This window comes from Ptychodera flava, chromosome 13, assembly GCF_041260155.1.
Source record: "Ptychodera flava strain L36383 chromosome 13, AS_Pfla_20210202, whole genome shotgun sequence".
In the NCBI taxonomy this organism is placed as follows: Eukaryota; Metazoa; Hemichordata; class Enteropneusta; family Ptychoderidae; genus Ptychodera; species Ptychodera flava.
In genome coordinates, this window is record NC_091940.1 from 5374210 (window position 1) to 5495486 (window position 121277).

The following is a 121277-nucleotide window of genomic DNA, read 5'->3' on the forward strand; positions in this document are numbered from 1 at the left end:
TTATAATCTTTAATTTTCATTTGAAAAGCATCGGATAAAGATTCCTCTACAGGATGACGACTCCCCAATAAGGTCAGGATGCACAAAACAAAGGTCGTACAAAAGGAAATAACGGTAGTTCAGACAATAGCCAATTCTCTTGCAATCACGGCCGTCACAAAAGAAATTTTAATCTTTGTAACGGCAATGTTATCATTTATCGCAAGATGTGGTTCTTGTGTTAGCCTGACTTCCTTGAACACAACAATATAACTTTCATATTTTGGTTTAATCTTTCTAATCCCTGAGCCTTCATTAACCCCTTAGTTTTTGACGCGAAAGGAACTCATGGGAGAAGGGGGCGCACTGACTGGAATTTCACGACTAGGTACATTACTCTAGTGGCAGCGCCCTTTTCATTGTCACACGGGTTGGCACCTTCTCTTTGCCGAGGTCTCTTGTCCGGGCAGCTTGATGCTCCCCGGCAGCTTGATGTGCACTGGGAAACTGAAACCGAACTAGCGACCCGTGCGAGCGCACTACGTAAGAAGTAGAATATTTGAAGACAATGTTGAAGAAGTTGTTGTGAACATTTTAATAGATCGCTAGAAATTCAGAAGAATGATATTTATATAACACCATTGGAAATGTTCACGACAAAATGTCAATTAAAAGTATTTGTAAAGTTTCAAATTTTGGAATTTATAGATTTTAAAGTTTCTTTTTATCCATTTTCTGCTAAACTTTTCCAAAGTTTTCCAAATCTGTTTTAAAAATTGATTTTCAAAAATATCGCAAAATATTTACCAGTAAAGAAATATAAGACATTTTCCAGCTGATTGTGAAGTAATATTTTATACAAATTTGCGGTAGTCACGGTGGTCTCGATCTCTATACTTCTCGAACCATACACCTAGAGATACAAAAGTCTATGCTCAAACATACCAGTTAAGCTTATTCGCTGTTCAGAGAAGAACCATATCGGGTATATTCTTGCTTCATCGTTGCAACAAATCATACAACAGACATCCGTGTTTATATTTTGTAGCAGCACAATCTGTCGCGCTCTCATCGGATATAGAGACTAATAGAATCCCACACTACCCCACCTTGGGAAGGTTACAAAGATAATACTGCAATTGTTGGGGCCGACTTGCAGCGATTTGGAAGCTGCTATCCAATTGCTTGGCAGAATCTTACCGTTATAATTGAATAATACATATGGATTCCCAAGTTGCTTTGAATAGTGACAATTGACCAATCAGATGTAACCTTGCAAACACGCTGCAAGTCAGCCGCAATTGCTTTTCACTTTTAGGGCATTTTTATTGCGCATATTTTTACCGGCTTTTTTTGTTTTCTTCTGGGAGCATGAGGCAATAATCAGAATTTGACAGAAGGTCAAATCTAAACTCCAAGTCATCAGTAATTTAGTGAGAGATTTTGACGGCTCGTAAAAACACCGAGGAACAAGATTTCTTTCTCTCTGACCTCGTGTAAAAACACATCGAAACGTGTGCTGCCTGTGTTACAATAGGAATACTCTACAATACTCTAATTTATATACTTTGAAATGCTTTATTGAGAAGCTGTATCCGCTAAAAATCTGTGATCTAAGGCTGAGCAGAAGAATAATTTGTAGAAAACTTTCAATTTGCCTAATATTGCAGACATTGAGGTATAAAAATTTTCATTTTTTTTGTTTCTAGAGTAAACATCATGGTTTACTTGCAAGAACTTAACCCAAGTAGACCGATTTTTGTGCAATGGTGTAATTCACCCAATTGTATTTCATAATTTTCAAGTTCAGAGAATTGCACAAGACAGATACCTACTCCTTGGATATATTTTATTGATATAAGCTTACACACTAACTATTGAGATACCTATCGTATGTTCACGAAATTGAACACATTACTCTCACTATTCAGGTTTCTCTTTTCGACTCTCACGTTTGCAGCAGGCCCGGCATAACACGGATAACATTTTTCTCAACAACAATACTAAGACTGTAACTGTAAGAACTAAGAAGGCGATTACATCTAGCAAAAAGTACTGGATAAAATTGAGGTTGTGGACTTCAGCTCGAAGATGCTCTCCGCCATGTTTGATGACGTGTTCGATCCAGTAGACAGCTGTATCACCGGGAGGCACGAGTTTGTCTCTGTGGATTCGAGATAGGTGCATGGCACTTTCTCTGTATCTGCAAATATGAATCAGGAATATTAAGGAATTAAAAATCCACTGCATAGTAAATTAGTTTATAATTGGTTTACACAAGTTTTCAGCATGACTGTTTTTGGACTGTGGAATAAAATGAAATAAATCCTACATTCTTTGAATGTATGCTGTCTCAAACACTGACAGCTTCACAAACACATAAACACACTGGACATAGAGAAAAGAACAGGCAAGCTTTGCAAGATGTTGCAAGGTTATTGATATTACGATGTTTTGAGCAAATTCTACTGACAGGATAGTGATATCATTTGAATCAGGCGAGAAAATTGGTATACACAAATTAGCCATGCTGTGTATTATATGTCGTCGAAAGCTAGAGTTTTATTCTCGCTCAAAAAGTTTGTGACTCACCCCCGATGATTAAATTTATGATAACCAGGTGGGGTTATTTTTATTTTTATTATATTTTTTATTTTAATTTTGACATTTCTTACCCTGGTTCCTTGATAACATTCATGATGGCTTGGTAGAGCTCTTCTGATGTCAGGGTACCAATATTCAACTCAACAGCCATGCCCTTCTTGACTAATCTGGCAAAGTTGTCATAGTGATCAGTAAACAGGGGAATTCCAACTGTAGGAATTCCATGAAATATAGCTTGATAGATTCCGTTCATCCCGCCATGTCCGACAAATGCCTTTGTTTTGGGATGTCCTAACATGTAAAAATGGAAAGTTACAATTATATAAGTGACTGCAATCCGCACTGTAGAGCTAACTGGATGAGTTTAGTCATATTTGATTTGCCATTGCCGTCAATATTTACGCACAGTTGCCCCTGTGTTATGTCTCAGAGGTATGCCACGCAGATTTGAAATTCTTGTGGTTTTAAAGATTGGGTTTATTCAGTGTCTGGTGGACCACGTTGTTAAATATGCAAAAACCATTAAAATTTCCGCTAACATTTTCCAAATTTCTGAAATTTACATTATTCATATAACTACCTAGTAAGTCATTCTGTGGCATCCACTCTGTTAGTTTTGTGTTATTTCCCAGACTCCTCGGTGGTTCTCCTTCATATCGTATTACTACTTTCTGTGGAAGTCTTGCTAGTGCTTCCATTATTATTTCAGCCTTTCCATGTCGGCTCCTGGATTGGCAACGGATCCAAGAGAAAAGACAACAATTCCATCATCGGCAGAGTTCACAAATTCTTCCCATTCCTGAAATACGGAATCTAACGTTTGTAACATATCCACACCTTTGTGTTAAAATGAAACCTACTGAATGTGCAAAATATCGATAACGCTGTGATGGCGTTTCATTCTGGTATTTCTGAATATTAACATGAAAACCTTCATTTTCAGATTAAAGATCTCCAAAATAAGATTTGCATGCGCAGGTTGAGAGAGGTACTTCAAAATTGAAAATATCATTGACCAAAAGTGATAATTTCTGTCTTAGTGTATACCACGCCTCTTAGAGCTGACGCAGTGTTGATTTTCTGAACTCTCTTGTTACGTGCAGAGAAAACGAACAAAAGGGTGAACTCAGCAGTTAACGTTTAAACAAAATTTATTACGAAAATAAAACTAATTGCTAAGTCAGGGATAGAGTACAAGCTTTAAAAGTGTACAGACTACTTATCTCAGCTGGGACGGCAGAGCTCCAGTCTCAGAGTTGTAACAGTCAGTCGGATGAATGAACAGTCCTTTGGCTTGCAGGCTTGAAACTGCAAGAAGTCCACAGTATAAATCCAGCGTTGGCAGTGAAGGTCTTGAAAGGTCTTGAGAATGACTACTGCTGGAGTTAGTAACACACAAGAGACACGATCCCAAAAGTCTGACTGGAAGCTGTGCACGTCCCTTTTATAAAGGCATGTAAGAACAATCTAGAACTTTTATTGACATGCTAATTACTGTTCTAAAATTATCTCCCTACACAACTAATCAACTTTCCAGAACATTCCAAACATGACTAATTGAATTCAAGGTTGTGAGGTCATCAAGGGCAGTGACCTTGAGAATGTTCTAGACTAATTGAACTCAGGTCATGATGAGTGTGGGGGAAATGACCTACATAACACACCCCCTCTTCAAAAAAAGAAAATTTTTCAAAGAAAAATCTTTCTTTTACAAATGTAATCTTAAAAGGATTTAAGTACTCAAATTTTGTTTTACTCTAAAGTAAAATTTCTTGAAAGTGAACAACAATAAACTCTAAATACGAGAGAGACAGTCTGCAATTAAATTGTCTCTGCCTTTGATATGTCTAATGTCAAGATTAAACTCCTGTAACATTAAACTCCATCTTAGCAATCTCTGATTTTTGCCTTTAAATTTCTGCAGAAAAACAAGAGGGTTGTGATCAATATAAACCACTATTGGCTGATTTGAAGAAGTAACATAAACTTCAAAATGCTGTAAAGCTAATATCAAAGATAAACACTCTTTTTCAATTGTAGAGTAGTTTCTCTGGGATTTGTTAAATTTGCGTGAAAAATAGCAAACAGGATGATCTATACCATGACTATCCTCTTGCAATAAAACAGCACCAGCAGCCGTATCACTAGCATCCACAGCTAATTTGAATGGCAAAGTGAAATCTGGTGCAGACAACACTGGAGCACTTTGCAGTATGGCTTTAAGTGTATCAAATGCCTGTTGGCATTGCTCTGACCAAACAAACTTTACTTTCTTTTAAGTAAGTTAGTCAAAGGCTCAGTAATTGTGGAGAAATTTGGACAGAATTTTCTGTAGTAACCAGCCATACCGAGAAAGTGCATCAGTTGTCGTTTGCAGTTTGGTATGGGAAAACTTGAAATGGCACTGATTTTGGCATCAACAGGTTTTACCTCACCCTGTCCTACAGTATGTCCGAGGTAAGTTACCCTTGCCCAACCAAACTCAGATTTGGCAAGGTTGACAGTCAACATTGCTTTGCTCAGTCTCTCAAAGAACTTTCGCATGAGCTTGATGTGTTCCTCCCAGGTGTCACTATACAGGACGACGTCGTCAACGTAAGCTGCACATCCGTCTAGCCCGGATATGACGTCGTTGATCATCCGTTGGAACGTTGCCGGAGAGTTCTTCATTCCGAATGGCATCACCTTGTACTGGAATAATCCGTCTGGTGTAACAAAGGCGGATATTTCACGAGCACGATCCGTCAGAGGGACTTGCCAAAATCCCTTCAGTAGGTCAAATTTCGTCACATACTTGGCTTTTCCCACTCGGTCGATGCAGTCATCAATCCTCGGATGGGAAAGTGTCTGTCTTTGTTAAAGTGTTGACCTTCCTAAAGTCCGTGCACATACGATAACTGTGATCTGATTTGGGAACAAGTATGCACGGCGAACTCCAGTTACTTTTACTGGGTTCAATAAAGTCATTGTCCAGCAGGTATTTGACTTCTTCCTGGAGATATTTCGCTTTTGTTGGATTCAGTCTGTATGGATGTTGTTTTACAGGCTTACTGTCCCCAACATCAACGTCGTGATAGATGACGTTTGTCCTCGTTGGAACATCTTGAAACAGGTGTTTATATTCATGGAGCAGTTCTTTCACCTGTTGTTGTTGTTCTGGCTGGAGGTGTGCCAACTTTGTAGACTCCAGCTTCTCCAGGATTTCTGAGTTCTGAAGCTTGACCGAGCCCAGCTTTGAGTTTAGAGTTTTTTCACTCAAGTCAGTTTCAGTATCACTATCTTCATAATGGTTTGAACTGACTGCACTGACAGGCTGAGTTATAGTAGGATTATCCCTATCCAAATATGGCTTAAGCATATTTATGTGACATAGCTGTTTTTGTTTTCGCCTGTCAGGTGTTATTATGATGTAATTTAAATCACTCAATTTCTTATCAATTAGGTATGGCCCAAAGTAACGAGCATGGAGTGGTTTGCCAGGAATTGGAAGTAGAACAAGAACTTTTTGATCTGGTTCAAACTTCCGTTTTGAGGTGCTTTTATATTTGATTTTCATTGACTGCTGAGATGACTTAAGATTTTCTCTGGCTAATTCACATGCTTTAGAGAGTTTCGTACGAAAATCTGACACATATTGCAAAATATTCAGACAATCATCATCGTCTGATAGGAATTTCTCTTTAATGAGCTTAAGTGGGCCACGGACTGTATGTCCAAATACAAGCTCAAATGGGCTAAAACCAAGAGACTCTTGAATTGACTCTCTAACAGCAAAGAGCAGAAAATGAATTCCTTCATCCCACTGCTTCTCTGTGTCAAAACAGTAGTCCTAATCATGTTTTTCAAAGTTTGATGAAATCGCTCAAGAGCACCCTGACTTTCTGGATGATAGGCGGATGACCTATACTGTTTAATGCCTAGCTGATCCATTACTTGTTGAAAAATACCAGACATAAAGTTGGAGCCTTGATCGGACTGGACACATTTAGGGAGGCCAAATAAAGTGAAAAATTTGACTAAAGCTTTCACTATAGTCTTTGTCTTTATGTTTCTCAGTGGTATGGCTTCTGGAACCGAGTTGATGTACACATAATTGTCAACATGTACTCATTTCCTGATCTTGTTTTTGGTAGGGGCCCAACACATCTATTAGAATCCTACTAAATGGTTCTTGAAATGCAGGAATTGGCTGTAAAGGGGCCTTTGGAATGGTCTGATTTGGCTTTCCTACCATTTGACATGTGTGACAAGTTTTACAGAAATGTGTTACATCCTGCCTGAGATTAGGCCAATAAAAGTGACTGAGAATTTTATGATAAGTTTTCCTTACTCCCAAATGACCAGCCCAGGGCGTTTCATGGGCCAGGCGCAATATTTCAGCACGGTAGGGCTTTGGAACCACAATTTGATGTTTTATAGCCCAATCGTCATCAACCAAGACATCTGGAGGTCTCCATTTACGCATGAGAATACCAGACTTTGTATAATAGGAAACAGAGCTATCTGAAGTTTTACCTTCATCATCTACCCTGTCAAACAAAGACAAAATATCTGGGTCTTTGTGTTGTTCTGCAATGAGATTTGATCTAGAAAATGTCTGACTTTGGTCAGCAGAAGTTTTATTGGAAGTTTCAAATCCACGAGGGATAACGGAATGATCCGTGTCAAACACCTGACTGAGAAAGGTGTCATTTAAGTCAACATCTGTGACATTATTTTGAGAGTATTTTGATTCTCAGAAGTTTTCTTGGACATGGCTCGAGTAATGGCACATGAAGGGAAAAGGCCGGGAATGTCTTCCTCTATTGGCTCTGGATTTTGATCTAAACTAGGATTATCAGTCACAAGTGGATTAGTAATGACCTTGTCCCCAGCAAGGTCGTTTCCAAGAAGAAGGTGAATCCCTTCAAAAGGCAAAAAAGGCCTAATACCTAAAGTCACAGGTCCAGAAACAAAGTCCGAAGACAAATAGACATTATGGAGAGGAACAGGAATGTAGTCATTACAATCTACCCCCTTAATAAGAACTTTAGAACCTGAAAATGACTTTTCAGAAAACGGCAGGGTATCTGCCAACAAAGAGACTGGGAAGCCCCGGTATCTCTTAAAATTTTGACAGGGGTAGCGGAAGTAAAATCACTAGAAAGTGATATAAAACCATCATGAATAAATGGTTTGAAAATACCCATAATCCTACTTGAGAAGAATTGACCTTGACCTCATTAATTGGGGATAAGAGGGGTTTAACATCAGAAAATGTGTTACACACATTATTAGACTCTAATTGAGTTGATGAAGAAATAAAGCCGGTGGGCTTAGATCCACTTTGACCACTTTGACCTTCACGTTTTCTTTTCAATTTGAAACACTCTGACATTAAATGGCCGTCTTTCTTGCAATAATTACAAGAAAGTGTACCGAACTGTTTGTCAGAAGGAGATTGAGACTTGGGATCTGATGATGTGGAAGTGTTACTTGAATTTTGTGAACTGTTGTCATTTGATTTCCTACTCTCCTTTGAAAAATTCTTGGATGAAAAGGAGGAGTTAAATTTACCTGCATTGTTTCTGTATGAAAAGGACTGGGATGGTTTGCTGAGAAATGAAGATTTGTGGGTCAATGAATAATCATCGGCCAAACGTGCAGCAACCTCAATGTATCTGCCTTTTGTTCATTGATAAATGTCTTGATGTCACTCCGAATGCACCTCTTAAATTCTTCAATCAAAACAAGCTGTCGTAATTTGTCATAATTCTGACTGACCTTTTCAGAAGAGCACCAACGATCAAACAGTTGTTCTTTGTTCGAGCAAATTCAACATAAGTTTGATCCTTCACCTTCTCACAATCCCTAAATTTCTGACGGTAAGCTTCAGGCACCAACTCATAGCCCTTGAGAATTAATTCCTTCACAGAATCATAATCTGAAGCCTGCTCTACTGACAACTGAATGTAAATTTCTCTGGCTTTACCCACCAAAGCACTCTGCAAAAGCATAGACCAGGACTCCTTAGGCCAATCCAGACTCTGAGCAATTTTCTCAAAATGAAGGAAATATTATCAACATCCTTTTCTTGGAAAGGGGGACTAACCTGAAATGCTTAGTGATGTCAAACTTGTCTGAAGGGAAGAATTTTCCTGACTTTCTAAGCTCTAAACGTCTCATTTCTAACTGCAGTCGGTGTTCTGCTAATTCTCTTTCCTTTTCTTTTTCCTCTCTTTCTTTCTCCCTTTGTCTTTCTTCCATTTGCAATTCTTTTTCTTTCATTTCCAATTCCCTCTCTTTCTGTCTTTCTTCCATTTCTAATCTTTCCTGCCTATCTTTCTCTCTCTGTCTTTCTTCCATTTGTAATTCTTTCTCTCTCATTTGTAATTCTAGTTTCTTGATCTCCAAATTCGTCTGCATTTCTAATTCTAATTTTCTGAGTTCAGAGGTAGACTCGGGCTCATAATCTTTTAAGGCAGACTCCTCAAAATGGCCTGATTTAACTAAATGTTTTGCAATCTTGAACTGTATTTCTCGCTTGCGCATAGATCGTTTAACTTCTACCTTAAGGAAATTGGCCAGTGTTATGAGGTCGTCTTTTCTGAGGGAATCAAATGTGTCCTGATCAAGGTCATCCATTTCCTCTGGTTTAAATTCCGCCATGATTAAATTTCACTGAGTTCACAGTATATAGTAGTTTTGAAAAGCTGTCAAAATGTTGTCAAACGGCTCAAAATATTCGTCTCCCGGACGAGCCCCCAATTTTGTTACGTGCAGAGAAAACGAACAAAAGGGTGAACTCAGCAGTTAACGTTTAAACAAAATTTATTACGAAAATAAAACTAATTGCTAAGTCAGGGATAGAGTACAAGCTTTAAAAGTGTACAGACTACTTATCTCAGCTGGGACGGCAGAGCTCCAGTCTCAGAGTTGTAACAGTCAGTCGGATGAATGAACAGTCCTTTGGCTTGCAGGCTTGAAACTGCAAGAAGTCCACAGTATAAATCCAGCGTTGGCAGTGAAGGTCTTGAAAGGTCTTGAGAATGACTACTGCTGGAGTTTAGTAACACACAAAGAGACACGATCCCAAAAGTCTGACTGGAAGCTGTGCACGTCCCTTTTATAAAGGCATGTAAGAACAATCTAGAACTTTTATTGACATGCTAATTACTGTTCTAAAATTATCTCCCTACACAACTAATCAACTTTCCAGAACATTCCAAACATGACTAATTGAATTCAAGGTTGTGAGGTCATCAAGGGCAGTGACCTTGGGAATGTTCTAGACTAATTGAACTCAGGTCATGATGAGTGTGGGGGAAATGACCTACATAACATCTTACATCATGGAAGCCGACTGAAAGAAATCAATTTTGATGGAAATGAGTGCAAAAGCCACAGTCCATCTCTTCCTTACTTTGGGTTTTAAACTTCTTAAAGGGCCCCGGCTAGTAGATTGATATGAACATGGGTCCATTTGTTGGAACTTGAACCTCTTTTTTCAACAATACAGCAGATGCCAAGGATTGTGTAAGATGTATACTTACAGCAGTAAGAGGAGATGATTCTTTGGCCAATAGACCTCCAAGAAATACGATGTTTGGCATGACAGGTCTTGGGAATTCCAGAGTCCAATCGACACCAAACAGAGTAATCTCTGCCATACCAAGAGATTCTTCAATGCCAATGTCAGGTTGAATTCCATGTAACTGCTTTAGATCTTCGTATGGCTTTAACATAAAATATTTAAACAATGCCACGGTTGCAGAATAAAATAAGGCATTTTTCAGCCTTTGTGCAAAATTCATCTTATCCGGTAGTCCAGTCAGGAAAGCCGGAACATACGATAAGGGAGTTGGCATTGCTAGGTAGTAGGCATCGAACTGAGGAATTGGCCTGTTGGTTGAAACCATTACAAAAGGCAATGACAGTTTTTGCGCAATTAGAACATTACACGTCATAAGGTTGTTCAGGACCACAATATCAAACCTAGCATCGCTGAGTCGTGTGAACAGTTCTTGATCTTCAAGTATTACTTCGCAATCAGAGAGCAGGGCATCTGTCAAGACTGTGACGTCAGTGGCGCGGAACTCTCCTCTTATAATCTTCGCCAGATTTTCTCTGTTTTCAACCAATGAACTTTGTAGAACTGTGTTGTATTCTTCGAACTTGAAAAGTTCTCTGTGGTGCGGAGTCTTATGGATATCATTTTGGTGTCCTACGAGTAGAGTAACTCGGTGACCGGCTTTGACAAGATGCTCGCCTATAGAGGAAAGGTAAGGGTAACTACTGCCGGACGAGAGACCAGGGATCACCAGTATGTTAGAACATGAAACTTCACCCACGGCAAAGAGGCTCAATAACACCACCTGGAACAGAATGTGACGTTTAAATCCAGATCTGCTCTTGTCGAGGGAGTCCATGTCCATGTCCATGTTACCTTTGAACTTTAGAAGAAAGGAGTAGTAGTGTGTAATTTGAATATTATGTAACTGCTCCTAACGTCATGTGGTCCAAATTCCCTTCCAGTGTCAAAGGTTCTCCCCACAGGCGATTGGCGCATGAAATGTGCTGTATGCAACTCTACGCGTAGGAGTAAATCATTTGATATCGGGGAGGAGGTTGGAAAATTAACCCTTGGAGCACTATTTTTTTCTCCCTGCTTCACCCGGAATTAATTTTGTTAAGTGTGTGAATTTTTGGCATTTTGTTTTGTTTTGCTCAATCTTTAAGAAAACTACTACATCTGATAGTTGATACGTTTGTTCTAGTAGCTTAAAATGATGTGCCAAAAACAGACTATAAAGGATTTGAAAGACTGCAATTGCATAAAAGTGATGGATTACTAAAACGACAAAATTAATCTAATAATTTAGTACTTGTGAGGAGGGGATGTCCCCTTCTGAAACAGAAAATTTTGAATTTTATATGTTACAATGGGTAATTTGGACAAGCTGAATTGAATATTAAATTGATAAACAAAAGTTTGAGATAAAATATTAATCAAATCTGGGCATTAATGAGATGAAATCATGAAAATGTTGTGACCAAAGGGTTCGCCGAAATTGAAAGATATTATTAAAATATGGCGCTGGAAGGGTACACTTTAAGGTAGAATGTGCCTCTGTGACAGATATTCAGACTCTCAAACTTTTACAATTCTTTTCTGATCTACCACTTGTGGAGGCTCTTTTTAAAGCTCTTAGTGTAAGATAAATTCCACCGTCCTAGTTTTTCGGAAATCGAAAATTGTATTCTTCTCTTTTAGGTTAACACAACAGGGATGGCGGCCATTTTGAACCCAAATATAGATAAATCTTAGGTAATCTGTTTCTCCGGTTCAATAATTGAAGGATGACCCCCCCCCCCCCCCCCGATTTTTATTCTTGATTTTTAAATAGAATGACTGGAAGATTCCTTGAGGAAAGTTTGAGAAAAAGTTTAAATCTTTCACTAGCGAGGCGCATACTACCTTTAAATAAATATGCTATTAAACGGGGTACCCCGGAGGCGGAGGGTTGAAAATGAAAAGCAACTTCATATATTCTAGCAATGTTTTTTTATTTTTGCTGTCATCCTTGGCCTGATTTTTTCGAAGGCAACCTCTCGGAATCTTTTCATTTTTCAAAAGTCTTCCAAGCTGCCCAGGATATCAAATGGTTCATCCCTTACTGAACTCTCCGCGCGCCTGTGGTCCTCCCTGTAGTGCATGTACAATACTTGCGTACATACACGTCCTTACGTAAAGCTTGTGAATTTGCACAAACAGTCACGCAACTCTTTTGTGTAAACATGTACTAAGGACAAACAGTCCAAATGTTGCCACATAGTCCATGTAGCCGACAATGAGATGCAAATGATATCCGGTAAAGGTCTCCTCGACTAACTTACAGTTGTTGCTCACTTTCTACTTAGTATTTTTATCAAAGGCACAGACTTATTCTACCTTCAACTTAAAACTGATAGTGATTTTGTAGCTCATTCTTTACTCTTTTTCATAGTTTTTGGTAGCCGGTAACAGACACTTCGTGTTATGGCAAGGAATCACCTGCTCATCGGTGCTCGGTGAATTTATCGAATTGTTGGTTTACAACGGGGTTTACAAACACATTAGTGGTTGGATTCAGGGCTAGCTCTACATGGCAGGGCTGTGTGTTACCGGCGTTACACGGCCTCCCACCACATTGGGCCGTGTAACGTCGGAAATATAATCAGTGTCAACTATCGTATGTTTTGTTTCATATGGCCCCCAGTGTATAAGGTATATGCTATGCCATGTCTCATAGCTGGTAAACACTTCCAAGATTTTTATTAGAAGGCGTTACTATTGAAACTTGAAATAAATATTTTGTACTACCGGTTAAGGTATATAAATAAATTTCACCTTTTTTGCTCACGTGTTGACACACGTGAGCATATGTCTGTCTGTCTGTCTGTCTGTCTGTCTGTCTGTCTGTCTGTCTGTCTGTCTGTGTACACATTATCTCAAAAACGGCTCATCAGATCAGAATCAAATCTGGTACATAGATTCAGTTTGCAAATGGCAAGAACTGATTAGTTTTTGGTGGGTGTGGCTAGCTAACTTTTTGCTCATTTGCATAATGATTTTAGAAAAAAACTGATATATATGACAACGACTGCACACAATTTGATGAGATTCGCTACAAATGTTGATCACACCAAGATATATCAGCTTTGAAAGATATTAAGGATTGACGTGAAAGATAATTAATAATTTGCATGTTTAATGAAATTTCCTAATTAGGAGTATATATCTGGATTTACTGGATCAAAATTGGCGAAACTTGGTATGCATATTGAAGATACTATGATTTAACGTTATTGAAAGTCATTAAGCATTTTACTTCATCCAAATCCTAATTTGCATATTTAATGACCTTTTGAAATTAAGGCTATATATTTGAAGTTACATGACCAAATTGATGAAACTTGCTTTGTACATTAAAGATAAACATTTTTACTTCAGCCAATTCCTAATTTGCATATATTATGAACTTTCCTAATTAGGGGTATTTATCTGAATTGATGAGACCAAAGTTGATGAAACTGGCTACGTACATTAAAGATACTATGATAGAACATTATCGAAAGTCATTAAGCATTTGAAGTTTAGCCAATTTCGTATTTGCATATTTAATGAACTTTCATAATCAGGGATATTTATCTGTATTGACAAGACCAAAGTTGACGAAACTTGCTATGTACATTAAAGATACTATGATACGACATTATTGAAAGTCATTAAGCATTTTTACTTCATCCAGCTCCTAATTTGCATATTTAATGAATTTTTGAAATTAGGGATATATATTTGAATTTACATGACTAAAATTGATGAAACTTGCTATGTACAGTAAAGATACTATTATGTAGGCTAACATTATTGAAAGGCATTAAGCATTTTTGCTTCAGCCAATTCCTAATGTGTGTATTCCATTAACTTTCCTAATTAGGGATATATACTTGGATTTATTTGATCAAAATTGGCATAACATGCTATGTACATTGATGATTATACCAGGTTATATCAATATTGGAAGTCATTTAGCGTTTAAGTTTTCATGTCAGCTAATTTATAGTTTGCATATCTAATGAGCTTTCAAAGTTTGGAATATATAGTTTGAAGGACTTGACCAAAGGCAATTACACTTGCTATATATACAGTGGTGATACAATGACAGCAGTCAAAGAAATTAATGTTTTTTTCAGCTAATTACATATTTTAATACTTAATGACCTATGGAGTTAATCTGTGGTGAATATTGTTCATTATGTTGCTCATCATACTTTCAATGAAGTTGCAAACATGTGGCAAAGGTTCAAATTTACACATAACTGCAATATATAATGAAACACGTGAGCATTCACAGTTCATACCTGGTTTTTTATACAGAATTTCACTTTTTTTACTCCCCCACGGAGTAAACTAACTAAAGTTGTGCCAAGTAGCACAGTTTTGCGTTTATAGAGTGGTTCATGTACAAGGTTTATGCTATTAAAGTCATGTCTCACAGTTTTCACTTCATCCACAGCACACCAAGAATTTACCATCCAAACTCTGATGGTAAAAGCTGCTGAAAGACAAACCTGTATAGACTTGCCAAGAAAAGAAGTTGATAAGATAGAAGTCACATGTACTTGTATTCTGACCACAGAATACTGACTTCAGAGAAAGGAAACAACGTATAATCCCCTTTATTTTCTGGAATCTAATGGTAATGGTACACTAAAACAGGGTGGCAATTTATTGAAAATCAAGTGATCCCGTCCCTTTGTACTGTTTGAAAAGAGCATGAAATAAAGATATTCTTGAGGTATGGCATTGTTACGACAGATACCACAGGATTTTAGCTACATTTGCTGACCATACAACCATACGACTCTTGTAAAATATTCTCGAAATTACACAGCGCCTAATAAAGATCTCAAAAGCATTGTTCGTTAACAAATAGGCTGTGTGTTAATGCAAATAAATCAAAATCAATGTTAATTGCACTTGCGTATGAGTATCTTGCTTCTGTAATCTTGGTCCCGTAAATAATGTGAAGCTAGTTTGGGTCAATAGCGAAAATTTACGTGGTGTTAGGCTACATCATAATCTGGATTGGTCCGATCATATACGTCACATTGAATCCAAGGTCCAGCCATCTGGATTGGTCCGATCATATACGTCATATTGAATCCAAGGTCCAGCCAAAATTGTCAATGTTATAGAAAGTGAAACATTATTTTATTTATTCTAAATTATTTACCGTGTTCTGTCGACAGATTTACGTTCCGGTATTCTTTTAACCACTGCGTAGATATTTAGGTCATGCTCACATTTTACTTGTCTTAATCGTCTTTTAATATTTCTTTTCTTCGTTTATGTTATGTGTATAATTTTATTTCCTTTTTTCCATATTTATGGACCCTGCGTCAAGAATAAAAAGCATGGTAAATGCATAAATTTGCTGATTGCAAGTTCAAATCATCGGAAATAGACCAAGATATACATTTTAGCCCGAACAATATCATGATGCGCGCAGCTTTCCTGCCATACTATCTGCTTATACACAGTATCATCGACCAGGAATTCTGATCCTACAGTCCGTTACTACCGTCATGTCTTATTATGTTGTCTCATAACTATGGTAATTTAAATTATTCTTTAATCACATAATTTAATTTGTTTTTCAGTGACAAAGGCTCTTAAGATAACTCAGCTTATAGATATGTCTCATTGTATTAAATATTGTTGAGTTCTCATGTAAACATCGACATGTACCACAATCTGTTGGTAGATTTTAGAAGCGAACGAAAGGTGAAAATGTTGACAGGCGAACAAAGGTCATAGCCAATGGCCAACATTTCTATGGAAGTTGAAGCATTCGCATCATACTTGGACGCCAGATAACAATTTCGGGGAATGCACAACATCTAGGATATCGGTTAACATGGAAAACAAAGTTGCTTCCCCATATGATGAAAAAAAGAAAGTCATGGCGAAATGTCACATATAGCTTTCATAGTAGTATAAATCTTTCGAATGTTGCCCGAAAAACACCGTTCATGAACACAGCTGATGATTGTTGTTGCATGATTTCATTAATTCAATGGTCACTGTACACAATGCACCTTTCCAAAGCATCACCACCAGATGATATTCACATCCCGTAAATACACTTTGATGAGGGAGGAATAAATTTATTGACATGGAATCTTATAGAGTACATTTTGCGACGGGTGAATTTGGCACATGTCATGTAAGTACATGAGGTGAAAAATGTTCTCCATTCAATAGGGTGAACAATATTACACCACAGAGAAACTTTTCCTGTTATTCCAAAAAATTCCCGACGTTTGATGAGATACAATGAAGAAAACACTTTGCTTGTCTCTCAAAGGAGTGGGGAAGTCAAGGGGAACAAGTTTGTGACTCGTCATCTTGTACACCGCGCCAGTGAGGGCGCTCGACGAAGATTGCTATGTTTCGAACTGGGAATGTAGATTTGTGTAGATTTGTTTTATTTGCCACTTTGTTGGAATTAATTTATCGTTTTTCAAAAAAAGAACTTGACATGTCAGCAGTTGAGCTACAATGACATCGGATATTGATTTGTAAAAACGCAGGAAAAATGTACTTCAGAGGGAAATGAAACCATCAAAATCGGTAAAATATTAAGAAGACGATCAGACGACTTGTACAATGATAGTTCCGAGTCGACGCCTGGTGAAATTGTGATTCTTCATCACATGTTATATTAATGAACATGATTAATAATTATCTTGATAAACAAATGAGATGGAAAAAAATGTACTTACACTCTTAGGACCTAGCGTCTATTGTGAGTTTATCGTTAGAACAGATTTTGATCTTTCAATCGAAAGATTTTCACGAGCTGAAAAGATGTCGTATACCGCTTTTCATTTTTGTTTTCGTCAAAATGCGTCATAGTATTTGCTTGTCGAATCTCGCTGATGGGATGTTATTTATATAAATACCTAAATTACGTATAGCTACAACAAAGACAGCAGAGTAGAGATAAGTGGAGCGGCACCACAGGCAGTATTCTGTTGCTGATGTTATGATGGATATTGTGCCAATAGTCAGTATATACGACTCCTATGCTCACTTCTGACAGAGTTTTCGCTCCATGCAGGCAGCTCAATATAGATTGATGTCATCATGTATGTCAGTATTATACACTATCCGTATTATTCGATGCCACCATCGATGCATCGTCACCGGACATATAGCGTCTATCGTAAACGTAGCACACCGTCATCGACTGTGACCGACTCGTTTGCCCGGCCTCCCCGCTTTATTGGAAATTGTTCGGAGAAGCTTGTTTTTATATCCTTTACTGGCCATTCATAATCATGTCTTTCATGGATTTCAGAGTATGGTGCGACTTGATCTGGATGTTTTTGTTCTATAAATAAAAAAGTGTGCTTACAGTCTTTATTCCCTGGGACATGAGGCTCCGGTCGTCATGTATTCACTTTTAACGAAACCTGCTAGTATTCAGTACATTAAGCTGTGACAAACATTTTATATTATTCTAACTGAATTTTACTACCTGATTTGCAACTACCATACATGTACAGTAACTTAGTTCTATAAAACAATACATTTTACGTTGTTATACAAAATGTTAGCCTCCTGAACACAGCTAACTCCGGCTGTATACAGAATAGAATGTTATTGTTGACAAATTCTTGCCAATGGTCAAAAACAAATACGGAAAATTGCATACATAAAGTTCTGAAAAGTTTCTATTGGATTCTTTTCGTCATAATTTTTGAGTTTTAGAAAACGTCACAGTACGATCCACTGCGATGTATTTATTATCGGTAAGTCGCTCATCGAAGTCGGTATTTGTGTGTTATCTCGTATTCATCGTCGTTTGTTGTCATATTGGACTTGTCTTTGACTTAGAGGCTGACAGATTTTCCACTATCACGATTCAAGTTATTCATAACTTAACTAAAATCGTAATGTTGTTGCCTCATATTGAGAAACAGCACTACGAAGTAAGAGTGGGTGCTTGTCAAGAGCCTACAAGATGACTCGGTAGGTTGTGCTTGTACTCAAATGTATGCTGAAACACAATGCCTACTCCTTCCATTCATACCATAGTGGCATGAAATTTATCTTTTACTCTCTGGTGTTTCTAAGTGTCCCGTCTGTCGTCCGTATGTCTCTCTTCCATCCGACCCGCTCGCCTCTCTTGTGGTAGAATGCGCCTCGAATACAGATATTCTCAAACTTTCACAATATGTTTCTGATCTACCACTTGCTGGGGCTAATTTTAAAGCTCTCTTGGTAAGAAAATAGTTTTTAAATAGAAAATTTCATTTTTGCATGCAGCCAGTTAGCACAGGGATGGCAGCCATTTGGCTTGCAAATAGTCTTTGCCTGGAGAGGTCGTATCTCTCACAAGTATATTTAACGCTGATCACAAGTGTCGTACACATAGAAAATGTAAAGATTTCTATCGAAAAAATTCTGGTTTTGTACGGTCTACGACGATTTTAAGCAGTCATAGTTATATGATTTCTTTTTCAAAATATTTTTTTTTTCGTTTTAGAGTTCTTTTTTTTCGGTGTAATGATTTTTTTTGTCAATGTAAGGCCAGCTCCACCTTAACGAAACGCATCGCTATGCCCTTGAACTGCAGACGTAGTGTGACCACAAACCAAACAAGCAATGTGATAGTGAGCGATAGCATTATATATCTTATGCGTCAAGAACTAAAATTTTGCTAGATTGTGTACGATTCACTGGAAATCTAATTTAAAGTAGAGGACAATCCCACATGTCATCCTGTGCGAGTATAATCCATTGAGCCATATAGAAATGTAAAAAATATGTCTTTATATTACTGAGTTTCTTGAAACTTTTACAAAACATTTGGACAAAAAGCCATTTGAAAAAGGCAGTGAAAATTAATTGTGCACAGCAATGCTATATTTCAAGAAAAATACTAATAACAATGTTTCCTTCTTAAAAACAACGTGAAAAATGTCGACACAGCAATTTTTCTTAATGCTTATAAATGCATCATTTTTGGTTTTCATTACTAGGTCAGTAACCATTTTGTGTCTTCATATATTTGAAAGTCATTTGTTGAGAAAATTTTTAGAAAAGTGCACAGAATGGAAATTACTGAATTAAATCTATGACTAAACTTTGTCATAAAGTAATACGAATTGCATAAAATCAAACGATTGGATTTATATGAGAATCGGGAACAAATTGCCTTACATGTTATATTTTTCCATTCTGGTCACTGCTACCTACAACATATCACTAAATGACTCATAGCGTTGTTTGTATGACGTCATGATAGGTCGCGAAATATGGAGCAAACAGGTTCAACTATAATATGGGATAATCTGCCAACTGTAGGCTGTGTAGTACTCTGTTTTCACTCTGTTTTCTCTATAAAGAAATGACGCATTCCCACCACCTCAAGATCTCATCTCCTTGTCGTCGGTGGCGCTTCACATGCAAGAGTGTGGATCGCAAAATCGTACCCTGTGACGTTGTATCACGATTGTGAACTGAGTTCCGAGATCGGGTTTCGAGACACTAAATGACTCATAGGGTTCTTTGTATGACGTCATGATAGGTCACGAAATATGGGGCAAACGAGTTCAATATAGGATAATATAGGCCTACCAACTGTATAGTACTCTGTTTTCACTCTGTTCTTCAGATTCAAGTTTTAAAAATCTAAAAATTACAAGTGAATTGTTTCACAATTTTTTCTGATGAAGCGCATGGATTAAATTATGCATCTATAGTAGTTTGCAGCCTTTAACGTGTTTATCAGCAAATACAGAGAACTGATTTGTGGGCTACCGGACTTATGTACAAAAACGTCAGTGTTAAACCTTGCTACTGTCATGCAGCATTAACAATTGTATAATGACGTTGAAAATTAAGCAGTAATCAATCATTCTGGTACGAAGAAAAACAACAAAACTATCAAAATATGATATTGCGAACATGGCACGCAGGCCTACTTAGACTTGATCATGACATAGAAAGGGAACCTGCATTCAACATGTCTTCTACTTAGTAAAAAGAGAAAAAAAATTAATGAACCTGAACAAAATATAAACACTTGTTCTTACGGAAAAGTAATTTATTCCATAGAAAACACTGGGTTCTCTTTCCCTTCATACACCAATGCATCATTCTTCTCCTCAGAAACTGGATGATGACGTACGGTAAGAGCTGACACATAGACCAGTTTAACATGGGAGGGTCTCGTTAATTTGAGTCGTTCACTGGTATCTGTAGAGGGTAACTACACTAGATAATTTTAATGCAAAAGTAAATATTCTTACCATAATATGTTTGGAGTTTAGTTACTGTAATGTCTTTCAACAATAATTGATTTCAAACTTACTTGTTTTTGAGGTTTTTTTATTTAGTTCTCACTCAGTAGTCACGGTGAGTCGCGCCATATACAGTAGAAAAATACCTAGTGTTACCTTGGTTTTTACTGTTAATCGTTTTCACAAGTATATCCTAATTATAGCCATGGTGATAGCTGATTTCGACAAACCTGCCATCGATGCAGATGATCATTTAATTAAATTTGGCCACAAGTAGGTGTAAGGAATAAGGGGGTTCCTGTTTGAATGTGTAAACTTCATGAATTACAGTCATTCATATCAGCAAAGATTCTTAAATTGATCGAATGCAAACCTTGCCAGTTTTATTTGAAAACTGATCTCCTTGAGAACTCGCTGTCAGTAGAGCAGCATATGTTTCATTCAGGGAAGGGTATAAGTTAAGGTCATAGCAAAAATCTTACAGCGCCCTGTTCATCATTGCGTCATGCACAGTCCTCTACGATTTGCTGCAACGGTATTACAAGCTTATGGTCCATCTACGGTTTCTCATTGTTGTGAAAAAAGTGCTGTTCCTAAAGTGATTGTATCTGACTGTCTCCTTTGTTAGGAACGAAAATAAAACTGTATAACATGAAATGTAGAGTGACTGTGGAGTTCATCGATCTTAACATATTCTTATACACCTGTGTGCAGATCTTTGTGTGGAGTTCTCATATTGACACATTCCGTCACATTTCTCGTACTTTGCGAGATGTTGTTCGAGACTACCGGTTCCGTTATGACGCATGCGCAAAAGAAAGGCGAAGGAAAGTGGCGGTGAGATCCTTTAATGGTAAACTTGGTAGAAATGGGTAGGTTTTCCACCTTTTTGTTTAACTTAACACCACAATTACGATATAACGTTGATCGCAGTCTTTATAGAGATAAAATGCTAGTGTTGAAGTCACTCCGCTCCGTCGATGAAGCAAAAGCTTTGCTGTTATAGGCTTGGGTGTATAAATAAGCCGCTCGGGGTGTGTAGTGCAGTCATCCCATCGGAAGTACAATTTTTGCTCACGCTTTAGTTCAGGCAACGCTTCCTCCCTTGCCAATCGCTAGCAAGTCACCAAATTTAACAATGCAGAATTTACCATATATTTTCAAATTTTCTTTTGGCGATCTTTCACCACTCCCAGCATCTTATTTCATCTGTGGACATTTGAACAGGTGTGGCGCCCAGATTAGGCGTTCATCGTATTTTGAGCTTATTTTGTCATTTTGTGAAAACCTACACACGCTTTGTAAGCCATCTGCTGTCATTGAGAACAACGCCGATGTAGGTTGTAATATCTGATATCATGAGCACAAACGGGCAGCAGAACGAATCGAGTCATGAATATTGATTGTCAATTCTTAATCTTCTATGAAAAGCTTTGTTCAGACTCGCTATTCATAATTGTAAAGCTTGCATTGTTTCATCAATTTCCTCTCGTAATGAATGGAGAAGTCAAACCAGATTAGCTTGTCTGACTCTAAGTAAAAACTCCATGACGTGAAGGAAGTTTGTTATCCATATGACTAATTATTTTCCTATTTGCTCTTTTTCCGCCCTCCAAAACATTTTTTCACCCAATGTCAACCGGACTGTCTAACACCATTCGTGAACGGCAATGACCCTAGCGGTAAGTGTCACAATCTATATATTTCATTTATTTGAAATCCTTGGCGTAGAGAAGTTGACATTGTGGATCTCAATTTCAGCATGTTTGTTTAGACTCTGCCAAATTTGAAGTATGTGGCATTTTCAATGCTCTAAAGCTTTCTTGAAGTCACAACAATTATGCATTTCCTCTTGGTTTCCACTTCTGTAACAGAACACCAGAGCCAAGGAATTAGAGGGATATGTAGGCTTCGCAAATTTACCGAATCAAGTGTACAGAAGATCAGTTAAACGAGGATTTGAGTTCACATTAATGGTAGTAGGTAAGTAAACTGAAAGCGTTCGGATAAAATTGATTGATTTGAAGGTAAATTTTCAGAGTTGCAGTGAGGTGAGGGAGATGCAACTGCAGTCTGCAAAAAAAATTATTTTGTGATGTGTAGGTTAATATTTGTTTATCTCTGAGTTGCACCTGCTCCTTCCTTATTTATAACAGGAAAGTGTAAAGGTAGCATTGCTGATATAGATCTCATGAATTGTGCTAATATCAGAGGAAGTTGACACACATGGATAGTTCTGCTGTTTGTGGGCTCTTGTAGATGTGCTGTGAACTTAACCAATTTGCCAACTGATTGCTGTGTCTTGAACTTCACCAATTTGCCAACTGCGCATGGCATTGGATGTGCATTTTAAATCAGCATGATATCATTGACCAATTATCCAGTGGGTTGTTCGAAGTAGAAGCGGTTGTGTGGATTCAAACAAAACTCCTTGTTAATCTAGTGCTAATGGCCAAATTACTTCAGCGCCATGGGAATGAACCCAGAGAGAGGGCACATAAATTTTCCTGTGTGTCTTCCAGTGAGAAGTCCAGCTTATGATTGTCACAATATAACTTATTCCATGGAAAAAACTCCAAATTCAAAATTGTCCCATTGTAAGAGTCAAACCATACTTGGATCAACCATAACGCTTAGTGACAATGAGAACGTTTGTTTGTAATTAATTTCTCAAAGAAGCCATCCTCGCAACATTTTTCAACAATATAATTTATGGTTATTTTAAGATTTGATTTCATGCAAGGGTCCTATGTCTGGTGAATAACTCAGTTCATTGGTCAGCTGCCACAGTTCAATGGTCAATGACTGCAGTCACACAAATCAGGAAATGAAAATCAGCAGTTTTCAGCAGTGCTGACAATTTAGGGTGTGACTTGGATAGTGGGTAACATTTAGCTGCCCATGTCATAGCTCACTACCCAGGGCCTGGATTACATAACAGTGCCCTCCAGGTGGATTTTTGTTGTTGTAGAGATATTGTCAGAGGCATTTATTATTATTCAAATTGGACAGAATCTTTCCATCTGAATTCACAGCACTCTTAGATCACTGATAAACAAACGAAGCCATGGTATTGTGAGGAGAATCAGGGTACACAGACTTGAGAACACAGGCAAAGTAATTGTATAGAGTTAGACTTCAACCGTCCATTTGAAGTTACAGGCATAGTTTTTACTCAGTGTAAATACTCTCTGTAGCGTTTTACTTGTCATCCTAGCTGCTCAGTGCTGTGTTCTGTAATCTGAAACTAACATCTTGTCACAGTTGTGTAAGTTTTGATACAGCAATCAAAAAATCTTTGCAATAATTGCACATGTAACTAATAGTGACACTCCCTTTTCCAAATAAAGCAAAGTGAAAAAGTACAGATTTAACAGGAAATTGGCAAATATTCAGGCAATGAACATTTATTAAAAGTGTTTACTTTTGAAATTTTGTAGTTATTTCCGGTTCCAGACAAACTGGTTTTTGGTCTACATGTAGCTTGTGTTTGTTGATATCTTTGAAGTTGTTCACTACAGGAAAGATCTGTTCAGTGTGGCTTTTCAGTACAGTAATATAATTGAATCGAAATATGGTAACTAGGGGCGTGTGTGCTGATACTAGTGCTGTCTGCATGCTTGTTTCCATCCCATTGTAGAGCATTTTGCTGTCATTAATGATTGGTAACACGTGATCATGGTGAGAAGATAGATGCTTTCAGGCAGTCGCAACTTCTGTCAAAGTTGCCAAAATATGTAAGAAACCTCGGTGCTTGTGAACACATTGCACAGTGCATTGTACGTGTATGCCATACTCACATGCTGTGCTGGCTCTTGTACACTGAATTCAGCTTGACCTAGTTTCAGGGTAGTCATTGAAGTTAGCAGCATGCTAGTCCTGCTCTCATTCTCGCTGAGAGGGGGACTCTGTATGTGACCTTGAATAAGGAAGGTGTGTCATTTAGGTTTCTGAGTTTTGTAGCAATGTGCTTTGGCTGTACACAGATACAATGTACATCACTGGAAGTAACTTTGAAATCAGCAGAAGGACATGTTTTATCTTTCCAGTGCATACTCACACATATGTTAAAATGAATTCCACACATCACTGCAGAAAAGTTTCCACGAACCCTTTCACCAGAAATCTTCAGTACCATCCTATAGTGTTCAATAGAATAGATAGACCTGTACACAGGGACATGGTGGTGAAAGGGTTCAATGATAGTACAGGATGTACATTTTTAAATAGTGATTTACATTATGTTAGATTTGGTTGTATTATTGTACCTTTCGTTGACAATTTTTCTAGGGGAATAGTTTGAAATCTGTAAGAATTCATTCTCACAGTCTAGTATTGTGGTTTTAGCCGTGTGCCACAGAACACACTGTACAGCTCACAGTAACACAGTGTGAATGGATCCACAATTAATTAACAGCTCTATTGTCTCTGAATGGATTTTATTTTCACAAAGCTTTGATTGCTTGCCAAAATAATCCGTCCTAGTGTTTGCCATTAACTGGTTAATTGCATACCAGAGAGAGAGAACATGCAGCTCTTCAGGTGAAAGTTGGTTTTTCAGGGATAAGTCACAAAAAATATTATGTAAGCATAATAGAAATGATTTTATGCATATACCGGTAGTTTGATATTCAGCATCAATTTTGAATACTGTCCAACTTCTGTATGTTTTTTAAGGCATTTATAATCACCAGTGAGAATTGTGTCCCACCGTCAAGTAGGGTTAGGGATCTTCAGAACAAGCTCAGCACTATCAAAGTTGTACAGTATCAATGATGGTTCAGAATAACAAGTCCATGGTGCATAAAATTGATTCCATGGCTATTTCATTAGGAAAGATGTAACCGGAGCCTCCAAGTTTCGTAGACTTAACACGAAACTGGCAACCTTTACGATGAAGGTCACAGTCAGTGGGATGTAATCACTGTGGGAAAAAGGAGAGAGAAGGTCAACGCTTAGTGTAAGGATCCTGGTTGTTTGGTCTGAGCATGAGGCAAACACTCAAAACTGAAAGTGTCCCCAAGAGATGTCACGCTCACTGAATATATAGATCAATAAGTCAAGTGTAAGGCTACAGAGCCAGTCAAAGCCAGTCGTATTGATTAAGGGGAACCATTTCTATTCACTTTCCCCTCTTTAAAGATTGTATATGTCAGTTGTAAATAGTTATTGCCAGCCATTTGGGTCAGCTAGACCTTGGAGTGGCTCAGGTGCTTCATAAGCTGTTTTTCTGCTGGCTATTCTGGACAAAGGAAAGACAATTGGGAAAAGTCCTGTGTTTTATGATACCAGTAAATGTTTCAGGTGGTTAACTGTTTGCCTTGATTGTCATTGAACAAGGTGAAGTGTAGAATTTGTGTATTTCAATGTTTACCATATCCTGCAAACTGTATGATGCTACTGACAGGGCTATAAAGTGGTCAGATACTCACTGTATGCAGTGCATAGTTCCTAGTGTTGTGTTCTTGTGTTTTACTGATATGTTGAAAACTTATCATTGAAAACTACTCAATACTCACATACCATTCCTCTGGTGATACATAGACAAGTATATTGTAAGAGACAGATTTCTCAGTCAGAATCATACAGGATTCAGTCATCATTTCCTTTCACCAGCCACATTCCTCATATCAAGTGTCAACGTATAGAGTCAGAAACTGATGGTTGTGTCAGTGCTGTGGAATAGACTCATAAAATTCAGGGAGTGTCTCGTAACATGAACTATGTCATCTGTGCCCATTCTTTGTCATGCACAGAGATGAGCAAAGTGAGTTTGTATCTAGACTGGTATTATGGTCTGGATGAATTCACAACAGCTGAACCTTTCTCTCACTTGCCCTTTATGATAGTATCCTAGGCATGGTGGGGGATGGTCTGTTCAGGATATTTACACCGCCCATTGGTTTGTTGAAAACAGTGAGAACTTAAGTATTTGAAAAGGCAACCATGTGCAAACAGGCCATGTTTACTATAATTGTGACTACAAACTAACTATCTGTCAGGATTTTACTGTGTGCCAGGTAGTTTCCATCAGAGAGGTTGCATCAGAGGATACTGTGCACTGAATTTCTAAAGGGAAAGGATATGGTACCTACATATTTATGATGTTATCATCTGGCAATATTATGGGCAATGATATTGAAAACTACCTTATAGTGTTTATAATCTGTGATGAAGAGTTTACAAAAGTCAATATACACACTTGAAGGATAAATTTAAATGGTGATCAAGAGCGAAGGACATTTTGTGGTGTTTGTAGTAAGTTTGTTTTAGTTATAATTTCCTTTAGATCTGCACAAAACTGATTAAAAAAGGAAGGGGGTGTTGGGTTACACTGTTGTACCAGTTAAACAGCATCACGCTTTGATGCTGAATGTGAAGGCAAGTACACGTAGGTCAATTACTGGGTCCTGCTTTCCTTGCCATGACTGTACAGCCTTTGTATAGTACTCAGAACTATCTGCCAACTTGAAACTCAAGGTTGAAAGTTAATTAACAGACACTTGTGACCAACCACTGAAAACCTAACAATGGAGTTCATCGGGAATGACAGTTTTAAAAGTCTGAATATTAAACAGCAAGAGGGAATTCCATTGATGATAACAACAACATTCTAAGAATTATACTGAATGACATTTGATGAATTTCACTAGCATTTTAAGTGAATGACTTTCTTCACTGGTTCACATTCTGAGCAGCCATGGTTAAATAACAAACTTGTTAACACAGTATTTGTGAACTGAAGCTGGCTTGTGCTACCCCTCTCCAAAAAAATTGAATAACCCCAAACAAAACAAAATAAAAAACAATAAAAAAAAGTTAAAAGTGGATCAGTAGTGTAGAGAAAATCAAGAGATGTTGTTCTTCAAACCATGTGGTCATTTTAGTAAAAAGTGGTTTATGTTAAACATATTCTGGAAAAGGTCATACCATACAAGTGCTCTAGGTACATGTATGTTATTCAGTGCTGAGTTTTCAGTGTATAATTTTCAATGATTTGCATTTGATATTTTCCATCAGTACTGTAAGTTATTGTTATGTTAAGTTATTGTTGTGTACATTTTGAAAAATATACCTTTCATTGGTTTATATAATTAAATTATACACAGTCAAATAAGGTATTGTAACTTCCCCTGTCAGTTTGGTCCACCAATACCTCTGATCTATTATATCTAAGATGTGGATCACAGAGTGGCAGTCTCCAGCTTGAAAAAAAACAATGTATATTTGTTGATTTACAAGAAATGCATGATTGTTATCAAGCCATGCATTGTAGTGACTTTCTAAAAGCAGTGTAACCGTATCTTACTGTTTGTGCACTGGGTTATCTCTGGTGTATGCCTTGCTTGGCACTTGTCCCCCCAAGTCAGCTAAACACAAGATTTGAAACCCTTCAACCAGAGAATAATATTATCTAAAATACCATCTGACCATCTGCACATTTCTCTGGCCAGCTAGAGGGTATCATCAGTGATCTCCTCCCCAGCGCGTGCCTGTTTTCCCTAAGTCTCTGCTCATTACTCACAGTGCAACCAACTGTAAACAATGTTGTGTCATCATTACAGCTTATCTGCGCCATGTGTGCCTGTGACAGCGATACACACATCACAAAAGGGCATTGTATTTTTTTGTGAAAACGCAATATTTTACAGGTTCAGAGAAAGAGTGATGGCAGATGTGAAATAAAAAAACTATCCAGGTTTTCTCTGGGCTGAAATAAGTTGAAAAGATTTTCAGTTATTTTACTTGAAAGAGAGAATATCATGACCCTGTTGATAAAAAGATGAAAATACATGTAGCTTAGAAGGAATTAACACAAAGGATGATTGGTATAACATTATCTAATAGAATTCATGTGTGTTAGTACACATATGTTGCGTAATGAATGCAACAGAGCTACATGAACTCATAAAAATTATTAAATACATAGAGAAACATTTGTGAGCGAAATTTTCAATTTTTATACCAGAAATAAATTTCCTAGAATCATTAAACGATAAAATTTTAAAGGTGTTTTGGGTATAGGTATTCATTTGAGAAAGAAGTTAATGCAACTGGTGATGGAATAATAAAACTTATATTTTGCTGCATGGAGAATGGAGTTAACTCAGACACAGGGCTTATTTTTTGAAAATCGCAGGAGAGCTAAAATTCACTCTCCTGAAGCTATCCGGGCGGGTGGTAGGCGAGTGATTTAGCAGCTCCCCTGAAAATAGTCAGGCGAGTGAAAAAAAAAAGTGTCATCTCTTGTGATTTGAATATGGCACTGCTTAAATTAGGAGAGTGACTGAACAGGTCCCCTGAAAACAGTATGGAGAGTGCATGAATAAAATTTATTATGAAAACAATATGCACTAGCTGTCTTTCTTATTGTTATGTAATAGAGAAGGATAAAATATGGCACAGTACAATAAATTACCCACAATCGTGTTTGCTTTGTACCAACGACGTCAATTTTCTTATAACTTTTTCAGTTCTGCATAAAAGCAATAATATGCAGACTCAAGATAATTGATTAATTATATTTATTAAAAGTACGTTGAAATATTGTAGTATAAATTTAAAAGAAACTGTTAAATAACCATAAAAGTCACATTCTGCTGGTACTACAAATGCCACAGTTTTGGGAAGCAAGTTATGACCAACTGAAGGGGTCATTCTCTGAAAAAAGTTAGCATGTAAATTTCTTTCGTCTTCTATTTGGAAAAAAATCAATATCCTTTTGTTTCATAAAACTGGTGCAACGAGTCTCACTACTTTCCATCACTTTATTCTGTATTGCTGAGGACACAATCAGTGGAAAATTTGCAAAAATGCTATCTCCTTTCTCAATCAAACACAATTTTCGTATTCCTTTGTGTCTTTAAAAGTACTCAGAATTTTTACAACTAGTCCAAGAATTTATCTACACATGGGAGACATGGTAGACTTCACAGGGGAATCTACGTTGGTACAAATCATGATGTATTATGGGCAATCTGTAGTACTGTGTATGGGTTATGTATTTTGATAGATGGAACAGGATAAGCAGTGTTCTCCCACCCAAAGTTCATAGCATATTGGCTAACTTTCAACATTTTTCGAACAATAAATATGCAGAAATATGGCCTTTGTTGTATTCATGGACAAATAGATGAAGTTATACTTTTTAAAAGACGTGTAACTTTTTCATGATTTTTTTCATACAAGCCTTTTAAAAATACCATATGGTATGCACATTAGATATATTGGCATTTAGACAAAAACCTACCATGACAACAGTTTGGTTTTGAACATGGAGGTATTTTTTTACCTAGTCCATAGTTTGAGCTCCGCCGAGTACGCGAACAGAACTAGATTTTACACTGAATCGTGCTACCAGCAGTCCACAGTCAAGTTATGTTTCATTTGTTTGCGTTTGCGGCCCGCTGAAACATTCTGCATGCTCGTTGGTCTTCAACCAAAGTTAACTTGGCCGATTGTTACTGCGATATATCGAAGTGATCACAAGTTTACATTTCACAAAACAAAACGAATTTATCATAACAGCCACGTCGAGGTACACGATCCGCGGTGTGTACACTCGAAGGCTTACAGGGCCGAGGGCAAGAGGTACCATTTTACGACAGTCACAGAAAACTCCTATGCTGTACGCCAAAATGTCGCAAAAATGTACGTCTTTTAAAGTTTTACGGTAAAATTAGCCCTGCGTACGATGCTGTGTGTTCCGCTACAGCTAATAGCCCCCATATGATAGCCCCGCTCACTGTGGTGAGCGAGGCTATTAGCTGTGGTGAGTCCCAGCCATGGCGCGAGCGGCTAATCGCTCTCGCGGAATTTGATTTGCGTGAGCGGTAGGCGAGCGGAGCGATCGCTCGCCTCAAAAGATAAGGACTTAACGCAGACACTGTATCTGGTATCCCTATTGTAGGTGCCAGCAAACACATTGTCTGGCAAGCTATGTGTGTAAGTTGAAACGAGGGATCATGACCAACGTTTATGTACATAAAATAATAAACACACTTGAAGAGGTTTGCATTGGCTTGTTGCAAAATGTAATAAATAGAGGGATCGGGCACCTGGTGGTTTTGGAGACTTGGAAGGATAGGCATCCTTTGTTGTGTGTTCTGCTGTTTCTACCAGTTATCATTATTTTTATGTGTGTTCATTTCACTGCATACATTTGCATGAGAATAGCCCATTTGATAAGAAAAATATTGAATGAAAAGTATGAATGGAAATATGCTCACTGTTTAGATGTAGTTTGTAATGAATTTGTGTGCATTTTGTCATGAAGCCCTAGAGGCATGTTTTGAGAAAATGTAGTATAGTTCACTGCTGTGTGTAGTTTTACTTATCCATCAAATTGATTTCTTTTACTGACGTTAACAAATGTATTTTAATATTGATTTGCTAGTTTAAAGCAAGATTACTCACACACAATTGATGGTATTTGAACAATGTCTAAATACACTGCAGTGTGTCTCCAGTGCTCAGCATGGCATTGTTTGTGAATGACTTTGGTACCACTGATGTTGATCTTGTGATTTGCACCGCAACATCTTTTCTCAATACACAGAGAATAAACTACAACAAATTGTAATGTATGAAGTTGTTGCTTTTTGTATTTTAATGTATTTTAATATTGATTTGCTAGTTTAAAGCAAGATTACTCACACACAATTGATGGTATTTGAACAATGTCTAAATACACTGCAGTGTGTCTCCAGTGCTCGGCATGGCATTGTTTGTGAATGACTTTGGTACCACTGATGTTGATCTTGTGATTTGCACCGCAACATCTTTTCTCAATACACAGAGAATAAACTACAACAAATTGTAATGTATGAAGTTGTTGCTTTTTCAAATGGAATAAAATCATCTCGTCTTAATTAAATGAATTGTAGTACATGTACATAAAAAGTGTCCATTGTTAGAAATTACATGTAAACACTTCTGATTTCTCACTTGGTTCTGTGTACAGCCAACCCATTGTGACAGTTTTAGATAGGATAAATCCTTGCAGAAAATCATAGGTATCCATGCCCAATCTCAAGGGATAGAGGAAAGGGAAACACAACTGTAAACACCCACTTTGGATTTGTAGAAAGTCTCTTGTATTTACATGAAATTTTTTGAAACCAGTGATCCATTTTTAGCGCCGCTGTCAGCGACGCGGAGCTTATCAAATAGGTTGATTATCCGTCGTCGTCCGTCGTCCGTCGTCCGTCGTCGTCGTCCGTCGTCCGTCGTCGTCCGTCAACAATTGCCTTCTCCTCTGAAACCACAAGTCCAATTGCTTTGAAATTTTATATGCAGTTCACTTGGGGTGACCTCACTTCAGTTTGTTCAAATCATGGTGAAATTTGCATATTTGTATTTTTGGGGCATTTTTTGGTGTTTTTGGTAAAAAAATCTTCTTCTCTGAAACCGCTTGTCCGATTGCTTTAAAATTTGATATGCAGTTTGCTTAGGGTGACTTAAATCAGATTTGTTCAAATGGTGGTGAAATTTGCATATTTGTATTTTTAAGGCAATTTTTGTCATTTTTGGTAAAAAATCTTTAAAAATCTTCTTCTTCAAAACTACTGGTCAGATAGCTTTTATATTTGGTACATATGTCCCTAGGGATGATCTATTTCAGATTTGTTCAAATTGTGCAGAAATATGCAAATTTGCATTTTTAAGGCATTTTTGCCATTTTTGGTCAAAAAATGTATTTCTCAAAAAGTACTGGTCTGATAGCTTTGAAATTTGGTATACAGGTTTCTATAGATGAACTAAGTAATATACCGGTATATTGAATTTTTGATGAATTCTGTAATTTTTTATTTTTGGGCAATTTTTGCCATTTTTGGTCAAAAAATGTGTATTTCCAAAACTACTCATCTGATAGCTTTGAAATTTGGTATACAGGTTTCTACAGATGAACTAAATGATATTTATTGAAATTATGATGAAATCTGCAATTTTGTATTTTGGGGGCAATTTTTGCCATTTTTGGTCAAAAAATGTGTTTCTCAAAAAGTACTGGTCTGATAGCTTTGAAATTTGGTATACAGGTTTCTACAGATAAGCTTAGTAATATATATTGAATTTCTGATGAAATCTGTAATTTTGTATTTTTGGGGCAATTTTTGCCATTTTTGGTCAAAAAATGTGTATTTCCAAAACTACTTATCTGATAGCTTTGAAATTTGGTATACAGGTTTCAATAGATGAACTAAATGATATTTATAGAAATAATGATGACATCTGCAATTTTGAATTTTTGGGGCATTTTTCCCATTTTTGGTCAAAAAATGCGTTTCTCAAAAAGTACTGGTCTAACAGCTTTGAAATTTGGTATACAGGTTTCTATATATGAACTAAGTGTGATATTTTGAAATTATGATGAAATCTGCAATTTTTATTTTTGGGGGCAATTGTTGCCATTTTTGGTCAGAATATTTTATTCTCAAAAAACTACTCATCAGATAGCTTTGGTTGACATGTTCTTAGGGATGATCGGATGTGATATATTCAAAGTATGATGAAATCTTCAATTTTGTATTTTTGCAGCTTATTTTAGCCACTTTTTTCTGGCCACTGCATTGAGTTATCAAAGATTTCCACCTTCTTCATCAACATGTGTCAAAAATAGTTATTCTGTACATAAACGCAGCGGAGCTATATCGACCGCAAGGTCGCTTGTATAAATTAACATTCCAGATTTTTGGTGGAGCTCTATTTGGAGTAACCCCACTGTTACAGTTTTAAAATATTACTGAGTATAGACATATGAGGTAGGAATCTATTGACCATCCCTAGGGGTGGGGTGGATATGGTGGTAAAAGAATTAACCTTTCAACATTGGTTTTGGTTTCCTGAAGAATATCTTGTATTGACATCCAATGTATTGAAACCAATATACAGTAACGTGAATGTCACCCAGTGTTCTCCCCAGGATTATTTTGGAAGAGGTGAAGACGTGGTGCGAAGCACCACAAGCGACCGCCTCAGCGGTCGCGGGGGGGAGGTCAGGAGGGGGGTGTCCCCCCTCCTGCCGTTGGAGCTTTTGAAAACAGCAATTAAAATGGTGTTATTTGGTGGCACTTGGGGAGCATTTTTTTCAGATTTTTTTCGTATAAAAACTCAAAGGAAAGGAGATCTGAGACAGTGTACCATAACTTTTATTACAGTTCACTGATTTCAATTATGAAGATTTCATTTTTTGAAAACGAAACGTAGCGAGAGACATACATTTATTCATCGATGTCAAAATTATCACCATAACACTCAGGCTTGGGGAGTATTTTTTCAGATTTTTTTCGTACAAAAAACTCAAAGGAAAAGAGATCTGAAACAGTGTTCCATAACTTTTATTACAAACGAAAACATAGCGAGTCTTAGAGACATACATTTATTCAACGATGGCAAAATTATCACCATTACACTCACGTGTTCTCATCCTGATACAAGTCCGACCGAGCCTAAAATTAGGTTGTTTTGCTTTTGGAAGGAATACACAAACGAAATTCTAACCTCCTATAAAAACTTCAGTGTACTCTGCTGTCCTTGGTTACCCTCCAGCTCCTTGACATGTTTACTCAGCTAAGTCGGTTACCTAATGCACGGTCCCTATGGAGGGACCGTGGCTAACGTAACGTTACGGACTGAGCCATGCAAATATGGCTGCCTTCGATGAGTTGCACATGGGCTTATGATCTCGGATGACATCACAAACTCGCGAGATTTGCAACATCGATGAGAATTGCGTTTGCAGTCTGCAGGATCGACGCTCACGCTCGCATTTTGCTTGTAAATCACTGTCAACAATTTTTCCCCGTACATTTTATTGTTTTATTTTTCAAAAAATATTTTTTTTTTCATTTCTTGCAAGGGGGCGCTCGGAATTTACAAGAGGGCGCCACGCCCCTGTTACCTTATTCAGGGAGAACACTGTCACCATTGTGAACCTCACTTGTCCAATTGTTTCAGAAAAAAATCCCTTTTAAAGAGGCACCCACTTCTAATAGTTATGTTTGAATTTGCATGGTTGTACTGAGTACCCAGTACCTTCAAGACCAAACACTGGTTTTGTTTGCAGTATTTACTGAGCACAGTTCCAGTGTTTCTAAATGGGGTAAGGCCATTGTTGGAAGACTTTGGTAATACCCTGTCGACAGACTGGTGTCTTGTAAAATGGTTTTAAATCTTGAGTCTGTGACACATTGGCTTTCATCATCCAAATTGAAATGCAGATTACTTCAAAGCTTAAAGTTGTATTATGTATAAGGAATTTTTTTCCTCAATCCACCAAGGTGTTGACACTCCGGTTTTTGTGTTTCAGCATTGTCATCTGGCGTTGAGAGAAGTATGTACACTATGTGCAAAGGTAACACCAGACGGTGACAATGGCACACTGAGACACAGCCCTCAGACATCAGGATCATATGAAATTTGAACACACAAGATATGAAAAACCAGATTCTTCAAAATAAAAACTTTTAATATTAAAGCTATGTTTGTGATTTTAGGATCTGGATTTCACAATGATTATGATACCTTAAAATGTTCAAATTATTTCATTCACATGAAATGTGTATGTCAGTTGGCCAAACAAATATGAATTCAAAGCAGTATTACGGTAGAATTCAAGTGTGTTGCAGTTACATGCACCATGACCTAGCACTGGATGGATATAGTGCTTCATACAATCCATAATGGGCTGTCATCATAAATCATGATGGAGATTGCATATTTGATTTCAAATGTGTTTTTTTCTGGGTAGTGCATATGGTGATTGTGTTTACATTGTGTACGATAGGCTACTGAACTCTAATAAGTGATTGGAATATTCAACTTATAAATTACTCATTTGTAAGAATATTTATTTTTCCTGAGAAATGCAGGTCAGTCTGGGTCATCGTATTCTTGCTGTTCTGTCTAGTGTTTATCCAATGTATAAACTTGGAAAATGGCATTTGTAGGATTGTTCCATTTTGTAAGCAATGAATAAACCTAGATTGTTTTAACATGCGTTTATTGCTATATACAGTGACTAATGCACATGCATTTTAGTGGCCATGACACAAACTCACAGTCATACAAGTACCCTAGCAAGCCTTGCCATGCAATTACATATCAATATATCACAGTGAGGTATTACATACACATGGCATTCCTAAAATAATTCCGTGATTTGTGTGTGAATAGGTTAGGTCAGATACAAAAATACATGTGGTTTGATATCATATACATGCACATACTTTTTCTCTGCTTGTTCAGACTTTCCGTAGTATTTACATGAACGTGTATCTTCTTAACCAGTGCACTGTGAACTCACTTACAATATACATCAATTTTCTCCATATAGCACTCTATTGTATCATATCGTTAAATTTTGGCTTTGATAATATCGTACCAATGAAACTTTTTCACAAGTGTCTGCTGTATCATAGGGATTGTACATTTACAAGTGTTGTAGTTTAGACCATCAGGAACACAGACTGACACTTATACAAGTTGTAGTCAGTGTTTATGTCCCTGTCTTCAGGGCCTGATCCACTCTTGTGATCATCAATTTTCACAATTTACGGTGTAACACTTTGTACATTTTAAATTACTAGTGGGCTGTCTCTTTAGTTTCAATCATTTTCTGAAAGCTTAGTGTAGTTCTTCATTGTGTACTGTATTGGGAGCAGTATTCTGTAGATCCTTTATGTCTGTTCAGTGTCAGGATGTCAGTGTCCATCTCAATTCATGTGCCTCTTGATGTTTCTATACTTATACAGCTCTCTGTTTCGGAATGATAGAGTATGGTTTCGGTATCAGTACAGTGATGTCATTCTGATTGCTGGAACAGCAACAGTAAAGAGCTGACACTTTTAGTTTTAGTATTGTCCATTTATAAATGTGGTCATTCTCAATTATACTTGTGGCACAGAAACTCTCAGTTACAAAGGCATAGAAACTGTTGTCATTGTGAGCATGTTCTAATTTATGAGGACACACTCACTAAGGTGACTGATATCTAGTTTCTATGTCACCAATACAACATTTGAAAACTTTTTGTCAAATTCTTACAATTTAAGTTCTTTTATGAGATTGTACAGACTGATACGTGATTGATGTTGTGTTCTAGATGTCTACAATGAAAGATTTCCCTGTTCAATTACATAATTATTTGCAATTGTTCAATTGATATTATTGGCTGTAACTCTTTGCTCTCCATGCTGGTGTTATAATTATCCAGAATGGTATGAATGGATTCAGGTAACTCAACTTCACACATCAATAGATTTAGTTGAATTACTTCAAATATTTGGCTACAAGTATAGAAATCTGAGAATGACAGTTCACAAGAGATAGAGCAAGAAGGGAAAAATTGCCTGAAGGCTGTTAGTATTGTATGGCACATTGGTTATCACAGCATTGTCAGGATCTGTGATTTTGTCAGTATTGCATTTATGACACCTGTCATGGCTTGTCATCTGTCACACTTGTCACTGATTAACAGCATCATTACAAGTGAATTATGCTCATCTGTCAGTACTGTCACATGTCACAATATTGTGACAAAGAGTTTGCTATTACACTTTTCATGTTTTGCCATTTATTGCGGTAATACTTATATCATAGTTCTTGTATAGTCACATACATGTACTTGTATTGGCATTATCAGTTACTGGTGAGGTGTTGTGCTGCACACCTTTGGCAAGGCAAGTATCTGACCAGACCACACATTAAATAGTAACAGATACAGTTCATGCACCATTTGGTTTTATGTATGTCTGCTCTTTTGTTGAAAGCTACATTAGCTCACCATTACTGTTTCTCCTGTAGCCTGGTACCTACTTACATGTTTCAAGGTTCAAAGTGGTATAGGTTTGCTTGACGTCACTGAACTAGAGTCTTGACAGTGAAGAGTATCAGACTATAAATATTACACTTTACCATGGTTACAGTGGTTCAAACATGGATCAGTGATGCTGCAGAATTAAGTTCAAAGGTTTCAGTTGTCAATGACGTCCTGAGTTCAAAGTTCATTGAGTCATGGGGTAGGGTAACTGTGATTGTGTCAATGGCTGTCTTTCACAATAGGAAAGTACGGAAGTAGCATGTGTAAGGAGAATTCATGGGAGATGTAGGGAATCCATTCACATTGCAATGTGATCATGGCAAACACATGTTACTGGGAAAACCTTTTGTCTTTCCAGGGGATGCTTAGGCAGTTGTCCATTACAAACAATAATAGTGTATTCTTCTTCATCAAGAAAACATGGTTTTAATGTAAAATTCCTCTTTGAATGGTCATTTCTGATTTCTTAGAGTGACATCAACCATAAAAAGTATAGTGTGACTTATCTAAAAGTATTAGTCTGTCGAGGTTACACATGAGTCCTGCTTTCCTCTCACTGTATATTTTACATGAATTTCAGCGTTACATTTATCTAAATATAAACCCCATTTACGCATCATCCGTTCATCTGGGCAAATGCTGTTTATGCACATGTGAAGTTAAATTCCATTCTACACGTACACAGTACTTGACCTGTGTTGCTTGTTCAGTGATAAGCAATTTGATTTGAGTAGAGATTTATACCCTAACAAGTCCAAACTTACAACGCCCACGGCAAAGCTCAGCCGTGGCAGACGTGCAATTATGTCATGTATTTATTAGTCCTTTGGGCCTTTGGCCCAAAGTACTAATGTGATGACGCGGCGTCTGTTTTCGCATACAGTGGGCCGTATGCTGTGGACGCAGGTATCTCAGAAACGCTTCAGTAACTTTTTCTGAAATTTGGTCTGGTGGTCACTTGGGCATGTATCTCAAACGGTTTTTTTTCTTTTTTTGATTGAATCATTTTAAAGTCACTTTTTTAGCTTTTTTCTGAAAACCACTATTTTCAATTTTTCCTCAAAACCACTGATTTGATTATTGTGATGTTTGGCATGGGTGTTCGTATAGTTGAAATACCGTCAGAAATGTTCAAAATTTGGTGATATATGCATTACATTATTTTTAAACAATATTTTTATACATTTTTATTTTATATTTACTTGATTTTGCCTCACTTTCGCGAAAGCTACCTTCTGCGCATGCGCACAACTGTAGGACAAAATCTGAGTTGAAGAATCGAAACGGACGCCATCTTGTTTCTCGGTATGGGCACATTTTTTACGTTTTTGAACGTTTCACTGTGTATTTCAATGTTTTCTAAAGTTATGAAGTTGACAGTGATGCACTTTTGCAGCTGTCGTGTATTTTTTGGTACGAAAGGCGCCTTTTATCGACTGAAGAATGATGGCCTCCGTAGGCGATAAACACCGGTACCGGCAGGCATATCAGTTCTACTGAGGAAGTAATCCACTGGCCCGTACAGGTCAGGGACTCACTTAGGGGAGAACCACTTGATTTCTGGGGGGAGGTATGGAGGATTTTGAGAAAAAAAATGTCACCAGGTGAAATAAAAGAAAAAAATTAAGCCTGTAATGGCTTGAAAAAAAAAATACTCATAACAGACAGAAATAAAAAAGGAACTGTCACAATGCAGTTGAAAAGAACAAAATTTTGGAAACTTCATTCTCATGTATTGTTTGCTATCATGCTGCCACAGGCAGCGCAAATGTTTTTACACAAGCAATTCTTATGTGTTTTTTTGTTCCAGCACTTATGATATAAGCATTCACTACTTTACACCTCAGTGCACTATATGTTTTCCTTCCCTTTTCTGACCCAAGAAATCATATTTCAGGATTTCTCTTGCAATATCTCTATGGTACAGGCAATATCTATATGGGACTATTTGACTTCTGTAAATTGTGAAAATTTAAAACACAAGACAGGAGTCAATAAACTAGTGTTAAAACCAATACATTATTCTCTCAATATGAATATGTTAGAAAGATTACAATTGACAATGAAAAATTGAGGAACAACAAATATAATGAAATACAATGTGTGAGCCTTGTTTCTCTGACCACAAAAGATAACATATCCCCTGAGAACTTAAAAGGAATTGACTGTTTTAAAGAAAAGCAGGTATAGTACTGATCATTGTTGATTTGCCAAAAATGTGTTCTATAATTTAAAGTGGTATATATACTAGACTTTCCATTTTGTTTTCATTTGTTGGAATGTAAAATGAATATATGAAACCATCCTGTGATATGTGAAACACTGGCTTAAATTTGAAAAATTGCACTGCTACTCCATTTGATAAAAAAAATTGATGCAGGTCTGACAGTTGAAACAAAAAAATGCTGTCTCTCTGACCAAAAAAAAGTTCCCATACGCATTTCCTGCATACCCCCCCCCGAAATCAAATGGGTCTCCCCTTAATATGCGCATGCGCATATAGCAAGTTAGCGTTGTTTTGCAAAGACTGAAAAATCAAACCGACGCGATCTTGTTCCTCGGTCTTGTGCGAATTTTGACGTTCTAAAGTTTTTAGAGTTTATTTATTATTACTCTCTCGCTAGCCCTGCTTACGATGCTGTGCGTTGGCAGCCAACACACAGCATCGTACGCAGGGCTAGCGAGAGAGTTTCCGAGATCGACGGTTATTTACGAGAAGTGAATAAAAGACTGGAAAGACTGGCATTTTTGGAAGCGATCGAGTAGCTGAGGTAGGCAGGGATACGACCTGGGCCCAAGAACGCTGAATTTCGGCAGTAATTTAGCTTTTTACGTCAAGTCCCAAAATGGATTTGAAGTCACCGACCGACCGCGACCCTACGTACGGGTCTTTGCAGGGCTGTGGTGAGCGGGGCGATTAGCTGTAGCGGAACACACAGCGTCGTACGCAGGGCTAGGTGAGAGCGAGGGAATGCTCTATCCTTCTACCTCCATGTCATAACAAACTAGCGTCGTTTTATATTGATGTACTGTCCTTTCGACACAGCGATAACTTTTAGTTTTCTGTTGCCTATTTTTTGGGTAATTTCGACAGTTGTGCATTGATTTTGACATCATTCGATCGCTAAAGACAGTGTGTGGCTTATGTTGACCGATTTACGCGCACTTCAGAATCACGGCATAATCCGACACGGTTATTTGGCATGATCATCAGATCATACATGATCCGAGATTGCACTTAAGCAAGGTAACGATAACTAATGTTGTTTGTTTCACTGTCGTTTAATACCTATATTTCCACTAAAAGACCATTAGAATTTCCTCCTGGCTACTTTGAAATCGTGCATTGGCATGCATGTAGTTGTCAACATCACTATGCTTGAATGTAGTAGACTCTCACTACGAATATATCGACTGTCACTGCATATTGCATATGTGTGCAAGTCACTCCATATCATATCAAAAAATGTAGTATTGCGACGTTTGAGCTGCCAGAAGCCAGAATTTACAGTTTATGAGAAAGTTATCTTACATGTAAAACTCAGTTCTAATGAACAAAATGCAAGCCATGTTGTATAACTATCGTGAATAACATAATATTTTGTACCTATCACCGTGTCAGAAAATCACAGGAAACATTCAGTCAGACAAACTGTGGTCAGGATGATACTGTCCTATTTTAATATTTGTCTCTCGGCACACACCAGATACTCATGACTGTGGAACAACATTTCCATATAATTGTATATTCAGTTTTTATATTTAGTTTGCTTTTCACCATATTGTATGTCCTTCCCTGCACCACATAATTCAAAATTAAATATTGTTTTTGGCCTATACATACTTGAGGGGTAAGCTTATTTAGTCTCATACATTAAAGATACACTGTTGACCTACAGAGTCCAAACTTTTATCATTGTATTGTAGATAGGTGTACACTCCAAATACTAAGTACAAGTGTGGTGAGTGTAACAAGCAAATGTTTTTTAGTCAATGGCCCAAATTTATTTCCTATTTGATGGACAATAAATACATGTGTAATCAATGCCAACAATCCAGTTTAAGTAATTTGGTTTAGATTAGCCATTGTCCATTATATTACAATAGTTTGTGGCTAAATTTCTCCCCTTCTGTATCATATAAGTTCACCTTTTCCTGTTTTAGAGATTGTTGATCCTATGTAGTCCCATCTCTTATTCTTAATTCACTTTCACACATATCAAGGTTGTTGATACTTAGAATCCACACTTGAACTTATGCTGGAGCAGTAACCAACCAGTTCAAATAACTTTCATTTATGTCCAAACAATTTGACTTTTTGCCAAATTTCACATTTATGGCAAATAATAAACAGTAAGGAGGTACAAAGGACGTCGGTGCCCCCGGGCCCCATGTATTCAGTTAGTGAGTTTATCAAATCTTGTAATTCAAAACTTGAAATGGTAGAAAGTCAGAGACTCACTGAAATAAGAGTGTCACATACATTCAATTGATAAGGTTTCAGCCACTGTGGAGAGATACACCTGTACTGATAGTTTTCAAGTGCACTGACAAAAATTAAGAATTAAGAAATTAATATTTAGAGTTTCTTTGTAAGTGTACATCAGATTTTTATGACTGTAACATCTTAACTTGAAAGTGCTGCATTTGATAACTATCACATCGTTACTTTGTGATGCTATACATATATACAGTCACAAATAACTCAAGAAATTTTACACCGTATTTCAGCAACAATTTTAACGTGTTGATTCTGATGTGTATGTAAGAATAAATCACATTTGACCTCCAAACATTGCAAAACATTTATATCCATCCCGATAGATGTGTTTATGTCAAAGTCACTTTCTCAAATGCAGTGCGCCTTAACATTTCATGTGTCCATGTTTGATGTCAGCAACGTGATCTTTTCTCTGAAGAAGATGAAATTCTTACAGACTGTTCAAATGTTCGTCAAAATTTATATTTTTTGTAGTATTTGTAAATATTTGACAATAAATTCTCAACTTTGAATTTACATGACTATCCTTGTCCAGTCCCCAGTTTGGTAAATCAGTGTAAAATGAAATCACCAGGAGAAGGAATAGTTTATTGAATTTGTGACATAATGATATATCTTACTGACACCATTACTTCAACCACATTGTTACTCTCAAAGCCCATATACATGTACTTCTCAATACACAGTTACAGAATGTCACATTCAATTGCAAAATTTTAAAGGAGTATGCAGAATAATCTCAGCCATATTTGTAGAGAATTTTGTAAACAATACAATGTTCTTGTAAACAATATAATGAAATAGCATGCCATTGAGGCATGATATAACAATATTCAAGTTCGGGTCAATGCTACATGTATAATATACCTAAAGTAAAACAAAACAGAAAAAAGTACAATAATGCTAATGTATTCATATGACGCTACCGTGCCAATCAGATTATTAGTTCCTATAAATTGGGTTTTTTTTGGAGAATGTACATGAAACTACAGGGTAACAGGGGTAACAATTTACCTATGTAGTAATTCACAGAAATAGTGATATTTCAGCATTTCATTAAAATCTGAGCAGGGGACCTGTATAGGCGGGATGACCACAGACTACATTTAGCGAAGAGATCTGTTTGTGGTCAATGAATTGAGGCCATTTTTATAGATCCCTGAACTAGTTGAAGTGTTCAGTGAAGCATTCATTTGTGAGTGTACTCTTATCCAATGGTTTTATGGCTTGACCCTTGCCAGACCGTACAGCAATTGTATGCTATGGCCCTGCAGTCCATAAAGCTGAAACATTTCACAGCTTTTAACAATGTATTCATGTTTTCACAAAACTACTCAGATGTATCTTCTGTTAATGCCACTGCAAAGTGCAGGAGATTTGTGGCTGTTGATCACCAATTGATGTTCAGCAAGTGTATTTGTACCATGGACATTTGTCAGACATGCATGAAGTGATTTCTTTCAATGTTTATTCCGTGCTAGGACATTGAAATTACATGTGTATGCATGTGTCATTTTTCACATCTCATTTAATCCTGTTTGATGAAATGAATCCAAATTTACATTTTTTGGCTAATGTGCAAACTAAACTGCATCATTTGTTTATGAGCAGTGCTAGAAATGTTTTAAAAAGTGAGGGTGTTGCCTAGGTTTGAATAGATAGAAGGCTGTAACTGTTGTGTGTAGCTATACAGGCGTGTAGTTCCATTTACAGGCACTTCTCTGAAATGTCACACTGTAGGTACCTGGAAAAGAAATACTGGCTGACTCATCAAGATTTGTGATTCATATGAAGCCTTTACTTCAACAAGGAGTATCATATTCCCTAGGGCAGAACATTTCCGCAGAATCCGCATTTACTCACACCATTTGTAGGTCAAGTTTGACGCATGTTTTTAGCTATCATAAAAAGTGTTGTAGAATATTTGTCAATTATATGTGTGTATGTACCCTTGCAATTACAGCCCTTGCTTTTCAACAGTCATGAATATGTTATGTCTTGACGTAGGCCATGTGTCTAGTCAATAGTCTACACAACAAAAGCCAAGCAGTCTGGGAAATCAGTGTGATCCAACTGTCTGCATTTAACTGACTCATTTCCTTTGCAATTGACTTTGATTAAAAAACTGCATAGACTGTATTGTAAGTCACAGTATTCACATTATTTTACATACGCATACATGTCCACTGTGTTTATCATGGCTTAAAACTGAGAAGAAAGTTGACACTAATTCAAGATGTTTCCTGTCCAAAAGCTTGCCCTAAAGCTCAAATTTGCAATCTGGATCACAGGATGGTCTTGAGACTGATGTACTTTCGTCATTTCTCTGTGGCTTAACCGTCTTTTCTGATATTAATCCGGTTTTTCACGAGGAGACTCAAATCTGTGAAAATAGTTGTGAGAGAGATCTTGTACAGTTGAAGGATGTACATCCCAGGAAACTGACTTTGAAGTAATTTGGCTCAGATCCATGAGTTGTCATTGTGTGTGGAATAATTATGTTAAAAGCAATGTAGCAAGCGTTCATTAGTGTACAAATGCAGATACAAGTAGTGCCAACATTGGTCTAGAAGTAGGCTTTGTCTCTGTGCCACACATAAAATGGCTATCAATTGTTTAGGTCACTTTGCTATTGCTAGGTCTACCCAGTGAATTGTAGCATGGTGTCTGTCTGGGACATTTCCCCATGTACATGTATGCAAGCCACCCAGCAGATGCAAATGCAGTTCCCTGATTTGCACATATATTAGACACTCTTAATGGTCAAGTGCACTTTGGCAACAAGTTTTGATCCAGTCGGCACCTTCCAATACACTTGAATATTCAACAGTGAAGTGATATACATGTATCTGTCAAGTCAGTCCCAGAGCTAAAACAATGTACACAGGAATGTTACCATCTTTTACAATTCCATCTGGTAATTAATTACTTAATGTGTCCTGAGTTGTTTTCCCTGTATATCAAAGTATACTGCCGTCACTTCAATCCAGATTTCACAAGTGACCTTCGATGTTCTGTCCTGATTCCGAAGGGCAGTCGTGTTATGTTTCATCGGGCAAAATGTGATCCAGTGACAGAGTGTGTAATTTCAAGACATGTAAATAAGCTACTTGTAGAGATACCAACGGATCTTGCATACTTCAAATAGAAGCTGTGTTATCCTGTGTTTATTGCCTGGTAATATAAGACCATTAAAGTGATAAGAATATTGATGCTGATATAGCATGGTTTTGTTGCCATAATTTCTAAACATTTGTGAAATGTTAAACAGCAAAAAACATGTATTGACAAGTTGCAGGTAATATATGAAGCTCGCAAATGTGCATTTGCACCTGTTAGTTTTATAGTTCTATTGCGTTACTCAGTAACTGTAAATGTCAACAAGAGAAAGAAACCAAACACAGAATGGCCCCAAGTGAGAAACTATTATCCATGCTTGCTGTTTATCAATGAAATGTCAAAAGTACTTCCTGTTGTAAAGAAATTTTCTTCATTTTTAGGTTGTATTTGTTCTGCCGTGCATGGTATCATATCAAGTTACTTGTGCAGATTTTTTGTCAATAGAAACCTGGACGCTTGATTGTTAGAGGTCATAGTGGGGTCAAGCATGGAGACACGTCTGCTCCTTGGCCTACATACCAGCGTTCATCACTGACCCAATACATGTAGATAGTTACATAGTTAACAATCCCATTCTGTAGCTTTACCTGCTTGTGGTAATCTGTATGCATTATCATTTAGAACTGACTGTGATGTGTTGTATATCTGCAGTGTACAATCTCAAAATTGTATTACTGTTCTTGCATTTCTTGATATTACACATTTTGTGACATATGTGTATTGTATGTGTAGGTTTATGTTCCCTACATGATTTGTGATTGTAAAGATGAGTCTAGTAGAACGATACTTCCATGACATGTTATGAGAAAAGTAGCAATGATACAGGGGACAGTGGGTTGCCTTTGACATTGAAGAATGAATCACTGTCATTTTGTTGACAGGTATTGTCGCATTCAGATGGAATGCAGTCATTGATTTCAGATTGTGTCTGCCAAAAGCCAATTTTGTTAGGGATCATAGGATCTGAAACCCCATGGCTACGTTCATGACTTGTGAATCACACCAATAACAGTGTTTGTTATGGAAATGTTTTGGTTGCTTTGGTATCTGAGCTATGGTTTGCCAAAAGGCAATATTTTATCAGAATAAACCTGCCTAGCGCCTGCAACATGCACTTGTCTGTAACAGTTGTGAACGTTCCAAATAATATGGTATTCCATGTCAGTGTGCCGTAAGCTGCAATGGGTTTCCATGCTTCCAAGTGACAAAAATCACCATTGCTTGAATGGTAGACCAGTGGAATTTGATGTGATGTATACGTTAGTATTGTAAGATCATAATCATTCATGACACAACACAGATGAAATTGTAACTCCCATGTAGAGTCAGGCCAGTGCCTTGTTGACAGATCATACCCCCAGCTTTGATAAACAGAACAGGCATCTGGCTTCATTATGGTTTCTGTCAAGGTCAATATCAGCTTGGTTTGTTTGTCAACTATTTTTTACACCAAACTAAAAAGGAACACATGTGAAGCAGTAAATCTTGTATAAGGATAAACCTTTTAAAATTTTATAGGTACTTGTATTGCGCATGTCACACCAAATCATCTTGATATCCAGAGCTTTGATGGCTCCATAAATTGACAACAAGGTTTGTTAGCTGGAGGCTGGAGGTTGTTAAAAGTTGTGCCGGGTAAAACTTCAAGATTGCCCACCTTTTTATGGATATTCTTCATGATTTGTAAAAGCTACTAAGGCAACATTTCTCATTGAAATTGTATTGGATACATATATAGTAATAATATCAGGCTGAAATCTTGTTTTGGAAATGTAGATTTCATGCATGTAGACGTGTAGCTTGTATTAAAGGATGGGTTACTATCTCTGAATTAGTGTCACAATCACAAAGTGGAAACATTCATCATAGAAATTGCATTATGCAGTTGATCTATCTAGATATGCAAATTTACATCATGAATCTATAATTTAATGTGTAATTATAGCAGTGGTTTGAGTATGACGTAATCTGTCTTGGCAGCTTGCCAGCTGGGTTCCAAATCAAAAGCAAATAGATCAGTGACCCTGGGCTTTGTCAAAGTACCTCTTGAGATAAATTATGAGCATTTGCTATGAATGAATGGTTACTAAGGTAAAGTGGGAATGAACTCTGTTTGTATTTTGCTAGGCATCGTTTTTATCAAGTGAAGGTGTTGAAGCCATACAAAACAATAGTTCATGAATGATGTTTATTGCTTTATCTACACATTTTCCGTATCCTTCATATTAAACAAGTAAATAATAGCTCAATGAATGCATGAAAAAATAGATAACTAAATGAGTGAATAAATAAGTATATAAAGTGATAAATAAATGATCAGAGAGATATGACTTGCCTCACATACAAATTTCTGTTTGTAACGTAATATGCAAATATGTTTTCATCTCATTCTATGTTTGTCCATGGACAAATGATAGTATTTCAACTTCAGAAGAGTTTCAAATGAGAATGACAGTTCATAGAATGGGTAGATTTCCCAATAGCTTGCCAGCAATGTTCATGATGAAAATGAGTCTTGAAAGGCCCACAGTTCTCCCAACAGATAGTGTTTATCTGTGATACAGTAGCGTTAATTTGAAGTTGACATCATGGTCATGTTCATCAGGCTGTGAAATAGGGAACACACTGCAGTCAGGCATCCAGCAGTGAGAGTAGATGCCATTTCTGCTTCAGTGTCTGCTGATCAGTTGCACCTCTGAATAAAAGAAAAGGGGAAAGTTGCATAACGACAAACCCAGCACTGATCCTCAGTTGGTGTAACATAGCTGTAACAAAGGTATGACAATGACGGGTAATTGGAACAATTACTTGTGATCGTTCTAAGCTGATTTCTGTCAGCTGAGATATAATGGTATCAGAGAATTCCTTCTTTGCCAACAAAGAACCAGAGCTATTCTCAGGGTAAGAAAACACATGTAATGTTCCAACTACACATTCCATGTCTGAATAACATAACATTGAACCTTTTAATTGCCTTTGTTTTTAGAAGCAAATGTCCTTTGTCAGTAGCTTCTCAAAAAGTTAACCTCAGGTTTAAGCATTAATTTCACATAGAAAATATTCAAAATGGTCAGTTTTCATGTGAGCCAGTTTGTCTCACTAGTAATGCAGTTCTGAAATTGCAGCCTTCTGCTGGCCAAATTCTGTCTTACCGAACATATGCAAAATACTTCACATATTCAAACTGCAATATAAAATTCCTTTTTGAAATTTCCAAAATTGTAATTTGTATTCAAAGTGCAGATGGTCATTGAATGAACGATTTATGAAATCAAACAGAACTTGCTGAATGAAGGTAGTGTGAACTGAGAAAAAGATAAATGATTGAGGTTTAGGAAGCCAAAGAGGTACATGTAATTGCCCTTTGAACTCCAAGTTCACTGAATACTGATCTCACTTTTACCCACATTCAACCTGAGAGTTGTGAACTGTAGCCCCATGGGTGAAAGGGGATTAAGAATGTGGAACAAAACATACAGCTTAATACGTTCTATTGGTGTACATGTATTATGTGTAGCCAGTAAACATCTAAAATATTAAATTTCTTCTTCTGTTGATTCTCATACCATCTTTCCTCTATCTCCTCTCTTCTTCAGTAAATCTAGTGTTTTCTTTTATGCTTCCTTACCCCATCCTTCTGTGATGCAATTCCCATCGTTCAGTTTGCAATCTTCATTTCGACACTTGACAGTCTTCTAAAAGAAAGTTTGTGGTTCACTCATGCATGTGCTAACAGGTCTTCACAACTTTACCATTGAAGCAAGCAAAGCATGCATGCATCCTTCAGTATGCATCAGTGATGGTGAGCAGTGCAAACACAATGTTGCACCAGCCTTGGGTAAAAGTTGTGTTTTGATTGCAAATGGAAGAAAACTGTAATTTAGAGGTCTGGTTTTGAAACTTAAATTGCTCTGTAGTTAGAAGTTAGATGTTCATGAAGGTACAAAATTGAAACAATTAAAGTGAAGGCGTGATTAGTTACACCCTTGGACATTCAAGCCCTTGGTGACTGGTATTTTCAGCCATTTATGTGTAGATGACGCAAACAGACATGCAGAATCTACTGAAAACAGATTCAGAGTTCACTTTCTGAAGCTGATTAGCAAAACCTTGATGGAAACTTTTACACAGTTAAGTAAGGTTTGACTGTTGTTTGTGTTACATGTACAGTATGGACATGCATGTTACTTTAATGTTATGGTATTTCAACGGTTCGTTTAGGAAAATATGCAAGGATGATGGACGTATACCAGTACACTGTGACTGTGCTGTGTACATGTACAATTAGATGCATACATATCATGCAAGAATGTGAACAACATGACACCATACATGTACTGTCATTTTTTGTCAGGGTTTGCATTCTTTTCAATTTAAAGAGAACTGCAACAAATACATTGGAGGATATCTTTTCTAATTGTACGATCTTGTCAAGTGATGTAATTCCATGTAGGGCTTACTTGTAGGAACGGATCACCTACCAAGCACTTTTAAAATGTGAGTGAAATTCGTTAACTTTGACTTTTCTTTTCACAGGTGAGTCTGGTCTTGGTAAAAGCACACTGATTAACTCCCTGTTCCTGACAGATATCTACAATGATAAAGAACACCCTGGACCATCACTACGAGTCAAGAAAACAGTCTCAGTAAGTTTCTCATCTTTCAGTTATCTCATCTGGACACAAAACGTTCATTCTGGAGACCTTTATCTCTTGGCTTTTGTAGTTTTTCCCATCGTGTAGAATGAGTATAATCCTGAAGGTAATGTGAAACTTAATGAAAGTACCCCAGAAGATGTAAGTACATTCTTCATGCTTGAAGTTGTTTGTTGTTGGTTTCTGTAGTGCCAAGGTTTCTATGAAATATGACACCTGTTCACAGTAATATATCATACTCAAGAATTTCAACACCAGAGAGAAATGCTTGAATGCATGCCAAACAACCCTTTAATCCTTACAAATTAAGAAAAGGTGAAAACATTTCATGTGTGTAGATAAAATGGCAACTTGACATCTTTCAAAACGTTTATGTTCTATGATTGTCTCAAAAATACATTTCAGGTAGCTAATCGGTGAAATGTTCACATGAATTTTGTTACATTTGTTATTGTCTGTAAGGTGTACATTACAACCTAGTCAATGTAAGCTGCTGCCCTTTGCTCTGCACAGCTGTCTCTCCCAGCCAATGCAACTGGATAAGCTTTCCGTTTTAAATAGAGCAGAGCGTCGCAAGACCTTGGGTGCTATCGGAGGGTCCACCAGCCAGCTTGCAGTCTGATGACCTTTCATATTTGACATGTGCCTGCCCAAAGCATCATTGCAGATCTGTGGAAGACATCTCATGGATTTGAGATCAGTGTCAGCAGTTAGACCAAAGGCCAATGAAACTGTTATTACTATGCTCCATCACATTGCCCCAAAATACCTTTAGTGAAATCAGATGTAACATTTCATTAGACCAAGGCCAGGATGTGTTCTCAGCAATTGTTACAGCAGGGGTTATTGATCTGCTGAGCATATACATGTTCCTTTGAAAACTTGGGGCGTAGATCAACACCCATCCACCTCAATTCTGGTTCAAAGTTTTGATGCACGTATCAGGAAAGTACCTCAAAATATGAGATTGTATTTTTTTTCCTTTAAGTGATTGACACTTCAGATGTGTTGGATAAGTATTGTAATGGTAGACTCTTGTCCCCTCATATTGTTCTCTCAGGCAAGGTTTTGTCTGTTCCGCAGGAAATAGCAGTGAAAGGGTTTTGATAGTTTGTCCGGAAGGCTTTGAAAGTTATTATGGCAGCAAGGGTGATATTTGCAGTACAGTTAGAATGTCACTTGCCATTACGGTGGTTTCCAACAGTCTGTTGTTCTATTTTTAATGTCTGACCATGGAACCAGTGGACAAACAAAACTGACAGTGCTGCTAATTGGCAGAACCTGAGCTAAACATCTGAACATCAAGAATAAGGCTGCGTTCACAAATAACGATTAGGGGGGGGGGGGGTGGCTGGAGGAATCTCGATTGAAATCTTATTTTTTTTTCAGATCCCCCCCTAAGTACCCTAAAAAATTTTCAAATGCCCCCCCTCTATATGGTCAAAATTTTTTCAAGTCCCCCCCCCCCCCAAACTATCACAGGCCCGCATATTTGTAAAGGATGTGAGCGCAGAAAGAATAAACATGTATTGCGCCGTACTGCTCACAGGTGTTCAACACTACCTGTATTAGCACTTTGTATAGTCATATTCCCAAGGCAAGTTCTTTAAATGCATCAGTGAATTTTTTAGATTTATTGGTCTAAAAGCCAACTTGAGTTAATCCAACTTTGGCCAAGTCAATTGCTCCTGTTGAAGAGCACACAAAATGCAATCATGAGAGAGTAGGAAAATTGTGAATTCTGGCTAATTGCCTTATTGCACAGTGACCTACCAAAAAATTGTTTTAAAACTACAAGACGTATATGAATTAGATGCTACTCAAAATTGACAATACCGGAAGGTTAAAATATTCCATCAAATATAAATGTTTTAATCTCTGAAATTTTGGGTGTGATAATTGCAAATTTGGTTAAAAAATAAATATTTCCATTTGGTCACATATTTTTTCTTTTAGTCTTTACTATTCAATGTTTTACTTATGTATCATTTTATAACAAGAGTGTGAAAATTTAGAAAATCAAGCATGGTGACCCTATCTTTTTTCTTTAATATTTGATTATTCTCATATGCCAGAATTCACATTTCTATGTTTTCTTCCATGTGTTGCTCTCTGGCCTGATCTTGTGTACAAGTGGGTTTCACTGTCATGAGTGTCATTTGACCAAAACTCCTCTTCAACTACCATGTACATCAGAGTCAGAGCTGTCTCTGTCACTGTTCAGGTATGCAGTGACAGTGACACTGCAGTAGCAGGGTAGTATCTGATAGTGACACTACCCATAGGCAGTAGCTGTATTAACTTTGATAATTTTGGCAATATTTTTGTTCAGTTTTACAACTGCGTTCTTGTTCTACTCCCTACAGCATGTTGAATTGTCCAGTATTCAGCTTGCTATCACAGCCTATATATGTGTACCATGCATTTGTATCACTGACAACTGACTGTCAGTCTGGACTCCAATTAAATTATCACAAAATACATATTTATATTTATATATACAGGCTTTGTCGACAAACTAAATATTGTGTGTTTGAGCATGCTGTAGGGAGATAGCAAGAAACTGTAGTTGTTATATTGCATAGAAATATTGCAGAAATCATTTACAGTTGCAGCTTCTGCCCTGTTACGAGGCTCAAGTTTGTTTTTTACGACAAATTAGAGTTTAGATTTTTTCAAGATAAAAGTCATGAAATGTGACAAAATGATTCTAGATTTTGTTAAATTATTACTAACATTACAACATTTTGATGACATAAAAAATGGTATTCATTTTTCATTGAATTACCTACAAAAACTTGGAATTGGAAAATGTCAAACTCAAAAGGGACCCAAAAATTTTCAAGTCCCCCCTACAGGTAGAGCAAAATTTTCGAGTCCCCCCCCCCCTCCACTACCCCCAAAATATTCGAATCCCCCCCTGAATTCCTCCAGCCCCCCCCCTAACCATTTTTTGTGAACGCAGCCTAACTGAATTTCACTCCAGGGGGATGGGCACCTGTGTACTGACCTCCCAAGAAATTTGGAACAACAATCTGTGTGCCTCTATGAGCTAGATTCACATAGGCATCCACACAGTGTAGATAATAAGTCTCGTCAGTGAGATTCCACCAGCAAAGATGTTGGAATTCTTAGCTTTGTTTGGTGTCATAGTTATTTTGTGGGTGATTGGAGCAGTGTTTTTCCACCCTGCATGTGCTAAAACATACAGGCAGGTCAGAAAATATTTGTGAATGTTTTTAAGTTGTTTAGGAAAGATGGCATACTTGTATCTGATGTAAAAGTAATTACCAAGGCAGTAACTATGTGTCTGGTAGTGTGTTTATGTCATGTACACATTTACATGTAGGTGTGCCTCTAAGCAATGGCTAAGGTCAGCGCTCTATTTCAAGTGGTATTTCTTAACCCAAATTTCAACAATCTATGACGGTGCATTTTTATCTGCTGACTGTGATGCTTTTAACTTTGATCCAAGTGTGTTTCCGTCTGCCCAGATTGGTCATCAACTAATACCGTTTCCTGTGCTATAATGTTTAATATGTCTTGTACCAATACAGTCCCCTAGCAGCTCTGAAGGGCCACTGTGGTTGAAAGCAAAAACCTAGCATATACATCTTTGTGTAAAGTACATTTTGACATGCTACTGAATTACGAACTTTCTGAAAATACTCCTGTTGTTAATGTTCATGTATATATTAGTAATTCCCTAAATCAGTCTTCGTTCAGGAACAGCTTGTAAAATGTAATCGGTGTTAGTAACTGCAAATGATCTCTACAATATAAACAGAAAAATTGGAGGAAAGAAATTTGAAAGCCCTGTTGTAGCTAATATAATTAAATTTCAAATATTAATGTAGGCATATCAATGATTGATTGACAAAATCGCCATAATGTCGACTTTAATTTGTAGACATGTGTGTATGATATTTACAGAGCAGCACATGTTAGCAGTGTCTGAATGCATTCAAAGACTGTCCCACCACCAGGCAACACCTGCTACCCTAGATGGAATTGCTAAATGTGTAGTAATGAATACTTTCAAGGAACTTCCTGATCTCAGTGCTCCTAAAGAGAGTTGTTTTATTCCTGCTAAAACTATTCCAATTTCAATCCATAAGAGAGAAAGTTCATACAGTTCATTCATTTGAAACTTTCCACCGCTTAAAATACATATGCTTTCCCTATAACAATTTGCTTTTCCTTCATAATGAATTCAGCAACAGTTTTAACATTTCCACTACCATTCACCTTAGAATTTCCCATGGTGTACCATGGAACTGCTTTGTTGCTTGTCCTGTTTAACAATTTAGTATCATTCAACAACATAGAAGGCTGTTTGCAGGATGGTAGCACAGCACATGTTAATTTCTGTGGCTTTTATAGAAAAATGTCTTATATGTGAACTGTTTCATTTATTTGTATGATTGGAGCACAATTACAGTTTCACAGACCCTCAAAGCTATATTACATCAATGACAACAAGTATACTGTTGTAATACATTATGGTATGTTAAGTGTTAAATCATCTCTTTCAATAGTTTCGCCCTTTTTAAATTTTCTAACTATCCATTACATTAATATGGATCTGTAATTATCTTTTTTTGATCAGTTTCTGTTTACAATCAACCCTTGTCTTTCATATCCAGTGACAGTTTTGTAATATGACATGTACAGATGTAACTCTTCCTTCAAGCTGACCTGTATCATGAACTCATTCAAAATTTCAAATCAATTATCACGTCAGTTTTTTCTTACCACGGGGAATGTGAAATATGTAACTTTTGTCAGGGTTTTAAATTAGGAACAATACCCAAGGCAGTTGGCCATGCAGAACAGAAATGATTTAAAACAGTTGAGATGCATTCCATCGGCAAACACCTATCATTTATGACAAAAAATTTCTGCCATTGCATAATACAGTGATATAAATATTAAGCTGTGATGATAGATAGCAGGCAGGCTAGACTTGTGAACGAAATACTGAATTGTTCCCTCCAAGCCTGAGTCTCAGTTACTGCTAGTCTTTAATACAGACATGTATCTGTCTGAATGTCCACCAGGCAGTGAAATGTATGTATTTTTGTTTCATGAGTAAATGTATCATCGACTTGAATTATTCTACCACACGCTAGTACATTTACATATCAATAGAAAGTACCTTAGTCACAGAAATGTTTCAGCTTGGGATGTAATGGAAGTAATAGTCAGGGGATGAGTTTCCTTTGGTGCCAAATGCATCTGCCTGTTGTGTGTATGTGTTAGTAGTGATGTGGTCTAGTTTGCAAGTGCCTATACTTGTCATACAAGGGTGTTTGTATACAGTTGTCATGTGACCAGTGAAGTAGTGAATTCACTCTTCTTTATAGCAAAACCAGAAATTGTGGAGATGGATCTTGGACGACTGGATATGCCAATGTACAAACATGTATGCACATATATTTTCATATTGAGCAATATTTGAACACAGTAAAGGCTTATTCATATGTACATTATTCACTTGTACAGTATCTGTGATGTCTGACAGCCAAAAAAAAAGCATAAGCTGGAAAAATATCCAAGTACATGTAGACACATACTTTATATTATTGATTCAGGCAACCCATCATATAGTATTCATGAAAATCAAATAATCATGAAGACACATTAATTAATGTAGGAGGGCAGACGCGATCATAAGCAAATACCTCTATTGATTAAAACAATTTTTAATGCTCTTTGTAGATTTTGTCTTGTCCATATTTGCATAGACACCACTATTTTTAGCATAAGACAGATCGTTTAATGTTGTAAAAATTACAAAATGTTTAAAATACACTGCTATGATAACAATCATCAAACGTTTTCTGTGTAATTGTTTGTCAGAGTTCAGGAAAATATGGTGACCTTTTTAAGCCTGTCAGATTCTTTTTTACTTCAGTAAATGTTTTCATGGTGGTAAATTTGATTATATATGACACATTAATAAGTTTAATCTGTAAACCATTGCAGTCACTGTAGTATTGTATCCACAAACAGTAGAAAGAGTCCCAATTCTGAGCATGAATACTACGAGTATTAACATTTTCTGGACGGATATTACTTTTAAATGTGTATGATCAAAACAACTGTCAGATTCACAACATGGTTAGTTTTGAAGCTTTGACATATATTTATATTTTCCCTTTGAACTCATAAATGCCATGTTGAACGTTCAGCAGTGATATAAAACAGTAGTGAATCAATGAGATGCTGACAGCAGATAAGTGAGTTCCTCTTGAGAACAATTTCCATTTTGAAGAGCATAGGGGACAGAAATACATGTGTTGTAGGCAGTATGTATTCATGCACAACACAAAGAAAGTGGGTCCACCTGTGATAGTAAAACTACATCAGCATTTCAACCATCTTGTACATCCACCATGAGCTATATATATGGATTTTGGTACTTGACAGTCTGTTTTGTGCTGAGTTCTAGTTCTGAGTACATGTACTTCAAAACAGCACATCATCAGGCATGCATTATAATACACTTAGTAATACATTTTTGTACTGTTATCTGTATATTAATGGCCAATGTGCACATACTGCTTCTCTGTGGGAAAAAGGCAATTTCGGAGATCAATTTAATGTCGAATAAATAATGGAGTATATTATTATTTGAAATAGGAAAATTTTAATGGCTGGCCATAAAGGCAAAATATGCATAATTGCAGTGTTGTAAGTATGCATGCAATTAATGTAGACCAGCTGGGAATTTCTAAATTGATGAAATTACACTTGAAGTCCCATGCAAATGAAGTCTAAGGTCTTTTAATGAATTTTTGCCATCTGTTTGTCAACATATGTGTCTTTCCATCTGGAGCCTATATTTAGTGTTGTATTTGTCTAAGACAAAAGCTCCTGTGACTCAGTTTCTAGGTAACACAATGATATTTTTTTCCTGTCAAAAGCAATTACTCAGCTATTCCTTTTTAATTTTCAAAAATATCCATATAGCATCTTGCATAATACATTTAGTGACATCAATTAGGTTCCTTCAGAACAGTTGTAGAATTCTTCAGTGCAGAGTTGATACAAATTTCCTCTCAAATATTATCCACTGTTTGAAAGCACTGAACATTTGTGTATGTTTTGAATGTCATCTTGTAACATACATTATTCGTCGTCATCATTCGTTTCAATACAAAATAAATTATTTGTTGTCATTGTCATGCATCGATAAAACATTTTCTGTACATAACAGAAGGTAGTTTTGAGTTTTGTAACCCACCCAACAACAATGATATATTTACTTTTGAAGCCTTTCACCCCATATCCATTTATTTAGATCCAACTTTTCCACAGAAAATAGAAAGATTAGGCTAAACTATGGTGTTGAAAGGATAAATTGAGGAGTCTCACCACATTTCCAACATATGGATAATGAATTGACCACTAGTGCCAGTGTAGTCATTTCAAGCATGGGAACATACCTACTTTTGGAAAACATCTGTACCCAATAAGACTTTATTTTCTGTTGTGTCCGATTTGAATATTTATGGCAGTGGCTTGCTGAAGACTTTTGCAAGGAACAGATCATCATGTAAATTTTAAATGCACCAAGATTTGTGTGAATTAAAATTCTTCAAGTACGCAAGTATGACTGAGTTTATTGGTTTAGAAATTGGATTGGCGGTAGTGATCACATCATGACATGTGATTAAATATTCTGTCATTAGTTAGAATATTTATCAATAATTTCAATATATTGGACTTGTCTAGTAACTGGCCTTTATTTCAAACTAAAAACTATGTAGTTATGAGTTTTGACAGCAGAACTGATAATAGACCAGTATTCAGTGTATTATGAAATATGAAGTCGGTCTGGATGATCATCCTCACCTCCTTTCCTCAAATTTGTAATTGCTGAATGATCAATTTTCACATTGATAATATAAATATCATAATGGTAATGACATTCTATTATTTTCATAAAATAAAAGTAAGGTAAAATACGCCAGGGAAGGATATTCAGACTCTCAAAATTGTACAATATTTTTGTGTGTGCCTCTTGTGGGGCTTTAATATTATATATTATAGCCCAAACATGGGACTATGTGCCCGAGGGTAGGTGACCATTTGCCCGACGTAAGGAGGGCAAATGGTCTCCTGCCCCGAGGGTACATAGTCCCATGTTTGGGCTATAATGTTTTTATTACATGCCTCTCTTACTCAGTTTGCACCAAAAATATTTACGTTTATTGGCAAAATATAGTCAAATGCTTTATTTTCATTTTAGACGAAAAATGGTTAAAAATAGAACGATTTTCATCATCGAATGGCGCATTGATATATTTAAACTACTGTTATGCGGTTTATCAATATTTTATGCGAAATTTTCAGATTTTCTGTGCAAAACATGAAATTTCAAGACTTTTGCATCCAAAAGTTTTCAAGTTGAAAATAGTTCCGGTTCACTTTCAGTCCAGTGATGACTATGCGGCCCGCGACATCATCGGCGAGTTACCATTGAATCCTATGGAGCGCGCGACGTTCGATATACGAGGCTGTAATAAGGAAGCTTATGGGTAAATAATATTTTTGACTGTGTATTTTTGTGAAATCGAAAATTTAGTTTCCCCATAGAGTTAACCCAGGGATGAATTTGAATTAACCCTTTGCACCCTGACCCCCTGGTACTCTATGACATCATCGGACATTTATGTCTGAGCCGGGTTCAAAGGATTAAATTGTATATCAAATGTCAGTAAATATCTGGTAATTTGTTTCCCTAATACGAAATTTTGCTTAGTGGCCCCTGATTTTTTATTTCCAGTTTTCTTTGATTTTTTATTTCCAGTTTTCTTGAGGAAAGGTTTGGCAAAAGTTTTAAGTCTTTTAATTTCAAGGTGTGAACTACTTTTAGGGAGTGGCCAAATACTACGCTCTTGAGAGGAATGCTGTCATCAAATGTTGTGAATAAAAAGGTGATGTGGTGCAATACGTGTTACTTTATACCAGGAACTTGGTAATTCTACATGCACAAATCATCAAGCAGTATGATTTACTACTGCTGTATGAATTTTGAATATCATTTATTGGATATTTATCAGCTGTAACCAGTCTATTTACTAATTTACTTTAGGGTAATATGATATTGTCACAATGATAAAAATCCTGCATTTATATCAGAAATTTCTTCTTAACTTCTCTATACAATGTATCGGCTTTTCTGTGTGTCTTTTCCAACAAATTTATTACTCGTACTTGTAATGCAGGTCAGTAGGTTATGATGTGATAGACAATGCATTAAAAAGCCTGGACAGTTATAAAGACTCCCTGTCATTGTTTAAATCCCTTGACTTGTGTTAGCATCATGGTATAACTGTGAAGATTTGACAGAACACAGACATGACTGGTAGTGTTCAGAGACATCCTATCTCACTGAATGCATCCCATTCATACATCTTGAGATCAGTTGATATGCTCTCTGATTGAACACACTCATGGGACATGGGTCATCCCTCTAGCAGTCAGGGGGATATCTGCTACACAGTCTGTCTCTGTCCAGCGGAATCCACAGAATCTTCCAAATGAAGAACTCTCAGTGAATGCTGGAATTGCATTTGACAAACTTTACATCAAATTTAGTTGATTCAAAGAAACTTTCCAATTCAGTACTAGCAAACACTGGTCCAGTATCTTGTTTGTCCCAGATAAGTTTGGAACCCAAAACAAAGTATTGGAACAACAGTGTTACTGTAATAATGGAAAATTTTTAATGAGAGGGATTAATGTCATGTTCACTTCTGGTCCATTATCAATGACATTGAGAAATGCAGACTTCTAGTAAACTGTTTCTGTGTAATTACCTTTCCATACCAACGGTAATAGCTTTGATTGCGTGTAGTTTTCTCAATTGGTACATGTGTGTTCCAAGGTCAATTGCTCCCAAGTCAGGGATGTTGAATTCTTTGCAAGGGATGCAGTTGTCTCTGCTAGTTCTCTGTTTCCCATAAATATTTGTCTTTTAAGAGATTCATGTGTACACATAAAGAGCCAGTAGTGAAAGATAGACAGCTGGATCATGTGAGATAAGAAAACAAGCTCATTAACTGCATTTATGTATGTAGACTGGTCTTATCATCAAAATTAACTCTGTCTGGCCTACAATGATACATAAAAACAAAGCTTATCAAAGGGCAAAATATGGCACATTCTCTTCATAGCTAGATTGGTCCAGACATATGAATGTTATTATTTTGATGTGAAAGCCATATCATGTATTCAATTCATTATCTTCTACTCCACATTGTGATAATAAATGCTACTTCTTATGCTGAATGTTGGATTATACAAATAGTGATGAGTTCGACAGAAAGATGTTTTAAGTTGCTCTTGAACAATACTCTCTATTTTATGAACCTCAAAAACTGTGCAAATCAAAATAAATCATCATGTCTGTTCTTTGGATGTACAGTACTGGTATACTATTCATGTCCTGTAAAAGAATGATTGTATGGTTGAATATCTACATACAGTACATAGACATGAATAAGGTGGTCCATTGAGTTTTATATTGTGCACATCACATTTACATTTACATTTACATTTACAGTACATCATTTTGCTTTACATGTAAGTTATGAAAATTCATACCTTGAGTTATATCATAAAATGTACGTATCATAACATCATTATTTTACCAATTTTGTTGAACTGAAACATAGGTCAGCCCTGTGCATAAAGTGCACAGACTGAGGAAAAATGCAGGAGTACAGTATTTCATATGTACATGTATTACAGAAATTTAAGCCATCCCTGCTTATGGCAATTAAAAAGCAAAGTAATTCTAATACTAACCAAAGTTTGCACTATCTTTGGTGTTCTTGTTCACAGGTGAACACGTCAAAAGTTTTAATCAAGGAAGGTGGTGTTCAACTACAACTGACAATTACAGACACACCAGGATTTGGAGATGCAGTTGACAATAGTAACTGGTGAGTTATGTTGTGTCTTCACAGTGTTTCATATCTGTTTCAAGACTTTCATTAAAAAAGAGGTTTATATGATGAGGTGTTACCAAGACTGTGTTTCATTAGATATTGTCAATCATAACATCACAGAATCAAGATTGAGGAATACGTAAATGTCTTGTTTACCTGCCAATTAAAAGCGAAATGACCCAGCCTCTCATCAGAAGTAACAGGCATCTAGTATTTCTAAGATTTGTATTTCAAAAATTTGTGTACACGTATTGGAAGCTCAAATGTCAAATTTGTAAGATATAAAAATGAGAACCAAACACGCAGTAGCTGTAGAAACCCAATCATTAAAACATAATCAATGTTGATTGTTTGCATTCTCCCTGTAGGATTTTCTTCATTAGATTAAACTGACCTCTCATCCCAGATAGCGATTTTCAAATGTACTAGTTATTCCATGACAAAAAACATGTCATTTTTGCCTTGACATCAATTGCTAAACCGATTCAATTTGATATTTCTACTCTCTCCTTTTCTTCAGTTGGCAACCAGTCATTGATTTCATTGACAACAAATTTGAAGACTATTTAAATGCAGAATCTAGGGTCAACAGGCGGTCAATGCCAGATAACAGAGTCCACTGTTGTCTTTATTTTATTGCTCCTACTGGCCATGGGTAAGTTTTCAACATAGTCTTATCAATATATTATTATCTCACTGACTGTGACAGATAGTGGAAGTGTCAATATTTCTATTGACAGATGATGGGGAATTTGTTTTATTGTGAGAGTATTCATATGCATATTGTTCTAACTGAATTATTCTGATTGTGTAGAGCTAATCACTTTTAATCTAGGGTTGATTATAATTACATGAAATTACATAATTAGTCTATTTATAGCTATTGTGTACATTCTGTTTTGAAAGACATTGCTCTGTCAAGTGATGATTCAACGTTTTATCTTGTCTTCTAAAGTATGAGGAACAAAAATGTGCACAATGTAAAAGTGAAAACTCCAGAATCCTACCATCATTGCATGTATAGAAGTGTGACAAGAAATAGAATTGGTCCAACTACAACAAGGAGCAGATGTCCACAAAAGGATTTTACTCTACGTGTTGTGAAAAGATTGATATACTTAATGGGTTCCTTGATCTTTATCATACCAATATTCCAGCAATTCATACATGTAGATTACCATAATCACAGAAAACTAAACTAGAATGGAAAAATAATTGGTAATAATATGTGAAAAATTTTTATTTATCAATTAGTCAATCAACCAACCAACCAAATGGATTTCTATAGTGCCAAAAGTTCTGTTCAATGGCATTTTTCAGAGTCAGAGTTGTTCAGTATGTTCTACTAAACAGAAAATTTTGATATTCTTCTTAAAAGTATCAAGAGTTGGATGGCAAATACAAGAAGTAAATAGGTACAACATCATACAAAGAAGTTAGTAAAAACCAGCAAAAAATGAAAAGCAGGAAGGAATTGCATATGCAGAGAGATAAGAATTGTAAATAAAAGCAGTGAAAGTATAAAATGAAAAATCCAAAAAAATACATCATCTTAGGAGATACAATCATCACCAATCAGTTATCTTTTTCAAAGTTATCCAGTCAAATCATAAAGCTACCATCGTGTGTTAATTGTCTATGATGTGAAGGTGTAGATGTAAAGATGGTCTTTTGTGTGAAATCTGTTACCGAACACTGTGATTAAAGAACAAAAGACTAGCAAGGGAACTAATTCAGACTCACAGAAGTATGAAATATACAACTAGTTGTGGTTGTGTGTTCGGCAAGTTGTGTCATGTTTTGGTATTTGTGACAAGATGACAATAGTGTCATTTGTAACACAGAATTTATCAGCATGGCTGGAAAATGAGACTCCAGTATCATTGTAAAATTTGATCACTTAGAAATTGTTTCAGTGTATTATCGATCCATGTATATGTTCCTCCGAAACCTTTGAAAATGCAAGGAAACAATTTGCTTGAACCTCTGGAATAAACACTGGAATGAACACTTTAGCCTCTGGAGTGTTGTAGTAATGTGTGTGAATATTTGAGTAGACTGTTGGCAGTCACTTTGTACAGTTGCTATGACATTAAATGTCTCTTTAGCTGCTCATCAATATTTGTGACCATTGATTTCTGAGCAAGAATGTCTGATGGCATTCCTAAGATACTGTACAGTGTAATTCATAGAATGGGGAAAATTAGGAATCTTTTGTAACTTTTTATCTTATACCTGTTTCACACTGCTTTACCTTACAGGTTGAAACCTTTAGACATAGAATTTATGAAGAGACTTCATGAGAAGGTCAATATTATCCCGTTGATAGCTAAAGCAGATACTCTGACTCCAGAAGAATGCAGACAGTTCAAAGAACAGGTAGATATCCATTACGTCCACTGATTTCCTTTGAAGGGAAGGCTCCATTATGTTATATAATGTAGTAAAACCATTGGCCAAAGCTTGTCACTGCCATACAGTGTACAGTTGTGAAGGGATTGTACGATTCCATTCACAGTCTCCATGGCGTATTGCTGTGATTAGCAGTGACTGTACTATGATTGGCAGTGACTGTGCTAGGATAGGCAGTGACTGTACTATGATTGGCAGTGACTGTGCTAGGATAGGCAGTGACTATTTCTCACTGTTTCACTGTATAAAGCATTACTCTCTTCCATTGTTATATGTATCACCCAGTGCAATACTTTCATATGCATCATCCAATGCCATATTTTCACATGCATTTCCCACTTCAATACTTGCAATACTTTCGTATGCATTACCGCCGCCATACTGGTCATATTTTCACATCTCATTGCCCACATTTCACATGCATAACCTGACTGACATTGTGACAAGCACTGCACTTGCCATGCAGTCAAATGTATGGCTGACTGGTATCACCCACTGCCATACAGTAGCTTGCATTGCCCATTGTCATCAAGTCCATGAATTGTTCAAGTCCACAATCACATGCATACCATCTGACACTGTCCAAACTCTGCCCATGCAACACTATCATATGCATTGGCCACCGCCATATTCATGTGTCTTGGCTGAAATGTCAAATACATCACACAATGATATAGCTGACTTACTGCCATGCAGTGATTATGCATTGCCCACAGCCGTAATGTCACCCAAGGCTGTATACACCCACATGCATAGTTGTTTTGCCACTCTGGTGCATACCTCACCATTTATCATACCTCACCATTTATCATACTGTCAAACGAATCACCTACTGTCATTCAGAAAAATGCTTTTACCACTGCATCAAAGCCCACCAATGACGTTGTCATATGCATTTCCCACTGCCATATTATCATATATGCATATTATTGCAATAAACATACATCACAATGGTATAAAGGATGTGCTGTGCCAACTAAGAAATCAACACCAAATGTATTTATTCATTTTTTGCACTAACTACCATCTCATACACACAACATTCATCATATCTTCCCAAATAGCAATCTTTTGTAATTGGCTGCTGACTGAAGTTCATTGCTCTCATGGCAAATTGTCTCTTTCTGACATCCAAAGTGATCAGACGTGTAAATTTTCCCAGCTTTCCCCCAGAGGTGTACATTTATGTGTGATATATTGGTGAGATGTCTTAGGGAAATATTGTTTGTACTCCTCTCTCAGGAGTAGATCTCATCAAAAGGTCAGTTAAGGTCATTCAACATCCTCAAAATGGATGGGTCACATGCTGACAGCCAAACAAAAAGGAGATCAAATTATTTTCAACATTGGATTCAATTTCTTGATTCCTTGGCTGAACAAGCATACCACATGAAGGTAGATGTGCCAAGTTCTTATCATACCATCACATCTGGTTTGTACTTTGCTCAGTATTGTATGGCCATCCTTCCCTCTGGGTGTTAAATCTTCTCAACACATGAGTGCGTAGATAAGGCCAGTTTTCTATTCATATTCATGATTATGTCCTTTCACAATGAAATCAAGCCACTCCCATTCTGATGGTATTTCATTTTGTAGGCAGTTTCATGTTTTACTTCAATTCCAATTCTGTGTAATACAGAGGAGATTACATTCTTGTTAGTATCTCCTATAAATATATGGTGAGATGAAGTAATATTATGAATGAAGTAATGTGATGACTTCATAAACAGACTACTTGTGTTACCCAACAGGACATTTTACTTTTGAACGCTGGGATGTAACATGACTTTCTAACGATACAAAGTAGATGTGACACAGACCAAGCTGGCAGAAACCTAGAATGTCATTATTTACTTTTCATAGCTGGAAAGATATAAACATCGTGACAAGCTGTCACTTTAAGAAGAATGCTCTATCACCTGTTGAAATGAAAAGTTGTGACAAGACTCAGAATTTGTTATGGGGGCCCACTACCACTACTGGACTTACTAATGCTTTCACTTTCTTGTAAACGGAGCCATCTGCCCTATTGGAAACAGTGGAGATTAACCAAAATCTGCCTGTTGAACGGTGAAATAAGTCAAAAAAATGATACACTTTGAATACAGCTGAAATCTGGTTTACTGGGACTCCTATGTGAGAAATTCCTGAAACCTTGCCCAAATAACAGAACTCACGTGTACCTGTTGTGTTCTTTGTTTATTAGATAATGAAGGATATACATGCAAACAAAATCAAGATCTATGAATTTCCTGAAGTTGAAGAGGAGGACGAAACAAAAGAGAACAACTCCAAAAACACTCCACCACCTCCCACTTTCAAGGTAAGCTAGACTACAGTCTTGTATGATTGTCAATCTGACATACTGGTATGATAGTTTGTGTACAAAGTGGACTTATCATAGAATATAACTTGGTTTATATTCCTTGTATGCATGCAGTGTTTTGATGTGATCTCATTACAATTCAGCTACCAGACTTTTTCTGATATCTCTGTTGTAATGGTCATACATAACAGCCTACAAGAAATACAGTTCTACCAACTTAGAGTTTAGATAGTGGAAGAGTAACAGAACCAGTTGTCCATTATGAGTTTATTTTCTGAAATTTCAGCATAAAATAAGTGAATCATCTAAAGAGAAGTTGAAAACCTGTTTATTGCTTTTTGAAATGTTCAAAATGTGGTGGCGTCACACATTTTCAATCAGTTGCCATGATCTGCTTAATAATTTGTTTCAATTGTTTACACTTGATGATGACACAGTCATCTTAGACATCACAGTCATCAGCAATTCTGTAAATTATTAACACACACATACATAAACACTCACACATACATAAAAACACACACACACACACACACACACACACACACACACAATACATATTATGTACAGGTCACCGCTCATATCTCATCTATTCCTATGGGAAGACTTCATAACTCTGCCTACACGTCACTTTAAAATTTGTGCCTATTTTGTAGGTCAAGCCAAAAAATACACAATAGAACGCAATAATGCAAGTTGCAGATAAAATTAGTCATAGGAACAGATTATACAGCAGTTGTTACATATGCAATAGATGATTGTTGAAGAAAAAGACAAACAGCCTTAATTCTCATTTCACATCATGCTGGACATTTCTGCATCTCCTCTAATCATTGTACACAGTTTCACTCATTGGTGTGTTTTTTACAGTCATCTTTGTGTCCATTATTAAAACAGTACACGTATTCAGCAGGAGTCTGAAGTTGTAATTGAAATGAGAAATGTATCATATTTATGTGATAGTGGTTTCTTTGAGGGACTTGTAAATTAAAGTGGGTAGAATATTGGATTAAAATAATCGAAATCCCTTCCAGTTAACATTGTTGTAAGTTATTTTCTCCAGTCCTAGGAATAAGCATGACTGTTTTACAATGCATGTAACCCCATTCCCTTCCCAGCATTACCCTTTATCAGCTGCTTCTTTGAAGTATAGTTAATTTTGTCTTATTCCCTTCTGACTAGCTCCCTTGTAATGTACCATTCTTGCCATATATACCTGTGTTCAGGACTGCTTTTGAGATTACGAAGTTGCTGAAACCTGTGGGTATGATTTCCCACCAAACTCCTAAAATTAAAGTTGACTACATTATCCAGTGCTGCTGTGTCCAAGGTTAACTTCATCAATACATTGTAATTTCACCATTTCAAAACATTTTTAGCTCACAAAGCATGCTCATTGTACTGGAACAGCGCCCTCTATGGCCAGGAGCCAATTCCAAAACAAGTCTGCTTCACAGCCAAAACATAGCTGTATTTCTTGTTCTTTGTCTGACATTTACAGTTAATCTACAAAGTTTTCATTATGTCTTAAAGGAGAAAGATATTTACAAAATTGTAATAAGGAAATTCCCTGTAAAATTTATTTCCAGTACAGTTCTTGTACTTCATGTAGATTAGCTAGCCATATAGCAAATTCAGTAATCTCAGAAACAGTCTTAACTGTGTGTACCCAAGCAAACATTTTCTGTTGTGCGTTTTCTGTTTATTTTTTCTTTGTCTTCTGTTTGAATGTTTCCATTGCTTTATTTCTGTTATCAGCGGAGATTTGACTCTAAAGAGAAAGAGAAAGAAAAAGAAAAAGTAAAAGAAAAACCCAGTTTGAAGGTATCTACAACCTCACCCTAGATCAAGCTAGCATTAGACACAACTGGTGTCATTTGGTACTCTGTGTTACAGTGCTTGTATAGTCCACTGAGACCAGATTTGCATGTACGTCTGCTGTGTTCTGGTTCGCCCTGCGTTGTAAAGTTTGAAATGGAGATCACAGTTCTCTTCCTAATGCTCATATTGGAAGCACCGTTTATTTACACAACTTTAAAATGTTGTGAATCTACTCTACAATTGGCATTGAAAATTACTTTGAGAGATTTTCAGTAAACAAGTTTTGGAAGCAGTGTACATTTTGTCTCCAAGCAACGCGTGGGATTGCTGTGCTGAGGCTCTCAGACACATGTATGCTAAAATTTTATGTGTAAAACCAACCAAGTAAATGCCCTGAAAATCTGATTGTGTTGTAATCTGTTTAGCCAGATGACACTTTGATATCAGTATTGATTAAGAGACCTGATCTCTAATTTCCAACTTCAGACTACGGAGCCAAACATAGGCTGTTGCTAAGTACTAGCCAACCGTGCATAAACTGTAACCTTAGTTGCATCTCTTTGTTTTTCCAGCTTGGTTTTCTAATGCCTAGGTGCTTGCATGTTGCATTGCATGCTATAATATTACTACTGCAAATTACAGCTTTTCTACTTCAGTGATGATGTTATGTTAATGTGTACAATAATGATATGTCTATCTTCTCTCTTACATTTACACCAAGTACAGATAAAACACTTACATTGTGAACAGCCATAGAGAATGGACTGTTCTGATAACGATGTCTCTGTATTTTAAACCAATCACACAATGCCACATAACAAATAATATGAAAAACAAAGTCTAATTTTGTCAGATTCTCTGCAAGTTACAACAATTTACACATCTGCTTGAAGGTTTGACCATCAAGACGCATCTAGACTTACGGAGACTTACCAACCTTTGGAATAAATGTTCATGTTATGAATATTTCATCTAATAGGGGATGGTTTGGAGTTACATGAACACAAACCCTAATTTTATTAATTCTGGATTTCCAGTCCATCTAATGTTATTTATTTCTTTAATATTTAGACCAACATCTGCAAGAATGTACAGGCATGAATTTATTTTGTGTATACAGTGCTCACATTTGCATGTTGATTTGTTTTTAGATTTTGTGTACTTTGTCTCAGTTTATGTATGTATGTATCCTTTTGCTTTTCTATTGTTTCCGCAACATGACATCGTGAAACAAAAACCCAGACATCTTCAAGAACACTCGCATACACAACCACTTTTCAAATATCATTAACAAGAATGTTTTCTCAAAGATCGTACAAGAATGTGTAAAAATGGTGTACTGATAATTGCCTAAGTTCTTACAAGGGTTTCTACCCTATATTCTAATCTATTCTCTGTTCAATATTCAAACCCTGCCACTCACCATTCCTTCATTTCCACATACTACCCACATACTCTATGTCTGTCTCTTCTTCAAACAAACATACAGATTCAACAGTGACATGTACATTACAATATTAGCATCTTTTCTTTCTAAGCATGCTTACCTCACAAAAGTTTAGATAGTAGAAACCATTGTCTCAACACTGCATGTCTTCCCAGTTTGTCATGGAAACAAATGTAAAATCATACATGTAGATCCACACATGTCAACATGACAAACCTTAGTCTACTCAGATATTTTTAGCCATGTATTATGGCATCTATTATCTCATACATAGATCAATTTGTCATTAACATGGGTGGCTGCCCATTGCAGTCAACTTAAAAAGTGAAAATGACCAATACTACCTTTGTTTGTAACAGTTCAAAGTGAAAGTCAACTCCAATGCATTATGCCATCAATGTACAGATTATCTCTTCCACAAGTGATGTGGCATTTGCATTTTCACATCAAATGAATGCTGTATCATATGAATGATTTCAACCACTCCACCTCAACATGAACAATGAACAAGACTCATTTCCTCAGAGAAAAATCCTAATCTTGTCTTCCCAGTTTCTCTTTGCATTAAACCTTTCAAGTGTATACAGTCTTCAGCAAGGAAGTAAGGCATTTGTATATCCTGCACTGGGTACAACACATCATTGTGATCACATACTCATAGTTGCAGACACTGATTATTGTTAATGTGGACTCTTTCAGGAGAGGGTACCCTTTGCAGTTGTCGGTAGTAACACAATTTTAGAAGTCAACGGCAAAAAAATGAGAGGAAGACACTATCCATGGGGCATTGTTGAAGGTAAGGATCTTGGTATCTTGGTTGTCATTGAACAGATGTTAAATGTCTAGAATCAGAAGACCATTGCTGAACATCTGTGGAGAAGTATTGAAACAGAAATAGCAACATCTGTTGAATTCTGTGTTTAAATTTAGCTTAATCTAAGGTGACAAGCCTCCCTAGGCAAGGTAATTTGGACAACAGACTAGCTGTATGCATGTATTCAGCTCTGATAGTTTATGAAGTACCAGTTGAAGCAGTAATATCTGATTAAGAGTAACTAATTATTGGCAAATTACAGTTAAGAATTGATGAAGAAGATAATGTGTGAAGTCAAGCCATCAACCTTGGAGTTTATATATTCAGTTGTACATTGCTTGTCTTAGGTCTCCTTACAGTTTCAACCACTAGTCTATCTATTCAGTTGTCTGTTTTCATTTCATAAAATTTTCCATTGAGTTGGCCAGATTATCTTGCCATATTTTCGTTATCCACCATCTCTGTAATTATTAAAGTCCATGGATGCATCAGAGAAATCAGTTACATTACAGGTGACATTGTTTTGTTTTTCATTTACAGTTGAAAATCTGGAGCACAGTGATTTTGTCACACTTCGGAATCTTTTACTCAGAACACACATGCAGGATTTGAAAGATGTCACAAACAACGTGCATTATGAGAATTTTAGATGTCGAAAACTTACACAAGTCACTGCTGGAGACAATAAGCCCAATAGGGCCAACAAGTAAGCTCTTCAACCCATATTTCAGTATTTGTAAATATCTTTGTGTGAGTGAGATTTCTTTTATCACTACTCAGCAAAAATGAAAAATCGGGAGTTCAATTGACAATGAGCAGCTAAGTAGTGTTTGAGTTCTGTCCGGTGACTTACTGTCTTACAGCTTGGAGTAGATACAGCAATCTCTGTAGTACATTATTATTTCTATTCATTATAAAAAATCATTAAACATTGGATATGCATTAATCATGATAGTGACCTTGAGGGAAATATCTTGAAACTGTGATGCCACATCTTTGAAGTAATTTTGCCAGCAAATATTTTGCCAGCAACTTGTGTAGTTAAAACTAGCACACTTCTTATGCCTCAATGAATATCTCAGTGACTGCCATCCCCCTCCCCATTTCAACCCTTGTAATGTCTGTCTGGAGTGTTGACTACTCTGCTTTTCTCTGTATAGAGTTTCTACAAGGAACCCGATGGCCCAGTTTGAAGAGGAGAAAAAAGAACATGAAATGAAGATGAAGAAAATGGAAAGTGAGATGGAGCAAGTCTTTGAGATGAAAGTCAAAGAAAAGAGACATAAACTGAAAGATTCAGAGATAGATGTAAGTGTTGATGATCAAATTTCTCAAAGGGATGGGTGTTAGGGGAAAACGTACCACCAAATATTACTCCATGTTAATTCTTCAACATTGCAGATGTTGTAGCTAGCTCAAGCAAAACATTTGGATTGCGCCCTCTGGTGGTAGGGTAAAAAATTTGAAAGCTCATACAGTAATAATATTGGTAACATCTGAAAGGGAAAGTTCATTGTGCCCCTACGTGGTAGAGCAAAATGTTGGAAAGCAGGTACAATAATAATGTTATAAAACTTTTATTACGTCAAGTTATTGTACCCTCAAGTGGTAGTAAAATGTTGGAAAACCCCATACAATAATAGTGTTGTGAACATCTGATAGGTAAAATTGACTTACACAGATAGTACTCCACCTTGATACTGCTCAACTTAATATTTGTATTTTCTGGTCATGTGTAGTTCCAAAGGCGATATGAACAGATGAAGAAGAGCCTGGAGCAACAGCAAAAGGATCTAGAGGACAAAAGACTTCAATTTGAAAGAGAGAAAAAGGAATTTGAAGAAAATCAAAGACAAAAGGAAGATGAACTGAAGAGGCGACAAATGGAGAATGCCAAGTAAGAATACTTAATCATTTTACTCTGTTTATGACATCAAATCATGGTCAAAGCAAAACTAAATGAATTGGACATATACCAAGATTAAATCAAAATTTCTGCTCATCTATGATGGAAATAACTTTCAATTTTACCGCACAGGGTATAATTGTATTTTCTTATTATGATTTTGTCAATTTTTGTCTTTCATATTCCAAGTTGAAATCATTTTCTGTAACTTGGTTTTGGTTGGCTTGCTCAAGTTACTTGACTCTTGACTGTGTCATAAACAGTTCCAAGGCTTGTGTGAACTTTCACCCTTGCCATTATTTTCAACGATTTTGGGTGAGAGCATTCACTGTTTGTCAGATCAAAAACTTCTTCTAACAAGTACATGACACTTTGTTCTGGCATGAGTTCAAAATTTGTCATGTTAGTGCAATAAGGTTGTATCTGCAAATATCAATATTTGATATGCTTGCCAGAACAACTTAACTGCTTTCATGCCAGACAGTATCACTTCCCCATCTGCCAAGTCAGTAAAAAGCAGTATTGAGCCAAAACCATATGTATTTTCACCCTCTTGGCTTGGTAAATAATAGCATCTTTAGTCCATAAAAAATCATGTTTACAGTGTCTGTGTTTTCAGGGGCCCTCAAGTTCAAGTTCATGTTAAAATGTACCGTAAAGGACATGGTTTGCTTCACTAGTTTTAACCAATATGACCTGATGGTGAAATATGAACCTGGCCGGAAAAGGGTTAATGTTGTTAAAGTTTCAGCCATGATGTGAATGTGAAAGATTTTCCAATACATATTCAATAATAATTTTACACAAAGATATTACCGTGATTGATTTTCAGCCCATTTAACAAGTCATTCTAGGTCATCTTGGAATACAAAATATAAGTTTCAACCTCCTTGCCCTGTAGCGACGATGATTGAAGCTCACAGTGTGATGATGTCTTGTCATTCTGTTTGTCTCCTGTAGAACATTGGACTACAACAAGAAAGGCAAAGAAAAGAAGAAGACCTCTCTATTTTGAGGAAAAGTGAAAACTAATCTTCATGACCTCGCTTGAGGTTCTCCATATTATCACTAATATCGATATTCACCTTGCAACAGGCAAGGTTATACATGTGCCCATCAGCTCATGAAAAGACCTTCCCATGATGCAGTGCTCATAGCCCAATACACCAAAGATAGTGTGTTTGCCAGGTGTTTGCCAGGAACTCGCTGTCGAGACAAACATTTGTACAGACTTAATATTCTCATAATAAAATGCATGAAATTTCTGTTTTCAAGATTATCTATTTTTTGCCCGTTGACTAATTTTAATTTGCCTGAAATTTCAAATAGAGGAAAGACAAGTAAGTACTTTGGTTCACTGTGCTTTGAAAAATTGTCTTCTTGAAAAGTTGTAATAGTCAAGAGAATCCAATTAGCTGTTGGATTTTTCCAACATATTTACCTGAAGTCAATGTTCTTAAAATCTTGATTCTCAAGTGCTGTTAGCATTATGTTTCGGGTGCCGTGCATTGCATCATGGGATTGATATTCTTTTGTGGTAGCAGAATGGCTTGGACCAACAGCTGTTCACTGCAAGCATTGTTGGGGAAGATTGCCGTGAATTTACGAAAACTATCGCCATCCTGTTTCATGAGTCATGTACCTAGAGCAGCTTGATAAAAAGGTAGTTCATAGTTACATTTTGTCACTAGCATGTTACGATAGAGACAGCAGCAATAGTGGCTGACTATTAAGTTAGTTAAATGTCACGTGTCAGTATATCCAATACAGTAGGAATCATTTAATCTATAAACACTCAACACAGGATGCAAATATTTTGTACTCTAAAAGAAATTTAAAATAATCCAGCTTCCTTTAAAAAGCATATATCATGTTTTTCTTTAAGAACTTAAATTTCTCTTTGGAGTAAAAATTTTCTGATTGCAGCTAATACAAGTTTGTATGTAGGGAATGTCAAATGTGTTCATTTTTGCTGCTTGTCGTCAAACACAGGAAATTCCTATAATTCTAATAAATGGTGCTGATTAAGAAGAGAGTTTTCATCTTTCTTGTTTCCTGCATTCCAAAATCTCCATAGTAACATCATATTTCTTGTGTTTTTCTGTGTCTCAATAGTGGGAACTTAGTCAACTCGTCATTTCAAGTGAGAACAACAAAGCCTCCATGGATGCTCTTTTGTTCATTGCAGGTATAAGTCTTTGCTGTAACTGCGATGTTGAAAAAGTCACCTAAACTTACAAATAACTGTGCCATGAATGGACTTGATTGATTCAATATAAAACCTGTATAGTGGAAAGGATCAGAAAAAATGTGAACATGTATGCACATGCCAACATTGTTATGCAAACTAGTTTTCAGGGATGGTGTCATTGAGGTCACAACATGTTATCAAGGTCAATAACTAGATGTAATGTCCTGTTACTGTGACAAACACCCAGAGATATGTACCCAGGGAAGGTCAATAAGTATATATTGTATCTGGTAAACATCCAGAGATATGTACCCAAGGAAGGTCAATAACTAGATATACTGTCCTGTTTCTGTTTAGTGGTAAACATCCAGAGATAAATACCCAGGGAAGGTCAATAACTAGATATACTGTCCTGTTTCTGTTTAGTAGTAAACATCCAGAGATAAATACCCAGGGAAGGTCAATAACTAGATATACTGTCCTGTTTCTGTTTAGTAGTAAACATCCAGAGATAAATACCCAAGGAAGGTCAATAACTAGACATACTGTCCTGTTTCTGTTTAGTAGTAAACATCCAGAGATAAATACCCAAGGAAGGTCAATAACTAGACATACTGTCCTGTTTCTGTCACGATGGTAAAGATCCAGAGATATATACCAAGGGAAGGTCAATAACTAGATATAATGCCCTGTTTCTGTGGTAAACATGAGCAGATTGTACCCAGATAACAAAAAAGACCTGAATCAGCTTTGCCAGCAGTTGGTTGACCTCGCGGAAAGTAGTGCTTCTCAGTCAAGGTCATTCTAGCTTATGTGTATCAGAGTGATAGGGGTTGTCATTGACCCTTATAGAAATGAATGATCCAACAATTTGTATAACACCTCATTTGGTTTTTAGTGATCTTTAAAAATACACCAATATAACATGCCCAAGATATTGAAGCCATTGATTTGCACATTGGAGGGTACATTCTTGTTACAAAACTGTCAAAAACATTAGCACCATACAGAAAAAGAGAAACCACAGTAAGAAATTGGATTCTTTGTTCATAGTAAGATTTCAGTGTTTCCATTGTAATTGTTGTGATGCAATTTCAATTCAGATCTCATTTGCTTTGATTATAGCTGTTTGCATGGATTCTACGCTCTTTGTATCTCTTAAATACACAAATAATCAGTAGATGGTAGTTTATTTAAATACATTGTAATATAATGCTACTTTTGATGTTCTGAACATTATGCTGTGTTTATTTCTGTCAAATCCTCAATGTTGACTAGTTGCTTTATCTATGCATATGTACGTGTATACCACCATAATCTTCCCAAAAACCTTCACTTCATGTATCATTTTGGATTGGAGTGTCTTGTAACAAAGACCAAAGGGAGGGTTGTTCAATTATTAAAATATTTTCAGTTTTTTTGTCAAAAAGAAACAGCGTCCTGTAATTATAGATAGCATACCAAAATATTATTTCTTTTTATTAGTTCATAAGTGATCTGTTCATGTTTGTAGCAGACTTCATTTTTCAAAGGCAATATTTTTTCCAGTTTTATTGATGTGAAATGTGTTCATTCATGAGTATTTGTGCTACCTTATCAACTCTGACTTGCCTTCCCAGTGAATAGATATCCTGCACATTCATCTGTAGCCAGTAGTGTCTAAGATGATGTCTAAGTCCCTGTGTAAAAATAGTTTCATTTTGTGATGCAGTACCCTTTCATCTAAGGGTTATGTACATTCTAATATAGCAGGTTCACCATATTATTGCTTTCCAGTAATGTAACTCAGCAAGCCTACTTCTAGTTTGGCACCGACAACATAGCGGTGCAGCCTGACAACTTGCCCAGCGGTTAAAGACACATCTTAGTGCCTTCTATGAAATTATGTATCAAGAAAATATGTACAACATTGTCCATAGACTGATCTGTTTAAAAACTATTGACATTTTTTCATAACCATGTGACTTTTACCTGTGTAGACTAGAATGAATAGACAGGTAATAACAGCAATGTAACCACTTTTGGGCCAAAGATGGGGAAAATGTTACGATAGCCTTATTTCAATGGGCAACACTTCAGTATAGTTATGAGAACAGTTCTTACTGGTAAAATCAACAACTTTCACAGAACAAATGTCATTATACATTAAAGCATGACTTCATGCAGCTCCATGGTAGTGATTTTCAATGTGTTTTGAAATGAAAATCAGAATACACTTGTAGATTATGTCATAGATTTTCTATGGATGTCTATGTCCGTCAGTTGTTGTTGGGCCGCAACACAATACCCCACCTCACCCCACCCTGCCACTTTTTGTAAAAATCCTAGCTTGAAGATGATAGAATAGTTACTAAACCAAATGAAATGTTATGAGAGTTCATATGACAACCATACTCCTATCTTTTACTTTTTGTCATTTTCAGTGTCAAACAGTATGTTGCTAATTTCAGATGATTTTTAGCACTCTCATGATAGTTCCAACTAGATTTTATTGACTGTATTCATTTGTGAGGAAAACAGTTCTCAGGGTTAAAACCCAGGACATCGCTCACAAGTGTCAAGAATTTGCAGAATCTCTCTTTCTCATTCAGTTGCTAAATTTTAACTTTTGATTTTGTACGTGAACCAAAGTAAGCATTTTCTCTGCCCATGTTTGAAGCAGTGTCCATCCCTTCACTATAACTGCCATTGATGTATTTATTGATAGATGTATGCAGTGTTTATTGCAGTGCTGTCCATACACATGACATGGTAATCTGTAACTGTAGAGAAAAACAGCATTTCATGTAACTGGCACCCCACTTACACTTTCAATCTACTTAGTAACTGTATAATTTTCTGTAGGGCACATTCTGATAGTAACCTTTGAAAATGCTTTGAGGACGCTCTTCATAGCCTTAAAGTTGGGTTTAGATGTCCTGCAGGGACAGATTTGTTGTTCAGTAGATGTTTGGAATCCCCAGTTCTATGTCCTTATTCACTGATGAACTGAGCCACTGTTCTGCAGTGCCATGTAGTTTGGTCTGTTCTATAAATTTGCATTTTATGTCAATAGGCATCAGTAATCACAGAAAAAAAGAGGATAGTTTATACAGACAGCTGGATACATTTTGAAGCTGAAGGATGTCTAATTTAATTTGATCTCTAACCATGTAATCTAGTATGTTTGTAAAGTCTACAAGTTTCAAGGCAAGAGGACATATTTCCAGCAAATTTGTAAAAAACTTCATTCTTAAGACTTTGCAAATCCAAGAAAGACAAGCTGTAAGTGAGACATTTTAGTGTGAAAGACATGCGAAAATCTACCATGGATAATCTGTCAGTAGAAGTATTGATATACTGCCAGTACTGTCTCAGGTCAGGACACCTCAGTTCAGCATGTTAGGGTTTGTGTCATTTGGACGTGAATCAATGCACTGATACTAACAGGTACTGTGATGTAAAACTGGTACTGTCAACTTTTGCTGAAGTTGAGGAAAACAGTCTTCAGCATTTGTCATCCAGGCTTGTAATCATCCTGTTTTACCCCATCCCTGTGGTTCAGTCTCAGTATTTGTCACTAGGAAGACCCTTTCTCCTGAATGGTTTGTAGAGGTGACACCGATTGGCAAACCTTTTCCAACCATGTTCCACTTCAAAATAGATTAAAACCATTATCCACGCACAGCTTACATCATGCACGCTACAGAAAGTAAAACTTTCATTTGACTTTACTGAAGTAAAGATGTGGCACCCCCTCCCCAACCCACCCACACACTTGCACCATAACAGTACAGATTACCCATTTGTCATCAAGCCACACCATTCTGGTTTACTTTTCCCTTTATTTTCTGCAATGTACAATCAGTCTCTGTCTCATAGTATATACATGTGCTTCCGTATTGTCTCTCCCTTTTAACAAATTGAGACAGAAACCATCATCAGGTAACTTCCCTTACATTAAAAATTACATCAAATGAAAAATGAAGAAAACAGTATTTTTTCTGATTTATTTTTACCAATTATATAAACATTAATTTGCATTTATTTCCAGTTGTGTACAGGAATTTTTTGTATTGCGTGTATTTTTATGTTAACTTTAACATTTCCTTGTAGAACAGAGATAATAAGTAAATGGTAATGTCCAGTGTCAGTAGAAGAGAGGGAAAAATAATACTTCATTTAATTATGACAGAAAAAAAAGTGTGGTAATATTATTTTCAGTGCTGAGTAAAAATGACTTGAATGTCACCTGTATGTCAAAGGAACAGTGTAAACCCTCATCCCAAACTTTGTGTAAAAGATGCCCCTTAAATTTCTACTGCAGATATTGTCACATAAAGAAATGAAAATAAAACAGCAGCACTGGAAATTGAAACTTTGTCTCTTGTCTTTGCTTCTTGCTGTTTTGTTGTGTATCATTTGTACTGACACAGATGATTGATAGAATTCGTAACAGTTCCATGTACATTGGATAAGTGGCTGAGGGGATGTGTCTGATAGCGCCCTCTTTGGCTAGATCTGTAAGAATGAGTCTACGGCTCCCATTTGAAGTCACCAAGGGGAATGTTTTTGCCTCATTGTCAACAAAGTGAAATCCAATCACATTTGGCATTGTGAAAGGTGAACTACATCTGTTCTTCCCTTAATGACTAATTCTGAGTGAGGCGCAAACTCCGCTGACCTCTTTCTGAACACTGGTAAATGTTTCTGTTTGGTTTGTTCACGCATGTCTATGGCTCAAGAGCTTAAAAATTTGAGGTCATTTGAAATTCTTTTATACAATTGAAATATTACACTGATCAAAAATGGTTAAAAACTAGCTTTCGCTAAACATTTTCCGATCAATACTGCAGCCAAGATATTTCAATGGGACAATCCACAGCAAGCAGGATCGATTTATACTAGAGATCAAAAATTTTACTTGAAGGAAGAATTGAAATGTTTGAGGATTTACTGTGATTTCATTTAAATTTGTACTGAATATTTAGCATATATTTGATTTGTTTTTGCTGTGAAACTTCACATAATCACCAACGAAATATTTTTTTTTAATCCATTGGCAAGAAAAGGAGACTTTCGTAATCTTTCACTGAAAAACAAAGTTTTTAATCAATTACAGTCAATTTTCTAAGTTATTTGTGGCACTAAAGATTAACACAGTCCTCAATTATATAGTCATCTATGGAACCTCATTTCGATTTCACTGGCGGTTCATCGGCCATATCATCATTTCTCATAACCATCAGTTCTTTTGTAGCCGGTTTATACACAGTCCTGCTACGCAGAGCTGCAGAGCGAATAGTAACAGAGACAAACCAAGAGTTAAAATCTCGTAAATATAAACAAAAATCAGCAATGTGGGTGTGGAGCTCGAAGAAAATCAGTGCCCTAAACAGTTAGGCGTGACGATTTATATACACTCCGAGCTCAATAATGTAGGGTCACAGGATGTGAACATTTTACTGAAGTATGACATCATTGCAAGAAACAGCCTGGGCGTAGCGCATGACGCACGTTTTTCAGTATTTGGTTTAGCGCGCGACCAGGTCAATACACTTTGTTGTGTGACCTGCGCAGTAACCCCTGACCGCCAGCTGGTTTCCTGGCGGCTGGTGCTGATTCAACACATATACGTGAACAACACAACTTCCCATAATAACAGCGGTGGTTACATGACTGAACGATGTTTAGACTCAGTCTGTTTCAGAAGCCATCATTGTCTGAGGTAGACAGCCAGTGACTATGTTAAGGTGACGATTAAAAAGGTAAGGCGACATCTAAGGTCTCATAAATGCTGAAATGTTCATTTTTCCAACAACAATGTATTCTCACGTACATCGATCATGTACCGATAGACCATGTTCGCGTGAACGAACCCACACCGGTGTACTGTAGTCAACACACAGAGTACAGTATATGCTGCTAACATTGGTATGAAATATTACTTCACACTGATCCTAGATTTGTCGCCTCATGGTAACAGTTATACTATAAACAAACAAACAGTAATTTTTCGATAAGTTTACCGTTATTTTTACGTTCAGTACAAAACATTTCTCAATGTTTATCGTGAAATAAGTTGTTTGTCGATTGTCGAATACCTAGAAGTTTGCTCATGAGTTTCGATCGCAGTCTCTCGTTACCTCGATTATCGAAACCAAATTCCTTAGTCAATATTGTTTTTATTCGTCTAATCTTCGTCTAAACTATCAACGCTAAATGTTGTTTTTGCGCTCACCGACGGCTGATAGCTGTGAACTGTTCTAAACAACGTCAACATTTATAGCAGGAGAGTCGTGATTTTATAAATAGAAATATTATTTATGATGGTATGAAAATACAAACACTACAGTAATTTTACATTCAAATTTCAACGTTTACATACTACAGAGAAACGTGGTTAGAATTCACTGAAAATAATGTCATTATGCAGCGGTAGACAGTTAAATGTGAAGCATGGTCGTGCATTTTATGCTGAGTGGGACCACTGTCCGAGGGACCGTGGTGAGACTTGGTATCTGTCTGCGGGCACATTGTTATCGGTCGGCAGAATCATAGACAGTGGCGTTCTTCCCCCTCTACAGAGTGAACCAGAAGTAAATATATGTGTGTAATCAGAATCTAAATTTAGAAGTTTATTAAACAAGCAAGACATTTTGATTTAAACCTTCGGAAGTTACCCTCTGAAGCGGCAAAACTTTTACAGTGTCAGAAAGTGTGAAAACCTTATCCTGTGAACGAGAATTAAAATGCGAAGAAAGGTTACTCAGTCATTGTAGTTTAATGCCCCAATAACAGTTAATGGTGTTGTTGTGTCAGTAGATCCCAGACAAACATTTCCAAAAAAGGTGATGGTGTCATTGACTTGGTAAGATAAAGTTGGCCGGCTTCCTTCATAATGTGTATAAGAATAATAATCTACATTAGTCAAATCACATTTATAGACTTATAAAAATCAAGTGAATTAATAAAATGGCATTAGATTAATGCAGTATTTAAGACTTATTGGGAAAGCATATGACAGAGCTTGACTATCATTTGTAAATGTGAAGATCACCTCAACATTTATAACATTTTAAATTTTATTAATTTTCAAGACTAAGATTAAGATTAAGACTCAGAAATTTAATATAATATTGTAAAGCTGAACTATATGTAATGAATAAGTAATATTTGACATGAGTTACTTTTCACGGCAGTTCAAATGTCTTACTTGTTCAATATACTCTACCAGTCAGCTAGCCATCTTTTCATATTACCAGGCACAACAGGTTTTAAGAGGGAATAGCAGAGATTGGTGGAATGAATAACAATCACGTATAAGTCAATTTTTTGTTTGTTTGTCTGTTTAATTAATTAATTATATCGTTCATTTTATTTGTACTATATAGCTATACTTAAATTTACTGAATGTTAATACCTCTTCAGTGAAATAGTAAAGAGAAGCTATTGTCATGTTTCTAATCGCCAGTGGCTATCTATTATTGGTTTCTAATCACCAATGGCTGATTATCTCACCAGTGACTTGAATGTCCAACAATGACCAAAGCATGCAAGATGCATACTGTATGGCTATTGATATTCATGATATTTGTCATCTGTAATGAGCTGTAGCTAACATGTAAAGATGGACTGTTTCTAATCGTATGATATAGCACATACAATTATCGTTGTCTTCAGATTGTATCTGATTGACCACTTTCTATTATTAAACCCAAAGAATCCAAAACTGCTGTTTAAATGCAATTCCAATTAATGTTCACATCCAATGACATTTGAAGGTCAGCATACTACAGCTTCTAGGTTACAATTGATCTGAAGTAGGAGAGTTCGTCACACATACAATTGAATTTCCATCTCAGACATTGAGTGGGTATTAAATTTCACAATAAACTGCCAGTTGTTAATCACTTTAAATCCGATCAATAGAGAAAGGTAGGTATGGACTGCCTTTGTTAGAATTCATATACCTGACTTGGTCAATGACTTGATATCAAATTCAAGGCTCAATTCATTTTGAAAATGGTCAAACAACCTTGAACTCTATTTAACTTTGAAAAGCTTTGTTTGTTCATTCTGCTAACCAATCATCAGTTTGCAAATCGCTACAAAAAAATTGCTATTACAAAGTTAATTTTAGGTGATCAAAGTGGCAAACAAATCCATTATCAATACCTTGATTACTGTGAAGACATATAAATATTATGCAAACTGTTGCTATTGTTTCAAGCCTAAATTGACAAGCATATGTATATGATATAAAAAAAAAAAAATATATATATATATATATATATATATATATATATATATATATATATATATATATATATATATATATATATATATATTATATATATAAACAAAGAAGTGTTAGGATATTGTTTAAAAAATTTGTTGGTAGTTTCTCTGTCATTTTACAGGTGATTTGATTCGAACCACTTGAATTAGCTGATATTGAAGCAGATAAGAGTTGCAAATGTTGATGTGAGTTCAAAATACTGGAACAGTATTTAGAGCAAATGTAGCCGGTAATTTGTTCTGCCTTTTATTCTCTTTTCACTGTGTTCACAAATGTTCATGAAATGATATCACTGCTGACACATGTACATGTTCTTCTATGAGCTTCACATTACCAAATCACTTCTATTATCATAAATCCCTTGAAGATATGTACAACATATTCATTTTTACTGTGAAAAGCTTTCATTATTTGATAGGACGCGTTGAATACGTACTTTACACTTTATCAGTAGCTTTATACTTTGTAATAGGAAACTTCAATGAAGTAATATTTTACAAGGGTGTTGATGTTCATACCAATCACATATAACTGTATCAGGTAATTCATTAATCTATTGAAAGATCAAGAGACATCGGAGAGCAGTGATAGCTAGCAGCTCATGTAACATTAATGTATGAAGTGAACTGGTCAGTATGAATTAGCACAAACAACATCCGCAGTTAAAAAATTCTGTAACATTGTCATGATAAGAATTTGTCATTTATCGTACATTGTCACATATCACAAGTCTTGCATGAATTGCATGCTGTTCTTAGCCAAATGTTTTCAATCATCTTTTGCATCAGACAAAGACTTTTGTGTTTTGGTTCAAATTATGAAAATCTACATGTATCACCAGGCTTAATAATATTTTCACCCCGTTTCCCTGTGAACAAGTCCAAAGTCACAATTCAAAATAATAGGTTTGGACCAAACCATGGTGGTGAATGGGTTACAAATTGGTCAAATGATCCCACCAAACTAGTTTCCAAAACTTGTAAAAAGAATGGCAAAGTTTACTTGTGTGACCAAGTATATCCAACCAGATATTCCCTGATGTGGATCATGTCCCTAATTTTAGAAGGAAAAGCAAAAATCTTTCCCCAAATAGTGCTCTCATAATGCATTGTGTGAATTCAGTAATAACAATTGTATGTATTAAGGTAACCAATGGTATCTTTTAGTTCTCATTTTGTCATAGGGTCAATCTATGACAATATTGGACTTCATATAAATTCTGTCTTCAATTTTTATCCACAGTTAAGGACAACAGCTATATCAGTAAAAATTAGGTATTTTTATACTTACATCAACATTTATCCTGTGCTCTGCATTGGTAGTATTTAGAAGACATCTTTCTCTCATTTTGGTCTTTTTCAAATACTGTGAAGATGAAACTCCTGCAACATAGTGCACTGTAATCCTTATTTTATGTGTACTAATTATCGACAATGTTTATAAGGGGACTACTAATCACACAGTTTTTGATTTCATTTTCATTTCCCAATGCAGCAAAGTGTTCTTACTATGCAACTGATTTGATCATTATCTAGGATGATGAAACGTAATGTGATGTCCTCCATTGGAATATCAATTGTGAAAGCAAAGTGTTCTGATACAAAGAGCATGTCAATGCAAGACATTGAACAGTAAACCTTTATCAATATTCCTATCGGCTAGACATTCACCTCAAGGTGTTGAGGTCAGAGGTCAAATAATAGTTGAGTTCATGAAAGCAAAGAATTCAAGCCCCCCAAATAACAGGAGTAAAACTTTTGTGCTTATATTCAACAGATGACATCGGAAACGATGATTTCATACCTGCTGGAATGTTTGAATGGTATTGTTGAAGCATTTATGTATAGGTAGATGGATTGTATGTGACCTCCTTATCTGTCATATGAATCACCACGATGAGCAATTATCTGAGCATGGACCCATGCCTGGACCATGATCTGTTAATAGATAACACATCTTTTGTGTGGGCTGTTTGTATGTGGCAGGCGGATGCGGTTGTCCATGTATTAAGAACAGTTTCTGATATTTATTTCAGTAGTTTCTAGGCTGTAAGTTAGGTGTACCGGATGTGCATGACATTTCATTTGTATGAGTTTGTCACATTATCTGTATTTGAGAATACTCTCTACAAAGGACACTGAATGGATTTCTCGACTGGCATTTTATTTATTCTTTTGTTTATTTTACAGCTGTGTTCAGCATTCAGCAGCATATTTATTGTGATCTGGTTGTAAAGCAGAAAGGTCACACCAGCATATCATCAGAATAATGGGGAATAACATGATCACTACATGTTGTGGACGATGTCCCAAGAAGAGTCGTCTGCGAAGTGACTATGATCTGGTCCCCCACGTGAAAGGACGGAAACGTGGTGACCTTAGTGCAACATACAGTGCCAAAGACCTAACCTATACATTCAATAAACTGAACATCAATACAGCTACAGAGGAAGAGCTGATGACACTGCCTGGAGTTACCCGAGTCGTGGCACGCAACATTGTAGATTACCGACAACAGATTGGAGGATTTCGAAAAGTTGAAGACTTGGCACTGGTGACAGGGGTCGGGGCTGTCAAATTGGCTCACATTAGACCAGAGATTTGTGCTAGCACTAAAAATGGTAACGGAACTCCTAGAGGTAGTGATGGAGGGATCTCGCGAAGCTCGTCAGCGACGGGAAGTCGAATTAACACTGCATCACAGCATACACAGTATGTGCACGGCCAACAGTCAAAGCACACTGATATCAACACTGCCACTGTAGCCCAATTAAGCAGAACAAATGAACTTGGTGAACATCTGGCTAAGAAGATAATACATTACAGGAACACCAATGGACCGTTTAATTCATACGAACAAATCAGGGATATTCCAGGGATTGGCCAAGCCACTCTGGATAAAATACAGGACCATATAACCCTGGGAGAAATGGAATATCTGAACAATCGTGTTGAATTCACCGTGGGTGAGGTGCCCAGACGTAGATTACACAGAACAAACAGTAGGAGCAGCTATACACAGACTGACTTTGCAATGCTACAGTTACAGCCATCAACAGACCCACCCTCTGCTGACATGGTAAGGGACCCTGTGGAGGAGTTCACTGGAGTCAAGAATGGCTTGCCAATCATACGGATAGGTAGTTGGAACCTGACCAGATTTGGGAAAGACAAGGCATCAAATCGTGGTGTCATGGAGGTTGTGTGCAGAACTATTCTTGAAAATGGGTAAGTGAATGAAATTCCAATTCAATTGTTATGTGACATCAGGCATTATCTTACATGGTAACTAAAATACATGCCTGGCTTCATTGCCACAGTGCACCAAACCAAAGTTTGTAATCTTCTCACTTCATAGATATCAGTGACATAGTAAATACCTTGTAATCTTTAAAGCAATCACTGATATGACAGCTTAGAACAATTTGTCTGGAACCTCTCCTTGGTTTAAGTGTATGCTACCCACTCCCCCCTCCCAGCACACTCTCCTCCCCCCAAAGTTTTGTAGGGCAGCATACACCAAAATCAAAGTGAGGTTCAAGACAACAAAACATTGTTTACATAAGTGTAATATGTTTAAACTACTTACTGTGCAGATGACATTAACCTTGATGTTGATATGGTCACGTTTTCTTTACAACTCTGAGAGCATGTCAGAGTAATGTGCTAAAATGGAGTTGTATATGAAGAACGATATTGCCAATCCAATAGATATTGTCACTTCCTTAGATATTGTCAGCTAAGCTGATGTTGCCAGCTCAGCAAATTGTAATGTCATTCTACCTGCTGAGAAAACATGATGCACTATTGATTAAAACAGCATTTCATACAAGTAAGAAAAATGTTTATATAAAGTGTGCTGGTGTAGTACTGATCAGAGTAGAAATTTTCAAAATAATTGTACTACACAGACAAATCACTGACTTTGGGGCTCCATTTTCAGCATTTTCCAAAACGTTGGTTACTTAATGATCAGAACTCTGAAATATGCCATAAGAACGTTTGACATATCCTTGAAACACCATTGGTATATAAAGAACAGCAATGACAGTGTTATTGAACTTTGACAATGAGCAAATTGCTACTTTAATTAATAAACTGCAAGCCTCAGATTACAGTATAGCTATGGTTTTCATCAACACTCATCAATATTATCGAGTTCATCATTGATTTTTAGAATGAATTTTATGACGGAGAAAACATAACACACTATGATTTGGTCCCTTTTTATCGCAAGTTTTTAGGGCATTGCTGTCAATAATTCTAAAATCCTAGAAAAGAGTAGGTGTGTTTTTCGTAGAATTCATTGCAATTAGATCTAGTAGATAATGTTCTTATTTACATGTATGTCATTTTCCAAATTACACAAATGAAATATCAAAGTCTACATAAAACTGCACACACCTTGACAAATAATGTGTGTTCTAAAGTTACCAGTGTACCAATACAATCACATGTCAGCTATCATCATACCTATCACATGATCTTGTCATGTATGCTAATATCCCGGTTTAGTTGTACTTTGCTAATACAATGATGCACATCACATGTTGTGGCACTGAATTGACAAATATTGGGGTTGAAGGCCATGCCATGATTATCATCAGATAAAAGATGTAAACAAATAAAGTGGCCTGACTGTTCTTACAAGTACAGCTTTGCACAGCCAAGGTAGTGACAACCTGTTGATTTGAAAATCTAGGAAGTGATGTTAAAAGTGATATTTCACCCAAATGGATTCTGATTTAGAATTTCAGTGTGTGAAAATTCTCCAGATTCAAGCTATTTGCTTCGAGCTAACCAAAGCTGTCATCTGTTATGTTGTGTCATATCGAAAGAAATTTCATGGGACAGCCACTCCTTTTAAAGCAAATCATTTAATGACAAGTTGAGCATATACTGGTTGTAAGTGTTTGATAAACTTTACAGACTGTCAAAATTTGACAGCACCAATGCACTGGAATTTGATTTGAATGCAGTTATCACTATGTAGAGGCACAACAAAATATCTGATTATTTACCATAGAGATTTGGATCTTTGAATATTGTGGAAGATGATTTCTTTTAATGTTGGAAATTGTTTTAGGTCATTTGTCATTATATTCATTCTTTCTGAGTTGAAATGTTTGTGATGTCAAGTGTCCACAGCGATTCAAAGAAACAACTGGTCTCAGCAGTAATGTGTGCTTTTAGTAGAGTTGACTGTCAGTGACAAGACGTTTACCTTTCTAATTTTATAGATGTGTTTTGTTGAAAGAATGTTGATTACAGTGTTCAGTTCCGCCAACAGGAAGGAAGGAAGCAATTGGAAACTGTGTAACAGTGCGTTTGCGTGTTTGGCGATAGTCATTTAGACATGCCATTCTTTCTAATTGTCAGCTTTAGTAATTGTGAAACATGTAATTAAATATAACTTTTACTTATCAACTGGTTTTTTTTGATCCAATGGTAAATATTGAACACAAGTCTATCTTTTCTGCCAGACATTTTTTAAGACTCTGAATACTTTTGCTTGAGAGCTGATGATGTTTAAAGTGATTTAGAATCAAAATACAAAGATATTTGAATATACTGTCAATTTTTGCAGTTAGTTTTATCATTGGTTCATGTGCATATTCATCTCTCACTTGTCTTTTATTTTCCCGATTTTAGTTTTTATCCAATTTTTAGTTTGTTTTCCACTTTCTAGTTCTTCTTACTTTTATTTTAATCCGTCAGTGAAATGAATTTGCATGTTTGTGTTGGCTAGCAACAAGGCAGACCCAGGCAATTCAGTGGGAAGGAATTAAGAGAGAGTGTGCATGGATTGATATGTACTGCTTGGAATAAGTCCAATACACTGAGGCTAGGATTATGACTGTGTTCTTGCTATCAACACCAGACACTGCATACGTGCTGAACTGAGTATCTGCAAGTGGAGTTGAAAAAAGGATTTCATAGTTCTATCCCAACCATGTACCATTGCTCACTATGCCCCAAATACATCAGTCAGAACACAAAGAGAAAGATTACAAAATGTTAGAGTTGTGTATAGTCTATTAGTAATACTTGCTGTAAAAATTTATACGTACACAATGTGAATTTTGTGTTCAAACAATTTGGCTAAATATTACTGGTATTTGATTTGATGCTCTATCATATCTTCATCTATGGTTGGGTCTGTCAGGAAAATAATGATGTTACTGGTGACTATACACTGTACACAGAGAGTCACATATCAATGTCATGTGATGTTAGTGAAAATAGAAATCTCATCCAGACATGTATTGTGTTCTATCTATGTTGGCATTACAATATGGTTAATTTTAGGAGAGTCAAATCGGGGCAGCCAACATCTAGCTATCTGCAAACAGGTATTTGGAAGTGCCTTTGTGACCGGCTTTATTCTGTCATCCAGGCAGGAAAAGGGCATCAACAGGCAAGAGAGGAAAAAGCCAATAGGGTGGGTTGGGAGTAGGATTTGATTGTTTACATTGATTTTCTGATGGGGAGGGGAAATCACGTAGCAAGGAGAGTAGTTTAGCAGTCTTTGTAGTGGGGAGAGGTTGAAAGCTTTTATGATGAGGAGTCCGGCTAATAGAAAATTTTCCAGGTAGGAAATTGGGAGAGAGGAAAAACTACATGGAATGAGCAAGAAAGGAGGTTTTCCAATGTTGGGAAAGTCAGGGTATATGTGAACAGCTTTCACTTTCCCTTCAAATTTCAATTTAGCTAAAAATACCTAACATAGTATATTTACACAAGAAGACACAGGTCTCTCGTTATCATTTCTCAAAATGTACTGGTTTGCTCTCCTTTGTCAATTTGTTTGATATGGCAGCCGGAATGCAAATCAGTTACCATCTCTCTCCCAGGGTCTAGCTTATTATGCAATATCACCAACAAGGTTGGAATATTGATCCAGAAAGTTTTTTATGTCATAAATGCATTCATTCACTGCCAGTATTCATTTTATGACGTCGATCGTTCAGGCTTTACCAAACACTATAGACGTTGCATGGGTGCTCTAGTCTACAATGAACCAAAATGAGTATTTAGCTATGGGAAATGAATGATAATTAATAAATATATTGTAATGAATTGAGAGCAGTGTTTTCATGTAAACATATAAAAATGAGGGAGTGGCTTTTGATTGATGTCAATTTCGTTAGGTGAGGAATATGAAAAGTTGTAATAGCTAGCGAGTGTGTAATACAAGCAAAATATGCTTAGATTAGCATGTTGTTGAATAAAGAATGAACCCTCAGAATTTTCAACAACCTGTTTGTTTTTCTGATCTTTGTCCTCACTTTAGTTGTGAAAAGTTGGGTTCAAGGCAAGGGTTCGCTGATTGAAAGCAGCAAAGTTAGCATTACGATGACACATAAGGGTCTCCAGGATTCACACTGTTATCAAATTGTCATCTGGTCACTTCTGATTAATGTGTTTATAAATATTCTCTTTTATCATCAGTTCAGAACACAAAGTATGTCAGTTTTATGGAAGCAGTATCAAAGCTTGTTTGTTAACCGACATGTAAGCATGATTGTCTTTCATAAAGGATTGTTTTTTGAAATAGGTGGCTTTGGTTCATGGCAGTTCATTGTTGCTTGCATGGTCATCCCAGTAATAAAAAGATTGATTTTCTAATTTGTCCAACCAACTTTCAAGGTCTCTTCTTTGATCAAATATTTCTGTATAATGATAAAGTTCTCATAGTTACTAAGTTAGGTATGATGTGTTCCCTGAGTTGCATATTTCTAATACCTGGAAGACTATAATTTCCATAAAATCATACAATTCCTCTCCAGACTGTACAGTTTTCCTTGATCTCTTAGAATTCATAGATGCATGGGTATTGATCACAAGATTACAATTCATCGATGTTTGTAAAAGTTACCTTGCAATTGATTTATTTCTGTTCTTGTGTTCTTACGTCATTTGAAGAAGCTAGAATATTTGTGCATCAGACAAAGTAAACTTTGAAATGACAAAAACATGTACTGTTTTTAAAGTTATGTATGTATACCAACAAAGGTGTTCTAACAGATTTTAAATGGACAAATACAGACTTTACAGAACAACCAGCATACAAAGAAATGTATCAGTTGTCCTTGTATGCTGATTGATGTCACCATATTCAATGTAGTCAAACATTTCAAATAAAGGTTTTATAAGAAATGTTGTGTTTAAGTTTTCATTTCCCCAATTTCTTTCCCATTTAGCTATATCAAATTGATAATGAATGGTCTATATGTACATGTGTTGTTGTTTTACAGGAAAGAATTATGATGTTTGATGAATTTTCTATGGTACTTGGCACACAGACAAATAGAAATACAGAGTGATAACTGCACGTCATGTTAGAGAATACTTGTCTGAGACTACCATTGTAATGATAATAGCAATGTTTAATACTTGGTTGATGGTGGTCAACCCTCCAAGCAGATACACAAAGGACATGATTACCCACATTGTAAAACGCTGTAAACATTTCATTTCATGACAGTTCAAATGTTATAAATAGTTTTTTTGTATGACTCAAGTAATCCCAGCATTCACTTGGATGGCAACCTAGTCATGGCAGATTTCTCAAATGTGAAGGTCAATTCTTGTTTTTCAGCAGTGCTAGAATTATATATACAGGACATGTTCAATTTTTCTTGAATAACTACTTATACATTCAATACGTCAATCAGTATTTTGCTATGTACATGCAGTTTTTATGTTATTATTCTGATATATTGATGGCAAACAATTGGTCAAGATATGAATGTAACAGTACTATATTCATAATATAGCATAGTTGGAACTTGCACAAACTCTCAGCTAGAGATAAATCCCTCTTTTAATGTCTCATACAGGAATGTCAGTACATTGAATAGCGATAAACCACCTTGGCAACAGGTATACCACTCAGCTTTGACCAGTTCACTTCATTATGTGCACTGGCCATCATGTGTGCATATGTGTTGTGAACTGGTCAAAATCTTGTAGAATACTTGTTGCTTAGGTGATTTATCACTTAACTCTTGGTGTGGTTTAGTTTATGGATGTAAGTAGGCAATACTTGTTGGTATATTCAAGACACTTTTGAGTCAAACTTTCAAATGTCACGTTGTTGCTCTGTGAACATAATGAGCATAAATTGTTTATCATTTCAGAAGCTGTGAAGTAGATATGGAGAACTACCGGTAGTTTTTCATCAGTGTTGAATGTTTTGATCAGTGTTGAATGTTTTGATAACAAATTGTTGTAGTTTATTTGAACAAAACTGTCATGATGAAAACCAGTTAAGACATTGAACATGGCAGCGGCAAAGTCTTTGTTTTCCCAGCATTCTCAGGCATTCAATTATCGTTTCATGTTTCCCTTGCTGACAATGTCAGCAAGACAAAAATGTTATACTTAATAGTCTACCAGTCATCATATCAAGAGTTTACAGATCTTCAGTTACTACTTTGTCCAAATATATTTGTTTAACCCCCTGCTGCTTGCTGCCATGCCATAAAACCCCTACAGCTCAGAGGACAACATTCTTGTGGAACCGCAATAAATGCATGCTGGGAAATTATTTACTGTTTCTTGACCTCCAAAAGGCTAACATGACCAAGGTGACCTTGCCCTCAAATGACCACAGTAGGCACAGCAGATCATTGAAAATGGCTTATTTGCCCTATTAAAGAAATGAAACATGTGCTGTCCATGTGTTTACATCTACTATGTTTTATTGATCTATTTTGCATCTTGTACATTTCACTGATCTGGAATTTCATGACTTCATATTCAGGTACATCAACATTTCCTCTCAAAAGTGCATGTACCTCATAATCCACTTTGTCTAGATCTTCTGAGTTGTCAACTTTTACTCTGTTCCAAAATATTCTTAAATGAATAATTGTTATAATTATTCATAAATTGAAAAAAGTCATTCAGTTATATCTTTTAAATATTTTATTTTGGATCATTCAATTACAAGTAGTAGAACAAAGATATTGATCAGACACACTTTCAAGACATGAATAGAAATCAATTTGCAGGGTTATTTTTCTCTTCCATTCGTAGTACTGAGATTCTATTGTATCCATGGAAACTGTCATGAAAGAACTGAATGGCTGAAAGTCAGAGTGTGTAACTGCCAGTGTGTGGTTTCATAGTTTACCAGTGAATGGCTTTCTATTGTGCAAGAAACATTAACTTTACTGTAAACCAGGAATGCTCAAAAAACTCTTGTCTAATAGACCCATTAGCCCCTGGCATCTAGCTGTAATCTGAATTGAAGGTGATTGTCACGATATCCTGTGGGAGCAACCACTTAAACCATGAATGATTGGCCTGAGACTGGTTCGTACAATTTTGTTGTCATTGTTAATGTCTAAGACACCCCCTGGCAGTCAAACAGTTCTCTTAAAATGTCTTTCACTTATCTTATAACCTTATTCCCAACTAGAAATCTAGTTTTGGATGGACAATAGCAACATTTTCCTGAGTTTTTGCGCTAATTATTTCATTCTAGTCTGGACTGAAATTTTCAGTTCATATCAAGGATAGCATCAGATATTACTCATGCACAGACTGTGTTGACAAGCTGAATACTATGACGATAAACACAGGAAACTAAACTTTATTGAATAAAAATTATTGAAAATACACCAAGTGACTGATAATGGAGCTTTAACAAAGAATTTCATTCTTGTAGCATAATTTTGATGATGGATGTGAACTAAAATCAGACTGTGGGAACTGCACTGCTAAATCTCTGCCATTTATTACATGTATTGTGCATTAAGTAAAGAAGATATTGTGGGTTCTGTTGCCTGAAGCAATTCTTTACTGGATTCATTTTGTGTGTGTTCCCTGTCATTTCATTTGAGTTTTTCAGTTCCAGTAATTTGCCATAAAATGCCATCGTTGAAACATGGCAGATTGAAGATACATTTACATGTTGATTGTGATAGAAAAGAGATAAAATGATGAGAAAATAGAAGATATATGAATTGGATTTGAAGCAGACAAAATTTAACAGTGACAGAAAGAATAAAAATCACATCCAAACAATTCATGAAAAGAACTAATGAAGTGTAACTAGTCTTACAAAACAACAAAACTGTAACCACAAAGAAGGGAGTGTCTTGCAGCTGACAAGTAGAATTTTTACAGTTCATTCATGTAGTTATTTTATGGGTACATACTGGTAGGCATAGTGAACAGTTCTTTTACTAGAAGCGATTTTAAATTGAGTTGATGTTCAACTGGTGTTGAGTGTTTTCTACACTGGGCAAAGTGGACATTTCTGTGATGTCATAATGAAACGATAAAACACTAAAAAAATTCACAGACAATGGAAGGAAGTATTAAAAGTAGCATATGTTGAATAATTTTGAGCCATTCTCAAGATAACCATGAATATGCAATCTGTATTGTGTACTGTAATCTGATGATTTTGAGAAGAAACTACAGTACATATCATGTAGTGCACAGAGAATGGGAATGTTTGACTAGCATTTCAAGGCAAGATTCCAGTATACTGCACGGTCCAAGGTCTTACATTTCAACGTGATATCCTTGAGTTGTATTTCTATTTATTTACTATTTATTTGGTATATTTATTATTTGTTTATCTTGTCATGTGAGAAAATTATCGTGTTTCTATGTAAAACCTTTCACAAAATCTGTTATTTACAAGCAAAGAAATAAGTATTACCACAGTCCCTCTGTGGTATTACTGTATTATGAAAGGCAACCCAGGATATTCTCTTCTTTATAGAACACTAAAATAGTCTGTCTTTTAAATTTACTCCAAGATGATTATTTCTTTCAACTGGAAACGCAAAGTTTAAACAGAACTAAATAGTTGATTTTCCATTTTGTTCTTCTGTTTTTATTTGCAATGTTAACTTGTCAAATAAATTGTCAGTCTCATAGCAGGAACACTCAGGTTGGTACTTTACCGAATTCACTATTCCCTTTGGGACAGAACACTGAGGAAGTTGTAATTTGTTTTAATCAAGGGAAGTTATGCAACTTAAGCCGGCCATTTGGAATTTATCAGAATACATGTATCAGTCATTTCAAAATATTTATAACTGTTTACAACAATATTTGCTAATTGAACCATTTGTAATTTTGCAATATTGAATTTACAGACAAAACTTCATAAGTGTGTACCCTTGATAGTCAAACAGTGAAAGGTCAAACAAGGTTTTCAGTGTTGAATCTAGAGCGCGCCATCGCGGGATTGACGCGTTTCAGCAAAAAATCCCGCTCTGAAATCTACCCAGTGCGTCACTTTGGGCGCACTCACAATGAGGGGGGGTCTGTAAATAGGTCAACGTGTGTTTTCTTTCATTGTTAAACGTAACCACTTTGCGTGATGATTTGCTATATTTTGCTAGAATGTTACCAATGATTTCATTTATAAATACTTTAGCAGCACACGTCCGTTTTGAAATGACATTTGCGTTTGTTACATTGTCAATAAAACTTGTTTGTGAATGTACTGACTGACAGCCGTGACGAGAAAAAAAAATTCACGTACGGGAGTAATTTCAAACTAACTCTCACACAGAAAGGTTTTTGAAAAATGTAGCCAACACACCTATTCCATTCAAAAAGAAAAAACATGTTCTTGATCAAGCGGAAATCAAACCAAATTCCAAAATTTTCTGAAACATTTCATGTGTCCACATGGATCCAGATACTAGACGTAGCTTGGTTCATGTTGTTTGTCAAAGTCGTTATGCCACGGTCACGCATGCATGGCTTGCCAAGAAATTCGATCTAGCGAGAACAACAGTGAATATCTATTCAGATCTTATACCAGACGGGTCATATGTCAAGTTCTTCAGTAAGAATGCATTTACTAATACTTGCACGGCTTGCATTGTCAGAGTCGGGACGTTGTGCTGTGTTTGTTTTGCCTCGATGCAGCACATGGTGTCGGCCATTTTCCAAACTTGCTTAGGACAAAGCGTCATCACTCTAGACTCCCTAGGTTACCCTTTTATGTCTATGGGAACTTACTGCTGCAGAGATCGAGACTACTTAGTCATTAAAAAAGTCCTGCTCTATCAATGAGAGCTGTGAAATGACAAATGAACTTACTTTTCTCACTGTGGGGAAATTGTCAATTGTATTTTTGCATAATACTGAAAGAATTATCTCTTGAGACTAACAGAATGTGCTGCATCTTTTCTATGAATGTGAGTGAATTTGTGATACTTTATTCAAAACAATTATATTCTTGAATAGATGTACAAAGACTTCATAGACTTATTTTAAATAAATGCTAATTTAATATGCAGATTAATATGCAAATTTGCTGCCAAAAATTGTCCCCCAAATTTTGAAAATGTCCCCCAAAATTTAAGGCAGTGGGCCCAAATGTCCCCCAATCCTAAGATCCTAGATTCAACACTGTTGATTTACTGTTGGAGAAAATAAAAAAAAGTGAATGATACTTTGTTCACAACAGGTTTTTCTTCCATAAAGGGTAACACCTTCCAAATTAACTGTGTTAGTCTAAAATGTTGTTTTGCCATATTGTCGGCACCTAACAAATTTACTTTGGAAAAGTCCATATTGATCTAGAAGTGTCAACTATCACATATTGCTTTGACTATGTCAAACTTCCAGTTTATTTTCATTAATGTCATATGCTATCTATTGATGACAATTTGTCTTTATTTAATCCATCCTGAATTTGGTAATGCAGGCTAGAATTCATGATTTATGAAAAACCCCTTGATATTTATATTTACGTAAAGATAATCTGTTATTTTCCACCCTACCATTAATAATGTTATTGATTGGAGATTTAACTTCAACAACATCGATATCATTAGTTCGTTGATCACTAGATTATTCTTCATATTAGAATAATATTTAATGACGGTGCCATGATTCCAGATACGACCATTTTCAGGGATTTTCTCAATACAGAATACCAGTATGTCAGAATGTCACAGAGCCATAGTCATGCAGAGATGATCATGAACTGTAATTACCAGTACTGATTATCCATCCAGGGTTTAGCAATTCCATATTTGATGGTCCCGAGATAAGGTCATCATCACCCCAGCACAGCAGTCCTGCAATATCTTCATAGCAGTGCATCAATATTTACTGATCTCTCACATCATTGAAATGGAAAGTGACTGGTCCAGGCTAAAATCTTGTCGGCCCTGGACCATAGACCTCTGAGTGCATGACCACTGGGTTTGACCATCCTCTTGGGATTGTGATCTAAAAGCTACCAAGATGTTTGCATTTATCACATTTTAAATTTAAATTTTTGATTTTGAAGTGTATGCTCATTGGAGCTACACATAGCTACACATATATGTTTACCCTTAGTGATCAACTATTAAGTCTGCTGCAGTGATCATATAGTAAGCCTGTAACACTTCTATATAACCATGAAAAACAAACAGACTAAATGAATGATATGTTGCACTCATAATAGTTTCCAAACAATTTAATATCGTACATCTTCAAAGTAGATCCTAAGTATCATAAAATGACATGCTTGGTTGCTTTCAATTAACAAATATTTATTCTACAATGAGTGAAACATTCTCATGTGACTGATTTCAGGTGACATTTGAGTACCAGGTGAATTTGGCTAATTTTGTACTTCTTTCACATATTGTGGAATTTTTTGATCTTTTATTTCCTTGTCAACACTTTGGTGTCTACATAGTATACTAGCAAAGTAATGTCTTTGAAACATCCAAGTTTATATGGTATTTATGACTTTGAATTGCTTCTGTCACAACTTTTCTGTCCTTGCAATCAAAAGTTATTGTTTTAAATTGTGAACTTGCAAAACCTGCCATATGTCTAACAATGGTTGGAAAAAGTTTATTGACCCTCAGACTCACTTTCATACGAAGCATTGAAATGTTTGTGAGCAGCAAATGTTAATTTTAATAGTTGAAAGCATTGAGTATGGTATTTTTAGAGACAATCAGCAACAGATGTAGATGGCATTCTTTTATTAAAGTACTGCACAGATGTTGTTTGTTACAACACCTCAACTGTACATTTTTGTGTTCGGAAGATTATACACATATTGAAAATTGGAATATGAAATATATTTGGTTTAATGGAATGTTACTCAATGATTTTCAGCATTTTCAATGAGGGATAGTCGCAAAATTTATCTTGAATATTGATATGATTTCTCACATCAAATGTCAAAAAAACATGTTCAGTGAAAATAAAAGCTCAAGGGTTTTGATGGTAATTAAGACTGTGTTTTAATTATTATACAAAAGTATAGTATATCCAATTGTTATTACAGTATTTCCAAAGTTTTTGTTTTCGAAGTTGTCAACAGTTTTTGACTGGTTTGTTATTGTTCAGTAATGTTATCTATGATGCTGAAAATCTGTATAGATACTGGTGTGTAAGTTTAGCAAGTTTTGTAGATTCACCTCTGAATATTACATTGACAGATAAGTGAAAAATAAGGTATTGTCATTGTGAATCTGATATAACCATATACAGCCTTTGATATCATTTGATCTTATGTTTTGTTTTCTAAATTACTCATCAGCAAAGTTATAAAGTTATACCGGTGATATTTCAATTTCAATGAGCCAATAACATTAACAGAACTCATTTTCACTTTCCATACAATGTAAAATTTCAGTATTGCTGTTCCATGTATTTTTAGGCCTAGTTTGAAACTCTCAAACATGTTTGAGAATCAATAACAGTTGTCTGTCAGAAATTCCACTAGAATTCCATGGTTAATGATTCAATTGAGTAAATTTTGATTATCAGCAATATTGAATAATCAATGAGTTTTCCAGTAGTCATTGTTCAGTTTTTAAATGAGCTGTGATGTTGGCCTAAATCCATGGATTGGAATTTTGTCATTGTATTCATGAACATGAAATAGGAATGGAAGGTTACTTTCACAGAATACATATCACCATGATAAAAACACCAACAATAGCTGCCAAAACTCTTTAAAATATTCGGAGGACTGCTTCACTGTCTGTGATTGAAGTAACACTCAATTTCAAGAATTTTGTCCAGTTTTTCAACACCATTTCTACAAGGACATTGAAAAATAAAATAGATGCTAAATGTAATACCAGTAATTAACAATTTAGAACTTTAATTAAAGAAACTTTGCACAAGTTAATAATGTAAAACATGGTGAAATACACTTTACATAATGTTGATTTGACTTTTTTGCTTGATTGAAATTCTTAGCATGTCGTATAGAAATTCATATATTGACATGAGATGAGATATTTACAGCAGTCGATGACTTCCCGTGCATCTCTTCACAGTTGATGATAACGTGGACACTGTGCATACAGACATAGGCGAATGTGATATTGCAAAACCATCTTACCAATAAATCTGCTTTTGTTTAATTTTTTCTCCAGATTAAGCATTATATCTTTTCAAGAATTAATGGATCAGGAATCTCTGATTATGGTAAGACATAAAATGTGTCTAATATTTAGTCATTATTCTTGCTTATATTCACATGATCTTTTTATTTATTTAAAGTCTGGTTTGTTATGTAGAGCCCCATTGAACTACAGTTTGAATTGACCCCTGATTATCTGCATAGTAGACTTTCTCTCAAGAAAGGCATTATTACATAGATTATGCTAATAGGTACTTCATGTGTCCTTTATTGAATAGTCAATGGCGTACATGTTAGTCAATGCATCATTAAAACCTATAGGGTCATCAAATTTATTTCATCTACTAGCAAATGTTAAACACTGTAAACAAATTAACAAGTTGGCAAGGATTGATTTTATGGGATAAAGTGTCCTTAGTCATAGAAATTGTAATAACATTGGTACATGGCATTTTTATGATCATTAAGTTTAGGACAGAACGTCTATTGATGCTTTTGATGCAATGAATGGCATGTGAAGTGTTAAAGGAAAGGTGTATTCATTATTTTTTTAAAAAGTCTACATTTAATATAGGGAAGAGGCTGGTGATTTGGTTGAATGGAAGAAAATAAATTTGGAACAAAATTACGTTCAACAAAATCATAGTCACAGAAAGAGAGAATACAAGTCTGAACCTGTGTTCACAATTATGAACTCATATAGATTTTGATCTGAATAAGGGTTAGGGTATGGGTGGTACTTTGGTCTGCTGGTCTTCAATTGGATATTGGGTACCTGTACATGAATTTAGCATCTGGTGGCTCAGTCACGTTATAAAGTAATCTTTTGATTGTGAAGACACTTTTTGATTTTGTGTATTTGTAGGGAGTGTTAAACAGGTTGGAAACCAAGGTTAGATTGAGGTATAGCATTCTATAGCTTGTTGTTATTTTGCTAATGTATTGATGCAAAATTGTGAGCAATTGTGCTGGCCAAGACCAAGTGCATTTGATGCACTCTGCAGAAAGCTATGGAAACTCCACAACTTACAGCAAGTGAAGGCATAGTGGACTGTTGACAATCTACAGTAGCTGTATTGAGAAAGCTGTGTGTGAGCTCCAATTGGTGATTTATAATCACAACTAGAATATAAGTATCGGAGATCTTAACCCTTTGAGTGTCAATGTCAATTTTTGCAGCCTTTATAAAATGTAACCCAGACAATTTTTTTCCAATTTCTTCCAAAGTTTTGATCAAAAAGTGTTGCCATTGAAAAAATAATATCCATTTGGTCCAAAATTGTCAAAAAATTACAAAAAATTCGTAAAAATTGGTAAAATTTTGCACAAAAATTTTGGCAGTAAAATTCACAGCACTGAAAGGGTTCAATCTGCATATTACTTCTTGTTTTCTTGTCATTTTTATTTATCGTTTTTCAAATGTGCCTGTCTGAATTCAGCCGTCTTGTATTTTGTCAGGTATGTAATGAGTTGAATCGGCCTACACTGCCAAATGTAGTTGAGTGGAAAGGTCATCGTGGTCGTTGGGAATGTCAAGTTTCTGAAGTTGCTGGCAGAATTGACCAGGTATGTATAAACATCTGTACATTTGGCAAGACTTTCACAAGGCATCTATCCCAACTTCTTGTCTTAGGGAAGATTATGAACATAACAAAATCCTGACCCTTAGAATGCAGCTCTGACAAAGATTGTTCATGTCAGCGTTGATAGGCTCAGACCAAGGGTTATCACTGATTTTACAGTTTGTTAAGGTTTTGGGTATTTGTGTTGTGAAAGTTTTGCTGTACTGGTAGCAGGGTACGTGTAGGTCTCTTTTGTATTCCAACTGTATATGGTGTACTAGGCCATATTCTGACTGCAATGCTGTGTGTGCTACAAGTGAATGTCCAACCTATCATGTACAGAGCTTTTGAATAGTGCCCTCTATTTTCTTCTGTTTTATCGATGAATGACACACAAAACTGCCAGCCTTCTTTGGTATTTATGGTTATTCTCAAATTCAACAGAAAATTTATCAAAATAGACACTGGCATATGACGTCATTTAGCATCCAAACCAGGCTTACCACTTTGATACACAAATATACACACATACACCTTGCCCAACCTCCTGTACAGGTACTCATAGATGTACGTGTTAGTTCCATGCTATTGAAATATATATGGTAAAGCTTTGCGCAGTCTAAAGGAAACAATCTCATTTAAAAAACCCACATATTGTGAAAGTAATCTTTTGTAATCTTACATCAATGATATATGTAGTATAGTGTGTTTTGTTCAGGAGTCATTTCAAATGTCAACCCTATCATTTCCTCATTTAAGTCACATATACTGCACAGGACAGTTTCTATTTACTCAGTACCCACATGGACTTCTTAGGTACTTAAAATTTGTCATAACGTATTTGTATTTACTTAGAAACATTGAAATGTCTGTGAAAATAACAATCTAAATAAAACCATGTCTCGATTAAAAAGGTTAATTAAATCAAACTTTAAAAGTTTTTTGCTCTATGTTTCAGACAATAAACAAGTATGCAAAAAAAAAGCATGCAAAATAATCTTTCAAATGACAAAACTTGGAAAACTCTGTATGTAACAAATGACAACTTGACAAGTTTTTTATAAAAACTATAGCACCTGAAATGACCAAAAGGTCAAGGTTCAAGGAACTCAATCCTGTATTTAACCTTTCACCTCATGTCCCTGTATATGGGTCCACCCACCTCAGTGGAAACAGTGGGATGTACAAAGTCTGGCAATAAAACAGTTACAGAGCAAGGCAAATAGAAACACATTGTGTTGAATCATTTCATTGAAATTCCATTAATATATTTATCAGATCATTTTACTTACATTTTAACAACCATTCCCAAACTTTTATAATTTTTGACAGTTGATTTAAGTATTACAGCCAGTTTCAAATAAGCTGATTTATCATCTTTTTACAGCCTCACCCTAAACTCTTTTCCCATTTTCAAAGTAACACATGAATTCACCATTTTTATTCAAGACGATATCACAGGAAACATTGTGGTGTTAGATACTTGGCTCTTGGTTTTAAATTTCCTGAGGACCAATAAACCTTGAAAATAAGTCTTTACCAACATATATACCATTGAAACATAGACACATGAATCACCATTACCATTATACGGTAGTAGCTGAATAGCAAATGCCAATCTAGGTTGTTCATTTCACGTTCATGTCATAGCAAAATCTGTAAATTAAAGAAAAAATTTTTATCACACTTTCTCCTGTTAAAAGAACTTCATGAGAGCATTTGTGCCTGTGAAAGCCAATATTATATATTATAGCCCAAACATGGGACTATGTGGCTGAGGGTAGGTGACCATTTGTCCAACGTCAGGAGGGTAAATGGTCTCCTGCCCCAAGGGTACATAGTCCTTGTTTGGGCTATAATGTTTTTAGCTCACATTTGGTTATACCAATGTGAGTTTATCGACCTGAAGTCGATGGCTTCTGTATGTATGTGTGTATGTATGTATGTATGTATGTATGTATGTATGTATGTATGTATGTATGTACATACAGTATGTCCGTCAACATCAAAACACGCAAACCGCTGCACATTTCAGCTTGGTATTTGGTGTGTGGATGCATCCTGGGCTATAGATGGGATTTTTTTCAAATGAAGTCTGCATTGCCAAAATTATGCAAATGAGCTTACAAAATGTGAAAATGGTCAAGAATTAATATCTCGAGAACCGCTGTTTTGATTGCTTTGAAAATTTGTGTGCAAGTACCTTAGGTAAACCTTATACAGTTTTATGAATATTGTGAAGATATCCTTAATTTTGTATTTTTACTGAATTTTTTGGTGATTTTTCTCATTTTCAGTAAAAATTCTTCTTCTCTGAAACCGCCAGCCCAATCGCTCTCAAATAAGGGTTAGATCTTTATGAGGGTGTTACGCTTCTAATTTGTTGAAATTATGACAAAATTTGGAAAATTACTATTTTGGAGCAATTTCGTCATTTTTGGTCAAAAAATCTTAAACAGTATTTTCTTTTTAAAACCCCTGGACAGACAGCTTTTGTATTTGGTACACAGACGTACAGAGATGACAATAGTTAGATATGTGGAAATTGTCCTGAAATATACAAATTTGTATTTTTAAGACAATATTGTCATTTTTGGTCAAGAAAACTTGTTCTCAAAATTACTTGTTTGATAGCTTTGTAATTTGGTATTAAGTCCCGAGGGATGTTATTAGATAAATTTTCTGCTCAAAGTGTTGGGAAACCCCCAAATTTGTATATTTTAGGTAATTTTCTCAGTTTGTGACCTTAAATGACCTACACCAACCCAGGATATGTTGTGAGACAGTTTTGAAGGCTGTGAACATAATTTTGTCATATTTGGTATCAATTTGTAGGAAAATTTGATCCAGAAAACAAAGCTGCGGTTATTTTCTTCATTGTGGACCAATTTTTGCAACTTTATTACTATAAGACATACAAGAACTGATGAGAAATTTGGATCCAGGATAATTCCAGATGTTGTAATCATCGCCCACAGTGGAAGGCATTTCACCATCTGTAACTAACTTAAGTGCTGTTTACATTAGAATGATAACACTCATGGCATTAATTAAAAAATTCCCAAGGTTGTAAATATATTTCCTGTCATTTTGGCGTTATGTAATACCAAGGGATGGAACATTTGATATTCAGGAGGGGGTAGGGTCTAGAAGATTGATGAGGTAGCATTACTTTTTTACCAGATCCCTTGTACATTTTTTTACCCACTCCCACCTTTTCTTTTTATCAAACCTTCTCTGTCTATTTTTTGTTGTTGACATTTGCTTATGTATTTAGGATCTGCTTGTCCCATTGCTATAGAAATTGATATGCATGTTCCTAAAGATGACCTCCAGTACCTAAGTTGGAGACCTTATTTGCTTTTGTCATTCTTGTTTTTCCTGGTTTAAATATTTCTGGAGGGACCAATTCAAACCGAATGTGAGCACACTGTCCTTGACGGTATTTTTATTACATGCTTCTCTTACTCAGTTTGCACCAAAATATATATGTTTATTGGCAAATTATAGTCAAATGCTTTATTTTCATTTTAGACGAAAAACGGTTAAAAATAGAACGATTTTCATCATCGAATGGCGCATTGATATATTTAAACTTCTGTTATGCGGTTTGTCAAATTTTATATGCAAAATTTTCCCAAACCCAGATTTTCTATGCAAAACATGAAATTTCAACATATTTATATCCAAAAGTTGTCAAGTTGAAAATAGTTCCGGTTCACTTTCAGTCAAGTGATGACCATGCGTCCTGCGACGTCATCAACGAGTTAGCATTGAATCCTATGGAGTGAGTGACGTTCAATATACGAGGCATGTAGTAATTAAGGGCTGAGACTTTGAAGAATGCTGTGTATAACAACGTCTGATAGCAATAGTGGTCTACTATTTGGTTTCTGGCCAAGTTACAGTCTCAATAAGGTCACATGCATACCCTTATTAAGTATATTATATCAATTTTTCTTACGGAAAATTTGAGAGACCAGAAAACTATTTTCTGCTTAGGTTAGGAAATTTACCCCTTCGCTGGTCATGAATACTTGTGTGGGCGTAAGTGTGTGTGGTTGAGAACATGTTGTTGACCATGAAATATGGATTTATTCACTTCCAGTGCCGACCATGAATCATAATCCAAATCTTTATTGTTGTTAATATTATATAGGGCTCAGCCCTTGGTGTCGTGCCAGGGGTTAAGATTGGCAATATTATTTGTATTGATTCATGATAAACTGTAATTGTTACTTCATAAACGTTTATATGACAACTATGCCCAGTTTCCCTCTGATGAAAGCAGTTCACGTACTTACACGACGTCAAACCCTGCAGCGGCAGGTATAGATTTTCTGTAGCGTGTAAAAATTTTGGACAAAAATTGGCAATTTTTACAATGATAACAGCCTATTGCGTTAAACAAGGGACGTATTATGCAATAATTATCATTGCAATGGTAACCGCACTGCCCACCTTCCACTTGCAAGCTGAAAACTATAGCGTTCCGTCTAAAAACTTGCAATTTTTGAATCTAATTATTGACACAGGGGGCGCTCTTCTATAATTCAATCCCAGCATTCTTTGCGTATGCCCCCGTTCATATGCACGACAGTTTTCTCCGTTTATCTATATCAACGATACTTTGTATCAGCGACAAGGTGTATAATAAGATTTACTGGCTAATAAAGAGGTATATTTTATAAAAGGCATGTTATATCATAGTAATTTGTTTCGTATTTGTTAATTTACGAGTACTCAAAAAAAAAAACATGGCGGCGCCCATGAAAGAAGGGTACACTTCCGGTTACTCGCATAGTATATTATGAATAAGCGCATGCGTAGTCAGTAAGCCGCTGGCGCGACTATTAAACATGACTAACCTTGACTGATGTTGTATTGCAGTCTTTAGAATATAATGGCTTCCTGTGGGATAAAAGTCGTAGTATTTCATTGAGAGATGCGTGGTTGTTAGATCAAGTACGGAAACCGCAACATCAGCAGTTTGCCAGACATCCATACATTGGATTGTTCCAGGTAAAGTTAAAATTTGATTAATCTGTTTCAAAAATTTGTGTGTTGTTATGGAAGAGGGTTGGCTGGAAAAAGAGGGGTACCAATATCATCTACTTTGAAATTCTTGGAATGTTTTCACAGATATGTACCACATGCAAGAGAGCTTGCGTCAAGTACTTATTTTTTCTGTGTTCTGAAAGGATAAAAATGCCATGTCTTTAGAAGGAAACGAAATGAACCAAACTTCAAATCATATTTCCTTCACCAGACCTAGGTCCATATGCTGTCATAGATTTTGTCATTTCCAAATGTTAAGTCACACGATACAAGTTACGTAATCTGTCAGTCTGTGATGACATGAACAGCATATCACTAGATTCTGGTGTTCTCATAAACTTGCAGCTAATTTGTAGAAGGCTATGGTATTACCATAGTTACTTTGTTTACATGGAGAGATATGTTGTAATTGTCTGTAATGTCATCTGTACAAAGTTGATCAAACTCCTGCTGATGTGCAGCGTCCTCAGAAGGCTGTATCTGATTGGTCCTTGTCACTATTCACAGCAACTTAGGGAGTATATTTGTATTATTTAATTATAACGGTATAATTCAGCCAGCCAATTGGATAACAGCTTCTGAGACGCTGGACATCAGCCCTCAAACTGCGGTAAATATGATGAACAGGACTTTGCAATTCACTTTAGGGATTGTTTTAGAGTTTGTTTTGATTTGCAAATTTCTCAACAGGCGGCAAAGTTAGAAGTAGTAATGGTCAGTGTACATCTGAAATCATCTGATACACAGGGTCAGGTCAAGGACAAAAACCAGGTCAGTATGAAGGCAGGGAGCTATATTGTTTTTCAGTGGTGTATTAGGGAGTCAATGTACAGGAAACAAGACAAACCTTTAAAACATATATTCCTTTCAGTTTCAAGAAAGTTTCTTTGAATTATTGAATCATCTTACGGATAATGCTTAGTTGGAACATAAAAGATGAATGATAATTCCAAAGTAAGTTAATTGGGTGATGCTTGAAGTTCACACTGATCTGAAAATTTGTAAAATCTCCACATATGAACTACATGTACTTTATCCAGCATGATAGACACACCTTATTTAAAGAGTAAAACATTGGAACTTTTGCTTAACTTTACATTTTCACTCTGTCCCAGAGTTCATCAAATTTTGGTTCATTTTATTCATTCAGGGTATGAATCAGGGTTTCCACAGAGTGTAATAAAAGTTGTTTGTGACATATTTTTTTCAAATCAAAGATTTTTATTGATAAATTAAAATCAATCAGCTGAACGCAACTGGAACCTTTACATATTAAAGAATCCATATTATCTTAAAAGAGTACAATTAAAGTGATTGACAAGATGAAATTTTTATATGAATTGATCATTTTCATATTTTCAGGGTGATGCCAAGAAGCTGCCATATCTGATTGAATCTTTGCAAACAGAGCTTGCCAGTAAGACATCATTGATTTTTTTCCCTTTTTTGTGAACATAAATCTTCTGATTTTATTTTACTTCAGTTTTGATGCATTGAAAGAATTGTGTGGCCAGTATTCGTAACTAGTACTACAAAAGAGTAGTTTCTTGTTGTCAACAAGAAACTACTGTACTCACATCACAGCTATTTTTACCATCCATTGTTAACTGATAACTTATTCAAAGTTCTGGGAAAAGAAAGAGTCTTGAGGCAAGAAGCAAAGCTCAAAAGAAGATAGAAAAATTTCAAAGGATGGCGATTTAATCAACAAGAGATTGGAGTGGGAGGGATTGAAGGCAGTGTACCTTTTCAAAATAATATAGCCAGCTTGGAAAGGCAAAGTAGCTAGTTGTGTTTGCTGGATACCTGCCCCTATTGACCTCCCTGGTCCCCTTTAAACAGTGAATGCTTGATTAAAAACAGATTTGCACTTCTTAGAAATTAGTTGATCAGTAACAATTCAAACCTGAATGGGCAGTGAGAGTGAAATGATTGGCATGACCAATTTAATATTTGTTTGTAACTTTTAAGTGTTTGTTTTTACTATTTAACATTAACCTACATTATTTAGTCAGCGTTTTAAAGTGTTATCAACATCTTAAACCCATGGTCTGCGTAAGAAAACGAAGTGTATTGAAGTTTTGCCAGTGGTGGCGCTGTTCAAAGTAAAAGTTTGAAAAGTTTGAAAAAACAGTGTGATTAAAGTCAGATGAAGGTCAACTTCGTGTTTGCATTCGCTGGAAGATTTGCCATTTTCCATGGCAATCATACACATCATTTATGATCAATAACATAATTATTAAATACTGGTGTACACAGGTGCACACATATAATCAAATTGTCAATGGTTTCAGCTGTAAAAAAATTTTCAAGCAGAGTTACAGCTTTCAACAATCGTACACAAATACTCCAAGTTCTAAAGAGGTGGCTGGTCCTTGCTTGAAGCATGTAATGAAATGTTGCAGTCCCACGTGTTATGTCTTGGCAGGAGGCCATTTTACTGACTTTTATGGTGTTAGTTCGAAGAAAAGAAAGGAATTTAATGAGCAAGTTAGCAGAATATAGATAGCCTAGTGATACAATGTGTATATGTTGCTATGGTCTTTGAAACTGTCTGCCGTATGCGTGTGATGCATATGAAAAGTGAATAAAAACAATGTCATTTACTCGGGTATGTTGGTATTATTAATATTAGTGGAGACACACATGAATTACTAGGACAGACCAAAAATACTTAACGCTCATCATCTTCCCTATTGGTAATTTTTTCAGAAGTAAATGATATATTGATAAGTGGAGATTTCAACACAAGTCCACATGAGTCAGAATTCCTGATTTTGAAGAATCTAGGATTTACGAGTTCAGTGTCTGCCACTACGTTTACCAACATCAACTCTAGGAACCCAGGAGGGTCTTATTCACATGACAATATCTGGATGAGTAAGGGTTTGCAGAATGTCAATACAGGTGAGTTGAATGTTATGCACAATGAATTAGTCTGATGCTGTAATTACTTGTGAAGCTTGATTCTCTTTCAAAAATATCCCAGTGAAGTTTCATTGGATTACCATCAGATATTTGTAGGATTTCAGTGGCAACTTTGAACACAGTTCTACATGACTCCCTTCTTTTAGAAATCTCAAAACAATCTATGCAACAGTTTACATTTCATAGTATTCATGTAGGAATCCCTTTGGATGTTTTTATACAGGATGTACCAATATACATATCTTAGAAAAGGACAGCATTCTGGTTTGGTATTTATTATGTGATAATGAGCAAATCAAGCAGACCAATGTCCATTACTGCCAAAATTTTGTAGCTTAGAGATTTGCAATCATTCTACTCTGATAGATCAGTTTATATTTAGCATATAATAATGAATGCAGGTATACAAGCAGGGTTTGAATAAGGGTCCAATACTGATCCACTTTGATATGGTTGATAAGAACTATCAACCGTGCACAAAGAGACCTGATTCAGTGTTTACTGCCACACGACTTTAATTTCCGCAGAAGAAGAATTGTAATGAGGAAAGCAGTGGTTGTCAAATATGGGAAAAAAAGGCAGCCGTAGAGCGCCCCCAATATTGTTTGCATGTCTACATAAAATTAGTGTTCCACAAACATCCTTTACCCTGTGATAATTACTGGTTCATGTAAATAGACTTTTTCCATAGTATCACCATGGAAAGGAACCAATTATTGAAATGTAAATATTCTTGTTCTTGAATCGTTTATATAATAGGAGAAATGGGAGTGATCCGGACTGGCTTACAACATCCATGGATTCCAGATGGATGGAAATGGAATGGCTATATCTCTGAGCACTGCCCAGTTTGGACTGAAATCTATGTCAGTGAACAGCTGGATTTGAATGGTGATGTGGTGAATCAAAGGAACAGTTCCAGGATTGACAATGGATCCATCAGCAATGAGCTGCAAAGTAAAAGACATCAAAGTTACAGTGCAATGTTGAATGGTGAGATTGATGCTAAGACCCCTGACTTACAAAGCAGTGAAGAAGATGTCTTCCTGCCAGCATTGTGAAAGTGAAGGGTATTACAGTACATCCTTTCAACCCAATTTCAAATGGAGAGGTCTGGTCTCACCTTTGATGATAATGGATTCATCCATAATGTAGTCAAGAAGTGCGATTCATCCATAATGCAGTCAAGATGTGCAGTTAGGTATTCATAGAAGAGATCCTAGATCCTAGATCCTTAGAATTCAATATTTTTATCCCCATGCATTGGAAAAGGCTTCCAAAATAGGAACAAAGCCCTGTTTGTAACATGTTCTAGAGTTGAAAAATGTTTCTGGTATACAAAAAAGAAAGTTCTTACATGGTATTTTGTAAAATTCCCACAGAGTTCATTTTTATTACAAATAGATCCTTAAACATCATCCTTCTGCATTTTTCTGAGTTATCGATATTGTGTCATGTCCTTCACCAACCATGAATACTGCATATGCCAAAATTGTTGGTTCTGTTTATGCCAACTTCTGCCAGAAAATATGTGCTGTTTTAAAGTGCAAAATTAAAAATGCAAAATTTATATCTGCCAAATTTCAAAAGAAAACGTTCTCTAATGTAGCCTGGCTAACCAGGGTGATTTTACATTTGTCAAAAATAGTTTCAGAAATTGAGAAATGTGAAAGTGAGAGAAAAAGTATCAAAATGTGTAAAAAATTTTAGATAACTGTGCTCCATCTAATACAAGTAGAGCAAAAGCATCTATTTTACAATTTTGTTTTTGAATATTTTGAAAGTGTTTACAGATACTAGCCAGTAAAGAGTCAGCATTCTCTCAAAGCTACTTTAAGAATTGGCATCTTTAGTTGATTGGATCATCAGATGCATTTTTAGAGCATCTTTTGCACAATGTGAAGTTGAAATCTGCACCTTGTCGAATCTGAATACATGACCAGTTCACCTTGAACAGATTCATCACGCAAAAATTGTTTATGGTTTCAAAATTTTTAATCAACCTCTTGCAATGCAAACTTTGAGTGTCAGAACACAGTGCCTTCATGATTTATTCTATAGTGTTTAGATGATTTACCAACGAGAATACTAGTGTTTTGTCATGTTATAACCCATGACCCAGTACACCCTTAGCTATTGCCAAGTTATAATATTATTTATCATTGACTGTAAGCAAGCAATGTGTGGTTGTCTGTTCATGAATTACCAAGCAGGCTTGTAAATTTCCACTCATATCTATCAAGATTTCATATAATTTAATGATAAAAGATTACTGAATATAGTGTATAGTTTATCAGTAATTTTTTTTTCAGAAGAAATCATGGGATATAAATTAATTCATGCAATATGTAGATTTCTGTAAAGAATATTGTTGAATTGAGATCTTCTTTTCACTTTGTTCATTTAAATATCCCCTGAAATTCTTGATATAATCGTATGGCCTTTCAAGAATTTGTGAACAAAAATGCAACATAAAGTTTTCAACCTCTCCTTAAATTTTGGAAGGAAACAAATCTTTCTCTTTCATAATCAAGAATAAAAATCAGCAAAGTGTGGACTTAGAGAAACACTCTCTCTCAGATTAAACAAAAATATATGACATCAAAATGACCACTATACCCTGTGTTATTTCTCCTGGGGGTAAAAACGAAATTTCCATTTTTACAAAACAATGTGATTTTCTGAAAACTTCACTGGCTTCAAAATGGGTCCACAAAAGCCAAGTTTTGACATTGGGTCTGGAGGTGACAGATTTTGATATTGATCTTGACGTGGCAGATTTTGACATTGGATCTGGAGGTGGCAGATTTTGACATTGGATCTGGAGGTGGCAGATTTTGACATTGGGTCTTGAGGTGGTAGATTTTGACATTGGGTCTGGAGGTGACAGATTTTGATATTGATCTTGACGTGGCAGATTTTGACATTGGATCTGGAGGTGACAGATTTTGACATTGGGTCTGGAGGTGGCAGATTTTGACATTGATCTGGAGGTGGCAGATTTTGACATTGGGTCTGGAGATGGCAGATTTTGATGGGTAAACAATACGGTAATTGTTAAACTGCAGAATGTAAAAGACTACTTGTGAAGCAGTTAAACCAGGAGATAATATCGACATTTTAGGATCCATTACCTTTATAACATTTTCTCATAATGCATTTTAGCTAGATACTTTCCAACCAGTGTTAACACTCTGACTTTTTATGAATCAAAAACAAATTTCAGTCCAGAGAAAATGCAAAACTACATATCATCTCAGCAGAATACTTGAGAAGTTGGCCAAGGGTTGCCTTTAAATTCTGTATCAATGATACTGCACGTCTCCCAACTTATTATGCATGTTTACTATAGTGTTGTGTAAAAGAGAAACCATACCCCTTCATTTTATGCAATGTTTGATTTGTATGCTTTTTACATGTAGCTCTGTTTATTCCCACTTTGTCTATTATCTTTGCATATTTTGGAACATTTTATTCAGATTGTTGCAGTCTGACCTAACACAGTAAAGTTTTAATATTCTAATCTTTCCAGCAGAGAATTAGGTTATCAATATCCGGACATAACAGGTGTTGATGTAGTCATAGAATGTGACCCTTGACCCCTGATCCTTCCTGCTCACTAATTTGCCAATTTACTCCCATTAAATACCTTGATATACTTCCAGTGTCATTGCATTGGTGTGACTTAGAAGATCTTGGTAATTACCCAGTCAAGTTAACCCTGAATTAAACTCTGGACAAGGTAACCAGACTTATAATAGTAATTGAAATTGAAACGTCATAAGCTTGATCTTCTGTGCATGGATTTAGTGCTTTTGAAAATAGGATGGGGTGAATGAATTCTGATGCAGGAAAGTTGTATGTAAGAGTGAGTAGTACAGAACAACAAAACATGAAAACTGGAAGTTCTATTCCTCATTCAGTAAATGATTGGTTTTCTTACCATCAACCATTGGTAATATGGTCTGCAGCTTGTCTGGCTGTGTGTGACAAGAGTACATGAAGGCTGCAGTGTTCTGCATGCAATTACAAAGCACAGACTCACAGTGAATATCACTGTCAGATTGTGTGCTTCATTCGCAGCATTCATGAAAATGCTGGGATAAAAATTTGATAGTGCCAGATCTGTTGTATCTGAGCTCTCATGAGATGAAATATCAACTCACAAATGATAAGTTTGATGTCATACAATGCATGTATTCCTAAGATTTCTTGCCATTTTAAATATGTATTATTCTCTGTGTCAAATATTTTATATTCTGAGCATTTTTTAGTGTTAGATGCGTAATCGAATTCTTGTACTTTTTTCATCGGATGAAATTCAGTGTTGAAAAACAAACAAAAGTTCTTCTCTTTTATTGCAGTTCATATTTGTTTGAAGTTGTATTGCTTAGGCCAAAAAAAAATAGATTGTGCTGTTCTGATAACATGGTTTTCAAAAATAGGGTAGGTAGGTCGGCAGGGATTTTTTTTTTCTGAAATTGTTTTTTTTTGGAAACACTGGCCACAATATTTCCAGAAAAACGTATCATACATATAAAAGGAATAAAGACATAAAGGACGTCTTCGCTCAAGCAAAAATCAAATGCCAGGTAATGTACACGTGATTTTATGGGTTCTTTCTATCTTTTTTTATTTCTGTATTTACGTAGCTCTAAAAAGTTTAGGGTCGGCCGGCAAAAAATAGGTAGGTCAGGTTATCGGAACAGCACAATTTTTTTCCTTTGGCCTTACCTTGCATTATGAGTAAATGGTAAGGGGTTATTGTGGCTTTAGAAGTACACTGGAAGTAAAATATTTGCTCTTTTTTTTGTTACATATGATAGTATTATGGAGCCAGGCACCAATAGATATATTTGTATTGCATTCATACTATGTATGGTTTTTAGACAACAGACACTATTTAATCTGAACAACTCATGCATATTTGTTAAGGTGTTGAACACCATATCTATAAACACAGAAAGCCATATGATTCCACTTGATTTCCAAGAGAAGTATTATGCCATTTGGTGAAAGGTATGTGAAAGATAGCATACCATGTGTCAGTTCATAATTTTGTTCATGATTAAATAATATTATCCTAAATGAATATTGAAATCCAAAAACAGGTGTGCTAATGTTTTGGTTATGATCTGATATTTTACAAAAATATCACAGTGCCTTAATTGTAAATGAAACACTTGCATCCAAAGTTCCAAAGTTGCAAAACCTTGGCATGTTCAGTTATGTACATCAACAATTACTACTGATTTTTGTATGTTTAATGAAGTCCTTTGGACTATATGACCGTAGAGGGCGCCTTTTCATGAGAGATTGGTATGATACCACAACTATGTGCATGGACTGAGGCTAGTGAGAAGCCCCATCTTGTTCGCATTTTATGATTACACTTTAAAACACACCATGAAATGATACATGATGGGAGTGATTGGATAAAAAATATTACACAACCTTATTAGGCGTTATTGTAACAAATTCTTTCAATACTTCAATTTTGCAAGAACACATGTATTATTTTATAAACCTGGAATATAGCGCCCTCTTGAAACAGGTCTGAGTGGAGTTTCACTTCCGATCATCTTGCAGCTGAAAAAAATTCATGATGTCCAAGATTTGAATGGTGTTGGAAAGTAAATTTACAACATTGCTTTATGTTCATTGTGTTTTATAGCTGAGCATCATAATTAGGATCAACTTCCAAGTTTATCAAAGAAAAATAGTAAATATGGGTTGTTTATAATGATTTATTGAGCAAAACAGTCCACAATTCTGTCTCAGAAGTGTTGATATTTTAATAATAGTTTAATTGAGAGTTCAAGTTTTGCTGTAATTATTGTTTTGAATTTCCTTGCTGAGCAAGCATAAAGTTTAAAACATTTCACAAGATTGGTGTTGAAACACTGCTATTGCTTGTATAAATATACAGAGATACAATCTAGAAGACTTTACTTAGTATTTAGAATCTGATTGATATTTTACAACATTGCACAGCCAGTTGGATACTTTTCCCTTTTCAAGATTCCAATTTTGTAATTTTTATTGTTACTTGGGATGTTTAGTGTTATCATGTTTGTTTTTAAGATCAGCACTATTCAGCACAACTTTGGTTTTGAAAACAGTTTGAGATGAAATGACAACTGGAAATTCTGTGCAGTATAAACACTGACCAGTACTTTTTGCAAGACTAGGGATGGTTTGATTATGCTAAGTGGTATTACAATGTAATACTATCCTAGGGGGTACAGTCTATTTATTTATCATATAAAGTCCGCCTGAGACAAACAGATTACAACCATAAGATTATATTGGACCCACTGTTCTACAGATGTGCTGTAATTTTCACCAGATAAGTTGCAGAAGATGTTCATAATTAATGATATAATTGAAAGATAACTTTATCTCTTACAAGATTGTGCCAGATTTGTGTCATTTTCTCTTTTTCTGAATTTGTTTGTGTCAGGGTCATACCTGTAAAAGTACCTTTTGAATTTAATTTTGGTAAATTAAATGTAGTTTTGTTTATGTTAAATTATTTTTAGTTCATGATGTTTATGAAAAGAAATAGCGATATTTACAGTGAATAAAGTCTGATCTTCTGAGAGGGAATTAAAGCATTTGTGTCCCTGAAAAATTTATTTATATTTGTGAGAGGCAAACATGGTATACTGTATGAAATGTAATTGTGAATTACATGATGCAAACATTTATATTATGTCTGTGAAGTACCTCATTTGATCCCCTGACCCCCTTCATTTCATGGCAACTTGATGCCATAACCTCCATGCAAAGGCCACACAAAAATGGTGGTATCGTCAACTAGGTGAGACATGATTGGATTTTCAGTCACAGAGTACAGTATTGGTGGATTAATTATTTAAAGGGCCAGTAATGCCAACTTTTAAAGATTTTTCATTATTATTTTGGATGTCAGTTGCAATTTCCTTGGCTACTCCCAAAAGAATGTTTAAACACCCACCATTTTAGCTTGTCAACTCAGCCTGTACATGTGTAAAATGCACTGTTATTGTTTACCTGTGAATTCTTGTGGGACCAGAATTCACTTGACAATGTTAACAATAACAATGCAGTTTACACATGTACAGGCTGAGTTGACAAGCTGAATACTGTGTATATTAACATGCTTTGGGAGCAGTTTAAGAAACTGTAGTTTATATTAAAAACAAATTTAGTTAGCGAAAAAAATGTCAAAGGTTAGCATTACTTGCCCTTTAAAATGGAGGACTTTAAAAATCCAAAGTTTAATACAGTCATTTTGTTTAAATTTGCATTCTGATATCTGCTATAGTGCACAGGCAAAGAAACAAGTGAATCAAGTGTTCCAAATCACCTTGTATTTGGTCTGTATTGATTCATGGTAATCTTCATTCTTCAAAGAAGCCAGCTTCTGACTAAGATTGAAGCGTAGACAGTACTACTGTCTATGATTGAAATATATTGTCATATCCTTTGAGTGCAGAATCCCAAGACATTCCTGTACAAGTGACTTTCAAATATGTGCAAATACAATGGGATTGACTAACTGAAAAGAGACTGCAATTTTTCACACTGGGTCCATAAAGTATGAAATACATGTTCTAAGCATGGAACACATTTCTTGAGTAAATTCAAAACATGGCTTCTGCTACCTTGTCATGGGTACAAGTTTACTGCCACCGAAAATGACTGTTGTGCAGCAACATTTTCTTGCAGTTTGTACAGGAAAATCAATAGAATTCATAAAAATTGCTTTATCCATGGATAGTCGTTTTACTTATACAAACATTCACTTTAGAAATGTCCGGGCATCATTTGCTCTTGCCGAGACTTTTAGATTTTTCCCTTTGAGAAATCTTTGTGATTATTTTGTCCAGATGAACAAAACAGATGAACAAGCAGTTTCTTGTAAGGGTTAATAGATGCCATCTTGGTTGAAGGGCAAGTAGGTATCAATTCTGATGATGTTTAAACTACTTTTGTTTTAATATTATATCGACCACAATTTCTTGTTCTGCTTCCAAAAGCATATATGTTGAGATACACTATGTTACTTGTCAACTCAACTTATATATCTGTAAACTGCATTGTTATTGTTGTCATGTTAATTTTGCAGTCTGGACCACAATGTAAACAATAACAATTAACACCATTGAAACTAATTTGGGATAATTGGATCTTTATATTTTTCAAATTTCTACAAAGTGTTAGGTGCCATATAGCTGAATGTTGCAATATTACAAATTACTCATAAAAACAAGTTTAAACTTGAAGAAAAGCAGATGAGCTAATATTTGCATATTAAAACCAACATTAGTTCATAATCCAATCATCCTAAATTAGTTCCCATCGTGTTAATTTGCTTTACACTGTAGACTCTTGAAAAAGCTGTTGAAAAGGAAATAGTGGGTGTTTCAAAATGTTTTGGTGAGTAAAACAGGAACTTGCAATTGACCTACAAATTTGAAAAAAGCGGGAAAAAATCTGTCCCTTTAAAAGTGGTCTTTGATTCAGTGAAATGAAACTTAAGCTTATGCAAACTTAGAGGGACAGTAGCTGTAACTTTTAAAGGCTACAACTATCGCAGGATTGACATTTCAGTCCAGTATTCACGAAAATTCAGTCATGTAGAGCTTTCACAGCTGGGTAAGCACTGTACCATCTTCCATTGTTTCAGGAAGTCATAGGGATGACCTGCGACAGATTTTATGTTTTTGAATGTAAATTTTACTTGATATTTTGTCTATTAATTCGTGCCAATCATGGACCAGCGAGTCATTCTCATCCCCCTGACAAGTTGCACAATATCTGTAAAGAAATTAAACAACACCTTGATCAGCTATTCCTAAACTTCCTGCACTCTTCCGAGTCTTTTCACCCACTAACGAAACGTTTGCAGCATTAAAAGACTGGTATATATCACAGTCGCTCGAGAGTTATTCAGCTCTGGGACTAGTCGCCCCATAGACGAGTATACAGAAGCGAGAAATACCTCGAGGTATTTCTCGCTTCTGTATACTCGTCTATGGGGCCAGCTGAATAACTCTCGAGCGACTGTGCATATATATTCTACTGCCATGGGCTTCATCGCTGATTTTTTTCAGGTTCGGAAAACGAAGTTGAATTCGTACGTAATCTTCCAACTCATTTCCGCCACCATCTTTCATCCGTAGTTTCATGCCTCCACTTTGCGAAAGAATCACGTGACATTGTACTTCAGCTGCAGGAAACAAAGTAAAAGTTCATTAAAAGTATGAAAAATATGAGTCAATGGACAGCTCTTTCAGAGTTTGCAAGCACGTACGTATCTGAAACCGTCATTCCAAACGACACATCTGAAATATGTTCAGTTTACTAGCCACTTGTTGACCGCGCGGGGAGGCGCTAGAGGGCGCTTGCCTCGATCATCAACATGGTCAGATGATTTATATAACTTTACCTTTGTTCAAATTTACCATAACAGCTGTGTATTGTTCGTCTTTTTTATGTAGATTTATATACCATTACGTGTTTGAACACAGAAGTCTCAATGGATGTGTACACTATGACACGACACTCAAATCAGGTTGTTCAAAAGCAGCGTAAATTTAAGATGAAATGAACCTTATCTCATCTTTCATTTTAATTGCGCAACATAGCAAACATTTTCAAATTGCTTCAGGCAGCAACAAATACTGAATAAAACACCGTGTTAAACACTAGATAAGCGCTTTCTGTTGAAAATGCTCAGGTAATTGTCTTTGGAGAAACGCTGCTCGGTATCTAAAGGTCAATACTATGCAGCTATCCTTGATTTGTTACTTTCAAAAGGACGAGACAGTTTTTTTCTACTGTCAATCGGCAACCATGCCAGACTGCTAGAATCATTGCTGATAACCTATGGACTCACACTATAAATTCCTTTCGTCCCGACAAAGTGAAACATGTTTCTGAGACCTGTTTATTTCCATAGCAAGTACAGGCATGCATGTAAACTGCTTTAGAAAATTACAACAAAATATATTTCTGTATGTTAGTACGTACGTATGCACAGTGCATGTATAGGCCTACGTGTGTAAGGTACATGTATTGTCTGTCACTGCTCTTGGCGTTTGTATATGAAGAAAAAGAAGCAAATGCAAGATGTTTTCTACAGGATTCAAACAAACCCCACTCTTCCAAGAAAATGGCATTTTGGCTGTTCTGTTTCTTCACGATCAAGTGCTATACCAACCATAGATATACCAGGAAATAACGTGGCTAATAACGTTGCAGTAGTCATGGATTGACACTTTAACAATGAATTGTGTCCTTACTTCTTGAAAATGAGCTAAGCATTTTGAAATGTGAGTAAAACCATGATTTTGGTTTAAAGTGTGACGGGACCAGTGTATGTTGAACTATAAAACCAATGGGTAACGCTATTGGGAAATTTCAGTGTTGGTCAAGGTACAGTGCACACAAGGACACGCGAATTTTATTGCCCTGTACACAAAAAACCTAATTTCGGGCACAAAGCTCAACGTGTGTTAAATAATTCTTTGATGCTCTCATACAAGGTCAGGATTCATCACGTGATGCAGTCAGACCGTAAATATAAACGTTTTGCACATATGTTGCCGCTCTGATAGGAAAGCCTGTCGAAGCATTTGGTTATTCTCACGAGTTAAAAAACTATATGAATAAATGCCTGATTGTTCAAAATCTCTGTTTCCATATTTTATAGATATCTCTCCAAGCTAAACTCAACAGAAGAGGGAACACCGCATGAGTGTCAAATCTTCGATGTCTCAGTATGCGTCAACATTTTACTATTTAATAAAAACACCTTTTCAAAAATGAAACCACGTTACAGTTTTGCTACTGGGATTGTTTTTCTCCGAAAACAGAAAATCGTCAAGTTAATACGTAAATGAACCAGTAGTTCGTTTCTCTTTCATAATAGAAGATGGAGGGGGAAACGCATGCATCATTGATTCGTTTCTTCACAATTTGCCAGAATTGTGTGCATGGGCAGTGTCCTCACCCGCACTGTTGTGAAAGCCCTTGAGAGAGTTCCCACGTAAAATATGTTGGCCTCTTTCCAACGTCTAAATATGGAACTGAGAAGAGGAGGGATCTTACTTCTCTACAGTTTTAGAAAGAAAGTCAATGAGATGACTCGACATTTTCGTCGTGTAAACCTTGAGACATTTGGCCACGTTCCCTTCACGTGGAGATACCGTGATTTGGTGTGGCACCAATGACGTGTAACTCTGAATGATAATTTATGACCGGTCAACCACACAAGTACACTCGGGACATGACCTCTGAATAACATATATTATAAAGTGTAAACAAAATGGTAACCAAGTAGTGGCATAGTTCAAAGTGGAGTCTTGCGTTTCCGGGAGGTGGGTGTCTTAAAACTACTCCGATTTTAGACAAATTTTCCAATGATCTGAACAGGTATACTGATCATGTGACAGAGATAAGATCACCATATGTTTGAAAAAATCGGACAAAATTTAAAATCTAACCGCAGCCAGGTAAATCAGGATTATAGCGGTCACTGAGCCAAGTGGAACTTTACAGGTTGAAAAATATGGACTCGGTGTAGATCATGCGAGAGCTTTGATGATACGATGAGAAATAAGCTCCTTAATTTTACGTGCAGGTGGCTCAGTTTTTAGACATGTCATTGACAGCTGTCGTATTTACTTTTCGCGTTTATTCTTTTACATTTCCATCAATGTCTGCTGTTGTCAGTATATTCAGTATATTAAATGGTTCAGCATGGACCCTGAAGCGAAACAAAGGACTCATTGCATGTAAGCCATATCCCCTTTTCCTTATGTCACTGGTAAGCTACGAATTGAATTCAATCATTAAGTAAACGGTTACATTTATTAGTTCCTGCGTGGATGTTAGTGACCTTGGAGGTCTTCACTTAAATTCCCTGATAAAATAAAGTCACGTGTAAAATTCCAGGACATCCGTAAGACGTATATATAGTCCAATACAAAGTAGTCGCTTCCAAAACGTAACGTAGCAATGTTTATCTCACAGGATGGACTTGCAGTAACGCATTTTCCAGAGGAAACGTGATTATGTTGTCAGCTTATTATTAAACTTAGAAACTTTTTCCGCTGTATGTTGCAATCATTATCAAAGTTAAATCAATCATACTTTTCGTCCTGTAGATGAAAAATAAATGAAACCGAGAAAATATATGTTTCAGCGGTAACCTTATCCTAAACTCTTTATCGTCGCTGAGACTCAGCCTGCGAAATTAGGTTCCGGACAGAATTATATAAAAATGCAACCAGTAAAATACATCCTCTGCATGAAGCTTAACAGTATGTGCAATATTTACGTGACTTTTCAAAGGATTGATATAAATTTAATACATTTTGATAAAAAAGCTATTGTCTTACATTTAGAATCATCAAACATAACTTATGAAGAAGAAAATGATAGACTGTTTTACACCAATAAAACAATCTTGTAGCAAGGCCTTGCCTCATATTGCACTGAACACATATTTTGTATTTCAAATACCGCATGGAAAAATACGAAAAGAGCGCATTTCGTGAAGAAAAAACAAAGCAAAAGAAAACAAGAAAGTACATAATCAGTCTCTATCATCGCTACCGTTACATCATTACAACTGCCACCACAAGTAGCATCACCGCAGATGCTACTGTCATCACTTTCATCAACATTTTATTTATCATCACAATCCTTCTTCTCTCCTTCCTCTTTATCCTCCTCTTCACCTTGCTTCTCCCTCTCCTTCCCTCCATCCCCTCGCCTTCATCATCATAGCGGGAACCGCCTCACCACCATCATCAATGACAGTGACACTGGTTTTGATCATCGGTGGATTTGCGATATAACTTTTTTTGCATTTGTACTTAATTTTCTCGGTGTAAAGTGTAGAAGCTTCTTGTTATAATGAATTATAGTGTTCCTGTTATTATACACTAGAAGTTCTTGTTCTCATTCTATACAATACTGCACCGCCTATTAGCAAATCATGGTTGACACTCAAACTGATGATGTAAACTGCTTTGTCGAAATTATATGCTGACTGACTGCCTTGTCAAATAACTTGCAAATCGGCATTTCTATCGAGAAAGTGGAAAGACATCCAGGTTCCCTCTTGGGGCTGTTTGTGGTTGCAGGTTTGTTAATAAATATAGATACGGGCACAACATCGACACTGCTGCATGCCTTTCTGTCGAAGAAATTAGACAATTTTGTCCTTCAGCGCCTGGTCTTTTTTGGTCGCCGCACTTTGATCGGCTCCTCAGACAAGTCATCTTTTTACCATGGTTTCATAGCATTAAGCATCATTTCCGAAAGTCTCGTCAAAAATTGATTATTTATAATTGGATGTTGATAATGGACCCATGATGTCATTAGGAATACAAGGAATAAGCCCTGTTGCTCATTGCGGCTCGCTCTAAGGGCCCGGTTAAAGACCTTTCTAGGACCAATTCGCAAAAGGGCATGACCCCAGGTCATGAAGAGGCCATTGACCCTTGCTTACACATAATCGGTGATGAAAGGCGGCGGCAGCAGCAGCACCGTATGCAGAATTTTCGTAGCTTTTAGTACGTACCACGCATGCTCTACAATGTTTACATTTAAATAAATAATCAACAAACAAATACATACATACATACATACATACATACATACATACATACATACATA

General features: G+C 36.1%; 3 protein-coding genes across 5 annotated transcripts; 2 read left to right on the forward strand and 1 right to left on the reverse strand.

Moving 5' to 3' along the window:
- Positions 1–1811: 1811 nt before the first annotated feature.
- On the reverse strand, positions 1812–11029 carry LOC139146958 (UDP-glucuronosyltransferase 2A2-like). The gene is made up of 5 exons (XM_070717815.1): positions 10116–11029; positions 9912–9925; positions 3164–3309; positions 2655–2874; positions 1812–2182 (listed from the first exon to the last, which is right to left on the reverse strand). Exons 1-5 carry the CDS (start codon positions 11001–11003, stop codon positions 1903–1905), a joined length of 1548 nt encoding a protein of 515 aa, XP_070573916.1. The 5' UTR covers positions 11004–11029; the 3' UTR covers positions 1812–1902.
- An 11246-nt stretch (positions 11030–22275) lies between these two features.
- Positions 22276–77757, forward strand: LOC139147200 (septin-7-like). 2 transcript variants are annotated; one of them, XM_070718187.1, is made up of 12 exons: positions 22276–22404; positions 49401–49510; positions 60377–60477; positions 61004–61138; positions 62745–62862; positions 65102–65218; positions 66980–67045; positions 69189–69285; positions 69844–70009; positions 70464–70611; positions 71043–71200; positions 72170–77757. In XM_070718187.1, exons 1-12 carry the CDS (start codon positions 22395–22397, stop codon positions 72222–72224), a joined length of 1281 nt encoding a protein of 426 aa, XP_070574288.1. In that variant the 5' UTR covers positions 22276–22394; the 3' UTR covers positions 72225–77757. The 2 variants fall into 2 exon arrangements, with proteins under 2 accessions (XP_070574288.1, XP_070574289.1); XM_070718188.1 differs by lacking the exon at positions 66980–67045.
- Positions 77758–78967: 1210 nt separating this feature from the next.
- On the forward strand, positions 78968–114214 carry LOC139147201 (endonuclease/exonuclease/phosphatase family domain-containing protein 1-like). 2 transcript variants are annotated; one of them, XM_070718190.1, is made up of 10 exons: positions 78968–79147; positions 83871–84908; positions 98066–98117; positions 99511–99618; positions 104505–104636; positions 105363–105443; positions 106035–106089; positions 107385–107579; positions 108360–110483; positions 110594–114214. In XM_070718190.1, the coding sequence occupies exons 2-9, from the start codon at positions 83950–83952 to the stop codon at positions 108659–108661; spliced, it is 1884 nt and encodes a 627-aa protein (XP_070574291.1). In that variant the 5' UTR covers positions 78968–79147; positions 83871–83949; the 3' UTR covers positions 108662–110483; positions 110594–114214. The 2 variants fall into 2 exon arrangements, with proteins under 2 accessions (XP_070574291.1, XP_070574292.1); XM_070718191.1 differs by having other exon boundaries at positions 108360–110399; positions 110484–114214.
- The last annotated feature ends 7063 nt before the right edge of the window (positions 114215–121277 follow it).

Coding starts and splice junctions, on each gene's coding strand:
- LOC139146958 (XM_070717815.1), bottom strand. CDS start 11,003: ATGGACATGGACATGGACTCCCTCGACAAGAGCAGATCTGGATTTAAA. Junction 2,875..3,163: donor GCCACAGAATGACTTACTAG/GTAGTTATATGA, acceptor TTTACATGTTAG/GACATCCCAAAACAAAGGCA. Junction 2,183..2,654: donor AATGTTATCAAGGAACCAGG/GTAAGAAATGTC, acceptor TCATATTTGCAG/ATACAGAGAAAGTGCCATGC.
- LOC139147200 (XM_070718187.1), top strand. Junction 61,139..62,744: donor ATTGCTCCTACTGGCCATGG/GTAAGTTTTCAA, acceptor TTTACCTTACAG/GTTGAAACCTTTAGACATAG. Junction 65,219..66,979: donor CACCACCTCCCACTTTCAAG/GTAAGCTAGACT, acceptor TTCTGTTATCAG/CGGAGATTTGACTCTAAAGA.
- LOC139147201 (XM_070718190.1), top strand. CDS start 83,950: ATGGGGAATAACATGATCACTACATGTTGTGGACGATGTCCCAAGAAG. Junction 104,637..105,362: donor CATACATTGGATTGTTCCAG/GTAAAGTTAAAA, acceptor ATTTCTCAACAG/GCGGCAAAGTTAGAAGTAGT. Junction 107,580..108,359: donor TTTGCAGAATGTCAATACAG/GTGAGTTGAATG, acceptor TTTATATAATAG/GAGAAATGGGAGTGATCCGG.